The sequence below is a fragment of the Bufo gargarizans genome, chromosome 8 (genome assembly GCF_014858855.1).
Source record: "Bufo gargarizans isolate SCDJY-AF-19 chromosome 8, ASM1485885v1, whole genome shotgun sequence".
NCBI lineage: Eukaryota > Metazoa > Chordata > Amphibia > Anura > Bufonidae > Bufo > Bufo gargarizans.
In genome coordinates, this window is record NC_058087.1 from 66846588 (window position 1) to 66990766 (window position 144179).

Genomic DNA, 144179 nt, shown 5'->3' on the forward strand with positions numbered 1-144179 from the left:
TTGCAGTGGTGGCTGACGTGAAGCCTCATTCTCTGCTATGACATGCAGACTAATTCTCTGCTGACATGAAGACAGATTCTCTGTTACGGGACCTCTCTCCTCTGCCTGTGTGTGTGCTGGGCCTAAATATATGCCAATGGACTGTTGCAGTGGTGGCTGACGTGAAGCCTCATTCTCTGCTATGACATGCAGACTAATTCTCTGCTGACATGAAGACAGATTCTCTGTTACGGGACCTCCCTCCTCTGCCTGGGTGCTGGGCCTAAATATATGCCAATGGACTGTTGCAGTGGTGGGTGACGTGAAGCCTGATTCTCTGCTATGACATGCAGACTAATTCTCTGCTGACATGAAGACAGATTCTCTGTTACGGGACCTCTCTCCTCTGCCTGTGTGTGTGCTGGGCCTAAATATATGCCAATGGACTGTTGCAGTGGTGGCTGACGTGAAGCCTCATTCTCTGCTATGACATGCAGACTAATTCTCTGCTGACATGAAGACAGATTCTCTGTTACGGGACCTCCCTCCTCTGCCTGGGTGCTGGGCCTAAATATATGCCAATGGACTGTTGCAGTGGTGGCTGACGTGAAGCCTCATTCTCTGCTATGACATGCAGACTGATTCTCTGCTGACATGAAGCCAGATCGTCTGTTACGGGACCTCTCTGCTCTGCCTGTGTGCTAGGCCTAAATATATGCCAATGGACTGTTGCAGTGGTGGGTGACGTGAAGCCTCATTCTCTGCTATGACATGCAGACTGATTCTCTGCTGTCATGAAGCCAGATTGTCTGTTACGGGACCTCTCTGCTCTGCCTGTGTGCTAGGCCTAAATATATGCCAATGGACTGTTGCAGTGGTGGGTGACGTGAAGCCTCATTCTCTGCTATGACATGCAGACTAATTCTCTGCTGACATGAAGACAGATTCTCTGTTACGGGACCTCCCTCCTCTGCCTGGGTGCTGGGCCTAAATATATGCCAATGGACTGTTGCAGTGGTGGGTGACGTGAAGCCTCATTCTCTGCTATGACATGCAGACTAATTCTCTGCTGACATGAAGCCAGATTGTCTGTTACGGGACCTCTCTCCTCTGCCTGTGTGTGTGCTGGGCCTAAATATATGCCAATGGACTGTTGCAGTGGTGGCTGACGTGAAGCCTCATTCTCTGCTATGACATGCAGACTAATTCTCTGCTGACATGAAGACAGATTCTCTGTTACGGGACCTCCCTCCTCTGCCTGGGTGCTGGGCCTAAATATATGCCAATGGACTGTTGCAGTGGTGGGTGACGTGAAGCCTGATTCTCTGCTATGACATGCAGACTAATTCTCTGCTGACATGAAGCCAGATTGTCTGTTACGGGACCTCTCTCCTCTGCCTGTGTGTGTGCTGGGCCTAAATATATGCCAATGGACTGTTGCAGTGGTGGGTGACGTGAAGCCTCATTCTCTGCTATGACATGCAGACTAATTCTCTGCTGACATGAAGACAGATTCTCTGTTACGGGACCTCTCTCCTCTGCCTGTGTGTGTGCTGGGCCTAAATATATGCCAATGGACTGTTGCAGTGGTGGCTGACGTGAAGCCTCATTCTCTGCTATGACATGCAGACTAATTCTCTGCTGACATGAAGACAGATTCTCTGTTACGGGACCTCCCTCCTCTGCCTGGGTGCTGGGCCTAAATATATGCCAATGGACTGTTGCAGTGGTGGCTGACGTGAAGCCTCATTCTCTGCTATGACATGCAGACTGATTCTCTGCTGACATGAAGCCAGATCGTCTGTTACGGGACCTCTCTGCTCTGCCTGTGTGCTAGGCCTAAATATATGCCAATGGACTGTTGCAGTGGTGGGTGACGTGAAGCCTCATTCTCTGCTATGACATGCAGACTGATTCTCTGCTGTCATGAAGCCAGATTGTCTGTTACGGGACCTCTCTGCTCTGCCTGTGTGCTAGGCCTAAATATATGCCAATGGACTGTTGCAGTGGTGGGTGACGTGAAGCCTCATTCTCTGCTATGACATGCAGACTAATTCTCTGCTGACATGAAGACAGATTCTCTGTTACGGGACCTCCCTCCTCTGCCTGGGTGCTGGGCCTAAATATATGCCAATGGACTGTTGCAGTGGTGGGTGACGTGAAGCCTCATTCTCTGCTATGACATGCAGACTAATTCTCTGCTGACATGAAGCCAGATTGTCTGTTACGGGACCTCTCTCCTCTGCCTGTGTGTGTGCTGGGCCTAAATATATGCCAATGGACTGTTGCAGTGGTGGCTGACGTGAAGCCTCATTCTCTGCTATGACATGCAGACTAATTCTCTGCTGACATGAAGACAGATTCTCTGTTACGGGACCTCCCTCCTCTGCCTGGGTGCTGGGCCTAAATATATGCCAATGGACTGTTGCAGTGGTGGGTGACGTGAAGCCTGATTCTCTGCTATGACATGCAGACTAATTCTCTGCTGACATGAAGCCAGATTGTCTGTTACGGGACCTCTCTCCTCTGCCTGTGTGTGTGCTGGGCCTAAATATATGCCAATGGACTGTTGCAGTGGTGGGTGACGTGAAGCCTCATTCTCTGCTATGACATGCAGACTAATTCTCTGCTGACATGAAGACAGATTCTCTGTTACGGGACCTCTCTCCTCTGCCTGTGTGTGTGCTGGGCCTAAATATATGCCAATGGACTGTTGCAGTGGTGGCTGACGTGAAGCCTCATTCTCTGCTATGACATGCAGACTAATTCTCTGCTGACATGAAGACAGATTCTCTGTTACGGGACCTCCCTCCTCTGCCTGGGTGCTGGGCCTAAATATATGCCAATGGACTGTTGCAGTGGTGGCTGACGTGAAGCCTCATTCTCTGCTATGACATGCAGACTAATTCTCTGCTGACATGAAGACAGATTCTCTGTTACGGGACCTCTCTCCTCTGCCTGGGTGCCGGGGCCTAAATATCTGAGAATGGACTGTTCCAGTGGTGGGTGACGGGAAGCCAGATTCTCTGCTATGGAACCTCTCTCCAATTGATTTTGGTTAATTTTTATTTATTTAATTTTTAATTTAATTCATTTCCCTATCCACATTTGTTTGCAGGGGATTTACCTACATGTTGCTGCCTTTTGCAGCCCTCTAGCTCTTTCCTGGGCTGTTTTACAGCCTTTTTAGTGCCGAAAAGTTCGGGTCCCCATTGACTTCAATGGGGTTCGGGTTCGGGACGAAGTTCGGATCGGGTTCGGATCCCGAACCCGAACATTTCCGGGATGTTCGGCCGAACTTCTCGAACCCGAACATCCAGGTGTTCGCTCAACTCTACTTGTAACGTCCCCCAAAAATAAAATGTCATTCCCAAAATGATCCTAACATGAAGTAGACATATGGGGAATGTAAAGTAATAACTATTTTTGTAGGTATTACTATGTATTATAGAAGTGGAGAAATTGAAACTTCTAAATTTGCTAATTTTTAAAAAATGTTGGCAAATTTGGTATTTTTTATTTTAAAAAAATGTTTTTTTTTTACTCCATTTTACCAGTGTCATGAAGTACAATATGTGACAAAAAATCTATCTCAGAATGGCCTGGAAAAGTCAAAGCGTTTTAAAGTTATCACCACTTAAAGTGACACTGGTCAGATTTGCAAAAAATGGCCTGGTCCTTAAGGTGAAATAAGGCTGTGTCCTTAAAGGGGTATTCTCAACTTCCCTTTTTATACTTACCTTCCTTGAGCGCGACGTTCACTTCCTGGATTCTTCTCCCGGCCGGGCCGCGCTTGCGCAGAAGACTGAAGATTTTCTCCCAGCCGGGCCGCGCAATGTCCTGAACGCGCACGCCGCCGCGCATGCACCATGGTGACTTATTCCTGGCCTGTATAGTACAGAGTTGGCGTGCGCGTTCGTGGCTCTGTACTATACTGGCCAGGAAGAAGTCATCATGGCGCATGCGCGGCGGCGTGCGCGTTCAGGACACGGACGGGAGAGAATGTTCAGTCTTCTGCGCAAGCGCGGCCCGGCGGGATCCGACAGGAGAGGTGGCCGTAACCAGGGGAGACCAAAGACAACATCAGGTAAGAGGGGACTTATTTTCTAAAAAAAAAAGGGTGGGAATTAGGTAATAAAATGTATTTAGAAAAATGATCACTGTCAAATCATTAACAGATTTAACGGTGATCATTAAGATGAGAATACCCCTTTAAGGAGTTAAAAATCCACCAACATTCCCTTTGTGGCCTCCTCACATGTTCAATTCCCTTGAATTTAATCACTGAGGCTCGTCCGTCATGTGTGGTCTGTACATGTCTCGCAACTCGGTACAGTACAGACCAAAAGTTTGGACACACCTTCTCATTCAAAGAGTTTTTTTTATTTTCATGACTATGAAGGCATCAAAACTATGAATTAACACATGTGGAATTATATACATAACAAACAAGTGTGAAACAACTGAAAATATGTCATATTCTAGGTTCTTCAAAGTAGCCACCTTTTGCTTTGATTACTGCTTTGCACACTCTTGGCATTCTCTTGATGAGCTTCAAGAGGTAGTCACCTGAAATGGTCTTCCAACAGTCTTGAAGGAGTTCCCAGGGTACTTAGCACTTGTTGGCCCTTTTGCCTTCACTCTGCGGTCCAGCTCACCCCAAACCATCTCGATTGGGTTCAGGTCCGGTCACTGTGGAGGCCAGGTCATCTGGCGCAGTACCCCATCACTCTCCTTCATGGTCAAATAGCCCTTACTTTTAAAGTTTTCCCAATTTTTCGACTGACCGACTGACCTTCATTTCTTAAAGTAATGATGGCCACTCGTTTTTCTTTACTTAGCTGCTTTTTTCTTGCCATAATACAAATTCTAACAGTCTATTCAGTAGGACTATCAGCTGTGTATCCACCTGACTTCTCCTCTACGCAACTGATGGTCCCAACCCCATTTATAAGGCAAGAAATCCCACTTATTAAACCTGACAGGGCACACCTGTGAAGTGAAAACCATTTCAGGTGACTACCTCTTGAAGCTCATCAAGAGAATGCCAAGAGTGTGCAAAGCAGTAATCAAAGCAAAAGGTGGCTACTTTGAAGAACCTAGAATATGACATATTTTCAGTTGTTTCACACTTTTTTGTTATGTATATAATTCCACATGTGTTAATTCATAGTTTTGATGCCTTCAGTGTGAATCTACAATTTTCATAGTTATGAAAATAAAGAAAACTCTTTGAATGAGAAGGTGTGTCCAAACTTTTGGTCTGTACTGTATGTCACAACAAATAAATTAAGCCCGTGGTGCGGCAATTGATAAAATCTCGTATGATATATATATATACCCTGTAGAGTTATCAATAAAGGATTTTCCCGGGGCTAAAAAGTCACAAAAGCTGCAGTTGCCACATCTAAAGCAACCGTTGATGGAGTTTTTAAACCACCACCCTGGTCTCTCAGGTGGAATGTAGTGGCTATGGACTAGGTGTTCCCTCAAATTAGCCCCCCTCCTATATGTCACCAATGGTTGAGGGCTAAGCACCTCCGCTAAGTCAGGATCCATTCGTAAGATCTCCCAATGACGTCCTATAATGTCTCTTATCTCTGGTGCTGCTGAATTAAAGGTCCCTATCACCCTCGTTATTTTTTGTGTGTCCACACTAGGGCGGGTTACTGAATGAAGTAAAGAGGTATGTGTCTGTCCCTGTGCCTGATAAGAAATATGTAATATTTTATAGGGATATCCCTCACCTGACGTCTGAATTCACAGTTTTCCGTTACGTCTAAGTCTCAGGTACCGTCCTGTTGGGATCCCACGTTTCAGTGGGGTTGGATGGCAGCTATCCCATCTAAGCAGGGCGTTGGTCGCAGTGGGTTCGCAGTAAATTGTGATCTTGAGGCCACCTCTTTCATCTCTGGAAATCAAAATGTCCAGAAATGGGAGATGGTCCTTCATGATGAAGTAAATCTCAGGTTTATTGGATTATTGTTCAGTTCCCTTGACAAAATCCCCAAACTCCAACTCTGTCCCGCTCCATATGACAAAGATGCCGTCAATGTAAAGGGACCAGAGTTCCACGTGTTCAGTGCACAACTGGGGTGTCTCTCCAAAAACCAAAGTCTCCTCCCACTAGCCCAGGAGCAAGTTAGCGTAGGATGGCGCACAAGAGCTGCCCATAGCGGTGCCCCTAAGCTGGTGGTAGAATTGTCCATCTCAGAGAAAAAAGTTTCTGGAGAGCACAAACCTAAGCAGGTCCAAGACAAAGATGTTATGTGCGAAAAACTGGCCTCAAAAAATGGGCAGAAGCGTCTATGCCCTTATCATGTGGAATGGAGCAGTATAGTGGCCAGGAGAGGGCTGGCAGCCTAAGTCCTCGGGGGCAAATCCAGTCAAGTGGCCCATTTTTATTTTGCAGACTTTTCTTTTCTTTTATACAGGAACACATTGCATTTACTGCCCCCAATGTGGCACGTGTAGCGGGCTGCGCCGATTCTTTTGCCTGGCCATTTCTAAAAGCCCTGTAGGAATAGAAAAACTTGCACATTATTAAAAGCCCCTCCTACATATGATAGGCCGTTCCCAACAAACACTGTACAGCTGAAATTCTATTGTTGAGGCCTGTCTCTACACATCATACAGAGAGGGGAGGCTCCTCCGCTCTCCTCCCTCCCCAGATCATGCTCAAGGCTTGTGGTTCCCCCCACCATCTGCCACCCGCCCGTGGCCTGCTGCCCCCTTTGGCCGTCCTCACCCAGCTCTGAATCCTCCTTCTGCAAATGGCAGGGGGAGGAGCCGGAGCATCTCCTCTCCTACATAGCGCACATCCAGTGATGTCACGTTTGTTGTAGACGTTCTCTTTCTTTATCTTCTCCATTCAGACCAGACCACCATGATGATTTTTCAGCCATCTCCCGTCTCTGCAGAGATTGACAAACAGACATTAGTTTCCCACATTTCCATCATCTTCACATCTTCTCAACACCCTTTCCTGCTACCCCCAATACTATACTGCAGAAACAGTCCCCCTGGAGATACTACTACCACACAGATAGTGCCCCCTTCAACAATTATTGGCACACAGTGCTCTAAAAAATAACTGCGCCCAGACACTAATAGTATAAAGATAATGTCACCCCAAAATAATTGTGCTAAGCTGATACTGTGCCAGGGTGCCCTCCAAAGTAACAGTGCTCCCCAAAATCACATCAATAGAAATAATTATCTGCCAGAGCACACTTAGTAGTAATAATGCCCCTATAGTGCCCATACTAGTAATCATGTTCCTCATAGCCCCCAGTAGTAATAATTCTCCCTATAATATGATAGTACATGAAATCCACCCGCTTAGTGCCTGCAGTTGAGCTAACGTCCCCATAATGTATGCCAGTATAAAATACCCCTATATAGTGGCCCAGTAAATACCCTCACAGTGCTCCTCTCCCCCTTTCCCCATAGTGTCTCCCATAATATGCCAGTAAAAAAATGCCCCTTCTTAGTGCCCCCAGCAGATGCTCCTATAGTGCTCCTCTCCCCCATAATGTGCCAGTAAAAAATGCCCCTTCTTAGTGCCACCAGATGCCCCAATAGTGCTCCACTCCCCCATAGTGCCCTCAAATAATGTCCCATAGTGCCGCTTTCCCCTATAGTGCCTCCCATAATGTGCCAGTAAAAAAGCTCCCTTAGTGCCACCAGATGCTATAGTGCCCCCATAATGTGCCAATAAAAAAAGACCCCTTTAGAGCCCCCACTTCCCCATAGTGCCCCCCAAATAATGCCCCTATACTGCCAACAGATGCCCCATAGTGCCACTCTCCCCTATAGTGCCCCCCATAGTGTGCCAATAATAAAAAAGCCCCTTTAGAGCACCCAGATGCCCCCATATTGCTCCTCTCCACCATGGTGCCCCCCCATAATGTGCCAGTAAAAAAATGCCCCCATAGTGCCCCCCCAAAATGGGCAAGAAATTAATGCCCCCAGAGTGCCACCCCCAAAAAAATGGGGCTGTAAGAAATGCCAGATGCCCCCATAGTGCCAGCTCTCCCCGCAAAGAAAAAAAAAAAAAAACACTAATACTTACCTCCATCAGCAGTGATGCGATGCAGGCCTCTTCCGGCCTGTGTCCCTGCTGTGTGCTGCCCGGCTCAGGCGGTGCAATGATAATGCTGCCTGTGCCGGCCTCTGTTGTGCCTGCAGCCAATCAGAAGAACAGGGAAGGGAGATGACTCTCCCTTCCTTGCCCTGCCGCAGCACAGGCATCTGTATCGCTGTCCTGAGGATGGCGATACAGATGAATATGGAGATGAGCGCTTCCATAATGGAAGCGCTCATCTCCTACTGCCCTGAGGAATTAAAAAAATAAATAAAAAATATTCGTTAAAGATGGCCCAGTGACCGTTTTTAACATGCTTTAGGGCGGCCAGGGGGGCAATTGCCTTCCTGCCCCCCGTCCCAGCATGCCCCTGCCCCCCTCTCTCCCGTTCATGACTTTTTTTTTAAATATCTTTTTCAAGTTTATCTTGTTTTTCATTTGTTTGCTGTTCTAACTTAACCCTTTGTCCCCTTGGGTTTGCTGTTAAGTTTTTATTTTATTTTCCTTTTCTGCCATCCTTATTTTTTTCATTTTTTATTTCTCCTTTAGCTGTGTTTTTTTTAACCTGCCCATTATGTCCTCATAAATGCCTTACATAGAAGTAGTACCGTTTCACTGGTCTACCTCTACTTTCAAAAGGTAGCTGGGAGGTGGCTGTGGTGGGTCCCTTTGTGGACATGTAACACAATAAATCCCCCCCTTCCCCTCCGATGTATATATGCTCCTATTTGATTTGTTGGCTTTGTCTCTCCCCAAGTGCACGCTCCGGTGGACCTCTTGCAAATGCTCGCCGCCAAAGCGGCACTTAATGCTGGGACTGCAATTTCCCCAGGAGCGGCTGTGCGCATGCGCCAGTCGACGTCATCACGCAACGATTCGTCCTTAGCCTTACCATACGCCGGCTCTTGGAGTGTCTTTTGATTTCCTGGGGATCGGCGGTGCGCATGCATGTACGGCTGGCACCACGTGATGGCGCCATGTGCGACGTGCGCACCTCTGGCCCGGCCCCTCAACATTTAAACACACACGGCAAGCCATTCGCTTGCTGCCAGGTCTGCTTACCAACGCGGGGATACTTCAATTTGCAGTATCCATGCATTCAGGAGTCTAGCCATACGCTCATCCCCGGAATATTGCAGTAAGTGTATTCTCTTTTAATGCTGGTACTTTTGTTTGTTGATTTCCTGCACTTTGGTTCCTGACTGGTTCCTTTTATTTCCTATGTCATTGTCAGGAACCCCCTGAGATTTTTCCATATGCATTCTTTCACACTACCCTGACAGCCTCAGCCCCGTGTTCCCTGATGATTCATTGGGCTGACTCTTCAAATTAATGAAACATGTTGGTACATAGTCTCTTCACTGTGTGAATCCTTGGAGATTTGAGGCGTACCTTGGAGCATCCTATCTGGGTCCCTTGAAGCCCTCCTTATGTTAAGGGAATCAGGGCATTCTAGGGCCTTTAGATCAGGGTGAGGTTCCGGACGGGAATACCAGTTCAAGTAGGGCACATAAGGGACAGTACCCGATCCCTTACCCCGGCTCCACATCAAGATCCGCTATGTGATTTCTAGCCCTTTGAGCTGTCTTTATTGAACTGGCACCCCACCTACATCTCCGTGACTATACCCGACTGGACCGGTAAGATCTACCCATTTTTGCCAGTCTCAATTTATATCCACCCAATGGTGGACATCTATGGTTATGGTTATGGTCCTTTTGTCCCACCAGCGGAACCTCTGTGCAGTTGTGTCTCGGGCCCTGCGCTTGGCTTCTGACTAGTACCTTGAGCCGAGTGCTAGGTCCCTTTGTTGTGTGTTTTTGTCTGTTTGTCTTTTGTTAGGGGCCGTTTTCTAATTTAGACTTATTAAAAGTTATGTTTTATATACGTTACTGCTCCCCTCCCCCCATTTAATTTGATTGTCCCAATTTGTGCAGTACTCTGGGAGAGGTACCAAGGCACATCTCTCTTGGATAGGCGATTTCTTTTCATTTTATCATAGTCTTTTATCATACAGTCCTATCCTTTCATACTTCATATCACATCACATTCCTATTGCACTGTACTCACATGATGATCGGACCATGTTTCCCGGACTGAGCACGGTTGTCTGAATCCGCCCTTGTTGAAAAGGCCCACGTGTCCACACTTTCTCAGAGGCAACTGTCAATCTGTTTGGTGGTGATTTATCAAAACAGGTGTAAAGGAAATGTGGCTTAGTTGCCTATAGCAACCAATCAGAGTCCACCTTTTATTTCCAAAGGAGCTCTGAACAAATTAAAAACAGAATCTGATTGGTTGCTATGGGCAACTAAGCCAGTTTTCCTTTGCACCAGTTTGGATAAATCTCCCCCTTTGTCTCCTAGTAAGCACTGTTGCAATGGTCGCTTTTTAGCGACGTCAACACAGTTCTTATCTCTGCTGTTCAACAGAATAATGAAAAGCAAACATAGTGCAATAACACAGCCAGAAGGTCTCTTTAAAGGGGTATTCCGGTTACTATAAATATAACTCATGTTTTAGACTAATGCATCATCAATGATTACCTAATATAATGTAAATTTCACATATTCACCAATCAGTATTTATACAATTAGTTTTCTTCCTCCATGGCATCGACCTGTAGTTCTGAGCCTTTGTCAGGTCGAGCATGCTCAGTGTGTTGCTTTCAGTTCTCTAGCTGAATGTGTTGTGAAACAAAGGGAGCGTGCACCTTCAGGTAGTGGGATGCAACGGGCCGTCTCTTATTGGTTGCTGTGTAGTAGCCTGTGATTGGTTCAGTTCTCCCCTAACCTCCTGACAGGGAGCTGGTCTTGCCTGCTGTCTGTATCATCTCTGTACACACTGATGCCCTGCGCTCCAGGCAGGGGCGGATTGGCCATAGACCCTACAGGGAAATATCCAGGTGGGCTGATGCCCAGGGGGCCACTCAAGCCCACACATCTGTGTATGACTACTGTGGGGTGGCACACTTCTGGCTATAACTACTGTGAGGGGCACACATCTGGGCATAACTCCTGTCAGGGATCACACATCTGGGCATAACTCCTGTCCAGGATCACACATCTGGGCATAAGTATTATGAGTTAGTACACATCTTGGCCATAACTACTGTGAGGGGTACACATCTGGGCATAACTCCTGTCCGGGATCACACATCTGGGCATAAGTATTATGAGTTAGTACACATCTTGGCCATAACTACTGTGAGGGGGCACAGACCTGGGCATAACTAATGTCAGGGGGCACACAGCTGTGTATAATTATTGTAAGGGGGCACACATCTGGTTATAGCTACTGCTTAAGGGGCACACATCGGGGCATAGCCATTGTCACTGTCACAGTAGTTATAGCCAGATGTGTGCCACCTGAGAGTAGTTATGCCCAGATGTGTGCCCCTGACAGTAGTTATAGCCAGATGTGTGCCACCTCACAGTAGTTCTGCCTAGATGGGTGCCCCTCACAGTAATTACATCCAGATGTGTGCCCCCTGAAAGCAGTTATAGGCAGATGTGTGCCAACTCATATTAATTATACCAAGATATGTGCCCCCTCAAAATAGTTCTGCCCAGATGTTTTTTCCGCCTCACAGTAGTAATGCCCAGACATGTGCCCCTCACAGTAGTTATGGCCAGATGTTTGCCAAATCACAGTACTTATGTCCAGATGTGTGCCACCTGACAATGGTTATATCCAGATATGTGCCCCCTGACAGTAGTTATGCCCAGATGCGTTCACCTGACTGTAGCTATAGCCAAATGCGTGCCCAACTCATAGTAGTTATGTCCAGATATGTGCACCGTGGTTATGCACAGATATGTGCCCTCTCACAGTAGTTATGTAGAGATGTGTGTCCCCTGACAGTGGCTATGCCCCGATGTGTGCCCCTGAAGCAGTAGCTATAACCAGATATGTGCCCCCTCACAGTAATTATACACAGATGTGTGCCCCCTGACAGTAGTTATAGCCAGATATGCGCCCCCCCCCCCTCCCCGACAGGAGTTATAGCCAGATGTGTGTCCCCTGACAGTAGTTATAGCCTGATGTGAGCCCCCTGACAGGAGTTATAGCCAGATGTGTGTCTACCGTCAGGAGTTATGCCCAGATAGATGTGTGCTCCCTGACAGGAGTTATAGCCAGATGTGTGCCCCCTGACAGTGGTTATGCCCAGATGTATGCCCCTGAAACAATAGTTATAGCAACATGTGTGCCCCTTGACAGTGGATATGCACAGATGTGTGCTCCCTGACAGTAGTTCTGCCCAGATGTGTGCCCCCTCACAGTAGTTATAGCCAGATGTGTACCAACTCATAGTACTTATGCCCAGATGTATGGCTCCTGACAAGAGTTATGCCCAGATGGGTGTTCCCTGACAGGAGTTATGCACAGATGTGTGCTCCCTTCCAGTAGTTATAAACTGATGTGTGTCCACTGACAGTGGCTATTCCCAGATGTGTGCCCCCTCACACTAGTTATGCACAGATGTGTGCCCCCCGACAATAGCTCTGCCCAGATGCATGCCCCCTGGAAGTAGCTCTGCCCAGATGTGTGCCCCCTGACAGTAGCTCTGCCCAGATGTGTGCCCCCTCACAACGTTTATGTGCAGTCCACAGTTCTATGCCTTATTTCTTTGTCAGTGTATACGGAGATGCTGTGCACTTCCATTCACAGATATCAGGGGGAGGAGGGGGAGGGGCTGAACTCCAGTAAGGAGGGGGGGGGTATTGCAGGGGCTGGATGAAGTGCAGGTTATCTTACTGCTGGCCACCCTTTCAGTGCTGGTGCCCTGGAGAGCACGGCATCAGTGTGTATAGAGATGTGCACACACTGTGCACTCCCATTCAGACAGCAGGAAAGACCAGCTCAGCTCCCTGTCAGGAGGAGGGCGGAGAACTCGGGGAAGGGGGATTCTGTTAGAACTGTTGAAGGGGGGGGGGGGGGGGGGGTTACTAATACAGGGCATAGGAACAGTAGTCACATTTAGAAAGACTCACCATATTTGCACAAATTAGTGTGCTGGTGATTACTGAGAAGAGGGGGCGTGACCGGACTGTATATCAGGAGCCAATCAGTAATCATCAACACTCACAGCAGGAAAGCTAGGGATTGTGGGGATTGTAGTCTTGTGAGGGAAGTTCAGGCGCCATGACACTCTGTCTGTTGCAGGCTCACATAGGAGCAAGGTAAATTGAAGCTCTGGTTATATGTATAGGTATGGGTTCTGGTTGGGTCACAGCTTGCAGCCTTAATGCAGTTTTTCAAAAATTAAGTTACTTTACCGGAATACCCCTTTAAGGATTCTCTCACATCTGCGTTTTTGATGGATCCGTCATGGATCAGCAATAACGCTTCCGTTAGAATAATACAACCATCTGCATCCATTTTAAACGGCTCTGGTTGTATTATTTCTAAAATAGCCATGATGCCTTAACTCCGCATCCCACGATGCACTCAAAAATGCTGCTTGCAACGTTTTTCTGTCCGGCATGTGAGCTCAACGGAACGGAATGCATTCTGGTGCACTCACTTCCCTTCAGTTACGTTTTGTCCCCATTGACAATGAATGGGGACAATACGGAAGCGTTTTCCTCCTGTATTGAGATCCTATGACGGATCTCAATAGTGGAAAAGAAAAAAGCTGATGTAAAAGAAGCCTAAAAGTGACATATTTTTTTTAGCCAAATCCAGAGGTGGATTCAGTTGGAAGGAGCAGGATAAGTCCTTCCTTTATATTTCTCATTCCCTTCGAACCCACTTCTGGCTTTGGCTCAGAAAAAAATAGGGCAACGAACAGGTGAAAAAACATTTAAAATCCACATAGCAGCACATTTTAACATCCTAACTCCAGTTTCACCATCAAATGACATCTTCCAAGGCATATTAACCTCCAGATGCATTTGTCGGGGTATTGTCCTAGTTGTTTTCAATATGCCTTTACCGTCTGGAGCAAGGGAAATGATCATGAATGTAATTCCTCAAGAGGAGTATATAAAGCTTTAAAATGCACATGAAACTTAGCGTCATGTACACGACTGTAGGGTTGCAAATCGCGGATCCCCAAAACACGAATACGGGTTGTGTGCATTCCGCATTTTGTGGACTGGTACATCCGGCCCCTAATAGAACAGCACTATCCTTGTGCGTAATGTGGACAATAATCGGACATGTTCTATTTTTTTGCGGAACGGCCATGTGGCCATACAGCTACAGATTTCAATTTTTTGTGGCCCTATTAAAGTGAATGGTCACGCATACGGGCCACCAAAAAACCCGGAACGGACATGGAATAAAAATAAGTTTGTGTGCGTGAGCACTAATAACGATGATGATGTAACGGATGGACAGAGGAACTGGGAGCAGCGGTTGGTTTGAAGCATTGTCTCCTGGGACGACATTTGCGCCTCTGTCTCCCTGGTTCTCACAGATGATGCGTATCCAGTGGTATATGTTGGCAATATATAGCTCTTGTATAAAGAAAGTAATTAGCCAATAAACTAACATCAAAATTGTAAAAAAAAAAAACTGGTGGAATTTCATACAGATAGCATTTCAGAATAATCATAGTCACTGGTTCCTGTATGTTCAGATTTTATTTCCCCTCATAGGTTCATTCCTAAGTGCAAGTTTCCCTTTAAAATGGCTTCCTTATGATGATTTTTATTCTGCCTTCCACCCTCCAGGATTTCTGCTGCACAATATTAATTCCACAGATCGTGCCCGGTACTGATCTAGCCTAGGAGCCGCGGCGATTGGCTGCACTGTTTCCATAGCAACAGTAGAACGTCCATTACATTATTTTTCACCTTCTCATTTAGCTCTCATATGGTGATGCTAGTCAGAGACGAGCACGATGTGTGTGCGCTGGTTTCCATGGGAAGGGTCATATTACATAAGCTTAATGGAGGTTGCATGGCTTTTGAAGAATATTTTAGTAACATAATTGAGTTTGGTCCTTGGAGGTCCTTTGTATAACATATGGAGATTGTAGAATCAACAATTCCCTAACACATAGAGAAATCGCTCCGGGATTTAAAACAATGTCACATTATCTGGGGAATAATTCGGACAATCAGCAACGTTGGGCAAACAGGGAAGTGTCCCTGCTCTCCGCTGCTCTGGTCCTCTGCAATGGCTCTGGTCTGTCCAGCTTGATTTCTTCTGGAGCGGCATGGGCGTGGTCACATGCTCCACTGCAGCCAATGACTGCCTTCAGCAGTGACTTGTCCACAAGCAACGCCCTGGCTTATATCTACATGATCAGTGAGCAGTTAACTATAGAAACATAGAAACATAGAATGTGTCGGCAGATAAGAACCATTTGGCCCATCTAGTCTGCCCAATATACTGAATACTATGGATAGCCCTTGGCCCTATCTTATATGAAGGATGGCCTTATGCCTATCCCATGCATGCTTAAACTCCTCCACTGTATTTGCAGCTACCACTTCTGCAGGAAGGCTATTCCATGCATCCACTACTCTCTCAGTAAAGTAATACTTCCTGATATTACTTTTAAACCTTTGCCCCTCTAATTTAAAACTATGTCCTCTTGTAGCAGTTTTTCTTCTTTTAAATATTCTCTCCTCTTTTACCTTGTTGATTCCCTTTATGTATTTAAAAGTTTCTATCATATCCCCTCTGTCTCGTCTTTCTTCCAGGCTGTTAAGGTCCTTTAATCTTTCCTGGTAAGTTTTATCCTGCAATCCATGTACCAGTTTAGTAGCTCTTCTCTGAACTCTCTCCAAAGTATCAATATCCTTCTGGAGATATGGTCTCCAGTACTGCGCACAATACTCCAAATGAGGTCTCACTAGTGCTCTGTAGAGCGGCATGAGCACCTCCCTCTTTCTACTGGTAATGCCTCTCCCTATACACCCAAGCATTCTGCTAGCATTTCCTGCTGCTCTGTGACATTGTCTGCCTACCTTTAAGTCTTCTGAAATAATGACCCCTAAATCCCTTTCCTCAGATACTGAGGTTAGGACTGTATCACTGGTTTTTACGCCCCAGGTGCATTATCTTTCACTTATCAACATTAAATTTTAGTTGCCAGATTTTTGACCATTCCTCTAGTTTTCCTAAATCCTTTTACATTTGGTGTATCCCTCCAGGAACATCAACCCTGTTACAAATCTTTGTGTCATCAGCAAAAAGACACACCTTACCATCGAGGCCTTCTGAAATTTCGCTGATAAAGATATTAAACAATATGGGTCCCAGCTTCTCCTAACTGGTGTCATGAATTGCTGTGCATCAGGGCTCATTCACACCACCATCTGAATGAGTCCGGAACGGGTGCGAGCCCTCTAATTTCAAAGGGGACGCAAAAGATGCGGACAGCACACCGTCTGCTGTCTGCATCCATTGTTCTGTTCCGTGGCCGCACAAAAAATATAGAGCATGTCCTATTCTTGTCCACAATCACGGACAAGAATAGGCATTTCTATAACGGGCCACCCGTTCCGCAAATTACGGAATGCAATTGAATCCGCAATTTGAGGACCATGAAACACGGCACGGCACGGCCGTGTGAATGCGTCCTTATTAGGGTAAAACCCATGCTGGATATTGCAATGCAATTCTTTCTTCTATCATATTTATATGTATTGATTGAAATCTGTAAAGTTGTGCTACAAAAAGTCTCCATGTTGCCCCAGCCTTATCACGAAACATGATAACATGTTTTCCATTTTCTTCCACTTACATTGCTCACAAACAAATGCTTCCTCTCTCCATAATTAGTTGAAAATTAGAAAATAATGGAGGGCGAGTAGTAAATGAATGTAGGATCAATTGTTATAGCCAAGACACAAAGGCAAAATGCATATAATTTAAAATACAGATGTATTGTTTTGGCTGAAATCACTGTATGGAACAAACATATCTGATTTGACCTGCCAGATAGTTAAAGGTTTCTTTATTTTCTAAAGTTTAGAGCCTTGGTTTTAGATCATAGTTTGGGATTATGTTTTCCTCACTGATACATAAAATAAAATTGAGCAAACTGGATTTACCTCCCCTCCCTTTTATGTTTTATAACAATCCAATGAAGGTGTGATATAGCAATAAAGCAAGTCAAATGTTACTGTAGGCACTAGGAAGGGACACAGCCAGGTGGAGGTGAACACAAAAATGTTGGGGTAACCCCCACTCCCTACTGCAAACCCAATCCAATGTCCCCCGTTCTTCTTTTTTTAGGTCAATGAGCCATGTCATTAAAACATAGTATTTGTTGGCTATTTTGATACAATTGGACCTGCCAAGCGGTGAAATATATCAGGCTTTGTGATAGCTAGAGCCAAACCTACAAGTCTTGTTTGGTGTTCCTGGTAAGTCATGGTTGACACATACCAAAAGTATGAAAGAAAACAAGTTTCGTGAGGGGCCAAGGTTCATTGATGTGCATGGAGAGCAAATGCTAGCCCATGCCGCTGAATTCGTATAGCATAGATTGCTGAAAAAGTTAATGTCAGCTAAAATAAAAAGGTGTTAGAAGTTAGAATACATAGAGCATTGCAGCTTGCCAGTATATTGAAGCAGAGCTGGAGACCAGTCAGTGTCTATGTTGAACCATGTCCAATACTGAAAGCAGCTACAATGGGCATGTGAGCATCATAAATGGACCATGGAACAATGCAAAAAGGTGACCTTGTCTGATGAAACTTGGTTTCTTTTAGCTCATGTGGACAACGCTGAGTGTGCGTCAGTTGAGGTAAGAGATGGGACCAGGATGCCCTGTGGGAAGACTCAAGCCAACAGAGGCGGTGTGATGCTCTGGGCAATGTTCTGCTAGGAAACCTTCGGTCCTAGTATTCATCTGGATGTTTGACATATAGCACCTACCTGAACATTGTTGCAAACCAAGTATACCCCTTTATGGGGGCAGTATTCCTTAGTGGCAGTGGTCTCTTTCAGCAGGATAATGTGCCCTGCCACACTGCAAAAACTGTTCAAGAAAGGTTTGAAGACCATGACAAAAAGTTCAGGTTGTTGACATGGCCTCCAAATTCCCCTACTCTCAATCTGATCGAGCATCTGTGTTATCTGGTAAACGGAGTTCAATCTTACATTTAGAAACTAATTTTAGAAGGACGATTGATCCATGATATACTTTAGAAAGGTGTTGTCTTCATGGATAAGTCATGATAGGCACTGTTTTGACAGAGAAATTGAATCACCCAAATAAATAGTTGTACTGTAAGGATAAATATTATTTTGTCTTGCACTTTTCATTGTGTAAAATGTCTTACTAAGTCAAAGCTGACTGGCTAATATGCCAATGCTTAGAAGAAAGGAAGAAAATACAGACCATGACAAGCGGTTTATTTTGCAAAACAATCACTATACAGCAACAAATACAATTGCAAATTGGATTGAAAAAACATGAACTAACTACCACCAGCCATTCAATAAACACCTCCCTATGTTTACGGGCTTTAAAGGTATCAGGTAAATGCACAGATTTGTAAATCACACCCCTCATAATCCAAGACGGAAGTGACGGACTGAATTTTCTGTTCCACTGCTAAAGTTGAACTCTTTTTTTGGTACAGAATATTTAAAACTGCAATTTCCGACCCTGTAAATTCATGTTTATAAATATTAAGAGGCACTGACATCATGTTGAGTTAATATTTTATTTTAAAATACATTTTTTGAAGATTTTATCTTGTCTGCTGTCTAAAATCAAATTTTGCTAATGTCAAATATGGTATATGCTTGCATTTAAATTTGTAGGGTGTCCAGCATTCACGGAGCCCATGGGTCACAGCAGGTAAATCATTTACAAATGTCTTCTACTTCAATTAAAGTAGAAATGATAAGTACAAATAGTTCCTGTACCTAACCAGAAAAAAATAAATTATTTTCTAAAGCCCTCTGCTTTACACACTTAAAATTGGGTTTGTCAACTCCATGAACTCATTAAATGGTATTTGGCCTGCAAACACAATTAAAAATGCTTTGACACATGACGCTGGCCACAAACACTGTCCTAAAGTATTGTGATTACTTAACTAGTACACCGTACTATCTTTAGTATTGTACCTAATAAACAACTAAATTCATCAACTATGTTAAAGGGGTTACCTGGTTTAGTAAACTATACTCTATTAAGGAGTTATGAAAAGAGTCTGCATCTATCAGCTAGAATTCAAAGGGGCTACAAAGAGCATCTCTCTCTGGAGGACTCAACATCTCTATGCCTTACATGAACAGTCCATTGACTGGTAATGTGAACTCACAGTTAATGTAAAATTTGCTGCTGTAGGTTCCATAACAGATTATAGCCAAGGCCTTAAAAAGACGCTCAACAAGTTGCTATAGAGCCCATGGAGAGTGGTGACCCAATCCTGTTGGTCCTTTCCTCTTTGCTAAGAATGCAACTCCACTGGATAAGGGGAGTAGGGAAGAGGGGAGAGAAATTAACCCAAAAGGCATAGAGTGGTGGGCTCACTTTGATCTAATTATGAGGCGCCCCGTCTACTGATTAGAAGCTAGGGGCTTTGTAATTAGCTTATTCTTGAGGGACCTACAAAAAAAAGATTATTTTAAAGCTGAGAATTTTTAAGAAATAATAAGTTTTACATGTTGCACATTTCTTTACCCTAATGTAACCCCATAGACCAGGCAAAACTCATCAGGTATATTATTGCTATTAACTATGTCAGGTTAGTGTCATGTAAGTTGATGATGCTCATCAACTGGAACATAAATGGTCACGGCAATGTTTATAATCAACAAGAAAGGAAAGAAAGAATCCCTCACACTGCCTTGTAACTAACTGCTATGTCATTGCTAAAATCACCGAAAACTAAGACCTGACAAATAGGAAACATTACATACAGCGCTATCACATTGCTGCTTGCAAGACTACTGAGGAGATATAAGACAAGCTGTAGGCAGCAAACCAGACACCGGGTGCTACCTTAACTGCAACTACCATCTGCAAAATGTCAGAACTGTGGAAATAAAACATTGACCTACTGTATATCACAAATCAGCTATTACATCTGAGCGTAAGCCTAAACCAGACTGTAAAACACCATTTACTGCAGAAGATACAACATATTTCATGACCAAATACAGAAGTAAAAGCACCCTGTAAGACAATATCTGCATTAGCTGGCTTTGTACTGTAAAATGATTTTGAGAGACATCCTTTTCTTTCTTTTGAGAAAGTAAATTATATTGCAAAAAAAAAGACATAGACTGGTAACTGGTTGTCCCCAATGAATTCAGATTCCATTTTATTTTAGAGACAGACTGTGTAGTAAAACCTACAGTCACCGGAATAGCATACAGCACCATGCTGTGAGAGTTCTACAAGGGTTCCTGGCCAAGTAAACTCTATTAGGCTCCTAGTACTGTAGACTGTACACACAATAAGCCTCATACATCAAAAATGGACCTTGTTTCCAATAGGAACTCAGGTTGTTTTGGCACATGCGGCCCCTTGAATCATGAATGCTGTAAAATGGCTGGTTAATGGGGCTAGCACAGTACATATCAGTTTGGATACTGAACAAATAGCTCAAAAGACAATAGCTAAGGAGAATAACATTTTAAATTGTATTCTACCTTTTGGTGTTGTCTAGTTTTGTCACACAAGATTATATTCAGTGACAGACTTTACCACCATGCAAACCAAGCAAGATTCTTGGTGCCCTAAAGATCAGGGGGCCCCCTGCTGGCCACTATCGGTTGGCTGAAAGAAAAAAATTAATGCCTGTTTTGCTGGATCAACTGCACAGGGGCCCAGGAGAGAAAAGGGCCCTTCCCAGTTGCAGAGCAGTAGAAAATGTGACCAGACTGTACTGCTAGGCTGAAAGTGGGGATTAGCAGGCAGACAGGGGCGGAGCTTAGAGGGCTGATGGGGCAAGGGTAAGTGATATAACAGGGTGGAGCTTAGTAGTGTGTCGGAGCAAAGCTTAGTGCTGCAACGGGGGCCCCCCAAGACATAACTTTGATTATATTTCACTTGGAATTTTAAGTTTGGCAAAATAATGATAATGTTATCACTAAATTGGGGAGGGCAGGTATTAGCCTTGCAAATTACTATTAGAAGTTCCTTTATGTTTGCAGTACAAGGTCCTTATTAAAAAAAAAGGAGATTCAGGGATGCCTTCAACATTAGTATCAACAGTCCTGTGCACAGCAAACATACTACCTGGACCTCAGGATGATGACTGTTTATCTCAGAGTCTTGACTATTTACCTCTGACCTTTTATCTATTAGAATTGAATGACCTCTCCCCAGGGATTTCTGGAGTACTTAGGTACTAGTCATTAACTTTTGGTGCTCAGTTTGATTTGCTGAAAATTAAATTGAATTAAATGATAGAAATGGAAAAATAACAGAGATGTGGTCTATACTACCAACCTTATCCTTCAAATGCTGTTACAGAAAAGTCACTAACTTAGGTTTCTTCAGCATCAAGCCTTGAGGACACCATATCAATAGAAGTTTCAAAATGAGTGATGACCACAGACTCAGACTTTAGAATTGATGATACTTGGGTGTTACAATAGGACGGCTTACACTGGCGTTAAAATACTAGTAGCTGATGACTTCTTGGGTTTAGTTATTCTATGAACTTCCACAGTATAAATCCTCACTAGCCCTTTGCTGATCCGAGTCATGTATTAGAGTAGTGAGTTATCTCAGAATATGTGGACGCATTCACAACTCGGCTATGTATCTTGCTGTCCAGAATCAGAGCAATGTTCAACTTTAGCAAGTAGAAAATAAAAATCAGCAACACTTTGCGACTGGATCTTTGTACATGGAAAATAGAACAGGATCCTTTAGGAATAAAAATCAACTCACACTTCAGCCCTTTCGAAATGAGGAGCAAGAGGAAAGCAGTCATTGACAAAAACAGCTCATTTTTGGAGCAATCAAGCTTAGAAAGGGAAATGAAAACAGCCAAGGCCTCTTAAGACCCTAAACATAGCAAATCCATGCTAAAGAGCTTTGCTGTGTTTTATCTCAATTTCTTTAAGTACACATTTTTTTTAATTTAGCATTTTTTTTTTACATAGGAAAAAGGAAGCTTTCCTAATATTAAATTATGCCTACCTAAAACTGCTTTACCAAATGGTGCAATAGACACAGATACTGTGAGTAAGAAATGGATTTTTCAAGTATATGAAAAGGTTTTGGGAGAATGAATGAAAACATGGCCACAGAGAAATATATATACATCTAGATTAATAATACTGTATCAAACAGGTGGAAAAAAGGTGTTGGAAATGTTTGCCTATGCACAAAGCTAGAGTTTTTTGTTTGTGGCCTCTGCCGCTTGGAAGGTCTGCAATGCACAATATTACAAAGCAAAGCAGGCATTCTAGTAGCTGAAAGACCATTAAATATACAGATACTAGTCATAAAATAAGTGCGCTATGTTGACCGCTGCTCCCTTTCAATGATGCTCCCCATTTTCTTCAAAGAACTCTCCTCCAAGAGGGAGCATTTCTCCCATTGTACAAGCTTGACCGACTGTACGCTAACAGGATTTGCTTTTTAGGTTGGATATTGGTGTCTGTCTTCTTCATCAATCATGTTGCACCTCAGCCTTTCACACCGCAAAAAGCTTCAATGGGTTTATTAGCCTATGGGGACTGGGGATTTATGGAACAAAGAGCTTGACCACAATCTGAACTGAACAGGAAGATGAGCAGCCGCTCTAACAGGACATGGCTCTTACGCTAACTTTGTTCAGGAGGCTGGCAGGCACATGTTGAAATAACACCAAGTACTGTAGGGCTCCATGCAAGACTAGTCAAGAGCAGTGATAAGGACTTGGGTGATGCTTAGAAGGTATGCTAATACGTGAAGTTTGGTCTTCTAATTCCTTTGGAACGTGACAAAGTATGACCAGTTGCTAGTTGTCTACTGTTATCCTAGGACTTTGTTTTACTGCCAGTAACATAGTGGGTAAATCTGGCACCTTCACTCAGAAAATGATGTATTAAATGAAAAACCTACTTGTGTATAGGTTTGGCATTATGTGATATTTGCTCGTACTCTAGAAGGATTGGAAAAGTAATGAATGTGACACCTGCTTTGAGCCCAAATCCTGCCAAGAGCTCATGCGTAAATATTTTCATTAATAATATTATTATTATTATTTAAGATTAACTTCATACACTGCTAAAGGTAACACATTCATAAGCCCTGTTTGGCCAGAGCCGCAGTGACGTCTTCTGCTAGGGTTGCAAGCTGTGGTGATTCTAGCAGGTTGATGCTTCCAGAAGAGGACACGTTGCTGAGACGCCGTGGAGAGGCAAGGCTAGAACGACCTGGAGACTCTGTGATTATATCAGCACCGTGGTCAACTCGGGCCTTGGCTTGCTCTCGGAAATGCAATTTCTGGATGTCTATCTATCAAGAAAAAGAAAGGTAATGGTATATGCTTTACCAAGGCATCAGATTACTGAGCAGCAGTCTAGAACGGTCTACCTTGATTTTATCTTGGAGATCTTAGCTAACAACTCTGAAGATATTTGAACTGCAACAAGATGCTCAAAATCAACAATGTAATATAGGCAGACGTGTCATCCACAGTGACATCAACGATGTAGACAGAGACTGGCTGCCCTGGTCATGTGTCCATGGACAATTATCCTCATCCTGCAGTGACATCCCTGGTACTGGTAGGGACTTTTTTTGAGGGGAGGAGAATTGGCAGCAGTTGAAGCATGTTTGTTGGGGATTTAAAAACATAATTACAAAAACTGAATTTACCATGTAAGAACAAACGCTAAAGGGATTTTCTAGTACTTTTATACTGATAGCTTATCCTCAGGATTGGCCATCATTATCTTATCGGTGAGGGCCAAACGCCTAGCACCCCCACCTTTCAGCTGTTCTGCAGTAGCTCCTGCTCCAGAACTACACAGCTCTGTCCATTATATAGTGGATGGAGCTGGTTACTGCAACACTGCTCCCAGTTAAGTGAGTGATAGCAGTGCTGCAGAAACCAGCTCCGTTCTCTACACAATGGACAAAGTTGTGTCGTTCTGGCACCCACTTCTAGCAGGAGTGTCTGATCTCCACCGATTCAATATCAATTGCAATTAATATAAAAGTACCAGAAAACCCCCTTTAATATATTTTATTGAGGATCCAATGGCTGAAGTTTTTTTGGGGGTATTTCAATCTACGCTTGTGCTGGTAGCTAGATTTTTTCTATAACATGCTAATTAAAGGGATTCTGTCATGAGATTTTACCCCTATAACCTAAACATATGCCCATGTCCGTACTAATAACATGAATCCTAAGCTGGCCTTATTAAACCTGCTTGTGGCTCTATTAGCCCAAAAAACAGGGTTTTATAACCTGTCAATCACCTACCTAAGGTGCCCAAGGGGACGTCCATTAATACATGGTGCCCGGCCGCACCCATCGCCGCCTGGTGCCTAGCCCCGCCTTCCCTGTCTTAAGCGCCGCCCTCCCTGTCTACAGTGCCGCCTTCCTCACCTCAGTGCCGCCTCCGCAATCCTCCCGTCCCTCTGCCGGATCCCGCGCGTGCGCACTAGGCTCAGCCTGATGCATCCATGCGGACTCCTGGCAGCGAAGTGTGCATGCGCATCAGGCCGGCGAAGTGAAGGTGGGGCTGGGCCCCAGACGGCGATGGGTGCGGTTGGGCACCATGTATTAACGGACGTCCCCTTGGGCACCTTAGGTAGTTGATTGACAGGTTATAAAAACCTGTTTTTTGGGCTAATAGAGCCACAAGCAGGTTTAATAAGGCCAGCTTAGGATTCATGTTATGAGTACGGACATGGGCATATGTTTAGGTTATAGGGGTAAAATCTCATGACAGAATCCCTTTAAATACACAAATTCGCAAAACACGGATACCGGCCATGTGCATTCCGCATTTTGCGGATCAGATCATCTTTCTCCTGTGTAGAAATGCCTATTCTTGTCTGCCATTACGGACAAGAATAGGAAATGTTCTATCTTTTTTGCAGGGCCGCAGAACAGAAGTACGGATGTGGACAACACACGGTGAGCTGTCCTCATCTTTTGCTGCCCCATTAAAATGATTGGGACTGCATTGCGGAACAGATGCGGGTAGAAATATGCAGTCGTGTGAATGGGCCCTTAAATGGGTCTAAAATGTTCCAAGGAGGTGGATTAAAACCTTTTTACATGCTGTAACTTTCTCCTCCCACTCACAAATAGATAACACATTAAGAGTCCAAAGTCATCAAGTGACAGTGACAACTGTAATTTCTCACCTTAATATTTCCACCGCCAGGAATGTGGTGAGCATTATCTAGTGAGCCAATCTTTGCGTGGGCTTTTTCTTTGAAATCCAGTTTAACACTCTCAATCTTAATATTTCCACCACCTACACAGAATATAAATAACACTAAAATTACCTTCCTGAGATAACATGTACATTATACTCATGTGTCTCTGGAATCATTAGATATGTAGAAAAAAAAGGAATCTGTTACATTTTATTTGGTTTATTTGGTAACATCCAGTTGCAGGAGTTTTTTCAGGCAGATCATTTTGATAAAAAAGAGTGAGAAAGGCTTAAGAATAAAAACCAAGGTTTACCTCCAATGATCACCCTCTGCTGCCGTTCTGCCTGTGCGGGGCTTTGCTGGCATTTAAGACACGTCAAACCAGAAGAAGAAATGGAGAGCAGTTGGGATCGGAGCAGTGCTGGAACGGCAGCAGTGGGGGATCGTGGAGGTCTTTATTATTTTTAACCATTTCTGACATGTTTTTAAACAAATTTATCTGCCCAGAAAACCTATTTAAAGTGTAGCTGTTATTTAGAAAAATTTTGACACGTCATAGTGACATGTGAAAAGTTTTGATCGGTGAGGGTCAAGGTAATGAGACCCCCATCAATTGCTAAAATGAGGAGGTCCTTGCTGGCTCAATTTGGTCTCATATGAGCACATCTTCAGCTAGCAAGGAGACACAGTGCTCGGCAGAGCATTTTTGAATCCTCATTCAGGCAATCAATGGGTGTCTCAGCAGCCGGGCCCTCAACAATCAAAACTTTTTGACATGTCAGTATGACATGTCAAAAGTCAGTGGCGTACTTCCAACAGAGGCAGACCACGCAGCTGCTATGGGGCCATGGGGAAAAGGGGTCCGCAGTGAACCAATGGCCCTGCCCCCTAATTACACTTATTACTGTCCAACTCCAGTATAGTAACCGTATCACTGGAGAAGACATCATCACAGGTCATGTACATCTAGTAAAGGAACTGCACAGAGCATGGTGTAGTTCCCAGGTTAGATAGGAGCATATGCCAGGACCTGTGATGACATCATCTTCAGCATCACAAGTCCTGTACATCTAGTAAAGGAACTGCACAGAGCATGTTCACAGATCCATCAACCACCATCAGCATGAAGAAGAATTGCAGGATAAGCTCTCCACTGAGACTAGAATGGAGTGGTAAGAGGAGGTCCTCCTCCTTTCTCCTCATTACCCCCCATTCTCTATTTTACATATATATATATATATATATATATATATATATCACTTCTCACATCAGTACACTGCTCTATAAGAGATATATATACTAGCAGAAGGACCCGGCTTTCCACGGGTATATTTCATCTATTTAATTAAATGTTTGTGTGTGTCATTAAAAGATATCGACAGTATCCCCCATAACAGTGACCTCAACATCACCCTGCCCCTTTAACAGTGAACTCCACAGTCCCCCACCCCTTAACACTGACCCCCCACAGTGCCCCGCCACTTTAAAATGGGACCTTCACAGCAGCCCATCCCCTTAACTTTGACCTTTACAGCAGCCCGCCCCTTTAACAGTGAGCTTCACAGCACCCCACTCCCTTGACAGTGACCTCCACAGTGCCCGCCTCTTTGACAGTGACCTCCACAGCGCCCTGCCCCTTTACTGCTAGGGCTACACATTGACATGTGTTGCGCGACATTTTGTCTCAACAATTTTTATAATGATAGGCTATGGTGTCGAACTGCGACATGTGACATGCTGCGACAGCGACACAACAGTTGGAAAAAAAACATCCAAGATGGATTTTTCTGCGACTGTTGCAGTCGCAGCATGTCATGTGTCACAGTGCAACACCATAGACTATCATTATAAAAATTGTTGCGCGACATTGGTGCAACATTAATGTCACATGACACATGTAGCAGTGTAGTTGTGCCCTATGTGTCGTGCGACTTATTGTAGCCTAAAGCTGACCTACAGCAGAGAAGAAAAATGACTGGGTTTTTGTGGAAACCTGGAGTAAAACTGTGTGCATGTTGAGACTAAGGGCCTGCGAGCTTCTATTGGCTGATAAGGGACATGTGACCGTGTGTATGGCAGTTGGGATATGAAGAGAAAAACTTGCAGGCTTGTATTGTCTAATGCAGGTCATTTTTTGGGAATATCTCAGGAACGGTATGTCCTAGAGAGCTAAGACCCCACAAGATTTCTTTCCATGTAGCGAGGGATGTGTATACCAAGTTTCGTTGAAATCGATGGTTGCATTTTGGAGTGAATGCGGAACATACATAAATACATGTATATATCCTTCTTTTTATATATATATATATATATATATATTACACACACACACACTGCATCTATTATACAGTATAAAGGATGCAGTGGACACAGGTATGTAGTATGCCCAGCATTGTACTGATATGTAAGGTACGAGGTATAATAGATGCAGTGTGTACAGATATATAGTATATACAGAAGTGTACTGATATGTGAGGTATGAGATATAATAGATGTAGTGTGTACAGATATATAGTATATACAGAAGTGTACTGATATGTGAGGTACGAGCTATAATTTATATCTCATATCAGTACACTGCTGTATATACTGGCCATAAATGGGTAGGGGAGGGGCTATGAATAGGACATGGGGGCCCAATTTAAATTCTTGCTATAGGGCCCAGTGATTTCCATGTACGCCCCTGTCAAAAGTTTTGGAAAATGACAGTTACACTATAAGAATATTTGAGGCTCTGTTCACACCCTTGTACAGTGGTGCCTGATGGACCCAATTGACTTATAATAGTGTCCTTCAGGTTCTGTTAAGGACCCCATTCTGATCGACCCCATTATAAGTTATGTAGTCTGTTGAGCCTCCAACTCAAATGAGAACATAGCCTAACAAGTCAATCAGAAATGTATTGTTTATAATTGTAAAAAAAAAATTGTTCATATATTTCAAATTATCAATGGAAGAAGCTGATGACAGGAAGTGCAATCATATTGAATGTTACTTTTAAATCAGCTTCTCGGAATCTGATATTAAAACTGTCATTCCGTCAGTCATCTTCAGTCGATAACATAATGACAACTTTACCATCAGTTTTCTGAGAACACACTTCAAAAGAGGCAACAAATAGGGCTGCCCATCCTATTGTCAGGGTCTTTATTCCGCAATTTTAAATGTATAAACAATTTACTATTTTTTGCCAATTATTTAATGCTTCCGAAACATATTATACAATGTGCTTGTTGTAGATACTCCATTTACTGAGAACTTGTCACCATGAAAATGCAGTGCAATCTGCAGGCCGCATGTTATAAAGCAGGAGGAAACGAGCAGATCGATGAATGGTTTTATGGGAAAAGATCCAATAAAATCTCAGCATTTGAGTGGGACAGTCTTATCAGTGATTGACAGTGATCTGCTCAGCTCCTTCTGCTCTATAACATGCTGAGGACTACATGTTTATGGTCACAAGTTCCCATTAAGGTTCCCGTTAAAGTATCCTTTCTCATTGATGTACTTCATTCCTACTAGCCTAATATTGTCACGATACCGAAGACACTTAACACTTAGTTATTGACCAGTTGCTGCTGTCTGGATTGACGACTAGTCTCCAGTGTATTCTATATTAGCTCAATACATTTCTGTCTTTACTAACATAGCCGTCAGCCGGACCACAAAGTATCTGTTCATTTTGCTTTTAACTGGAAGCTGTCCAGTAACCACATCCAAAGGTTAAAAGCTACCAAAGTGCTATCGTATTGTATTTGGACCCAAGCATTAATTGGCCTCTTGTGGTCATAATAAAAATTATGCTCAATTAGATTTCTAACCGACTTTCTTAATATGAGAAAATATCAGATATTATTGGATGTTTGCCAAAATGCAGCTTAAAGTGTATCTTTCACTTTTTTGGAGATACAGTCAATATTAGTTGATATACTCTCTTATGGGCATTTGGTGAAATTATACATTTTCCTTTCCGTTAGGGTCCTACCTTAGTGCCTGATGTTTGTGCTGGACAAACACTGATCAATGATAAATGCAATGATTGCTCATTGGCATTGGCCTATTACACTGGTTGATGAAAAGTATGTGGGGGAGGACACGGCAGTGTAATAGGCTATTTAGGCCAAATGTACGCGTTTTTAGCACAGATTTGAATGTGGAAAATCGGCACTGTAGGTCATGCACATTGTATTTTATGATAATTTTAAATTGTCATGTACAGGATGCAGATTTTTTTCGGTGCAGATTTTGACCTGATTTTTTAAATCCACAGCATGTCAAATTATTTTTAGGGATGAGTGAACCCGTGGTAGTTCAGTTTTGCCAGGTTTGGCCGAACTTCGAGTTCAAGACCCGAACTTGACCCGAACTCGAACCCGAACCCCATTGAAGTCAATGGGGACCCGAACTTCACTTTATTATTTTCCATTATAACATTGTTATATCGGAAAATAACATAATACTTAAAGGGTTTCTGTCACCAGAATTATCCCTATTAAACTGGCTGACATTAGCAATGTGCTATTCTTGTGATTATTCATGCCCCCAATACTGCACAATTATAACTTTTATAATATGCAAATTAGCCTCTAGGTGTAGGGGGGGGAGGGCATTGCTCCTGCTCCTAGAGGCTCCGTTCTCCCACCTCATTCCACACCCTGCCAGTCTTGATTGACAGGGCCAGGCCAACGTTCGTCTCCTCCTGACGGTCCTGTGTGCTGGGTAAACGGCACGGAGCAGGCGTGAAATTTACCCAGCACACAGAGACGGCAGGAGGAGACGAACTCAGGCCTGTCAATCTGGACTGGCAGGGCATCTTATATACCCACCAAGCCAGCTCATGACATGTGACTTCCTTCGTAAGCTACAGGCTGCTGAAGCCAAAAGTAGGAAGTGGTCATAATAATGTGACTCAACTGTGTATTTCCTGTTGCTTATATAGTGCCAATATAATCAGAGTGCTATACAGACCTTTACTGTAGTATACGTTGCAGACTAGCTACAGTCAGTTTAACTCTGGCTAGATTGGAAAGCAGAGTGTAAGGGATTCTCTGGTTTTTCAACAAAGACCCCCTCAAGAACATACAACAACATGTCTGGAGTAAGGACCAGATAGGGCGGACTGGCCATATACCCTACAGGGAAATTTCCTGGTGGACTGATGCCCAGGTGGCCACTCAAGTTCTCCTCATGGCCGCTGACCAGGCACATAGCGATTTGATGCTCTCAGCATTAATTAATGCTAGGAGTATCAAGTACTTATGCACCTGGCCAGCAGCCGCAGGTGTCCTCCGGAATGCAACTGTATCACCGTCGTCATTATGGTGATAGGGCAGTATTTTATGCTTCATTGTGGTGTTTAGTTTAGGTGGGGTGGTATTTTGTGCTACACTACGGTATTGCTGGTCTCATCAACTTCTGTTAGCCAAACTATTTGTGGTTGGTGTTGGCCGTGCCTACTTGTGTTACCATGCCTGTCAATTTGAATTCACCTACATCTTGGGACCACTTTTAGTTTTTTTTTCCCCAGGGCCACTTCAAGTTCCCAGTCCACCCCTGTGACCAGGAACAAGGTGGCCAGAAGCAGAAGCCGGACAGAACTGGAACAGGAGGTGAACTGTGCCAACACTCAGGCAACGTTTTGGAGGACTTTCTTTGCTTAAAGGGAATCTGTCAGCAACTAAACACCTCCTAAGCTAGAGAAATTGGTGTATAGTATAGTGTAAGTGGTGCTGAGTCCGGCTATGCAATTTTTATCTTCTTACTCACTAGCGTTCCGACACTGTTCTCCAACAAACCAGCAGTAAAATGTATTGAGAGGACTCCTATTTGAGCCCTCTCCATTATGTGTGTGAGCTCTGGAGTCCTCTCAAATGCATTTTACTGCTGGATTATGGGTGCACAGCATCGGAAAGCAAGTATGAAGATAAAAATTGCATTACTGAACTCAGCGTCACTTACACTACACACTGCTTACTCTAGTTTGGGGTGGTGGTTCGGAGCTGACAGATTCCCTTCAAATAGGCACTAGGAGTCCGCGTTCATATTACAGCTAGTTGTCATGGCAACCTGGTCACTGTATCAGCTTCTTAGTAATGTGATGCTCGTGGTTAGAGGATGCAGGAGGATAACTCTGGAGTGGGAGCAGTGAGTACAGAGTAATAGGTGCTAGGTGTAACACTCCCCCTGGTCCCTGTCCTCAGTGGCTTGCAATCTAATTCCCCTATCTTAGACCCTCACATACACACTGAGGCCTCTTTATATTCATCCAATTTACCTATAGGTATGTTTTTGGTGTGTGACAAGAAACTGAAGTACCCAGAGGAATCCATGTAGACACAGGGAGAGCATACAAACTCCATGCGCATGTTATTTTTGGGTTTAAACTCAGAGAGCCAAAGCAACACTGCTAACCACCGAGTCAGTTATCTGCCATTTTTAAAAAAATGCCACATACTACTTAGATTTTGACCTAATTAACCCATCTAAGTTGTGAAGGAAACATATTGTAGCATTATTGGCATAGTATGAACTAATATTGAGATGGCGCAAGGGTAATCTTTTTCATTCTTTTATATTTGAGTAATTATGGCTACTTTGTTTCAGTGATAGACTGGTTATTTTGGTTGTCTAATGTTCCATGTGTAATCATCAGTGATATTAATGTAGGATGCCTATTCAGTAGCAACAGGAACATAGAAGAAGAATTATTTGTCAGGTAGTGCTGCGGTCAGATAACTAAATATCAAAATGGATGTCCTACATGTTCATGACATGTTCATAGACTGGTACATCCTTTAAACTTTTTAGGATTTATAGAATATAAATGAGCCAATACCAAACGCGTTTAATTGTATGAAACAATTCTCATGAATCCATCAATGGTTACAATATGGGAATCTCTTTACCTGGCCTATGGCGAATGTTCCTCAGGGAGCCACACTTTGATGTTACATGACTAAGGTCAATCTTCTTGGTAACGATCTGGATCTGTAACAATAGAATACATTTAGATATATTGAAAGTAAATCTGGATGACCCTGGATGGGAATAGGCAAGAAATTGCTGGATAATTTGAAAAAGAGTCAAGAATCGATTCATGCTATAGTGGTAGTGAGTGAGTACAGACACAGGTCGGTGGCACAGCATGTAACGAAGCAAGTAGTTACATTATAATTCGTGGTTAATGTGCAAAGAGTGATTCAAATACAAGTTATTAACATAGGAGTAAGAGATTTATTTCAACATTCTAGTTTGAGGACACAATAATAAGTGGATGACCCTGGATGGAGCACCCTGCTCTTCAAACCTCAGTTCTTTATCATCTGTATCTCCATTACAAATTTTGTATTGATTCCCATTTCCCTGCCATTAAGACAAAAACATCCCAATGATACGTATGTGCTGATTTTTTTTCGGCACAAAAAGAGTTGTCCCTTTCCAAATGTGACTAGGACATAAACATCATATATGGGTCTCCCATTTTAAAAACTCCTAATATAACCCAGAGTGGAAAACCTTTGAAACGAGCAGCTTTTTATCTGGTAGATACAGTGTAACCATGGTCTCCCATTCATGGCTCAGGTTATATATCGAAGATATATGTAACCACCTGAACCTTTTTCCAACGTTATTGTCTAATTAATGGAGATTTTACCAGCCAGGTCCATGGCAATCAGGTGAATACTGGGGCGGCTATCATATAAGAAAGAGTTGCCCAGATGGGACTACCCTTTTAAAGGGGTTATTTTTCTGCTTGTAAGAAGTTATAACTATTGGATAGGACAATTCCTACCGCTGGGATGCCCAACGATCGCTAGAACAGTGCACCTCAGGGCCCCTCAAAATGAATGGAGCAGCAGATTAGGTATGCACACTGCGGCTCCATTCATCTCTACGAGAGTTTTGGAGACAGTTGGTCAATTTGGGTGGAATAGGCCACCCATGTAATATGTTTGTGGGGCCTTCTGACTTTCCCCAATGGCACCTGACAGAGAAGGATCTGACAATTGGATTTCGACATGCTCATTCCTTTTATTCTCAGGGAGATAAGCCAGTACTAGAAGTGCCTAGCAGCGGCTTTCTCCTCGTGGCCATTCAGAATGTTGAGAAGGAGTGCTGAATGCTCATTCTATCTAAAGTATATGGCCAGCTTTACATATACTGTTATCTGTATAAGGTTAGCACCCACACTATCTTCTACCTAATAACATGCTCATGTGGCCAAACTATAGGAGTGAACATTGAACACAGAGACAAAAGACAGAACAGGTGTTGAAAGGTTTGAGGTGGTAAAAAAGGGTGGAAGCCTTAAAGGATCATTAGAAGGAGCACCAAGGAAGTGTTGGAGGAGATCCCATCGTAAAGCAGGCCCTTACTTACTTGACCTCCCCCAGCATTATGAGTGATGTTATCCTTGGAACCGCAACGAGACTGAACAAAACTAAAATCAATCTTCTCATTTAAGATTTTAACCTAAAAGGAACAGGAGGCAAAATGAGCATGTTCTAATGAGAAAGTGTAGCAGCAAAAAGCTTACTGCTACAATAGGATAGTCCTAAACATAGGAAGCAATCCACTGGTTTGCATCATAGGTTTTCTGCAGGGGCGTAGCTATGGGCTCATGGGCCCTGGTGCTAGAGTTCAGCTTGGGCCCCCCCTTCCCTCAGTGCTTTGTGGCCAGGGGCAGGGAAGCACATAGCCTTCGTGCTGCCTGAGGCTAAAACCTCACCCTTACCCCTGACATGCCAAATTCTTGGCCTAACCCCTTCCCTCCAGCCAGAGGGGTAACTTGACCAGCATGCACTTTCTATAATGCCAGTGTCTTTTTATGCGGCATAAGGGTCTTTGGGCCCCTTCAGGCTCCTTGGCCCGGTAGCGACTGCTACCTCTGCACCCCCTATAGCTACGCCCCTGTTTTTTTTTGTAAAGTAAAGATATTGGTAGTTATGTTCTCCAATAACTCTGCATGTTATATAGGTCTGTGATGGCTAACCTCCAGCACTCCAGCTTTGGTAAAACTATGACTCCCAAGATGTACTCTTATTTGGCTGTTCTCAGAACTCCATAGAAATGAATGGCGCATGCTGGGAGACGTAGTTTCACCACAGCCACAGTGCCGGAGGTTATCCATCACTGACATAGCTGGTTTACAATATAAAGATATATTGGATGTCCCTCAAGTTTGACTAGAAAAAAACAAACTAATTAACCCTTGATTATCTTGTATAAGTCAAAAAACAAAATTGTGGTCTCTTGGATATATCTCTTTTGGGAGAAAAAACACTGCAGTTTTTTTTTGTTTTTTATTTATCCGAAGCCTTCTTTTATATTTTCTCTTTCCTTTTGAATCCATGTTTAGCTTTGGCTGAAAAAACTGCATGAACAACTGCAACAAAAATGACAGCTTTTTGTCCCAAAATAAGAAAGTCATTCATGAAACCTCCCTTGGCCAGCTAAAATGTGCTGTCAAAGAGGTCACATTCTCTACTGGTCCATGTGGTAATCAGACTGTTGGTCAGTGATCACAGTGTGCTTATACACTGGACTAACCCTTCATATTGTATGGTTTCTGTAAACAATATGAAGTGATTTACAGTTTACTGCTGCAGAAAAGCTCCCACTGTTGGAGATGGAACCCGTTTTACATACAGCCAAAGAATTTTGAGGTTCTGTCAGAGCTTTCCACTGTATTTTTTGTGTGGTCAATGAGTACAGTATACCGTACTGTTGGTTGATCATATTTTTTAAATGCCTTTTCTCAAGTCTTAAGAAATGAATTGCCATACAAAGTTGTACAATTGTAAATATCTTTCATAAGTTATTATAATGTATATGTATGTACAGTGCTGATCCAGAGTTACACCCAGTATTATACCTCAGAGCTGTATTTACAATTCTGCAGTTAATATCAGCAGGCTCAATGCCAATCTCATTCTGGTAAGTCTAATATTTACATTCACCAGCATAATAAGAAAATTATAAAGAGAAAGGCAGCACCCCAAGGAGCAGCTCAGTCTCAAGCAAATTGTTAGAGGCAGTGGGCTATAGGTAGAATACTACCCTTAATTTGTTGTGCTGCAATGCAAATGTCATAATACTGAAGAGTGAGTGCCATCAGTTTGCTGCAGTATCTTCTTACATCTGTGTCAACCCTATGGTCATTGACACATGTAAAGGTGGAAACAGTGTGTGGACCTGACCTGACAAGGAGAGCTGTTCTGTCTTGGAATGTGGTTTCCTGCAATACTGATTACCCTTACAAAAGTGGAGCGCCAATAGGGTATCATAGAAGACCTGACAGATTCTCCAGGACCGAACCCCATGAATGGGAGCAGTACTGCTGTAACTAGCACCGGCTACTACACAGTGGACCTAGCTGTGTAGTTGCAATACTTTTTTCCGGTGCCCGAGCTACTGCAAAACAGCAGATCAGCAGGGGTGTGGGTAGCCTGACCACTGCTGACCTGAAATCAATGACCTATCAAACGTCTGTTCTGGAGAAACGCTTTAATTCTTACACCAGACACTAAAAACCAGGAGAGTGCATGTCAATATATTCGCTAACGGTTTCTAATAGCAACCTGAAGAACTGTGACTATTGCTCTGGTCTATGGTAGTGGTTTTAACTCATGAACATTGCAAGACCATTAATGCAATGAATTTGCAAAGACACTCAAGGTATTCTGATGAACATACACTTAAAAGAATACTTATTGTTTCGTAAATCTTTTGGCATGTGATAGTGACATGTCAGGAGCTGAGACACCTGCAGAAAATGAAGGTGCAGAAGCACTCAGGTGAGCATTGTGACCCTTCAACAATTTAAGGACCTGTCCACCATGTGCTGTGCTTTCCACGTACAGCCTTGCAAAGCAAGTTGAGAGTTTCGGCCTCTTCATTTGAAAGATTAGGAGGTTTCAGCAACAAGTCCTTCACTGATCAATACTTATGTCAAAAGTTTTATGAAATGATAGTTGCACTTTAACATTTCCTTATTATTGAGATGCCCCACATCAAGTCTTTGTACTTTAAGAAAAAGCCAGTGTCACTACCAGAGCTTTGAGACGTTCTCACAGCTCTGTTTCTCCACCCCTGTGATGATGTCACTACTAGAGCTTGGAGAAGTTCCCTCTGCACTGTTTCTCCGCCCCTGTGATGAGGTCTTTACTTTCTGTTTCCTTCCTCCCAGCTGTCCCTCCTGTGTTTGATTTCGCTGCCTTTAAATCACCCCTCCTCCTTTGTAGAGGTGCGGATTATACTTTTCTTTTGAGCTGTATCTCTCGCTTGAGTATCTTCACCTGTGTGATATCTTTTCACTGGATCTGTGTTCTGCTGAAGCAAGTACTTCGGATATTGTCTGCTGACTTTGGATCTGTTTTCACTGCAGCCGCAGCTCCTTCAGTTAAGTGTTCAGACATTGTGTGTTTCTGTTTCTTTGCTGACTGGATCCGAGGCGACCCCGGTTCCATCCATATACTGAGCAGGGCACCGGTGGCCGTGCCCCTTCCACTATTGTAGGGGTTTCAGTGGTCATCAGCCTTAGGTACGCGGGCATGTCTCGATTCACCATCTGGATCTGGACATGTGCATAGCAGCTTAGGGAGAGCTTTTAGGGTCTGACAGGGGTCACCCTTTATCCTCCTTAGTTTGGGTCCGGTCAGTTGCTATTCGCTGTGTAGGCTCTTGTTGCTCACTTACAGCCGTGACAGCCAGCCATTTATATGAGATAACTATTGACGTTAACTCCCATTTGTCCAACAGCTATCTCCCCGGATACTGCTATACATATGCATGGTTGGCTTGGCTGAACATGCATATTTAGTAAATGGTGAGAAGGAAGCAAGCTGCTGTCATATCTCCCCGAGAACAAAAGGATTGGGCAGTTGAAATCCAACTTGCCGAATCCTTATCTTCCATGAGATCTGCTGTCAGGGAAGAATTAAGAGGCTCCATACACATTAGATGATCGGCTGACCTCATCGTACTCAACCCACATAGATCTACTGTGTATGGCCAAATTTAGGTGAAATAATTGTGTAATTAAGTACATTAATACAAGTGGCACATAACCACTGAAGCCAGTTACTGGCTACAACGGAGCATATGACCATGCCCAAGAAGTAGCAGGTGTAAACTCTCCAGGGACCGGAACATGGACACAGCAGAGGCAGGTAATTATTAATTTTCTGTCTGAGGAGGCAGGCTGCGGGTAATAATTATAATGTAATTATTTCCAGAAAACCCATTTAAGTTATAATCTGCTACGTGTAGGAAAATAGAATTCAAACACGTCTATCTGTGATGGCCAGACAGAGCCTTGTGTATCTTTTTATTGTGGATGCTCTTACCTGTCCACCTTTAGGCTGATACTTGATGTTATCAGTAGATCCAATCTTCGACTTTACATTCTTCAAGTCAGGCAGGGGTTGATTCAAAACGCGCATCTGTTTTAGAGTGGCAGGAGACTTGGGAGGTGTTCGTAGGATGGCAATTTTCTTGTCAGAGGCTATATACATGGCAGATCTTGGAGTTCCTGGAGTACGGGGTGTACGTGAATAACTTGGTGTTCCTGGTGTACCAGGAGTTCGAGAAGCATAACTTGGTGGTGTTCCTGGGGTAATAGCTGTGGATCCAGGTGTAGTAGGTGTAGAAGTTCCACTCTTTCCTGTTCGACTCCAAATTGGCTCAGATCCTACATAATGAATAAGACACAATGGTAAAGAAAGAATGAAATAATCCAAAGAGAATGTATGGATTATTCAAATACCCCCACCATACAATGTTTGATATATAGATGGATAGACTATATGGACAAAAGTATTTTGACGCATCTCTTAATCATAGAGTTATAAAGCGAGTTTGCCGAGTGCTGAGGCACATAGTGTTGGATGTAGTGTGCCAACTGTAAAGTTTGGTGAAGGAGGGATAATGCTATGGGCTTGTGTTGTTGAAAAGAAATCTTAATTCTTCAGCATACTAAGACATTTTGGACAACTTTACACTTCCTGTGCACAAAGCAAGGTCCATAAAGACATGGTTAGGCGACTTTGGTGTGGAAGAACTTGGCTTGTCCACACACAGACCTGACCTCAACACCTGTGTAATGAACTAGAATGGAGATTGTGAGCCAGGCCCATTTTGTCCAACATCAGGGTCTGACCACACAAATGTTTTTTTATTAGCAAAGGAGGGGGAAACCACTTTATAATGAGATGTCTAATCTCTACGTGTCATGTGTAGGTGTCCCAATACATTTGTCCATATAGTGTGTCTATCTTTTCATTACTGATGTGAATAAACACATTCTGTCCTGTTATCCATAACACTGTGCTAAAAATAATATATAAAATACAGTAATGCCCATCTCAGACATGCATGGCATAGTCACAGCTCTGGAATTTGCACCTATCTCTAGAGCAGGGCTGCCAACTCCATCTGGCCAAGTGCCAATTACATCTGATGCCACATCCAGGTAGATTTGGTCAGGGGACCGTGTTATTTTTCATTTTATTTTATTGTGTGCAGTCCCAAACTATAAACCAATGCATGGCAAGATACAGTTTGAACCATTGTTTCCTCCACTATGAATACTTGGAATTGACAGATTGCTATAAATAACCTCCCAGAACATCCAGATCACTTATAGAGATGAAATCATCAATACAGTAAAGTTTTACAAGGCAGCATTGATATAGACATACTTGTGGTGCGTCTCACAGAGGATGTGCTGGTGGACAAAGAGTTCTCTTCCTTATCTACAGGGATTATTTTTCTAGTCGGGTGGATTGAAGAAGGTCTCGGCAGAGAGGAACGTTTCTCTGGGCTCTTGGTCACTCCATCCTAAAAAAGAGCAAAGATGAGGGTAACCTAACAGATCACAGATGTGTTTGCCTAATTAAAAACCATATAATGCTGTCCTCCTCAAGAGTAGCTTTGTGTGAAGACAGTTTTATCCAGGTAGCACGAAAAATAACACTGCCACCTGGCAGCTATCAAAAAAGTTCTGAGTCTCCTGTATGTATGAGGGGAGCACCCCTACCTCCTTACCTCCTGCAGACCTGTTAGCATTGATTGACGGGCTGCGTGTGTACATGCTGATACACTGCGGGGGGAGCACTTCCCTCACAAATACAGGGAACTCATAACTAGAGATGAGCAAAGTTCTCTAAATTTCAATTTGGCTGCTTAGCTGAATTTTTTTTTTATTTTTTTTTTTATTGCTTTGTGACAAATTACGCTGCACCCTGTCATTGAACTCCTCAGATGCTGCGTTCATCTCGGCATCCAAGATCCATATTAAAGCATTTTAGTGTTTGCAATAAAAAAATAATAATAATTGTACTTACCTCATCCATTTGATCGTGAAGAGGGAGCAGCGGCCATCTTGCTTAAGGATCCAGTGCGAAATCTCACTGTGCATGATGATGTCATAACATTGGCAGGCTCTGCGACATCATACGCCACCGTGCACGAGATTTCACGCGGGATCTTCAAATCGATGAGTTTTTTTTATTTATCGCTATTAAGCGTGGACTTAGAGAATTGGGCCATATGAATTGGGGCTTGGGCCCCAGATCTTTTTATAGACACTAGCAACTCCCCTGGCCAAGAGAATAGTGATGATGAGGCAAGTGATTTTTTTCTTTTTTTTTCACATTCACCAGCCTGTGTTTCTGCAAATTTTATCCTTGGATTTGGTGATGAATAAACCAGTAATATTTATATTACAGTCTACTCCCTATAAGGGTCAATGTAGTCTAGACCAATCATCCAGAAGCAGGCATAGAGAGAAGAAGACCTACGGTTGCAAGAAAAAGTATGTGAACCCTTTGGAATGATATGGATTTCTGCACAAATTGGTCATAAAATGTGATCTGATCTTCATCTAAGTCACAACAATAGACAATCACAGTCTGCTTAAACTAATAACACACAAAGAATTAAATGTTACCATGTTTTTATTGAACACACCATGTAAACATTCACAGTGCAGGTGGAAAAAGTATGTGAACCCTTGGATTTAATAACTGGTTGAACCTCATTTGGCAGCAATAACTTCAACCAAACGTTTCCTGTAGTTGCAGATCAGACGTGCACAACGGTCAGGAGTAATTCTTGACCATTCTTCTTTACAGAACTGTTTCAGTTCAGCAACATTTTTGAGATGTCTGGTGTGAATCGCTTTCTTGAGGTCATGCCACAGCATCTTAATCGGGCTGAGGTCAGGACTCTGACTGGGCCACTCCAGAAGGTGTATTTTCTTCTCTTTAAGCCATTCTGTTGTTGATTTACTTCAATGCTTTGGGTCGTTGTCCTGTTGCAACACCCATCTTATGTTGAGCTTCAGCTGGTGGACAGATGGCCTTAAGTTTTCCTGCAAAATGTCTTGATAAACTTGGGAATTCATTTTTCTTTCGATGATAGCAATCCGTCCAGGCCCTGACGCAGCAAAGCAGCCCCAAACCATGATGCCCCCACCACCATACTTCACAGTTGGGATGAGGTTTTGATGTTGGTGTGCTGTGCCCCTTTTTCGCCACACATAGCGTTGTGTGTTTCTTCTCCTCCACAGTATGGGGAGGAGCAATCACTAATGCCATCACTCCTACTTATACTGACTTGTTTGTTGGCAGCAAATGCTATTTGCCAGCTACGGACTGGGAATTTAAAGTGGTCCTAGAAAAAATACTAAAAGTGGCCCTGTTCTATAGTGGGGTCCAAATTGATGGAAGGCAGGGCTAACACAAGTAGACCGAGCCAGCAATACCATATTGTGGCACATTATACCACCCCAACAGAGCCAAATACCACAATCCATCACAAAATACTGCCCCCAGCAGCACAAAATACATCCCCAAAAACTTCCACTGGCTGGCAGTGTTACAACTGCATCCCAACTGCGCTATGTGTCAGGGTCCTTAGACCCCTCTTGTATCTATCAGTGCCAACTTTGTCCATCTTCAGTGGGTAGTGCACATATTTTTTTTGCAATGAAAACAATGGCTAATCAACACCAAATAATAAGTGTATAGGCTGTCTACATCTGAAGTACCTCTCACTTGATGAGAAATTAACCCTAGAATGGAAATTGTAAATAACACACTTAGGAGAGTGGAGGCCATTTATATACATATCATGGAGGTATTCTGTGCATGTGAATTATTATAATATATATACACTGAACAAAAATATAAACACAGCACTTTCAGTTTTGCTCCCATTTTGCATGAGCTGAACTCAAAGATCTGAAACATTTTCTACATACACAAAAGACCCATTACTCTCAAATATTGTTCACAAATCTCTCTAAATCTGTGTTAGTGAGCACTTCTCCTTTGCCGAGATAATCCATCCCAACTCACAGGTGTGTCATATCAAGGACAGGTGCCTTAGACTGCTCACAATAAAATGTCACTCCGAAATGTGCAGTTTGATCACACAGCACAATGCCACAGATGTCGCACCGTTTGAGGGAGTGTGCAGTTGGCATGCTGACTGCAGGAATGTCTACCAGAGCTGTTGACCGTGCAATGAATGTTCATTTCTCTACCATAAGCCATCTCCAAAGGCGTTTCAGAGAATTTGGCAGTACATCCAACCAGCCTCACCACCGTAGACCACGTGTAACCACACCAGCCCAGGACCTCCACATCCAGCATGTTCACCTCCATACTTGTCTGAGACCAGCCACCCGGACAGCTGCAGCAACAATCGGTTTGCAGAACCAGAGAATTTATGCACAAACTGTCAGAAATCATCTGGGAAGCTCATCTGCATGCTCGTCGTCCTCATCAGGGTCAGGGCCTGACTGCAGTTCGTCGTCGTAACCGACTTGAGTCGGCAAATGCTCACATTCGAGGGCGTCTGGCACGGATGAGTCCTGGTTTCCACTGTCGTTTCTTTAAGACATGGTCAGTCAATCCAGAAAACACCCGAAGTCAATTCACATAAAACTTTGTGCCAGTACTGTACGGAGCAGGAGCTCCGTACAGTATAAAAATGTGTTGGCTCAGATGAGACGAAGTTATTGCTTCGCGAAGTCTCGCAAGACTTTGGGTAGTAACTTGATAAATTAATTTGTACTGTAAAAAAACATTTTCCGAACTCAGGTTCGGTTCCAAGGTACCACTTGGAACCGAACCCGAGTTCGGAAAATATTTTTTACAGTACAAATTAATTTATGACGTTATTATCAGAAGTCTCGCAAAACTTTGCGAAGCAATAACTTCAGCTCATCTGAGCCAACACATTTTTATACTGTACGGAGCTCCTGCTCCGTACAGTATTGGTACGAAATTTTATGCGAATTGACTTCGGATGTTTCATCCAAAGTTGATTCGCTCCTCCCTAATGAAAACCATTAAGATGCATTTACACGGCTTCCCAACAGTCGGCTGCTCGTTCAGTGGGGGTGAAGAGCTGCATTTACATGCAGCGATCATCTCCACAGTATGAATACGAGCGGTTGCTATTGCGATTGCTGATCCTAATACAGATGCATTGTTTGCTGCCCAGAAACCATTATTTATGTGCCTGCATGAATGACAGGATCACCCAATGAACTAAATTTTCGCTGGTTCATTAGCTGATCAGCGGCTCCTTTACATTTGCAGGTTGTTGGGACAAACGTTCGCAGGAACGTTTGTTCTTTATAATCTGCCCTTCTAAATCCACCTTTAAGCACTATAATGAAACTGCTCTCATGAGGACCGCCCCAAGAAAGGAAGACCAAGAGTTACCTCTGTTGCAGAGGATAAGTTCATTAGTTAACAGCCTCAGAAACCACAAATTAATAGCAACTCAAATTAGAGCCTCCATAAAGGCTTTAGAGAGATCAAGTACCAGACACGTTTAACATTAACTGTTAAGAAGAGATTCCGAGAATCAGGCCTTTTGCTGCAAAGAAGCCACTACTGAGGAACAAGTAGATCAATAGAGAGAATAGCGTGGACCAAGAAACACAAGGAATGAACATTAGACCAGTGAAAATCTGTATTTTGGGCTGATGAGTCAAAATTTGAGATTTTTAGATCAAACCTCCATGTCTTTGTGAGATGCAGAAAAGGTGAGGGATGGTTTCTACATGTGTGGTTCCCACTGTGAAGCATAGAGGAGAAGTTGTGATGGTTTGGGGGTGCTTTGAAGATGATACTGTTGGTGATTTATTCAAAATTCAAGGCACACTTAACCAGCATGGCTATCACAACATTTTGCAGCGACATGCCATCCCATCTGGTTTGCACTTAGTGGAACCATTATTTGTTTTTCAACAGGACAATAACCCCAAACACTCATCCAGGCTGTGTAAGGGCTTTTTCAGCAAGAAGGAGAGTGATAGAGTTCTGTGGCAGATGACACAGCCCCCAAGATCACCAGATCTTAACCCAATTGAGCTGGTTTGGGATAAATTGGACTACAGAGTGAAGCAAAAGCAGCCAACAAGTGCTTTGCACCAATGGGAAGTCTTTTAAGACCATTGGAAAACCCTTCTAGGAGACAAGCTCATAAAGCTGATTGAGAGAATGCCAACAGTGTGCAAAGAGGACACCAAAGCAAAAGGAGCTACTTTGAAGAATCTAAAATATAAAACATATTCTGGTCTGTTTTACACTTTTTTGCTAACTACTTAATTCCATATGTGTTGCTCCATACTTTTCATATCACAGTTGGGTTCAAGTATGGAGACCTTGTGGTTAGCGCTTAAATCCTGCTGTTGCTGTGGAACAACACACTGCGGGTGTGATGATTTGGGAAGCCATCACATATAGTGTTGAGCAAATTTTAAGGATAAATTTGATTTGCTGCGAAGCAGAATTTCCTAGTGCTTCGTAGTAACCAATCGATTTAACCTGAAATAGTATAAAAAAAAAAAAAATCATATATGGCGTATATGACGTCACCATGCCGGCTGGTATGATGATGTCATCTCAGGCCGCGCAAGATTTCGTGCTTTCGTGCCAGATCTTCAAGCAAGAGGCGGCCCAACAGGGTACTAGAGCGTCCTTTCAGTTGTACATTTTTCTCCAATAAAGTTATCCTTTCACTCTAATGTTGTAACGACTTACATATATTATCATTAGTTTCACACATAAAGTTTCATTAGATTCCAGCAACTCCTTTTTTGTATATGAGAGTATATTTATTAATATTCATCATATTCTAGCAATATTAAATCCTGGCTCTAATACAGAATCATACAAGCACAAAGTGAAAATGTTTTACTCACAGTAATTCTGTCCTTGGACTGCCGAAGAGCACTAGGAGTTTGTTGGGAATCACCCCCTGTTGGCACCAGCACAGGAAAAGAGGAAAAGAAAAACTTAATGGTTAAAGAGATATATTCAAATATCATGGAACCACCAGGAAGAGACCTGGATAGATCATTTTGTTTACTTGTAATGTCCATGTTATCAATAGCTGCACATGCTACCACTAATTTTAGCATAGCTTTGACTATGGCACCTTACATACTGCATAGTTTACATGTAATAATTTCCATATTTAAGTAAGAAAGAGTGTAAACAACAGGAACTTGCGTACACCTTGCTAGTGAAACTCAGTTAGTATAGTAGTGTATAACCTACAGAAAGGAGAAGATTAAGATTCGGGGTACATGGCCTTAGTCTTCATGTTTCTGCATGTTCTGTAAAAAGATCTGTTTTATGTTTTTGACACTCACCAGTGAGAAAACCCCCTTGATTATTTAAACGGTAAACTTTGATCATCACTGAATCTGTTTACTGCTGGGTGTTCACTGAAATAGTAATAGAAACTAATCTTCTCTTCAAATCACAGCTACAACCCTTAAATGTATATGGCCTGTCCAGGAAAAATACAGCTCACAACTGCCTGGAATGATTGTGGTTAAAACGTTTGATGTCACAGTGGTGACATAACAATGAAGACTAGTCAACAGGTTCTACTTACTCAGTGGTAACTCAGGAAGCGTAGCTCCACTAAATACATAATGTTACTATAGCCACAAGCTAGATGAAAAACACAAGCCAGACTGTGTTCAGCCAGCTAGCCAACCCTACCAGGATCTACAATATCTACACCTTGCATGTTATCTGAAACTGTCAAGTAGGCACTTCTTCAGGTGGCCATACATTTCTAATAGATGTTGACTGCATGCCATACCTAAAAAACTCTTTATACTCATGCGCGCTTAGTTCATCCGAGCATGCGTGTGTTTTCAATACTGAAACCTGTGGTGACAGTTTATCTCCTTTGACAATAAAGGATCAGGTATGTTCAAATTCAACATGCCCAATCTTTTTTGGCACTATGTAGACCAAATGAATGCCAGTGAAACATTTGGTCCTGCTGAAATCAGTGCCTTCAGCTGACCTAAGCCCGTAGTTGACGGTCACCTTTAGATTGTCAGTTGTTAATTCTTTGCTCATTTTCTCATGCAGAGAAGAGTAGCTACTGATCTCGTAATAACTGAACTTAGCATTTGAACTCTTAGCGCACAATTTCAATGAGATGTAAATTGTTAACATCGTATAGTTATGAGGGATTCAGCCTTCTGCCAACCTGGTTTCCTGAATGAACTCCAGAATGTTCATAAGCAACAATAAGACACTGGATTACACAGCCCCACCAGTTTATATAGTTTATAGATATTAGATCCAATAAATCTAAATGGAAACTGGAAATTCTACCTAGATAGAATATTTGAAAATGCATACTATCGTCCAAAATAGACAAAATCCTTATGACAGGAGAAATAAATATTGCCAAGTTGCCAGTGACACTGTCAAATTTATAAAGCTACACGTCTGACCAATGCTTAACTGTATACATTGTACATACATTATAGGTAAGTGATTACAAAGACTTAGGGAGTCATTTAGTAAGACCAGCGTTTAAGATGCTGGTCTTAATAACCTCAATATCTGGCAGTAGATCTGCCGGAGTTATGAAGAGACGCCAATCTAATTCTACGCCAGCTTCCTTGCTTACATTTACATTTAGACTATTTTCTACAACTAAAACAAGCATAGAAAATGACGAATGAGATTAACCTGCCAGCCCGTCCCCTTCCCTGCCAGTGCCACGCCCAACTATTGCGCCAAAATCTGTGCCTGAAATAAACTTAGTATACAGAGAGGAACAGAAGTATTTGAACACCCTGTGTTCTCCCACTTAGAAATCTCCCACTCTGAGAGACAGAATATTTTTTTTTAAGGAAATCACATTGCATGATTTTTTAAGAATTTATTTGTCTTGCACTGCTGAACATAAGTATTTGAACACTTGAGAAACACCTAAGAAAGGTGAGGAATCAGCCCATAACTACAAGGGAGGAGCTGGTCAATGACCTGAATAGAGCTGGGACCACAGTTTCAAAGGTCACTGTCGGTAGAACACTACACCGTCATGGTTTCAAATCATGCATTGCACAGAAGGTTACCCTGCTCAAGTCATCACATGTCCAGGCCCGTCTGAAGTTTGCCAATGACCATCTGGATGATCTAGAGGAGGCATGGGAGAAAGTCATGTGGTCAGATGAGACCAAAGTAGAACTTTTTGGTCTAAACTTCACTCATCATGTTTGGAGGAAAAAGAAGGGTGAGTTGCATCCCAAGAACACTATCCCTACTGTGAAGCATGGGGGTGGTAACATCATGCTTTGGGGGTGCTTTTCTGCGAAGGAGAGGATGAATGGGGCCATTTATTGTGAGATTTTGAGCAACAACCTCCTTCCTTCAGTCAGAGCATTAAAGATGGGTCGTGGCTGGGTCTTCCAACATGACAACGACCTGAAGCACAGCCCTGAAACCTGACAGATCTAGACGAGATCTGTGTGGAAGAGTGGGCCAAAATCCCTGTTGCAGTGTGTGCAAACCTGGTCAAGAACTACAGGAAACGTTTGACCTCTGTAATTGCAAAAAAAGGCTTCTGAACCAAATATTAACACTGATTTTCTCAGGTGTTCAAATACTTATGTTCAGCAGTGCAAGACAAATACATTCTTTAAAAATCATACAATGTGATTTCCTGATTTTTTTATTTTATTCTGTCTCTCAGAGTGGAAATGCACCTACAATGTGAATTTCAGACCCCTCCATGATTTCTAAGTGGGAGAACTTGAAAAATCGCAGAGTGTTCAAATACTTCCTCACTGTAGGTGTATTTCAGGATAATAAATGACCCCATTAATGTTCATAATAAGGAGAGCAGTTTGAGTAGCGATTGATTAAAGGACCTCGGGGTAAAGGAGGAGCAAGGCATGACATCTGTCTTTGGTGTTCTTTGAATCTACAAGGCCCCTCAGGTCATGCACTAGGTAGTGCTCCTTAAACTATATATATATATATATATGTGTGTGTATATATATATATATATATATATATATATACACACACACACACACACATACACACAATAACTATCTTATCTTTTCCCTCTTCTTGACCTGAACATGCCCACAATATTGGGTGTAAGCATTCTACTGGTTGGCCAGTTCAGGGGGGCCAGTTGCAGCTGAATAATTGGCTTTATTACCTAAATATATCTATCCTTTACTAGAGATGTGATCTAAATGCCCTTAAAGGGCCAAATATATTCTTTCTACATTTTTCAAACCAGCACCTAGACCAGAATACTTTTGTTATTGCATATAATAAAAAATGTAATATAGCCACTGAGCTTCTTAATAAAATGTATCTGTATAGCGCCACCTGCTGTTTGTTGTTTTCCTTATTTCTTGTCCACCTCACTGAGGTGGTCGCATGCACTGAGTTTAAATCTTCAACTGCCACCAGCCCTATCTTCTGATAGGAGCTGTGTCAGTTACAGGGAATAAGCTGCAGAAGAAAGGACATACCCCCTGAGAAAGGACACCCCCCTCGCTGCCAGCCTGTAAAGAATCTAGCAGAACTATTGGAGTAATGAATGAGAAGATCTTTGATTCTGTATAGGGTATAGGACTGGTTCTAGCTTTGTTAGAAAAAGATTACGATGTACTATATGATGTCATTTTTTTTTACATCAATCATGACATAACCCTTTTAATGATACCCTATTTCTTGAGTGTTCTTACCAACAGCCTTAATTTAGAAGTTGGAACAATGAACAGGAGCATGCATTTAGAAGATATATAAGCCGAAGACACAAAAACATCACTGATCTCTACAGTAGCATAGAAAAAAATTGATGTAGCTAATGTATGAGACGGAGGCAAATCAATGGAAATGTGTACCATGGTTGCAATCGATCATGAAGTTTCCACCAGAACAGAGACATGGATTTACAAACTTCTAAGAAAGCACTAAGTCACTATGCCAAGATACAACCAATGCACGCTTATGGCTCTCGCAAGCGAATGTGATCATGAGTTCTGCAAAGAAATGAACAAGAATCCATAAATAAACAAATAGAACAGGAAATGAAATAAGAAGCAACGTAAAACATGGAAGCCTTGGACATGGAATCTCATTATCATGGAATTCTGGAAATTCTTAAATGGGATAGAAAAAAATAAATATAAGAGAAGAAAGTCTGCAGGGATGAAATCTGCAAGCCACATAACATAAAACCAACCAAAAGAATGTTTGCCAGCCACATTTGCAAAAAACTGAACAAAGCAGTCACCTGCCGGCTTCCTCCTCACGCAGGCCTGATGGGCAGGTCTAGACTGCTTGACCGCAGGTTTTAAAATTACTTTCCTGGAGGGAGAGTGGGGCTGAGCATCAGATTTTTTACCAATTTCTGCTTTCTTAAGAACTGCTATAGAGGAAATAAGAAAAAATAGAAAAAAAAGCACATAGTCAGGGGAGTTAACATAGCTAATTATCATGAGCTTTCATGGTGTAAAATATTTAGGTTCCCTGGCTGTCTCGCCATGCTGTACTTGGATGTAAAAGATGAGTAAGCGATGGACCTTTTTTCCTTCTCACTTCATCTCTGGAGGTTGCACTAGATTCCCTTTTAGTTATTTTCCTTTCAGGAGTAGACATGCGACCTCGGCCACTCTTGAAAGGTTTGTCCTTCCTGTATCTTTCAACTGGAACCTTCATTATTTCTCTTTCCTCCTTCTCCTCCTTAGGAATGGGTTCTATTGCTTCAGTCCTGTCATCATCTGTGCACATGAAAAGAGTTAGGACAGCAGCATATACACATGTGGTCATATAGAAAACAGTCCGTGAAAAAATAACACGTGCAACAAACGCCATTGTACGTTTAGATCGGTGTGTGAGTTCTCCATCGGGCAAATGTGTTGTGGTTGTCACAGAATTATAGGTCATAAAGGGGGTTTCTATGAATTTACATAAAGTTTTCGGCATAAATAAAAGAATAATAAACTTTTCAATATACATACCTACTCATTTTGTTTGTTGCTCTGGCCCCTGCCTCTTGGAAATGACATGTCGTCCATAGCTACAAAACATCAAGTGAACGCATAGGGCAATGGTTGCCAGAAGCACCACTGCTTTGTCACTATGAATGATAATGCTGGGAGTCACCCGTGGCACACGACCCATCACTGTGCACCAACGGAAGTCAGGAATGGTTGGGGGGATGCAGAGATTGGTAAGGTAATTATATTGAAAAGCTTATAACTTTTCTATTGTAAAGATACCCTTTAACCCAGCTACGTCTCGATTAGCCAAGCATTCCTATAAACTATCTTGTGAAATAAATGTTCCCTTTGTATTTTAACTAATTTAAGATTCTACATTTGAATTTAGTGATTCACTGAAATTAAAATGGCAAAGTACAAATTACTTTGTAGAAATAGAAGCAGTGATCTGTCTGCTGGGTAACCCAACACGCCCCTTCTCTTTAATAAACTAGTAATTATACAGTTGTCATCTTTTAGAGCGGAAAGCTGTTTATTGGGCTAAAATAGTGGCATTGCATGTTTGGTACAGTCGCTGTTATGCTGAGCTCATTGCAGCTTTATGGCTAAGGATAGAATATTTCCAGTTCTAATAGAACATACCGCTACTCTATGATGTGGTTACCCACCAGAAGACTGGATCATCTATGACAGAAATATGCAGCCAGTTTTAGATTTATACATTTGTACTTGCCATTTCGCTCAGTTTATTTTTTATTTTTTTCCCCGCTGTGTTTTTTGGTGTTGGAAAAAGTCTCATTCACATTTTGAATTTGAAATTCATTCTTTTTAGGGATTGTTGTGTTTTTGTTTAATTACAGCAGGCTTGTTCACATCAGTTTTGCTGCATTTTGTTCATTGCAGTAGAAATTTATCAAGTAACATCTGCTTGGAAAAAACAGAATCAAGGGTTTTATGTGGTACAACTATATGCAATTTCAAGAAAAAGTAAATGAACCATTTGGAATTACATAGATTTCTGCACTGCTCACTAATAAAGTGTGATCTCACAGTTAGGCCTCTTTCACACGGGCAAAATGCGGGCCGCAATGCACGAGCACAGCCCGTGGGGCAGCCACAGCCGCGATCCGGACGTTCCACAAAAAGATAGGACATGTTCTATATTTTTGCGGAACGGAAGTACGGGACGAAACCCGACGGAAGCACTTCCGTAGGGTTCTGTTCCGTGCTTCCGTTCCGCACCATTCCGCATATCCGGATTTGCGGACCTATTGAAGTGAATGGGTCCGCATCCGTGATGCGGAATGCCCACGGAACGGCACCCGTGTATTGTGGATCTGCAAATGCAGTCCACAATACGGCAACGGGGCACGCGCCCGTGTGAAGGAGGCCTTATAGACAGACACAGGCGCCTAACTGCATCCATAGCAGCTGCTACAGGGCCAGCACCAGCAGGGAGTCCAGGACAGCACAATCATGAGGAGGACAAACTATTTACTTTCAGGACATGCCACCCGTGGCAGCAGGAGGCCTGGGACGTATGTGCTATAGTGGCACTGGCACAATAGACGCTGCACAAAGAGCAAGGTGGGGGGGGACAATTTTATTGCCAACATAGCTCAGCACTGGCGAGAGATAAGCGGTAGGGAAGGCCTAAATGATGTCATTAACATGTGCGGGAAGAGAGACCTCAGCAGTGCAGAAGAGAAGCGCTGAAGGACCTGTGGGATGTCATAGTGTGAGGAGGAGGAACATCCTGTGCTTGGAGGAGAGGGATAGTGGTCTCAAAATTAAGAGCTGTAGTTCTTTCTTTATACTCACTCCCTGTGATGTCATGTTGGAAGTTGTAGTTCATTCCTCTTATACCCCCTCCCTGAATAATGTCTACTGATGTCCTATAATAACAGTATGGTAGTGCTGGGAGTTGTTATCCTCTCTTGTTATATTCCTCTCCATGTAATGTCAACTGATGCCCCATAATAAAAGTGTGGACATGCTGGGAGTTGTAGTTCTCTCCGCATATCCCTCTCCCAGGAATGTCCACTGATGCCCTATAAAAGTCTGGACATGCTGGGAGTTGTAGTTTTTGCCTCTTATACTTCTCTCCCTGTAATGTCCTCTGATAGCGCATAATAACATCCTTGAAATGCAGGGAGTCACCCATGGCTTGTGACCCATCACTGCTTTGGCCATTCATTGACGGCAGTGATCATTCCCCGCATCAAAATGGATGTTGATGTGGGCAGACCTGGGACCTGCTGAGCCAGCAGTGGAGCATGAACCCGGTAGCGGGGATCAGGTTAGTATGATCACTACTGTGGGTCTGGTAGCAAGTTGATCCTGCGCCATACGTATTGGGGCCCCTGCTGGGGTTGTTGGGAGGTTGCTTGGGGGCAGCCCATTCCAAAATTTGCTATGGGGCCCAGTCATTTCTAGTTATGCCTCTGGACAGACAAAATGTAACTAAACTACTAACACACAAACATCTGTACCACGCGTGTCTTTTATTAAGCATATTGAGTAAACATCCACAGCGCAAGGAGGAAAAGCAAATGAACGCTTGGATTTGATACCCTGTAGATCCCCCTATAGCAGCAATCACCTCCACCTAACATTTCTCGTAGATGCAAATAAGATTTGCACAATGTTGAGAAGGAATTTTGGGCCATTCCTCCTGCCAAATAGGTTTATCTACATAGTGGCAATTCTATATACATATCTCCTTTTTCAACCATTCTTTAGTTGATTTACTTGTATACATTGGGTCATTGTATTGTTGCATCACCAAACGTCCATTCAGCTTGAAGTCATGTTGAGGTCCTCTTTAAGAAAGAAGTTTATTTGTTCTCCATGCAAAGTGGATTTCTACCAAGTGTATTAATTCAATACATGAATGGTACAACTGTTCGTGTGTCATTAGGTTAGGCTACTTTCACACTAGCATTTTAGTTTTCCGGTATTGAGATCCTTCATAGGGGCTCAATACTGGAAAAAAAACGCTTCAGTTTTGTCCCCATTCATTGTCAATGGAGACAAAACTGAACTGAACGGAATGCTCCAAAATGCATTCCGTTCTGTTTAGTTGCGTTCCCAGACCGGAGAGCAAACTGCAACATGTTGTAGTTTGCCTTCCGTCCTGGGATGCAGAGCAAGACGGATCCGGCATGACCTCCAATGCAAGTCAATGGGGACGGATCTGTTTTCTCTGCCACAATCTGCCACAATGGAAAACGGATCTGTCCTCCATTGACTTGACATTGACAATGTAGTTCATGACAGATCCGTCTTGGCAATGTTAAAGATAATACAACCAGATACGTTCATAACGGATGCAGACGGTTGTATTATCAGTAACGGAAGCATTTTTGCTGAACCCTGCCGGATCCAGCAAAAATGCTAGTGTGAAAGTAGCCATAGAATGTGTTGTCTATAACTGTGACTTTGATAACCAGAAGACAACATTTTACTAGTAATCAATGCAGTTAATTCCAAATGGTTCACTTACTTTCTCTTGTATCTGTAGATTCCTATATATGTATTTCAGGAATATTTCCTAAAATTGGTTCTCTAACAAAAAATGCAAGTATTGCTTTGGTGATACACGAAAGGTTTTGATGATTTGAGAACAAGGGTAGGTTTTTTTCCTCTTAAAACAGCACCACTGCTGTCCATGGGCCGTGTCTGGTATCGCTACTCAACTTCCTTCACTTGAATGGGGCTGAGCTACCATACTAGATACAGTCTATGCATAAGAGTGGCACTGTTTAAGACAACCCTTATGAATGCAGTGGAAAGATTGTGGCAGTTGACTTGGTGGGGAACATCAAAGCTTTCTAAAACTCTAACAAAAAGTGACATACAGTACTAGGACGAAGTTATCCATAGACAGATGCAAGAAAATAAGTTTTAGCTGCAATTTTTTGCTTTGTGAATGTAACTTGTCCAAACTGAGCAATTCAAGGTAACATATGCGCTTACTGTATACCTGCATATACTGTAAGATTCATCATGGCTATATTAACCAAATGTTACAGTGTACATAAAAGTATGCTCTGAATTACATTTCCATGTAATGCTGAAAAAGTAATTTTATTGGTTGCATTAAAAGGGTTTTCCTGGTAAGTTGTTTTCTAACAAAATAGGGCGGAAGGGGTTAAAAGAATATTAATAATTATCTCCATTGAACACCTTCTACTGCCAGTCTCCTGCTGCTGCAGTTCCTGTTAAAGTAAAGAGCAGCAAGGACCGGAGCTGCCTCTGAGGAGGCAGCTAATGCATCTTTTTTATTTTTTTTATTTTTAACCTCTTGTGACCTGTATTGTTAAAATAAAAACTCATTCGAAAACTCCATTAATATCCCTAAGATCATTGGATAACTTCTGGTATTTAGTGGCTTAACTGATAACTCACTTAATAGAAGAGAATGGAACGGTTACCCACCTTGTGTGTCCACCCAGATGCTATCTGTATCCAATACTGAATCATCTATGGTTGTCTCATCTTTGTAATCATCCTGTGTTTCTGTCTTGTATTCTGTTTCTATTGTCTCATCTTTGTAATCATCCTGTGTTTCTGTCTTGTATTCTATTTCTATTTCTGGAGAAGCAAGCATGCAAGGTGATCCTTCTCTGGGTCCTTCATGGGATTCTTCTTCAATTACTTCTTCTTCCTCCTCCTCCTCCTCCTCCTCCTCTTCAGAAGGCTTTCCTTCTGTTTCAGAAAGTTCAGATGCTGCAAAGCGGACATTGTGAGTCACACTTTCACCCTCATCTGTAGCAGTTTGCACCACCTTAATAAAGTCATCTTCAACTGTGACTACAGACTCAATAATACCTGTTGCTTCCTCAAGATACTCTGCAGTTGGTTCTTTGACTACTTCTTCTTCTCCAGGATGTTGTGGTGTTTCTGGTGTTATATCTGTGTTGCATTCATCTATCACTTCTACCTCTAGATCCTCCTTATCATCTACAGCCATCTCTTGGTCACCTACAGCCTGGGTCACCTGGTCCATTTCATCCTTTTTCATAAGTGTCTCAACTGGGTGTTCTTCTTGAGGTTCACTTACTTTTTCAATTTGTACTTCCTCTGTGTCCTTTTCTTCAACCTCACATGTTGAAATTACAACACTTTGTGCTGGCTCATTTGTGATATTTGTAGTGGTTTCTTTGCTGTCAGGTTTCTGTACATCAGTAATTGTTACATCTTTGGATGCTTGTGATGATTCTGGAGTCTGTTCTGGTTCTCCACTGGATTCATAAGATTCTTCTTTGTCAACTGCTTCTTGATGCACTAAGTCAGGCTTTGCACCTTTCTCCTTTAATTCTAAATCAGAAAGCTTGGAGACTTCTTTAATCTGGGAAGCCTCTTCCTCAACTTCTACTTTTACCATAGTAGATTCAGATTCTTTAGTTTCATTTTCTGGCTGAGATACCTTTTGATCCTGTGGCTCACCTTTTGTTGATTCAGTTAATTTAGTTTCATTTTCTGACTGAGATGCTTTTTGTTCCAGTGGCTCAGCTTTTGTTGATTCAGTCACCTGTTGGTGACTAAATGTTTCCTCAGTAGACAACTTTGTTTGTTCCATATCTGATAGACCTGAAACTGTTATAGGGCATGTGTCAATTTCCGAAAGTTTAGTTATGGATTCTTCCTTTGAGACATTTACTTCTTCACTGTCTTTTTCAACTAGTGTTTCTGATAATAAATCTGTTTTCTGTACTGAAGTAACTTTAGTATCTTCCAATTGTGTTTTTTGCTCAGAGGTAACTTGATCTTCTTTTAAATCACTCTGTTCCTCAACCTTTTCTACAACAGTATCAAGCTTACTTTCAGACTTTTTCTCAGACTCTGTGTCCAAACCCATGGCAACAGGTTCACTGGTGAATTCCTGTCTTTCTTTACTAAGCCTCTCTGCAGCAGCTAGTTTGACCTCAATGATTGATGGATCCATAGCAAGACCTTCATAAAGTGTAGTCATTCCACCACTTAGATTTTCACTGTCTTGTACAGGGGATGGCAGAGGTACAGTGTACTTATTGAAAACACAATAGCCTAATTCTTCTTGCTGGCTGTCTGTCTTTACAAGTAGGTTGCTACCGTCAATCACAGATGCTTGTTGGCTTATGTTACTTTCATCTATAATTATTTCAGAGCTTGCAGACTTTCTTCTGGCAGCATCGGATTCTGGACTACCAGAATCTAATCTTGACCTTGGGCCTGTTAAATCTAACATCTCTGGCAAGTCAGGTGCCATAATTGTACCATTTTTGTAGTACTCTTTTGCTGGGTACTGTGATTCACATAATGGCTCTAACTCAAATCGTTCTTTACCTGTGTCTTTCCCTGTTTCATTTTTGTCTTCCTCCTCTTCCTTCTGTTCTGGTTCTTCTGGGAATGAAAGAGCTTTTTCTATTGAAGGAGTGGTTGCTGGTAAATCACCGTCATCTCCTTCATCTAAGCTTCCACTAGTGTTAGATAGAATATCAGTGGCTAATGGGGACAGATCATGGGCACGAGCATAAGTGAAGCCTAGTGCTATGGAGTCAAGACAAGACATGGGAAGATTTATAGACATACTTCTCTGCTCAATGGCAGATCTACCACCAAGTCCTAGACTGCGGCTCAGAGTCAGATCATCTTTATTTTTGCTATGGAATTCTGATTTGTCTGAATAGATATTTGGATCAATAGTAAACAGACGATCTCCTGATGATAAACATGACTGCAGTTTTGTAGAAGTAAGTGAGCTATAGCCGACATCTTGAGCAGAAGCGCTGCCTTTTTCATCGGGCATTGGGGCTAAATCTTCATCATCCTCTTCTTCTTCATCATCATCTCCTTTGGCTATATGTGGTATTGAACAGGCCTCATATGGAGGTTCTTTGACGTCAGTCAGCTCGTAGTAATCACTGCTCTTTTGGACATTACTTTCTAATCTTTCCTCTTTCAATGCAGATGTTTCAAAATATGTTGACATTCCAGATTTATCTTCATCCAGTTTAGTTTTATGTTCATCTACAGCTTTGCTGTCAGTCTGAACATCTGGTAAAACATTTTCATTATGGGATTCCAGCACGCTTTCTTTTTTGTCGTACACAAATGGTTCTGTACTACTCTCTAATGGCACATCTATTTTCTCTGCATCATGCATCTCAAGGTGACCTGTAGCTTTTGAATGTATCAACTCATCTTGACTACTGGTGATATCTTTTATGGTGGACTCTTTGTTAACATTGTCTTTCAGCTGCTGTGTGCTTTCATCAGACTTGCTAGCAATAATCTCATCTTGCTTTGTTGGAATGTCTGATTGACCTAACACTTCTGACTTGGAATGACTGTCACCCCTTTCCTCAATGTACTTATCAGATGCCACTGAACTTGGGATGTCCTGTTTCTGAACACTTGTCATGCTAGTGGTGTCTGCCTCTGAATGAGCTGACTCTCTCTTGTAGCTATCACTTGCGCTATCTTTGGTGGTTTCTAAAATATTAATTGGTTCTGTAACAGGCAATGGAGTATGTGAAGAAAGTTCCTCTATCACAGTCTGGTCTTTATCCGATATTGGAGAAGGTGTTTCAGTTTGACTTGAAGAAAGACTAGGGAATATATTTTCTTTCTCATTGGTTGGGTGCTCGGTTGAAAGTTTGCCTTTGCTTTCAGCTGTGACCCCACTAAAGTCTAGTTGTTCACCTTCAGGAGATGTTGGAGTACATGGCTCTACAGAAAATGAATAAACATGTGGAGTCGTAAATGTCACATCAGTACTAGACATCTGTAGGGCTGATGGTAATTTCTCATTTTTTTCAGATTTCTTTCCAGCCTGCTCCGAAGATCCTGGTTCCATGGTATCTTGCTTAGTCTTCTCCTCAGTCTTAGTTTTCGTTAAAGGAATATCTTCAATGGTGTCTACTGCTTCCACAGAATAAGGCAGAGAATCCAATTGTCCTTGTGCCCCCGTCTTCGAGGCTGAAAGTACATCTAAAGCAGTTTGATTTTTTTTCACAACATATTAACTAGAAATATGACAGACACCATAGCACATGGATGCGTAGCCAATGAATGCAAGCAACTATAAATACAAACTTATTTGTAAAGTAGGACAACCTACTTTTGTATGAAGCATGTGCTCCATACAATGTAACCTGATTACCACATGATATATTCCAAACATTATATTAAATTTAAAGTGGTATTAGCATAAATGCCCTGTTCTCACTGTAGATAATGATATAGATAGTAATATAGTCGAGTGTTTAAACTGATATGCTTGTGCTAGGTATATTAAAATAATGAAGACATTTTTGAGACTGAAAAATATTGTTTTACATATTGAATGTCAGATATTGAGGTGTTTATAGGGTTGTCTGCTCTTTGACAGTTTCTATAATTTAACTGTGTCTATCCAGGGAATTGAAGCACATTATCAGAAAAATTGAGGTTTGAAAGCTATATGGTTTAGTTAAATTTATTAAGGCCTGGAATGTATTTAACATAAAAAAGAAGGCCACTCACCTATTCACCAGTGCTCCATTCCAGCCATGAGGGTCTTATCCCCACTGCTTCTGGTCCCCCATGGACTAGAAGTGTAATATCCAGGGCAGCCATTCAACGGCCTGAGTAGTCAAGTGCCGTTCAGAAACACATTGCCACTGAATCCAGTAAATGGAAATGCCTGTGATGACAGACAGGACGTCACACTTCCTTTCCACAGGGGACACAGTGGGCACAAGACCCTAAATGCTCGAACAGAGTGCTGGTGAGTAAGTTATTTTTTATTTTTTAAGTTAAATGCATTCCATGCCTTAGTTGATTTTATCTTTCGTGTCAAATAAACCCTTTTCAGAAATTAATCAGCACATATTTTTGAACATATTAATCGTAAAAAGTAAAATAGATTTCCCTTTAGTGTTGGCCAAAGACAAGGGAAAGTTATCAATCTTGATGCTACCATAAATATGCCTGTTTGGCTCAGCTAAACATGCACATTTTCTTCACTAGGGAAACAAATGGCTGCCACATATATTGGGGTAAACTACTGCTCTGGACAGTCTTAAATTCTTCCTGCTGCACCTTAGTTTCTCCAGAAAGGGGTTAAAGGAGGAGTCATTAATGCCCCATAAACATTAGTCTAGCAATTTTGATAGGATTTCTGAAAAAAAATCTGATGTCTATGACCAGCTTTAGAAACCACATGGAAAATGTACACATGTAGTTTAAATGTTTTTCTATTTTATCTAGAGGGATCAAAAAACAAACAAACACATACACATTACCACACATGGTCTAAACTGCAATGTATCAATGGCAATAATAATTTATAAATTCCATAAAATGTGCAGGAGGCCTAGGTGGCTAATAGCAGACAAATCAGATTCCAGTTTTCTAAAGCCAGATGAAATGCATAATCTGGTTGGTTTCGTTTATGGTTTTACAAACCAAACCTATGATGATTTGGAAGTGCTACCAAGTGAAAATGATTTTATAATTAATCAGGTTACACTGTATCAGGTTAAAAAAAAATCAAAGCAAATAAAGGTGCATCAATAAAACATAAATCATTCAATATATTTAAAATGAATATCTTACTCAGAATTAGCTGAAAGGTTGTTTCTAAATATATTGAGTATTTAACTGAATTAAAAGGACTTACACCAAATAAACCTTAAGATCTCAGTATTATAGGTTATCCCCTACATTGCACTGTCTATGCTGAGGCATTCAAATAGATCTGTCACTTTAAACACCCTGCTCCATCTACAGGTTACAAAGCAGGAGGAGCTTTGCAGATTGAGATATAGTTTTGGGATTCAGTATAAAGTGTAATTTATTGGGGAAAATCTTTGCTTGCTCTGAGTTTATGAGTCTGAGGCAGTATGATTGAGAGTCAATGTATCTCTGCAAGGCTGGCAATCATTGAGTGAGCCCGTCCTCCAGACACATTAGCCCAGAGCAAGCAGGAGTTTCGAGTTATCAATCTGCACCACCTTGTTCTTCTTTAGAAGACACTGTACATAGGGCTCATTGTGACAAATCCACTATAATATCACTCGTATACTTCTAGGTTCTATACAGTGGATATAAAAAGTTTACACACCCCTGTTAAAAAGTGATAAATCATTTCAGAACTTTTTCCACCTTTAATGTGACCTATAAACTGTACCACTCAATTGAAAAATAAACTGAAATCTTTTAGGTGGAGGGAAGAAAACAAAAACAAAAACAAATAATGTGGTTGCATAAGTGTGCACACCCTCTTATAACTGGGGATGTAGCTGTGTTCAAAATTAAGCAATCACATTCAAAATCATGTTAAATAGGAGTCAGCATACACCTGCCATCATTTAAAGTGCCTCTGATTCACCCCAAATAAAGTTTAGCTGCTCTAGTTGGTCTTTCCTGAAATTTTCTTAGTCACATCCCAAAGAAAAAGCCATGGTCCACAGAGAGCTTCCAAAGCATCAGAGGGATCTCATCGTTAAAAGGTATCAGTCAGGAGAAGGGTACAAAAGAATTTCCAAGACATTAGATATACCATGGAACACAGTGAAGATAGTCCTCATCAAGTGGAGAAAATATGGCACAACAGTGACATTACCAAGAACTGGACGTCCCTCCAAAAGTAATGAAAAGACGAGAAGAAAACTGGTCTGGGAGGCTACCAAGAGGCCTACAGCAACATTAAAGGAGCTGCAGGAATATCTGGCAAGTACTGGCTGTGTGGTACATGTAACAACAATCTCCCGTATTCTTCATATGTCTGGGCTATGGGGTAGAGTGGCAAGACGAAAGCCTTTTCTTGGAAAAACATCCAAGCCAGGCTACATTTTGCAAAAACACATCAAAAGTCTCCCAAAAGCATGTGGGAAAATGTTTTATGGTCTGATGAAACCAAGGTTGAACTTTTTGGCCATAATTCCAAAAGATAAACAACACTGCACATCACCAAAAGAACACCATACCGACAGTGAAGCATAGTGGTGGCAGCATCATGCTTTGGGGCTGTTTTTCTTCAGCTGGAACTGGGGCCTTAGTTGAGCTAGAGGGAATTATGAACAGTTCCAAATACCAGTCAATACTGGCACAAAACCTTCAGGCTTCTGCTAAAAAGCTGAACATAAGGAGGAACTTCATCTTTCAGCATGACAACGACCCAAAGCATACATCCAAATCAACAAAGGAATGGCTTCACCAGAAGAAGATTAAAGTTTTGGAATGGCCCAGCCAGAGCCCAGACCTGAATCCGTTTGAAAATCTGTGGGGTGATCTGAAGAGGGCAGTGCACAGGAGATGCCCTCGCAATCTGACAGATTTAGAGTGTTTTTGCAAAGAAAAGTGGACAAATCTTGCCAAGTCAAAATGTGCCATGCTGATAGACTCATACCCAAAAATTCTGAGTGCTGTAATAAAATCAAAAGGTGCTTCAACAAAGTATTCGTTAACGGGTGTGCACACTTATGGAACCATATTATTTTATTTTTATATACTTTCTTACCTCTACCTCTATATTTCACTTTGTTTTTCAATTGAGTTGTACAGTTTACAGGTCACATTAAAGATTGAAAAAGTTCTGAAATTATTTATCTTTGTCTCATTTTTTTACATCACAGAAACCTGACATTTTAACAGGGGTGTGTAGACTTTTTACATCCACTATATATAAAGAAATTACGCCTAGAGAGTTGATTTAAGAATAGCTGTGAAGCCTAAATAGGACTCTGATGGATGAATGGGTTTGCTAGTTTAGCATTAAAGGGGTTGTATCACACAAAAAATATAGTTAAAATGTATATGTTCAAAAAATAATACAAAGTCTCAGCCTGATAGAATGTTATGAAAAAGCAAAATAATACATTTTTAATAAAGAATGGGTAATCTAAAAATAAAGGGGACTTATCGCCCTCTTTAGTCCAGAACAGGCCAACAGGTTACTTATGCATGTGGATAGTAACCTATTGGCCTGTTCTGGACTGAAGGGGTGATAAGTACCTTTTATTTTTAGATTACCCATTCTGTATAAAAAAAAAAAAAATAATTATTTTGCTTTTTCATAACATTCTATCAGGCTGAAACTTTATATAAAAAGGGGTTGTCCCACAACAGACATCTATCCCCTATCCAAGTACTATGCTCAGCTATCTCTAGAGGTCCTATAGAGTTGAATGGAGTGGCAATGTGAGACTACTATTCCAATCAAATGAGGGGACACAGGGTTCCCATTCTCAGTGGGAACCCCAGACGTTGTACCCCGGCTGATCAGAGACTTATTCCCTATCCTGTGGATAGGGGATGTGTTTGTCGTGGGATAACATGTTTAAGATTGTAGTTGGAAATTTTTTGATTTACAATTTTTAGAAACAGCAGGAACAGATTCTATAGAGAGGAGAAGAACAAAGTTTTCCAGAAGGAAAACTTTCATTGTGATCCCACGTTTGTCATTCTAGAAGGACCAGCTCTGGAGGGTCCTTGGAGAGATGTACATTTTTAAGCAGAACACTATTATACTTTTGCTGCATTTATAATTATGTTTAGCCTGAGAGATACCCTTGAAATCTGTACTGCTTTTTAAATCTTCCAGGTATATTAGGTCCACCATTCACATAAGATAGCTGTCAGCCCAATCCCCTCATACACATGCCAGCTCAGCTCAGCCAAGCAAGCATGTGTTCTCAGTAGAAAGAGGGGAGGAAGCTGCTACCAAACTCCTCTTGCATATACGCCTGGGTACCAAAGGCTCAGGTAGTTGAAATCCAACTTGTCTAATCCTTCGTGCCCCCAAGATGTGACATCAGGGAAGATCTAGAAGGCCCCTATACACATTAAATTGTTTGCCAGTGATTGCAAAGGTTCAGCCAACATCTAGTGTGTATGGTTTTCTTTAGTCTAGCCTAACTGCAATTACTTAAAAGCTATAGTGATAATTAGGGGTGTAAGTACCATAGCGGCAGACCATGCGACTGCTATGGGTCCCAGGGCAAGAGGGGGCCCAGTTGGGATCATCTCCTCTTCTACTGGAGGTGAAAACTTGGTCAGGACTCTACCCTTTAAAAGAACAACTTTTAGCAAATGAGGCAGTGGAAAAATGGCCCAAAGGTCATTGTAAAGGGTTTAGGCAGAAACCCTTCTGTCTTGAGTGGGGGGCCTGGTTTGATCCATGCTATGGGTCCCTTACTTCTCTATGTACGACACTGGTCATAAGTCCAACCAACAGCCCCCTTCTCTAATTCTCAGACAAACTGTGTAGTACTTCTATGGATTGAGAGAGATAAGCGACCACCAGTCACAGTCAGTGCATTTCTTTTGTGGGAAAATAATAGGATCAGGCAGGTTAAAATCCAACCCATCACAATTTCCTCTATGGGAGACGTCAGGGGACATTTGGGCTGTTCCTCTAGTCATAAAATTATTGATAGACACATGTGGGCAGCTTTACTATCCTGTAAGTGGCTTTTCATAGAGTCTAAGTTACATCACATTTATGTAAGTCCGTATATTTATAATTTGACCTATAATTTGCCATTCAATATACATACAATACAAAAAAAAAAGAAACAATAAAAGATACACAATTAAACTTATAGCTTTCTATACGGCAATGAATGGAAAAGGACATGCTATAAAGAAGTAGGAAATAGCAGTTGCTGTAAAAAAAAAAATAAAGTTAACAAAGCAATACAAAAAAAGCACATGAACAAAATAAAATAAAACTAGTTTAAGAGACTAAGCATATAAACATGAAAATAGTTAGAATCAATTGAAATACTAACTTAAAAAAAAACAAAAAACAGAGAGCTGTACAGTTATCAGCAATGTGACTGGCAAACACGTCTAACATGGCAGAGAAAGACTAACATGAAGCAGCAGCTCAGCAGCAAAGCATATTTGTATCATGGCAAAGTAACCTGCAGCCAGCTACTGAGGAAGGACAAGGTATCATCAATGCTCTCTTATGTGGCATATAACAGATTGCAGTCAGCTTAGCAGAGAGACAAAGCCAATAATAATGAGGACATGTAAGAATGGATCAGCCTTGGATATGCACTTAAGAGCCTGGATTGCGGGGGGTGTGGGGGGGGGGGCAGCTACATGCAGAAATTACAAAGGACACACCTTCCTCTGGTAAGGAAGGCAACAGAACAGCAGAAGATTCACTTTCACGTTTTGCAATACTTTTGTCATCACTTATTTCGCATACAACATTTTCTTCGAGGGGTCGTGTCACATCAGAGCCTGAGTCTGATTGGACCTTGCTTAGCCCCACGATGGAGGACTCAGTAGGTTTGCTGTCTCCCCCCTGTGCTTCCTCCTCTTCTTTTTCAGGCAGAGGACCCTTAACTCTTTCTTCTTTAAGGGTTAAAAAACAGGATGACACAGAGAGAACAGATAAGACATTCACTGGAAAAATATGCAAGTGACACAGGCTCTTCATTAGTAAAGAATTCATATGTGCAGTATATTGCACAGGGGCTCATGTAGGTAGCAACACAAGCGTCCCTATATCACATACATGTAAAGAATATATTGCTACAACTGAAACAATGGAGTATTTATTCCAATACCCCATTATGTCTTCAACTTCCACAATCCTCTGAATACATGGAAGGGGCATCTTCATACATAGTAGTCCCTAAGCCAAATGTTTTTTTTTAGCACTTCAGTAGCCTATTCAGTCCACACATAGTCCAATCCTATCTACCAGATCAACGGTATGGGCCAATTAAATATGTGATCTGGTCACTTACATATGCATTGTAGGTACTCTAGCATAAATAATGTTATGTTCAAGTCCACAATTGCTTCTTCGGCAGGACAGAGTTGTGGTCAGTGTTAGCACGTATGGGTTTGAGTCCCTATACTAAGTAATGTTAGTCTATAGCTCTTCCAATCTACCCTTCTCATAATTTCAAGAGGGTCAGACATGCTGTGATCTCAAGATATTTGAATATTCATCTGGAACATCACAGATTGTTTTGGTTTTGTCATCTCGTATATGGGGTTTTGTCATCTCGTACATTGGTAGCATATAGATGCAGCCGAGCGAAACTTGATAGTTCATGTGTTAAATAAAAAATGGCATCAAAAGGCTAACTAAATCTTTCAATGCATTTCAATGGCTTTTGTCACAATATGGCATGAGATAACAGTATGACATGTGTTCATCAGAGTTATCAGAGTCAATTTTAGATCGGCTACATCTGTATGCCACCATTTTCAGATAAGTGCGGGTCCTGCCTATATCCAGACCAGGGCTCCAAAGCAAAGGAGTTTTCTGTAGGAGTTTAGAAAAAAAAACGAGCAAGTGCACTTGCAAGTGTTATTTTTGGAAGTCCCATACTAGTGAATGCAGAGTACATTGTGCATGCAGGACAACCAGATCTTAATGGCCGCACTTACGCAGTGTGTTCTCCTTCTCCAAGTAGCTGACATTGGTGGCATATCCTAGTGATATGCCACCAATGTCTATAATGAGAAAACCCCTTTAAGACTCCTATTAAGACAATTACCCCTTTAAGACTCCCATTAAGATAATGTATCCCCTATACACAATGTCTGAACAGCATTGGTCTTACTGCTGGGGCCCCCTGCCCCATAGAAGTATATGGGGCTAAGCTACAATACCAAGCACAGCTGCTATACAATGTACAACACTGTGCTTGGTTTGCTGAGAGAAGGCAGGCTGTATCTACAGAAATAAATGACACTGACATAAACGGCCATATGCTGCTATGATTTAACTTGCCTAATATGACAGCACTCTTTGTAGACTATAAAAGCTTCATAAATCTGGCAAGCATTATGTCTGTCGAGCAATGAGAATATTTGTTTTGTCCAGTACGAAATACCATATGTGTAATTCTACCTTTACTGCTGGATATTACATTGTAGGTAATTCAGTGTCCTCTAAAAGATCCAATAAATGGAAGACCTTTCTGTAAACATGCAGCCTCATGGAAGACCTTTCTGTAAACATGCAGCCTCATGGAAGACCTTTCTGTAAACATGCAGCCTCATGGAAGACCTTTCTGTAAACATGCAGCCTCATGGAAGACCTTTCTGTAAACATGCAGCCTCATGGAAGACCTTTCTGTAAACATGCAGCCTCATGGAAGACCTTTCTGTAAACATGCAGCCTCATGGAAGACCTTTCTGTAAACATGCAGCCTCATTGAAGACCTTTCTGTAAACATGCAGCCTCATGGAAGACCTCTCCTTAAACATGTAGCCTCAATTCCACCAAAAATGCACATTGATATTCTTACATGGAAGACTATTTAGGCGGGAAGCTTCTAAACCATCTTTTCTTAAAGGAAATAATGGTAACTCAATAAGAAAAAAAATCCAGACCAAGATCATGACTATGGTAGTCTTATGGCAGCTACTTATAGTTATCCTGGTTGAAGTTTCATCACCAATCAACTGATGCCTGCATTTTTTCTTACAAAAAAAAAAGTGAGTTAACAGAGAGGGAATTCCATTCCAATGAGGACCCTCATCTATAGTTGTCCTTAGACATCCCAAGAGGAACAATGTAATAATTCAACTGAACACTGGCTGCTGAGTCCCACTGGGAGTACCAGTAACAGGAAGCAAGACACCCCATGATCAACTAAATTGTGGGTTTCTTCTTACAAAGAAATATTGTCTAAAGAAAACAACCCATCCGGTCCTCTTGTCTGAAGTCTGAATAGTAAAAAAAAGAACATTATTTCATGCAGTGTTCACTTTTTTCCATGTACAGCGACAATGAACAGCTCTTATCCATCAGGTTCCACGAGCCAGGCGGAGGTGAGAAGAGTGGCCTTTGGACCTCTGTCTGGCTGGTATACCATAGTATGACTGCATAGATGATTCTATCCCATAAAACACTATCCATAAAAAAAAATGCATACTGCACAGTATACATTCTTAAAAAGGGAGACTATAAGTGATAAATGCCACTGTGTGGCATCTGACAGAGACCTCCATTTAACCTATACGTTGGGAGATTTTCTTGGCATATATACCAAACAGAGGTCAGAAATGTGACATGAACAGAGCCTCATACTGAAGTACATAGTATGTATAGGCATATGCCAATGACAGGGACGTCCAGTATTTTGTTACGATTTCTTGGTGTCTGTTCACGTGATGAGCAGCAGGGGCAATATTCGAATTTGCGATATTTCGCAAATATTTTGTAGAATAAGGGAGGGATGATCACCTGAAATGTATTGTGTTAAAAAACAAACAAACAAAAAACCGAATATTCGTTATTACGAATATATAGCGCTATATTCTAAATATTTGAGAATTCTCGAAGTGCCGATATTCGCGCAAAAAAATTGCCTTTTGAATATTCGCGCTCAACACTATTCACGTGGATCGCCCCTTTCAAGTTTTACAACTAACTTTTCGTCATTCCTTATGACTTATCCGAAAATGGAAAATGATGATATCAATAAATATATCATTGGGGAGTGGAGCAATCACCTTCTTCTGCGAGTATACCACTATTTTTCTGGAACACTTACTAGTTATACATAGACTGAAAAGAGACTCTAGTTAATCAAGATGAACCTTTCTCAGAGCAATTATACGATATTAACTATTAGATTAAATATAACCCTCACTGCTATTAGATTAGATAATATTGCTATTTCATAAGCATCTAGCCCATGACATAATATCTGCCATTACTATTTCTTGGTACCTCTTGGCACTAAGTTTAGTTATGGCCCTGAAACTTTCAGTGCTGAGGTTCTGGTCCCCACAGAACCCCCATAAGACCACAGACATCACACTTTCAGTCTACTGAGGTCAGTAAGGAGAGTGGACTAGTGAGCCAAAATTCTATGTCTGGGTTGGGGGGAAGCAAATGTCAGAAACTGGTACTTTTGACAAGGGTTTCCTAAAAGTATACTCGTCTGGACATACATGTCGTGCAAAACATACGTTCTGTTTTACATGTTGTTTTAGGCTTTTATGTGACTATTTCGGGAAGAAAAAACTGAGAAATCAAAGTACAAGAAAACTTGACTTGAAGAATTTGAGGATTGACTCCAGGAGGCTTCATTTTGCAACTTCATTTTCTTGTATGAGATTTAGTGAAGATACATAATGCATTATGGAGATGGTGTATGTTAATAGTAGGGGGCAGATACAAAGAAAGATATCTAAAGCACGATGAGAAGAGGATCAAGCTCTTCTGAACTTTGTCCACTAGTTACAAGCATTCTTTTCATCTTATGCTTTGCACTATCTGTTATATCTCCAAATTTGCATGACACTAATCTTACTATATGACCTTACCTTCCTCCACTGTTCCCATTTGTTCTGATGCTGGCGAAGGAGGAGGAGAAGGAGGGAGATTGGTCGTATCTTCCACAGCTAGAATAGAAGATAGATGAGTTATGGTCAAGGGTGTGAAAAAATCAACTAAATCAAAGGCCTAGTAGGACAGATGTATTTTCAATATGTACAGTTAAAGGGGTTGTGCCATGAAACATTCTCTACGTTTTTCAAACCATGGATCTGAACACTTTTGTAATTGCATGTAATTAAAATTTTGTATAGCCGCTGAGTTATTGGAGAAATCATCACAATTCCTTATAGGTCATTCAATTATCCTCTTCCATCAGATTATAAAAATTCTGCTCAACTTTATTAAGTATTTTCTATTCAATGTTATTGGGAAACTCAAAGACAACCTCTCAACTGATATATGTCAAGTCTAATATATGTTTTATTATTTTTTTGTAGGAAAAATTAGAGGACTGGGACCACTCCTGACATGTCTGGTTAGTAAATTGTATTCCTCATAAAATTACAATTCTTGAGCATTCATTCTTATGACTCCATGTTGTGCTGTTCCTATATTACTCCTACTGAAAGTTTATGAATAAAGGTCCAACTTGGCTTTACCAGTTGGGGTGTGCTCCTTCTGCATGGTCTGAGACTGTCCTATCAGTGATATCAATGACAGAGACTCTTCCAAACTGGTAATAGCCAGGTATATTTTTATTCATAAACCTCTAGCAGGACTTACAGAAGAACGGCACAACATACAGTTATAAGGGTAAGTGCTCCAGAATTGGTTTTCCATGAGGGATGCATGTACATTGCTAAAGACAACATCAGGCAGTCTGCAGAGAAACTTGGCCTTGGGCACCAGCGGACATTTCCGCATGACAATGACCCAAAACACACAGCAAAAGTGGTGAAGAAATGGTTAGCAGACAACAACATTAACGTTTTGGAGTGGCCCAGCCAGAGTCCAGACTTGAAGCCAATTGAGAATCTGTGGAGGGAGCTAAAGATCAGGGTGATGGCAACTTTAAGTTAAAATTTATAATTATGGGCAGCACCGTAGTTTCTAAAACAGACATGTCAGGAGAGGTGAAAGAACCTTTTTAAGTGACCGTGCAGACAAAGCCAATTTTTAATTTGTGAATTCACCTGGAAACTTTAATACAGAAAACAGTCGAGCCAGCATAATAGACAATGTAGTGGTTAGTGCCACTGTCAATTAAATGAAATTTGCAAATGAAGGTGCATATTCTGGGTTCCCTCGCACAGCTCTCCATAATAGGACATTTTGCAAATAAACTACACAGCAGAAGTGGGATCCATCTGTTTGTCTCTTAGTACTCAGTTAAGCAAGCCCTGGATTTTGAAATATATAGGAACACACATATGGATCTGTCATCAGCAATAGGTGGCATTTGCTTTTAGCAAAACAACTTAAATGCAAAAATAGATTAACAAAAAAGGAAAAACTTATAATGGTGCATTGTTGGAATTCATTTATACAAAGATATAGGCTCTTCAACTGATTTGTCCTTACATGGAATCTGCTGTTTTAACCATGCTAAATTACTGAAAGCTTAAGGTACGGTCTGGAGGGAACAATGCAAATATATATTTTATGGAGCCTTTACTATCAGGGGTAGTAAACATATGAACTTTTATTCTGCCAGGTTCTGCTGATGCAAGTGCACTGGCCGAGGGAGAGTACTCCCTTCTCCCTACATTGTGTGGTTCACAAGTCCTCCCCTTTTTTCTGAACAGTCTCCTGGTGGATGCTACAGCTGTCTCAGAGCAGAGGAGAGAAGCTGTGAAACAGCCCAATGCAGAGAGCAGGATCAGAATTTGGCAGAATAAAACTTCATATTCACACCACTCCTGATAATAAAAGCTCAATATGTACTGCTCTTCCCAGCCATCTAGTGTTGTCAACAGTTAAGCATGTTCAAAACATATGGCAGACTCCCTTTTAAACAATTTTGCGCACTTATATCTCATACCGTGTTTTGCACTGTAATGAAATACTATAACCTATATTATAAAAGCCATAATTGCCACCCCATTATTCAATATATTAACATACAAATAATAAATCAAGCAAAATTACACGACAGTTATGTTTTTAGATTTGAAAATTACAAAAATTACAAACTACCAATACTGAATGCACAGATGCAACACCCCTTTAAGAAGGATTATGTAGCAGGACAACGCTGTCCATATGTCCTATATCCAGATTGCCGGACTGTATCACTCAGAGTGGAGAGACACTTCTTAAGAGCAGATCCTACTCTGGTGAACCTATGCTGGCCAAGTGTTAAATGTTTGGCCATCAATTGGAATGGCAGGCATGTAATGCTACATTTCCCCTTTCCTCCTAAAGCAACCCCTGCTAATGGCAGTATACAATTTTCCTTGGAAACAACATCTGATCATTATGGATTCCAGGAGTTATACCCCTGAAGATCAGCTGATCATTGGAGTAGATTTAGTTGTTTTGTTTTCCAGAGGGGGTGAACTTAATGGGCAGCACGGTGGCTCAGTGGTTAGCACAGGCGTCTTGCAGCGCTGGGACCAAGGACAACATCTGTATGACGTACTGATAGGGAACTTAGATTGTGAGCTCTATTGGAGACTGCAAGTAATGATAATACTTGTAAAGTATTGCAGAATACGTCAGTGCTATAAGTGGATGAAAGAACCCCTATATTAGAATATTTTGACCCATGGCAGCATGATTTACATACATTGGAGGGCACAGAAGACATTTGGTGAGTCAGAGGGTTGCACGACCAGTTCCTCATGGCAATATTTCTTTAAAATAACTGGAATTGTCTGGCTATGATTCATAACTGAGGTGAAATTAATATAAGTTTATAATAATATTTAGTCATCAGAAGGTTGAAATCATCTGCCATTGTACTGGCAGACTTGGTAGGAACGTTCGCCCCTGACAATCTGGCAGTGTAAACCCGCCTTTAATCTGTAAAGTACAATGTTAATGTCACCTCATGTTCAGGATAATGTAAGTAATAAAAATGTTGACGCCGGCTTACGCACAGGATAATGCGATAACAGTGTCTTCCCGTCTTCATGGTCCACATGTATAAATATTACTGTTTCCCTATTCCTGCTCCACAGGCGATCACATAACAAGCTAATCTTATTCACTCAATGGCCTTACAAAATACACAGCCTTACTGGTATCATTTTTCAGCTTTTCCCCCTATAGAGAAAAAATACTTAAAAAGCCATTTTCTCTGTGTGTGCCACTGCACGATGACTTGCATTCAATGCCAGCTAATTTTGCCATTGAGTGCCTACCCTTCAACGGATTTCAAATAAAATCTGCTTAAACAAATTCCCAAAAGTAAAATGTTATTGAATGCATTTCAGCAAATCTAACCTGCAATTCTAATGTGGAAAATAATAATGGAGACAAATATTTGAGTACTTAAAGGAACAAGACACAACGAGCTCACGGATACCAGTTGAGAAATGTATAGCCGGTCTGGAGGTAAAGATCACGCTAACTTCCATTGAACCTATTGATGTCATGTAAAGGACCATTGATCATTTAGGTTCCAATCAGTCATTTATTGTCACGTACTTACCAGTCTGCTCTCCCACGGTGAGTCTGGCTGCACTATGGAGGCGCTGCGGGCAGTGCTCTGTTGCTACGGCAACCAGCCCGCTGACCGGCATCACATGCTGCTGGCCACAGTTGCCTGTGATTTGTATTCCTGCCTCATTAGCTAGATTTTGTTACTCTGGATCGCTGACCTTTTGCCTGTTTCTCTGACATTGCCTCTGATTGCTGATTTTGCCTCTGATGTCACCTCCTAGTATTTGACTTGCTTGTTATTTGGCATTTGCCTGCTGACTTTGTCTCTGACTTTATCTCCTGGTTGCACTGTGCTGTGTATTTCACTTAGCGTTTGGATTCGGATCAGGTTCTGGTTTTGTCTGTCTGGTTTTGATCTCTTTCTGTCTGACTACTGTTTTACCCCACTAGGTTTAGGCCCCTGCACTTAGTTAACTCAGGGGCATCGCCAAGTTGAGGGACGCCATCGTGCAAGTAGGTAGGGACAGTGGTGCAGGTGGAGAACAGGGCTGCACTGTTCCCTACCTTTCATGGCATTTATGTTCTGAAGGTACACTATTGATATTTTTGCCATGTTAAAAAATACAACACTGGACTATCACATATAGACAGTACAAGACAACAATCATTTTATAGGGTGAGGTTAGCCACATGGACCTTATTTGTGTGACTTCTCTATGTGTTTTAGATCATCGACAAAGCTTCCAGGACTTTCACAATTAGTTCTGAGCACCTGAATCTCCATACAAGGTCAAGCCGGTCCACCAGATTACTAGAGGTTCCTCCAAGGGCCCAAGCTCTTACACACCAGATATCTTACCACCATATATCTATTAAACCTTAAAATTCAATGCAAGGCTGGCTCACAACTGAGCTCCCATCGCTCATGGATGAAGTTATCTTTGATTACCTCTCCCTGACCATCAATGGCATCTAGAAAGTCTTCCTCCACTGATAGATGAATAGCTGATGACAGAATGTCTTCAAAGAATGAGGAGGAAGAGACAATATGTGGAAGAGGCTGGTGCAATATAGAACAAATGCCTGGAAGAAGAAGGCTGGGTTTCCATGTTCAGGTTTTCTGATGAAGTTTTTGAAGCCGAATCCAGGTGGAACTAAAATGGAGAGTATGTATAAAGGATAGATACTACCTCACCTTTTTTTTAATCCACTCCAAAAACGGTATCAGAAAATCTGAAAATATAAACCCAACCTGCAAAAAACAGACATTACAGACCAACAAACTCATTTATAATAAAAAAAACAAGAGGAATGAGGGACCTGCTCGTTAGAGCTTGCAATCTACGAGGAAAAGGGAGTGACACAAAAAGTTAAAGTGCTTGTTTTGTACAATGGCCTAGCCATATTTATATACTTTGGGGGGGGGGGGGGGGGTACACTAACAGCTGCATGAGCCAGTCACTCACCCAGTATCTTTGTGTCACATGCATTAACATGACCATAGTGTTTTGCGGTCCACAAATTGCAGATCCACAAAACACAGATACCAGCCTGTGTGCGTTCCGCAATTTGCAGACCGCACATGGCCGCCAATATGATAGAAAATGTCTATTCTTGTCCACCATTGTGGACATGAATAGGACATGCTCTATCTTTTTGTGCTGTCTGCTAGTGTTGAGCGCGAATATTCGAATAGCAAATTTCTCTCGCGAATATCAGCACTTCGATAATTTGTGAATATTTCATTTTTTTTCCATCTGAACCCATTAGTGATAGTAAATGTAATGGGTTCAGATGAAAAAAAATAAGAATATTCGTATTACGAATATAGCGCTATATTCTACATATTCAACAATTCTACCAAGCCAACCCAATAGGAAAGTTGCCTAGCCCTTAGGGTGATAAAAGAGTATAAGGAGTGTAGGGTACATTGTTGAATGAAGGGATGAGGTCCTGAGGAATAACAGTGGGGACAGAAGTCAATTTATGATGTAGTTCTGCCTAAAATATGTAGTTTACATCACAATTTAAACTGTGGCTGTTAGAGAATAATGTGGATTTTCCAGGGTAGCACATTCCAGAGAACTGGAGCAGCACATGAAAAGTCTTGGAATGGAGTAGGAGGTTTGGATTGTGGAGGATATAAATCTTAGGGATGTATTACACTGCTCAATATTTGTACAGTGCTAGTGCCGATGGAAGATAAACATATCCGTCGGTGCTTCTGATTACGCAGGCTGATGAATACTGAATATTGGAGGAACGATTGCTACCGCAGTTGTTCCTCCCTCATTCTGTCCTATTCATTACCGGCATTACACCGGAAGATGTGCTGCCTAAAATCGTGCATCTTTCATCCTGATGAAAGATGCCAATTTGCGTATGAACGGGCATTTGCTTCTTCACCTGCTGATTGGCCACTTGATTATACAAGCCGGTCATTGGGAATGAGCATTCATATTCCCAATAATTGGCCCAAAATCGTGCAGCGTAATTGGGCCTTTAGGTTGTTGGCAGAATGTAAAGCACCTGTATGGTGATAGACAGAAACAAGGGAGTCAATATAGGGAGGTGCAGCACTGTGGAGGGCTTTGTGGATGAGATGTGAGTATGATAAGTTTAAAGAGTCACTACTTTCGCACAATTTCATTTAATAGGGAAAGGTGTAAATGGCACATTTTGAAATCACTTAAATTAAAAAGTATGCCATCATCCACCTGAAAAAATCTGTAAAGTCATGGCCATAAGTGGGTCTCACTTCTAACTAATTTGCAATCCACTGCCTGTTTTCAGACAAGATCTGTCCCTAGTAACAGATACTCAGAAGACGGCTCACAGTAAATGGGGGCATGTCAGAGCTAGATGAGATCCCGAGCCTGATGAAACAACTGCTTCTACACTGAGAAGGGAGTCGCCCCATGCTTGTGAGAGAAATTCACCTAGCTGTGCAGCTGAAACAGGGAATAAGAACTAATTTTGGACAGCAAAATTAACCTGGCTGCTGCATTCAATAGTGCATTCAAGTTGGAAAGGGTGTAGTTTGGCGATAAGAGGCATAAAAAGACTGTATAACCAATGCAGAAAAAAAAAAGCATCATTTATGTAATCCTAATCCCACAGAGATTAATTAGGTAGAGAATAAATAATTAATATTATCCATTCCATGAAGGATAAGTAAGACCCAATTTATATTCTGTGCTAAGCATTCATGTTTCCAGGCCCTGGACTGGCATGTCTTTATTGCGGCTGCCATGAGCTAATTAGCTTTTACCGCAGAAGTAATGTACCTACCTGTGTTGTTAGGTTGTGTCTCTTCCAAATTGATCATGTTGCAGTTTTGGAAGCCAAAACCAGAAGTGGCTCAGGAGAGACAGTATAAAAGACAGATACAACTTCTCTTTTTTTGATTCACTCCTGGTTTTGGCTTCCAAATCTGCACCAGGAGACTTGATTGTGTGGTTGTACCTTAAAAGATATGACCACTGTAATATAGTTCTACCTTATTGATAATGGTTTTGATTCTAACAGCAGGTTCTTGTAGAACCTGGAGCCACTAGTGTACAATATGACCAACAGCTGGGGAGCCACAAGCAGGGGCCTGGGAGGAAATTTTGCGCTTATCAGTGATATTATACTGTTGTAATTTCTTGTGGAAAGAAGACCATCCACCCTGGGGGAACAAAATAATTTAACTGTACATGAGGGAGTCAGAGAATACCCAGCATGTAACATTGGAATGAGTTCTTTATGGCTTTCGGGTGTGATATCGAATATGAACAGCAAGCACATTCAGCCATGTGTCATACTTTGAGTAATTGCCTGGCCAGTAATATACGGGGTTGGGTAAATCTACTGTTGCCATGGCTGAGACATTTAAAAGCTAAGACATTTAAAAATTAAAAAAGCATCTGTTTAAAAGGGTTTTCTGAGTATCTGATTGGGGGGGTCCAATACCCAGGACCCCACCAATCAGCTCTTTGAGAAGGCACTGGCGCTAACAGTAGCACCGCAGCTTTCTCCCTGTTTACCAACCACAGTGCTGTACATTGTATAGCAGCTGTGCTTGGTATCACAGTTCAGCCCCATTCATTTCAATGGGGATGAGCGGCACCTAGGTCATGTGACTGATGAACGTGACGTCATATTGCCTAGGGAAAGCTGCGGGAAGGCAGGGGCGCCACTTTGAGTGCCAGTGTCTTCTCAAACAGCTGATCGGCAGGGGTCTCGGGTGTTGAACCCCCACCAATCAGATACTGATGACCTATCTAGAGGATAGATCATCATTAAAAATATCTCAGAAAACTACTTTAATCCCAAATATATGACAACCATAATCACATTATTCACATTTTAATACCTCAGGGAGACATGTACAAAATACATGAAGGAAACGGAAAGGATGGGGTCATCTTTCTACCTCATTTACAAAACAGAATTGCAGATTGTTTTACTCGTTTTCTACCATATTTTATGCTGTAACCGAGATGGACATAGTCCACTCTGGAAAAGTTGAGTAGATTCAAGAAAACTGTCTAAAAGAAAAATTGGCTTTGTTGCCCAACGCAGCCGATCTAAGTGCTTCTACATTTAAAGTAAATAAACATCGGGATATATAAGACCCACCCTATAGACCATCCCATAATGCCCCCAAAATGACCTGAAATGCCCACAGAAGGGGATACGATGGGGCTTACAATAACCGTGCCCCTTTTGTGACCCAGTTAGTGAGATTGTAAATTAGGACACCGTTTATTATGAAAATACTAAGTGAAAGCTGTGATTGGTTGCTATGGTCAACAAAGACAGTTTTTCTTTTCGACAGTTTCATGAATTTCCCTGATTGTGTTACCCCTAGTGTGGAGGGAGAGGGGGTGCAAGATACAGCGATTCAAAGACCATCAAAGCAAGACTCTCTGAGTCACGCATCGCACTCTGAAATAGGCATATCACACGTGCCCATTTTCCATCAACTAACTACCACAGAAGTCCTTGAGAGCCAGCAAGGTATCTGATGCACTCCAGAGTATATGGGGATCTGATTTGATTTGCGGCACACAATTGACCATGATATTATTTAATATATTTCATTAGGTTGGCATTATCTGATTGCTTTTGACATATGTGATGGAGAAAAACTGACATATGTTATGGTTACACACATTGATGTCTATACAATGATATATCATGATTAGTTCTAAAACTAAGGAGGAAGCAGGAATAGTTTAAAGAACGGCTCATGGTGCAGAAGAAATCTTGCCCCATGTACATTGCTGAATAGGACTCTGCAAGACCGTACAAACTGCACTCACATCCCAATACACCCTGATTTACCTAATGGCAGATCTCCTGGAGGGCCCTTGAGTTGGACTTCCTTCTCCTGTTCACCTCTCAGGACCGCTACAGCATCAGCAGTTACTACTTGGACTATGCGTGCAGATACCTCCTCTGCCGAAGCACCAAATGGGCAAAACAAGACAAGTAAACAATACAGACATCGTTAATATAAATGGGCAGGGAGGTAACAAAGTCACAATAAGAATGGAAAGTACTATACTAGGAGATACCAATATGAATCTGATTATTATTATAAAAAATAAAAATTTGATCAAAAGTTAAATATATGTGTACTGGACCTAAAGTTCTGCTCAAACGGGTTCTCTGTGTCCAGGATATTGATGGCCTATCCATCAAATATCAGACCTTTGGGATCTGAGTTTCAGCACCCCCCACCGCTCAACAGTTTGAAGTGGTGGTGCTCTTTAATTGTTTACATTAGTGCATACCATCTACTTAGCAGCAGAGGTGCAAAATTTAGCAACTTCAACCCACTCAAATGAACAGGATTAAGCTACCACTAAGTAGACGGCATGCATGTAGATGGACTCAATATCTAGAACCTATAGAACTCCTTTAAGGATGTTTAAATGATATGAGTATGAAACAAGAATCCAAATAAATGAAATTGTGGTATTGATACAGATGGTGTTTAGAATCATTATGACAAGGTGGAACTGCCAGAACACAAGGAAGGAAGTGTTGTCATGAGGACACTGAAAGAAGAAGGGTTTGAGCCTGTAGCTGATTATCAATGATGTATCTTCAAGCGTCGCAACAATAATTTATAACTGCTCTCTATACAGTGACATATACAGTGGCTGTCAATCATTGGTTAGAATGGTGGGACAAGCACTCAGCACTTTAATATAGAAAATTCATTATGTTCTTTCCTAGCTGCCAAATGACACCATATTTACTTGTGTCCAATGGACCTTTCATTACATTGCACTTAAGGCGTGCCTAACCTTTCAACAAACTGCATTAATCAATAGTACAATGTGTGTACATGAGATATAACACTATTTCTGACCACTATATGACCATTAGCAGTTTTCTTTTGTACATTCTGAACATTTTTTTTGCAGTTCTCTCACACATAGTGGGTGAAGACTAGCTGCCATCCACTGAACACAGAAAGTAGAGGAGAAGCTGCTTCCTAAGCATCTCTTACTCACTCAGGTAAATGCCAGCTACTCAGCTGAATAAGCCGGTCACGCATGCTGTGTTCCATCCTTCCACTGCCACCAGTCGAGCAAAGGCAGTCATACAGAATAGAGATAAGCATATGGATTTGTACAAATCAATTTGTTCATCAAACAGAAAGAGAGGACAACCTCTTGCTGCTCAAGCAGCTCCCACCTCCGGCTTGATTGACATGGCTGGACAACTCTCCCACTGCTTTGAGTAGCTTTTCAAAATCAAGAGGTTATCAGATCTGCAGATATTGGAGTTAACGGGGCTGTCTCAACTTGCACACTTTTGTCTGGGTCCCATAGGAGAAGGGAGAGCAAGCCGGGCATCATTTCATGTGGTATCCTCTCTATTTACCTCTATGGCACTTCCAAAATAGTGAAGCGAAACACCCATAGTGATGAATGGAGGGTGTTAAGCATGCTCTCCCTTCACTTCTGGGTCCCGTTCTGAAGATAGTTGCAGGTCCCAGATGGCACATCCTAGCGTGATAGTTCATGATCATGACTAGAGATGAGCGAATCGAAGCTGATGAAGTCGAATTTGTTCCGAATTTCAGGAAAAATTTTATTCTGAACGAATGCGAATTTCCTTGCGCTTTGTGGTAACTAATCGCAATTTTTCCTAAAATGGCAGCTAGACGGCTACAATGGTGGCTACACGTGTGAGGACATGGGGCAAGGAACTCTGGGAAGACGGGATGACCCATAATGCCATCCATGCAGCCAATCAGCAGCCAACCAGCCCGGTGATGTCACAGCCCTATAAATACGGCAGCCATCTTAGAGTCTGCCATTCATTATCGTACTTTGTTCAGGGACAGACTTGTATGCAGGCGCTAGGGAGAGTGAAAGAAAAACTAATTGTTAAAGAAAAAAAAGGAAAGAAGCGATTTACTAGTGCAGGGAAAGGATAGTGAGAGGAATAGTTTCACAGGCAGGGAGAGACATGTGCAGATGCTAGGGAAAGTCATAGGAAAATCCCCATTGTGAAAAAAAGCGATTTACAAGTGCAGGGAAACATTAGTTGGGAATCCAGATAGTCTCATCATACAGCTGTGTCATTCCAGCAATTAGTTATTAGGGTGCAAGTGCTATGTTGAAAAGCCTTTAGTGGCTTTTATCTGTGGAAAAAGATAAATATATACGCAGGTCACTTTTGCTGTTAACTGCGCTAATATTTAGTGGCCTATTTCACTACAATACGAGAAATATTTACGCAGGTCACTTTTGTTGTTATTTGTGATAAAAGAGTTTATTGCCATATTTCTTGAGAAAAGGAGAAAAATAGACAAAGTTAATATTTGCTGTTATTTGCCTAAAAGCGTTTATTGTCATATTTCACTACAATACGAGAAAAATAGATGCAGTTCACATTTGGTGTTATTTGCGCTAAAAGCGTTTCTTGTCATATTTCTAGAGAAAAAGAGAAAAATATTTGCAGTTCACTTTTTCTGTTATTTACTTAGAGATCGTTTTGTGGCCTATTTTAGTCCAATAGGAAAAATATATACACAGTTCACTTTTGCTGTTATTTACGCTGAAATCGTTTAATTGCCAATTTCAAATCATTTAGTTGCCTATCTCAGTAAAAAAAGATAAATATATTTGGCTCTTTTAGGGGTGTTTTAATTTGCTTTTAATTTATTTAGTTCAGCTAAAATTATGTCAGACAGAGAAATGCCAGGCCCTGCACAGGGGAGTGTCAGAGGCGTAAATGATTCTGGAGCAGGCACAGGTCGAAGCAGAGTAAGGGGGCGTGGCAGCAGAGGTTTCTTCCCGAGGCCTCAGATCCACATGTCAGCTAGCGGTAATGTCTTAACCAGCAAGCCAACTGGATATTCGACTTTGTTGCAAGTGACAGCAGCACCAACAGCCTGAGTCTAGAGTCGCTGATGAGCAGGTTTCTTAATCCGCATAGTGAAGAAACTACTCACCTGAACCAGCAGGTGGTGGCATATTTTGACAGCACACTTCCAGCCATCATAGAAGATACACTGGACTACTGGGCAGCCAAACTGGATTTGTGACCACAACTAGCCGAGTTTGTCCTGGAAAAGCTGTCCTGCCCGGCCAGTAGTGTGGCATCAGAGCGGGTGTTTAGTGCAGTGGGGACCATAGTTACCCCAAGAAGAACTCGCCTGTCCACCCAAAATGTGTAGAGACTTACTTTTGTCAAGATGAATCAGGCGTGGATCAGCCACGATTTCCACCCACCAATGCCTGATGCATCAGATTAGATCATCCATCTCCACACTATGTCACCGTGCCACTCCGTGGTATCATGCTGCTGCTGCTGCTGTTGCTGCCATGTCCACACTATGTAACCATGCCACTCTGTGGCCTCCTGATGCTGCCATCTCCACACTGTCACCGTGCCACTTTGTGGCCTCCTGATGCTGCCATGTCCACACTTTGTCACCTTACCACTCTGTGGTATCATGCTGCTGTTTCTGCCATCTCCACACTATGTCACTGTGCCACTTTGTGGCCTCCTGATGCTGCCATGTCCACACTATGTCACCTTGCCACTCTGTGGTATCATGCTGCTGCTGTTGCTGACATCTCCACACTATGTCACCTTGCCACTCCGTGGCCTAATCATACTGCTGCTGTCGCCTCCACACATTTTGTCATTGTGCCACTCTGTGGCCTCCTGATGCTGCCGCCACCTCCAGACCCTGTCATTGTGCCACTTGCTGGTCTCCTCATGCTGCTTCTCACCACTATGTCATAGGGCCACTCTGTGGACTTCTCATGCTGTTACTACCCTCCCCACTCTATGACGGGGTCGCTATTCTCCTTGTTTGGCCTTGTTGAAATCACCATTTATTTGACCTTTCTTCTGACGCACAACAGATCCTGTCTGTGTAGCAGCTGTAAGGCCTGTAGGGTCGGATCAGAATTGGCTTATGATTTGGTAGCCAAAAGCAGGAGTGGGTACAAAACACAGAAGACATGCAAATATTACCTTCACGTGTCATCTCTCTTTTAGATCCACTCCTGTTTTTTTGGGCATTACTAATACTCATGGATTACTGAGAAAATGCTGACCGAGTCATGGCGTATGCTCCCCAGACAGGATCAGTTTTTTTGTGGGTTATTGTTCTGACGGATCAGAGGAAGGGCAAAATAATCAGTGACTTCAACACAAACTTACTGCTGACACCCTCTCCACTCTGTCAGGGGACTCAACTTGTATAAGAGTTTAAAGGGGTTCTGCACTTTCAATTAACTGATGATCTATCCTCTGGATAGATCATCAGCTTCTGATCGGCGGGGGTCCGACACCCGGGACCCCCGCCAATCAGCTGTTTGAGAAGGCAGCGGCGCTCCAGCAGCGCCGCGGCCTTCTCACTGTTTACCGCCGGGCCGCCCGCCCACTGACGTCACGACTTGTATCAACTACAGTGGGCGCGGCTAAGCTCTGTTCACTTGAATGGAGCTTAGCCGCGCCCACTGCAGTTGATACAAGTCGTGACGTCAGTGGGTGGGCGGCCCGCCGATCAGAAGCTGATGATCTATCCAGAGGATAGATCATCAGTTAATTGAAAGTGCAGAACCCCTTTAATAGAACAGGTTCTGTGGACATCTATATGGAATCAGCTGCCGACGGTGTAAAAGGAGTGCGCTTCTTCTGGCGCTAACATTGACCTGTAAGGCTGAATTAATACTTGAGTTATTTGGTCAGTTTTGGCCCCGTGACTGCCCTAATAAGTGAAGCGTGCAGTGATTCTAATAGCGACGCCTGTCATCTGCATGTCATACTGACTCACAGTATTATTTCACTACCCCAGCACACTCCCTATGCATGTTACTGCAAGGCACAGTGTTCTACACCACTATAAAGGCTCTCTGCAGCCCAGAAATAGCCATTTTTTATTGTGACTCGCCGTGAATATATTCAGATCGAAGCAAATTTTTTCAGAAAATTCGCCAAACCAGCCGAATCGAATTTCAGAGAAATTCGCTCATCTCTAATCATGACATTTTTCATGATCTTTATTGAAGGTATTCAACTTGCAATAAACGTAGGAAAGAAATATAAGTTTATGTGTAGTGTCCATTTTAAATATATCAGTTAAACAAAAGAAGAGGATATGTTTATGGTGACCATACTCTTTTTTCCTATGCAATGTCTTAGACACAGTTATTGTTAATCAAACAAGACCAAAGGAACTCAGGCTTACCAAAAAATAGAGAGGTGTGAAGGTACTACAGATGTACACTGGGCCTTTAAGAACACATGTCCAACCTTTGGTTCTCTCAAAAGGCTATTATATTAATTTAGACATGACTATAACAAAAAGAAGCATGTAACTTTTTGAGAGTACACAGAAATTCGCATTGGCTAAATGTAACCAGGCTGCCTCCAGGGACTTCCTCAAGAGCAACATTGCTTCATATCTTCTACTTTGATGCTTATTTAGAAAGACAAGAGAAAGGAGCACTGCGGCGGAAATTGTGTTTTTACTATTAATGATGCTGAAAAAGGGACAGACACTTCTGAACTAATGGAAGTCCTCTATAAATAGCAGAGCCAGACGATTTAATTTACCCTTGAAGGCTTCATACAGAGATTCCTCTAACTGTACTTTTCTTAGGGTTCACTCAGAGTTCAAGGAACAGGAAGGGTACAGATGGCTAAAACACAGTGTTTTAAATCTAAAGTAGTTTGTACATTTATGTGTTTTTGCTTGACCTTTTTCAACTCACTATTTTGAATTACTTTACATCCAGCTGATGATCAGTGTTATTAGCAATATTTAAAGTTTAAATGATGAGATGAGACGAAACACAATTTATGATGTGCTTGTAAAATACACATTAGTTTTTTATGCAATATTTGAAGCCAAAGACAAAAATGGTTCATTAATGGCTTTAGCTTCAAAAACTGCATTCAAAAACCTGAATGTGGAAGCCCAGTCTTATTCTCCAATGAACATTAGTTATTTATTAGGGATTGTTTAGAAAGGTGCATGATGTAAATTGTAGTGCAGGTAATCTTACTGGTGACTGTGTTTCTGAGTTATAACCTCCATTCCGATCCTTAGCTGTGTCATGTGACCAACACTTTGACTCTCTACCTGATATAGGACAGAAAGCCAGTTTCTCTATCTATTCCTATTGGAGCCTCAATGTCAGTCTCATAGGAATGAATAAAGAGGTAACTAACTTTTTGTCCTGTGCCAGTTGGAGAATAAAGTGCTGGTCACATTACACAGCTAAGGATCAGAATGGAGGTTATAACTCCCAAATACAGTCACAGGTAAGAATATTACCTTCACTACACTTTATATCAGGTACCTTTCTAAGAGCGGGTTCGCATCCGAGTTATAGAATTCTGTTATAGGGTTCCGTTATGAATGGAAGCCTTTAAGAGGCATTCCGTTTTGTTCCATCCTAATACATGTTTATGGGAACAAATAACGGTTCCGTTTGGTTTCATTATACATGGAAAAAATAGCCCTCTGGACTAATGTGCCTGAGAAAAAAAGATTTTTGTGTGAGTGTTTCTTTAAGCTACTAAAAAGATCTACCATGATAACAGTGTCTTCACACAGAGGAGAAGTGTCCATGTTTAGGTCACAGACCATCGTTATACAACAGTCTCACCATTAAACTCAAGGTTTCCGCATCAACAATGCTTCCACCGAATGTACTAGCGTTTGCTCATTCATCGGGTGATTGGTGGTACTTTTACACATGCCAGTTAATAGGAACAAGCATTTGTATGACCTTTTATTACCAAAAATCAGCCCAATAATAGGCCCATGTAAAGTGGCCCTTCCAAAATCAGTTTCAATGTAAGCATACTGCCTTACAGGTAGGTGGCCTGAAATATAACCATAATGTACTTGTGAAAATCCTGTCCTCTAATCCTGGGAAATGTTTCTTTTTATGCAAAAAAATAGTTTTCAGTGCACAGGCGGTGCACCCTCACTCTGCCATAATGATGCCCAGCATATCTTTTCTAGTTTGACTGGCTCCATTAGGTCATACATTTTTTTTAGCTGATTTCTTCTGCTACAGGGGAAAATCAGCCTCGTGGCAAGCAGTGCAGAGCAATTGCTCTCTTTGCTTTGTTTTTTTTCTTCCCCAAATATTTGTGAATATTTTCAACATGTTGATGCTCTCCTCTAAGGATACTTTGCTATCACTTTTATTTATACCCTGGTACCAGACCTTGAAGTGGGATACTGGGTTCTCTTCTTAGAGTGGGCATGAGTGGAAGATTATGTACTGTCAATATCATGGCCAGTGGCGTACCGCCCATAGAGGCAGACCACGCCATTGCTATGGGGCCCGCGGCACTGGGGGGCCCGTAGCGCAGAGAAGGCCCCGCCCACACTATTTGGCCCCGCCCACTGACATGCCGCTATAGCGCTATGCGGCTGCTTTTATTCTCAGCCTGCCCTGAGCCAACTATTCTTCCCCCCCGGCTCCCAGGGCCCCCTCAACCCAGGAGAAGTTAGAACGCAGCCGGATAACTAAAATAAGATTTACAGGGGGCGGAGCGGAGGACGGCGAGAGGAGAGGCCCTGCGTGACGCGGCGAAGTGAGGAGGGGCCTGGGGGAGCGGCTTCAGTTGAGGTGCGACGCAGGACTTTTAGTCACGTACCTCACTGTGACCTCCTGCGTCGGATCTCGCGAGATGACGCGATGACGCGGCGCGGGAAGGCACAGTGAGCGATCCTGTACCAGGATGCCACAAGCTGTCCTTAGAGAGGTAAGTATTCATTTTTTTATTTTTTTATGTACCCTACGTTCTACCCTTATTGCAGAGGCACTGGGGGCACGAGAGGAGGACCACTGACAGTACTCAGTCAGTGGTCCAGTGGACATCATAGTATTAATAAGAGTGGAGAGGGGGACATTATATTAATAATAAAGAGGGGGACATTATATTATTAATAAAGAGGGGGGCATTACATTATTATTAATATAATGGCCCCCTCTTTGTTATTAATATAATGGCCCCCTCTTTGTTATTAATATAATGGCCCCCTGGGCCCCTCTTTATTATTAATATAAGGGCCCCTCTTTATTATTAATGTAATGGCCCCCTCTTTGTTATTAAAGTGGGGGCCATTATATTAATAATAAAGAGGGGCCCTTATATTAATAATAAAGAGGGGCCCATTATATTAATAATAAAGAGGGGCCCATTATATTAATAATAAAGAGGGGCCCATTATATTAATAATAAAGTGGGGGCCATTATATAAATAATAAAGTGGGGGCCATTATATAAATAATAAAGTGGGGGCCATTATATAAATAATAAAGTGGGGGCCATTATATAAATAATAAAGTGGGGGCCATTATATAAATAATAAAGTGGGGGCCATTATATAAATAATAAAGTGGGGGCCATTATATAAATAATAAAGTGGGGGCCATTATATAAATAATAAAGTGGGGGCCATTATATTAATAACAAAGAGGGGGCCATTATATTAATAATAAAGTGGGGGCCATTATAATATACAGGGGGAATAATATTATGGGGAATGGGGGACTATCTGTCTGGCTCTAGCACAATATTGGGGGGCAGCAGGAGGAGTTGTTGAGACACCAGGAAGGAGAGGTTTATAGTAAAGTGAGGAACCTAAATTTTTTTCTGTGAAACTCTGCAGAGACGAGAAGCGGCTGAAAGAAGGTGTCATGGCGGTCTTATCTCTGGATGAAGACGTTGAGAAAAGTCTACATCACAGGAGACGTCACTGGATGTAACAGGTATGGGGCGGCATTCTCCTGTAATAATATTATCCATGCACATATCTGTTTCTCGGTAGGGTAAGGGGTAGATAGAATTTGACCCACACTGCCTCAGCCCGGCCCCAGACTTCAGGTCACACTGTACGTGTTCTGAATTCTGGGGCCTCACCCATCTACAACATTATCTGTACTCAGAGAGTTATCACTGTGTTACATAGGATTGCTAGTGATCTACTACAGTATTTGTTAAAAGGGGCGTGCCCAGGGTGGGGGGGAAGTAGGAAGAAAGCACACTGTCCTGAGAATTTTGGGGGGGGGGCATTAGGGGTTGGGGGGCTCATAGAGGACAGTGTGCTTTCCTCCTACACCTACTAACCCCTCTAACTCCTTGCTGCTAATGCTGAGTGTGCACATAGCCACCAAATGATATTTCACCAACCAGCCAAACCCCCCGCCCCCCCCCCCCCCACACAAACACATGCGTATATGTGCACACTCAGCAGCAAGGTGTTAAAGGGGTTTGGGGTAAGAGAAGTGATGACAAAATGGCGCAGGTAGCAAAGGGGTTAAGATGTGGGGGATGGCTTACGTCCGGCTTTAGCACAGTGGACAGAGGCAGGAGGAGTGATGTGTATGCGCTCCTGCGCTGCACTCGGTCAGTTGTGTGGCATACATATTGTGCCCTGTGTCCACTCTGCTAAAGCCTGGCAAGTGACATGCCCATTATATGAAAATATAAAAAAATAAAAATATTTATCCCTAACAGTTTCTGTAGGTCATGTATAAATTTATTTAATGGGGGTGTGGCATGGGAGGAGCCAGGTCAGGAAGTGGGAGGGGCCATGGTGGGTAGTGGGCGGGGTTAAGGGGCCCAATTCAGATTTTTGCTATGGGGCCCAGTGATTTCTATGTACGCCCCTGATCATGGCGTTGACCTTTGTGCACCCCACTTTAAACCACTTTAAAGTTTTCATCCAAAATGTTTGAAGAATTTTCATTTTCTTATAACTGGATGAAAATGACATTATATTCCATAACCTAAAGCCTTCTGTGCTGTATTATACCCAAATGAGGCTACATTTACAAGTCCAACAAGCCTGATCTGTGAAAAATACAGACTGTTGGACTGACAAAAACAGTCTCATGAAAATTTTTTGGGTCCAGTCAAAAAAACAACATTTATGTCGGAAAACGGCCAGATCACCACCACCCCTTATTATAGTCAATGGGCATTCGGCAGTGAACTATAGAATCCAGTGAAATCCAGCAGGCCTATGTAAATGTGCCCTAAAATGCTTTTATGCACAAAATATTGTCTGCCCTTTTTAAGACATTTCATGCTTATGTGAGAATTTGGCAATTATCCTAAAGATTTGTTTTTGTACTGACAAGTACCTTATGGTGATAGACTATTCATGGAGCAGGTTCACATTCAACCACTGTCTCTGCAGAAAACTGTAGCAATACGCAATTTGTCCTTCCTGTAATGCATCGTCAGATTTACTACATGAACAGAATGAAAATAAATGAAATTCAATGTAAGAACATGAGCATGGCTAAAGCTTTACAAGAACGTGCGAGGAATAGGTAATGGTCCTGCTGTTAAAGGAGAAGTTCATCCGTAAAACAACTGTACAATAGACCAATATGACCGTCCACCTCAGTCAACAAGCTTTATTACGAGCACAGCATAATAATACACATCTATAATGCCTTCAGAGATACTCTGGTTATTTTAAAAAAATTACCTTTACAGTCCTGGAGGCCTTTGTGGGACCCCAGGTTATCCATATAAAACCATCAGATTCCGTAACCTCAATGCTGACAAAAAAAGCACCTTCCATTTGTCAACACTGTGAAGGGTTAATTATGGTAATAACAGGCCATTAACCAAATCTGTTGAGTCAGTCATTGCTCAAAATGCTAAGGCTGATGCTGACTGCAAAAATACAGGGTGAGGGGGGTGCACTGGAATACTATATGAGAAGGAAAAGGAGGATGGGCATTCAAGCACTTGTGGAAGGTGACGCAAATAATCAGTGCTGTGACTGGAAGCAGTTCAATGTCTTAGCGGGAAGAACAAGTTTTTTTCTGTACATTGTCACTGACACTTAAAGGGGTTGTCCCACGAAAAATATTATACAGAGATTAAACCAGCACCTGGATTTGAATACTTTTGTAATTTCATGTAATTAAAAATTTAGCATAGCCACTGAGTTATTTGATAACATTTATCTGTATAGTGCCACCTGCAGTTTGTCTTTTTCATATTTCTTTGTCCTGCTCACTGAGAAGGCCGCACATGCTCAGTTTCATCCTACAACTGCCTCCTGAGCTGTGATAGGGAGAGCTGAGACACGCCCCCTTAGCTACATCAGAAAAGACACTCCCCTTAAACTTTTAGCTTGATATAATCTAAAAGAGCAAAGAATGACGATATCTCTGGATCCATGTGAGGTACAGGGCTGGATCTAGCTTTGTTAGAGAGAGATTGTCATGTGTTATGCCAACACCGGGGACCCCACCGATCAGGTGTTTGAGAAGGCACTGGCGCTCACAGTAGCGGCCTTCTTGTAGCTTTGCCTTGGCCATGTGACGTCATGGTCATCGGTCACATGGACTAGATGCAGTTCAGCCCTATTGAGGTGGATGCAGCTGAGCTGCCATACCAAGCACAGCCACTGTACAATGTATGGCGCTGTGCTTGGTGAGCTGAAAGAAGGCCACGGCGCTTCTGCGAGAACCAGTGCCTTCTCAAACATCCTTTATGTTTTAAAGTGTATATAGACAATGTACAAAGTTATATTAGGATTGTTCCACATGACATCGCTGCCCGTTAGATGGAATGCCAGGTAAAGATTTTAAATTCTGCCCAAAAAGTTCAAGCTTACAGCGGCCATCACTAAAAGTGCTCCAAAGTGAATGTGACACTAAAGCACAAGCCAATTTGGATTCCTCTAAGTGATTCCTCTAACTAATACTAGAAGATGCAATTAGAAGATTAAGGTGGGCAGGCAAGCTGCCATGACAAAGTCACCCTTATCTCTATGAACCTCTGAACTTGGAGAGACTGAATGATTGGATTTCCAAGAAAGGAAAGAAAAGAACCACACCATGTAAAAGACAGCAAAAACTAGTAAAACAAAATAAGGGCAGAAAAATAGCCGTGATCGGTGGTCTAGATCAAACATTCAGAGTACGTATGCTAGAAAAAGGTAATATAAACACCACATTATAATTTCTGATATGGATTCTGTTACAGTAACTTACATAGTGGGTATGACATCTCACGTGCTGGTTTGACACGTATTAACCGTTATATAACTTATCCAGTGCAATGAATTGTAGCTACTAGTGTCTGAGACCATTACATGGAATATTTCCTGGTTTGTATTGTCTTAACTCAAGTTACCATTAGTCCAACCAAGGACAACATCTGCATGGGGTTTGTACGTTCTTCCCATGTTTGCGTGGGTTTCCTCCTACACTCCAAAAAACATACTGAGGCTACTTTCACACTCACATTTGGTGCGGATCAGTCATGGATCTGCACAGACTGATCCGTTCAGGTAATTTAACCGTATTATTGTAAAATGGGGGAAAGCTATCAAGATAGGTGCTTTCTGCACTGGTCTTGATATCTCCTGCATTGCCCCACATCATAAATGAGGCACATCCTCCAGAGGTCTGTGCGCCTAAACAGAAATCTGGCGTATATCAAGTGAATTTGTCACATCTGGGCATGCCCTATTCCCACCCTTGCCACATCCTCTTTCTGAAAAGTGGCATAAAACTGCCCTTTGCGCTTTTTAAAAAAAAACATTGCATTTAAAAAGTCGCAAACATATGTATTTGCGACCTTTTAAAGCCACTTTTCTGGTGCAGGGAGATGATAAATCTCCCCCAATGTGTTTTATTTTACTGCCTCAGTCTTTAGGTTTTGTCTAATTTGGCAGTTCATTCCTTTTTATTTGGTATACATAATGCATAATTGTACCCACCATTTATATTCTGTAAATGAAAAGAATATGGGGGTCATTTATGAAGCTGAAATACGCCTACTTTAGTCGTGTTTCAGGCGCAGGTTGCGGTGCAAAGGCATCTAGAATGCTGCTCTTAAAGGGACCTGCACCTACAGTACAGACCAAAAGTTTGGAAACACCTTCTCATTCAAAGAGTTTTCTTTATTTTCATGACTATGAAAATTGTAGATTCACACTGAAGGCATCAAAACTATGAATTAACACATGTGGAATTAGATACATAACAAACAAGTGTGAAACAACTGAAAATATGTCATATTCTAGGTTCTTCAAAGTAGCCACCTTTTGCTTTGATTACTGCTTTGCACACTCTTGGCATTCTCTTGATAAGCTTCAAGAGGTAGTCACCTGAAATGGTTTTCACTTCACGAGTGTGTCCTATCAGGTTTAATAATTTGGGATTTCTTGCCTTATAAATGGGGTTGGGACCATCAGTTGCGTTGAGGAGAAGTCAGGTGGATACACAGCTGATAGTCCTACTGAATAGACTGTTAGAATTTGTATTATGGCAAGAAAAAAGCAGCTAAGTAAAGAAAAACGAGTGGCCATCATTACTTTAAGAAATGAAGGTCAGTCAGTCAGCCGAAAAATTGGGAAAACTTTGAAAGTAAGGGCTATTTGACCATGAAGGAGAGTGATGGGGTGCTGTGCCAGATGACCTGGCCTCCACAGTCACCGGACCTGAACCCAATCGAGATGGTTTGGGGTGAGCTGGACCGCAGAGTGAAGGCAAAAGGGCCAACAAGTGCTAAGCATCTCTGGGAACTCCTTCAAGACTGTTGGAAGACCATTTCAGGTGACTACCTCTTGAAGCTCATCAAGAGAATGCCAAGAGTGTGCAAAGCAGTAATCAAAGCAAAAGGTGGCTACTTTGAAGAACCTAGAATATGACATGTTTTCAGTTGTTTCACACTTGTTTGTTATGTATATAATTCCACATGTGTTAATTCATAGTTTTGATGCCTTCATAGTCATGAAAACAAAGAAAACTCTTTGAATGAGAACGTGTGTCCAAACTTTTGGTCTGTACTGTATATCGAGAATGGAGCAGGCCAAAGTGGTGGCTGTAGGACTCCGGTCCAGCCACCACCAAGCTCTCTCCCCATAGAAGTGAATGGAAGCGCAACGTGCATGATCGGCCACCGCTCCCTTTCACTTATATGGGCCCGACGGAAATAGCCAAGCCAGCGCTCAGCTATTTTCGGTGGCCCACTAAAAATTAATGGAGGATGGCAGCGCATGCGCAGTGTGCCCTCCACCACTTTTGGGTCTCCGTTCTCGATATAGGTGGGACCCACACCTATCAGACCAATGGGGGCATATCCTAGAGATATGCCACCATTGTCTGAGATGAGAATAACCCTTTAATAAATGTTCCCCTATGTTCTGGTAAGATATTTCCTACATTTTGAACCGACAGTAGCCAGAAGCCAATAATAGTCAAGTAACATTTTTGTAATACAGCTTATAGCTTTGAGTATTATTCTTTATTTTTTTATTTTTTATTATTTTTTTTGCTTCCACATGCCCTAATATAATCTCTTTTATGTAGACATTTTTGGGCTGAAATTCACTTCTATAAAAGGTGCACAACAAATACAGTTTTTTTTTTAAGCATTTTCTTTGTGCAATAATCATGGAGCACAACGACCCCCCACCCACTGGTGCAGTCTCTGACTTGCTTCACCAGCACAGATACAGTTAATTAGCTGTCTGTCTCTAAGGAGACTGAAACGCTGAGTCTTTGTGGACATTACTGGGCTGACTAAACGGTTGCCATGACAACACTAGTAGGAAGCAGCTGGTTTCGGGCCTGTAACCAGGAACGGAGGCAACTGTTTCATCATAAGTAATTATCATCCTGACACCAGCTATTTTATGCTAAACTATAAGCGGCTTTATAATAAACATTTTGCTACAGAACAGGCCAATATTTCCCTTTCACTGCACTGCACTACATGAGTCTTCGGATTGTCGTGAACCCTCACCCTCTCCAACACTAACATTTGTGGCCACCTGAGACCCATACCCGAAATTCCAGCCTTCATAGTCCAAACAATGATAGCAGTCAGGAAAAACAACACTCCCCAGGGGGTTAGTGTTAGTTATACAATCAGCCAGCAGGGGGAGCACTTCTCCCTGATACTTGTAATCTATGACTTTTGATGTATGTGTAAAATAAATTAAAAACACCACATACTATACAATAGGGCGAAAAAAAGATGATTAGTATGTGTGCAATGTACACACACAACACTGATGTGAACATGTCATGTAGAAGTCACTTATAGCTACTGCTTTGAAGTGAGAAAATAAGGAATATATCTAGCACTACTAACTACAAAGACTGGGAAGTAATAACTTAAGACTTTCATTATAAAGTCCAACATGTGTTAATATCGTAAATGACATTTTCATCAAGCCAGTATAACAAAAAGTACATACAAAGAAAATTTAACTAAAAAGGCCAGAAAAAAAAAACTTCACATTTGTCACATCAAAAAGGGAGGCAACTACTGGACGGACCATGGAGCAGATTTTTGAGCTTCACTCTCACTCTCTTTTGGCAATAGCCAAGTTTCCCACCCCCTAAAACTGGGCTTGGGTTGGAATCATTCTTTGAGGTGCCACAGAGAAGAGTTTCTAGTGTGTCATGAGTTGTTGAAGTAATGATGGGCCGGTCAGTCGTCCATGGGATCCAGGGGTGAACCTAGCCTTTCTGCTGCCTGAGGCGAAAACGAAAACGGTGTCCCAACCACCCAATGCCAATTTCTTAATCTAACCCCTTCCCTCCACCCCTACTGTTGAAGACATACTTGGAAACCATTACATACAGCGCTATAAAACTTACAGGGTAATACTATACTGCAGAAACAGATAATCCCCCTTCCGCTGCCCCCCTCTTGCCCCTACCTGGTGCTGCCTGAGGCATTTGCCTCACCTCGCCTCATTAGTGGTGCACTCCTGATGGGATCGTTCATATGAATGATCCCACCAGCTAAACTGGCTGACCAGGGATTTTATTTTATTTTTTAAACGGACTCATTGGTACTTTAGCATAATGGCAAGTGAGTGGCTGTATTCAGCCAATTGTGCCATCAACATGCAGTTTTGGACGATGAACAATCTTTCCTACTAGTTTTTCAAAGAACAGTCAGACAAACTTTAGGCCTCATGCATTTTCCTTAAAATAATAAAAAATAACTCTAAAAACCTCTAATAAAATATGCTATGTGCAAACCTGGCTGCGCCACCCTGAGCAGTGCCTCTCATTACTGACCGGACTGGGGAGCAGGTGTAATGAATCAGCAGTACACAACTGAATTACTATCATTTCTTCCTTCTCCTTTGCTTCATAAGCTTTCCCTTGTTTGCCTGGAGGCACACATAAATTAAGGAGCCCATGCTGTTGGTGGCTACTAATCCACTCGGATCTGAATAAGTGCCTGCCGCAAAACTAGGCTTAGTTGGGGGTATAGCTGTAAGGCACTGGATGATGGGCATTTAGGTTATCTAATGCTGGATTTACAGCAGCCAATTATTGGGAGGGAACCGTTCCTTCTCCACAATTGTTCACCTCCACTGTATGGAAACGAGCGCTGGCCACTGCAATCACTGGTCCTCATACAGCTGCCTTGTCTCTGGCCAGCAGAGCGCTGGTGATTTACTTGTCTGAATTAACGATTGTTTCACTCGATGAACAAGTGAAAAGCTGATCTGTGGCGCCTTTAGATGGACAGATTATCAGGACCGAGCATTCATACGAATGTTAGTCTCCAATGATCTGCTCGACAATCTGGCAGTGTAAACCCGCCTTTATACTGTAGGAAAAGTATTGTGTTCTGTTCATTTCTGAAAGTTTTTTACATAGGCATCAAGCCGATTATAATAAGATGTTAGGGTGATATAACCTTGCTGATTTTATTTCTTATCCTTCCGGTAGAGGTCTCAGCACTGATGGTCACACTTGGCTCAACTATAATATTTGTCCATATAATCATGGTTAATGCATACAAGTAGTTCAATGCGCAATATTACTTTTGAGGATGTGTCAATGATGGAATGGCTTCACCATAAAGCATGTCACATCATCTAATTTACATCATATATTGCATTTTTGAAATCCATAAAGTAATGCCTCAATCACATGGCAGTGATTCGTGGACATGTGCTGCACATGTTCTCCACAGACAGCTCCCATTTCTCCTTGAATATTTTTTTTTAAATTTACCTTGTTTGCATTTTTTTCTTTTCTCCCATGTTTGAACCCTACATCCTTGTTTGTTATGTGATTGCTGTCCCATCATGCCTTAGGGCAGTGAGATGTGCCTTGACATCAGCAGATCGTGTGACTCTAACCACTCACCTTGTTGTTACCAATGAGGGTTCCTATGTCCTACTTTATAAGGTTACAAAGCAGGACGTAACCAACAGCAACCGAAAACTGATTTTCCCCAGGGTACTAAGGTAGGCTAATAACTTTTGAAAAAGGCAGTTTTGATAAATAGTGGTATTTGGGGAATTTGATATAACAGTAATATCTGTTGGGCGGGATACATTTATATAAGTGGCACAGCTCCATGGCTCAGTTAGAATGTGGTTCCTGGGTGTGGGCTGGTCCCACCCTCTAGCTAAGAGATTTCTGCTGTAGTTCAGTAAGGGTGCATTTAGACAACCATATTTCTGGGTCCGCATCCATTCCGCAATTTTGAAGAATAGGTGCCGACCCGTTCATTTCAATGGGGCCGCAAAAGATGCACACTGCGGCCTCGCAGAAAATATAGAGCATGTCCTATTCTTGTCTTTGCAGACAGCAAAGCACTTACGGTCATATAAATGTAGCCTTAAAGCAACAGTTTGGTGTGGAGACAGAAGCACACAGAGAGAGTTCACCACAGAAAAAACAGAAATTGTGAGCAGACAGTAACAAGCAACAGAACAGAACAAAATGGGTCTGGAGAGACAGGAACCAAGCAACAGCCTCTGAGAGAGAGAGGAAGGTAGAGAAGCCATTAAAAAGGAAGAGTGCTGGAAAATAAAAGCCAGTGAAAGGTAATGCTTATACCTTGGCTATAGACTTCACTGCATTGTGGTTGGGTAGAGAAGTTTCAGACACCCTACCAGGGTCAGATTGGCCATAGACCCTACAGGGAAATATCCTGGTGGGCCAATGCTTAGGGGGACGCCCAAGCCCCCCTCTCTGTGGTACGCTGTGAGAATCAGGTACTCATGTACCTGGCAAGCGACCACACATGTGGTCTGCCTGAATTCAACTACTGTGGCCTGCATCTCACCTCCTAAGCCCTCTGCTCCATATCTTAATCTGAGACAACTGGATGAGGAGGAAGAGAACAGAAAATAGCAGCTATTGATGCCCAACACAGAGGGAAAGCTTTTGGGGCAATATATTGTGCTGCACTGTGGTATATGGTATTTTGCACTATGGTACTGCTGACCCCTCTTACTTATGTTGCCCCGCGTCCTGTCAATTTAGACAATCCTACAACATGAGCTTTTTTTTTCCAGGGCCATTTTAAATTCCCAATCCGCCCCTGCACCCTACCACATTGAAAGTACAGACTGGCCATCTGTTTAAAGAAAAACTGCACCCCAAAGTTGTGTATTTGCAATGCTACATTTTGAAGATTTAGATAAGACAAAGAAATAAAGAGTAGGGAAGAGGGAGAATGCAGCCCTTGGCCAAAATGGGGAAAATTGTGCAGAACATCTAGAGAGAGACTCAAAGGGGGACTTCATACCACTTACACCTCTATAAACAGCCTTAGGAAAGCTGCTTATGCAACACATGTGTTAAGAACTGTGCCTATCTCTGTCAACGCATGTATTGGGAACTGCTGAAGTTGCCCTCAAAATGGTTCTTTTATTACCTGTTACCCCAGCCTCATTATTTTGTGCACCAACATCTGCATTGTTACAGCATTGAATTGTCTGCCTCTCTATCAGGCAACCCTGCCTTGTACCATGAAAAGATATCTACACCAAGGGCACCCAACCTAAAATCAGGCAGAAGCCACAAAGCCAGGGAGCGCCCCAAAGGGAAGAAAAAGTGCACCCTTCCCATGACTGCACAGCCGCCAGGGAATGCTGGTGCGAGGTCCGCCACTGTGAGTACAACTACCTCCATCATTGCTACCACCACTCCCATCCTCTACGCTACCTCCTGTATTACTAGTCACAATTACTAGTCAAAATGTACCCAAAAAACGAGTGTACATGCTATGCATCAGATTTATTGTTTTAGAAACTTTTTCCAGCTTGCACAAGAAGGGAATGTGGCATTGAGAAAGACATGTGGCCTATAGAAAAGGGACAAAAAATGTACCCAAATTTTGTCATGTAATTCTGGCATAAAGTAAGCCAGCTAATAGGTGCTGTACATTTAAACTAGATAATCTGGCATTAGCTACTTTGAGAAATCAGGTGCAGGTTTAGACTGTCATCTAGTATAAATTTTCACTGTCTTAGGCTCCATTCACATGTCCGCAATGTGTTTTGCGGATCCGCAAAACACGGACAGCGGCAATGTGCGTTCCGCTAATAGAATATGCCTGTTCTTGTCAGCAATTGCAGACAAGAATAGGACATGTTCTATGTTTTTTGCAGAACGGAAGTGCGGACCCGGAAGTGCGGATCATAGAAATGAATGGGTCCGCAATTCTGTTCCGCAAAGTTCGGAACGAAATTGCGGACGTGTGAATGGAGCCTAACTCTAAATACTAGACACCATTAGAGTGCCCCAAAGTCTTCTTTTAGCTTGCTTTTTCACTTTTTTTTTCATGCTTTTACAGTAGATATAAAAAGTCAACCCCTTTTAATCACTTTTAATGTGACCTATAAACTGTACCACTCAATTGAAAAACAAACTGAAATCTTTTAGGTGGAGGGAAGAAAACAAAAAAATGTGGTTGCATAAGTGTGCACGCCCTCTTATAACTGGGGATGTAGCTGTGTTCAGAATTAAGCAATCACATTCAAAATCATATTAAATAGGAGTCAGCATACACCTGCCATCATGTAAAGTGCCTCTGATTAACCCCAAATAAAGTTCAGCTGCTCTAATTCCTGAAATTTTCTTTGTCGCATCCCACAGCAAAAGCCATGGTCCACAGAGAGCTTCCAAAGCATCAGAGGGATCTCATTAAAAGGTATCAGTCAGGAGAAGGGTACAAAAGAACTTCCAAGGCATTAGATATACCATGGAACACAGTGAAGAGAGAAAATATGGCACAACAGTGACATTACCAAGAACTGGACGTCCATCCAAAGTTGATGAAAAGACGAGAAGAAAACTGGTCTGGGAGGCTACCAAGAGGCCTACAGCATTATTAAAGGAGCTGCAGGAATATCTGGCAAGTACTGGATGTGTGGTACATGTGACAACAATCTCCCATATTCTTCATATGTCTGGGCTATGGGGTAGAGTGTCAAGACGAAAGCCTTTTCTTATTAAGAAAAACATCCAAGCCAGACTACATTTTGCAAAAACACATCTGAAGTCTCCCAAAAGCATGTGGGAGAAGGTGTTATGGTCTGTTTAAACCAAGGTTGAACTTTTTGTCCATAATGCCAAAAGATATGTTTGGCGCAGAAACAACACTGCACATCACCAAAAGAACACCATACCCACAGTGAAGCATGGTGGTGGCAGCATCATGCCAAGGGGCTGTTTTTCTTCAGCTGGAACTGGCGCCTTAGTTAAGCTAGAGGGAATTATGAACAGTTCCAAATACCAGTCAATATTGGCACAAAACCTTCAGGTTTCTGCTAGAAAGCTGAACATGAAGAGGAACTTCATCTTTCAGCATGACAACGACCCAAAGCATACATCCAAATCAACAAAGGAATGGCTTCACCAGAAGAAGATTAAAGTTTTGGAATGGCCCAGTCAGAGCCCAGACCTGAATCTGATTGAAAATCTGTGGGGTGATCTGAAGAGGGCTGTGCACAGGAGATGCCCTCGCAATCTGACAGATTTGGAGTGTTTTTGCAAAGAAGAGTGGGCAAATCTTGCCAAGTCAAAATGTGCCATACTGATAGACTCATACCCTAAAAGGCTGAGTGTTCTAATAAAATCAAAAGGTGCTTCAACAAAGTATTAGTTTAAGGGTGTGCACACTTATGCAACCATATTTTATTTTTATATTTTTTCTTCCCTTTACCTAAAAGATTTCAGTTTGTTTTTCAATTGAGTTGTACAGTTTATAGATCACATTAAAGGTAGAAAAAGTTCTGAAATGATTTATCTTTGTCTCTTTTTTTTTTTTACAGCACAGAAATTTGAACAGGGATGTGTAGACTTTTTATATCCACTGTATATTTAAGTATTCAGTGCAAATAATTTTTTCCAGCTTTAAAAAAAAAAAAAAGCTATAAATCACTAAAAACCTTGAAAAAATGGTAAACATTGCAAGCCATTTTAACCACAAAAAATAAAAAATAAAGACTATGTTGATGAAAGGGGCTGTTTAGATCTGAGATTGTCTGCCTGATGACTTCCTGAGCAGTCATTTCCTGCATCCGATGAGTGACCTGGAAGTGTCAGAACGGCAGACGCAGGAGATTGGTCCAGTGCGTATTAGTTATTTTATTATTTTACAGCATTCTGAGTCTGTTTTTTCATTTTTTTAATTGCCGCCTGAAAAATGGGTAGTGCTCTTTTTGCTCTTTTATTTTTTATAGATCTGCTTTATTTTGGTCATGTTGTAATTTTGGTCATTTTTTGTTATTCTCAAAATATTTTTTTGCAGTGTAAAAATATTTGGGAAAGACTATGACTAGACTATATATTAAAGCAGTGTCGGACTTGTGTTTTTTGGGCCGAACAGATGATAATATTCTTGGGTTTCAACCCAGATATCATTAATAAAGTCGAATAGTTTTTTAAGGAAAGAAATAGACCCTAGTGGCAAGTGATTATAGACCCTAGTGGCAAGTGATTATCTCAAAAGACAGCTCTAAAAAGGGATTTTTTTTCCTGGACCTTTGGGCCCATCGGAGGATCTTCTGGTACTTTGGTGGGCCAATCCAACTCTGGATTAAAGAACAAGTTATATCATGTTCTCATATTTCATTAATTTCCACCACAGTGTCGCAACGTCTTAAAATAAATGAACAAACCCATAAAGCGAAAATGTCTCATTGAGTTATTGTGCAGGCATCCATGTCGAGCGCCACCAACTCATTTATGATAACCAAATGGCAGAAACAGCAAATTTGCACCTAGAATAGCACATTCCCTCCAGCCAAACATCATAACAAAATCTAAATGGCACCAGGGCTGACCTTTTCAGACTTCAAAGAATTTCAACAATGTAATTTCAAGCCTCCAGCACAGGATTTGTTTTAATGATTTGTCCATTGGCAAACTGTATGTTGAGCTTCAGAAAAAGCTCCGCTTCAGAAGACTAACTGCAATCTAAAAAGCCAGATCCGCCAGGAAAAAATTAGGAAACACTTTAAGGGATCACGCATTTTTTGTCCTTGTCCGTTCCAATTTTTTTTGCAGCCCGTATGCGGAACCATTCATTTCAATGGGGCCACAAAAAAAAAATCTGTGTGCATTTTGTATCCGTATGCCCACAAGTCTATTCTGCCCAAAAAATAGAACATGTCCTATTCTTGTCCGTTTTGCGAACAAGGACAGACCTTGTTACAATGGGTCTACAAAAAAAGGATGTCAGACAGATGTCATCCATTTTTTTTTGCGTATTCATGTTTTGCAGACCGCAAAATACAGTTGTGTTCAAAATAATAGCAGTGTGTTTATAAAAGTGAATAAAGCTTAAAATCCTTCTAATAGCTTTTATTTCCATACACACAAATGCATTGGGAACACTACACATTCTATTCCAAATCAAAATTAAGAAAAATATATCAAATTTGTGAATATTAGACTGTTCAAAAAATAGCAGTGTTTGTATTCTTCTTTACAAACTCAAACATTCACTATAAAAACTGAAAAATGTTTTAAGATTTTGCTTTCCTTTAAATCACTGTTTCTGAGAACTGCTGTACATCTGTGCTGCATGGAGTCAACCAACTTCTGGCCCCTGTGACCAGGTATTCCAGCCCAGGATGATTGGACTACAGTCCACAGTTCTTCTCTATTTCTTGGTTTTGCCTCAAACTGCATTTTTGATGTCACCCCACAAGTTTTCTGTAGGATTAAGATCCGGGATTGGGCTGACCACTCCATAACGTCAATCTTGTTGGTCTGGAACCAAGATGTTGCAGGTTTACTGGTATGTTTGGGGTCGTTGTCTTGTTGGAACAGGCATTTCAAGGGCATTTCCTCTTCAGCATAAGGCAGCATGACCTCTTCAAGTATTCTGATGTATTCAAACTGATCCATGATCCCTGGTATGCGATAAATAGGCCCAACACCGTAGTATGAGAAACATCCCCATATCATGATGCTTGCACCACCATGCTTCCCTGCCTTCACAGTGTACTGTGGCCTGAATTCAGTGTTTGGAGGTCATCTGACAAACTGTCTCCGGCCACTAGACCCAAAAAGAACAATCTTACTTTCATCAGTCCACAAAATGTCTCTTTAGGCCGGTCAATGAGCTCTTTGGCAAATTGTAACCTCTTCAGCACATGTCTTTTTTTCCACAGTGGGACTTTGCGGGGGCTTCTTGCAGATAGCTTGGCTTCACATAGGTGTCTTCTAATTGTAACAGTACTCACAGGGAACTTTAGACCTTCTTTGATCTTCCTGGAGCTGATTGTTGGCTGAGTCCTTGCCATTTTGGCTATTTTTCTATCCATTCGAATGGTAGTTTTTTTTGCTTTCTTTCACGTCTTTCAGGTTTTGGTGGCCATTTTTAAGCATTTGCAATAATTTTAGCTGAGCAGCCTATCAATTTCTGCACTTCTTTATATGTTTTACCCTCTCCAATCTGTTCTTCTGAACAATGTCTGGAACAACCAGTATTCCTCAGAATTTCAGAGAGAAATGCACTGTAACCTGCATGTACAACATTTGCTGCCTTCCTTCCTTAAATTAGGGCAATAACTGACACCTGTTTTTCAAAGAATGAATGACATCACTCATTGAACTCCACGCTGCTATTATTTTGAACATGCCCCTTTCAATAAGTGATTGAATTACAGAGAATCAGCATGGCATCACTGTTCGGTCTGTTGGATTTCGATTACTCTACTACACCTGCTAGTAAATATAATTTCTACCAAAAACAGTGATTGATCAGGTTAGTGATGTCTGACTGCTATTATTTTGAACACAGCTGTAAATAAGGCTGTGTGCATGAGCCCTAAGGCTGGGTTCACAAGTGACTGAAAACTAAGCAAAAAAAAAATCTGATGCGGTTTTTACTGGGGTAAAGCCATCAGATTTCACCCTCTCCGTTGCAAAGGGTAATATCTGCAGGAGAAATCCGTGGTATAGAATGACATGCTGCTGATTTAAAATATACAATGCCAAGCCTTTTCTGCAGTTTTTTTCTCTGAAATTCTCATTCAGTTTGCTGGTACTGTACAACACTGTGGATTTGCAGCACGAAAATCCATGACGGCAAATCAGCAGCTAATCAGTCACTTGTGACCGTGGTCTAAATGTTCCAAGAAAGACAACAAGTTTGCAGTAATTGATAATTGCTATTTATTGCAAGCAATTCAATAGATAAGATGGATGGTCGATGCTTGATATTGGCGTTCTTGTCATTGGTGATGCTCAGTCAGAGCCGTCTATTATGGAGGCTCCTGCATGGACCCCTGTTGGTTTGTAGGGATTCTTTGTGCTGCCATTTGGTGTCTTCACATTGAGGTTCCATTCAAAAGAGCACTGGATAGATTTTTCTTACAATAAACCTTAGACTTCTTTTACATCTGTGATTTCCTTTCCGGATTTGAGTTCAGTCAAGTTGAGTTGAGTTCAAAACCGGAGGAAAACGCTTCAGTTTTATCCCCCATTTATTGTCAATGGGGACAAAACTGGACAAACCAGAACGGAGTCACCAGAATGCATTCCGTTTTGCAAGCATTGTGTGCGTCATGGGAAAGTGGACATGCCGGATCAGCATAAAAAAACATGCAAGTCAATGGTGCCGGATCTGGCGCCTACTGCCTTACAATGGTATTTGATGCCGGATTTGGCATGTTCATTTTCGATATAATACAACCAGATCCGTGATATAGTATTATACATATAGTGCAATGCATTTTCCTTTTCAGTTTTAAAAACCTAGTTTAGGCCTCATACACACGACTGTTTTTCAGGTCCGCGTCCGAGCCGCAGTTTTTACGGCTCGGGTGTGGACGCATTCAGTTCAATGGGGCCGCAAAAGATGCGGACAGCACTCCATGTGCTGTCTGCAACCGTTGCACCGTTCTGTGGCCCCGCCCAAAAAATATAGCATGTCCTATTCTTGTCCGTTTTGCAGACAAGAATAGGCATGTCTACAATGGGCTTCTGTTTTTTGCGGATCCGCGGTTTGCGGACCGCAAATAACGGTTCGGTCGTGTGCATGAGGCCTTAGGGAGATTACTTAAATCTAACAGACTAGAATTGTTCTATAATCACATTGGGGGAGAAATAACAAAACCAGTGCAAGGTAAAAGTGGAAGTTTTACCCATAGCAGCCAATATTTTCCAAAGGGCCAGGGAAATGACAGCTAAATGCATCTGGTTGCTTTTTGCACCTTACCCATGTTTTCCTTAGGGCAGATTTAATATATACTGTATTCCCCAAATTCTCACAAATACATGTTTAGGGCTATGTTCACATAGTGTTCTAATTTTACATTTAGGGTATGCAGAGTAGTCTGTGATTTTGGCGCTACTCCCATTATTTGCACAAAAAAAATCAAAATGTGGGTAAAACGTGGTTGGGATCTACATGGCACAACAAATTTAACACACTGGTGTAGATTATATCTCCTGGTACACAGATCTCCAAAATAATAGGCACGTGTCTCTTAATAAATTTGGTGCATCTAATGCCATCTTATATTTTAATAGGATTGGAGTAAGAAACTTATGCAACATGATTTTTCCTATGCAGCAGATATCACTGAATAATGCACTATATACGGAGACAGCAACCGCCCTATCAAACCATTTGCATAGACCATGCAAAGTCCATTTCCTCTTTTATGAAATTTTATTTATTTTATACTTTTTCTTGACATGTAAATTAGGCCTTTTTGTGCAATGGGGGAGTCACCATTGCTCTTGTTGCACCCAAGCTTCACTACTTCTCTGGCCAGACACTTCCTCTATGATTTGCCACTGCCTGTCCCTGTCAATCAAAACGAGGGGCTGGACACAAAAAGGAGTGGAGTTTGGGTGCACCAAGAGCAACAGTGACTCCCTCATTTCACCAATGGCCTAATTTGCATATTAAGAAAAAGTATCATAACTTGGGAACGGATCCTCAGATCAACAAAAGAAAACCTGCGTTTTAATCAGGTGAATCACAACTATATCAGGTGTGTTGCTTTAAATTGACGAAAGTTTCCAACACAGTACTTTTGTGGACTAACAAACAGAAGGCCGGCAAGCATTGGCCTAGGTGTCGACGAAAAGTCCATCAGCGTGGTCTTCACCAGCAAGAATCTCCCGATAATACAGTGCTACAAACAACGGAGGCACGATTGGGGAGTGAGAACATCTCGAGGTCTGGCAAAAAGTCAAGTCGACTTAAAGGTAAAAATTACTTGCAAGTTGTTAAGTAGCGGGACGCCGCTACCTACCCTGTTTTAGAGGGACGCCGCTACCCTACCCCTGTTTTAGAGGGACGCCGCTGTTTCCAGGTGTGGGTAAAATCGCCATATGAACATTGTTCTTGGTCTCGAAAATCTATTGGAGCCAATTGAATGTTTGTCTGCAGGACTTTCGATAGGATCGATTTTTAGTACCATCGATTTTTTTAGGGGGATCCATACCCCTTCTATGGACATTGGGTCGAATATTTTATCGAATATTGTATCTGGCATTTTATGATCATTTGCGCTGTCTCCAGTTATCAACACTCAATTCTGTTGTTTGGCTGCTACATTATGTATTGTTTATATTCGTATGGTGCTGCTATCTATTATCTATAGAGCCAAGTATTTTATCTACACCTTAGGCTGTTATTCATTTATTGATTTTATTGTGTGCTGACCCAATAGCACAATTAAATAAAATTCTATTTCCTGTGTAATCACATGGTCCCGGATTTCTTTGAGTGCTCTGCCCACATTTATCCATTGAATCACAACTATGTGTCTATACAAACAGATGGATAGGGAGGTCGCTGCTGATGTATGTTTAAAGGGAATCTAACATTAAAAGAGAATTGTGCCGTCTGAATACACAGCCTTACCTGCCGTCTCCGAGTCTCTAGATGGCATCTCTCCATTGATGCCATTCTCTTTGCTTGTAGCATGTGATTCTTGAAGATCCCTCTCCCCATACGCTCTGCCCGTCTCTCTGAAGGGAATGCCATTGGAGCTGTGGACCATTCCATCTCCTGCCCCCCCTTGTTCTTTCATATCTGTTGTGTGAGGGAGAGGAGCGGCCTCACTGAGCTGTCCCGGTGCCCAGTGGGATGATTTGGGCTCATCCTGCCTGTTATCCGTCATACTTCCTCCAGCCAGAAACCTGCAACCAAAATGAAATGATTTATCTTAAAAAAGATATATTTACATTTGAATACCCTTTGCATAAATCTAATGATATAAGTATTTATATGATCATATAATATTCCTTAGAACATGATACGGCCAGGCAAGCTGTGCGAATGGCTACAATATTTCATTAAAGAGCGTTTTCCTCAAGTTGTTTTCTTCATTATATATGTTTCCTGGAAAACTGGGCACCAAGCAGGGAGGGACTGGGAACGTAAAATGGCTCTCGAAAAAATCTAAAAGTGGCCCCATGTTGTAGATGGGTCCAAATTGAGTGGGGCAGCACAAGTAGATAGGGACAACATAAGTGGGCAGGGACAACAGAAGTAGGCAGGGGCAGCAATACCGTAGTGCAGAACAAAATACCGCCCCTGCAGAACCAAATACCACAGTGCAGCAAAAAATACTGTCACCCTTGCCATAGTATTCAACTGTATCACCATCCTGAGGTTAGAGATTTCTCGTTTGCTCACTGTTGGCACTCTTTTCTTGTAGAACTGGGGTCCTGAGATCAAATCTGACAAGACACAACATCTCCATGGAGTTTTTATGCGCTCCAATGTATGTGTGTGCTTCCTCTCACATCCCACACACATACTGAGAGGCTGATTACCTTAATGTAAAACTGGCCACTAACATCTACAGTATATGTACGTCCATCTGAGAAAGGTATATACCATACAGCGGTGAGCCTACAGACGTGGACAAAATTGTTGGTACCCTTTGGTCAATGAAAGAAAAAGTCACAATGGTCACAGAAATAACTTTAATCTGACAAAAGTAATAATAAATTAAAATTCTATAAATGTTAACCAATGAAAGTCAGACATTGTTTTTCAACCATGCTTCAACAGAATTATGTAAAAAAATAAACTCATGAAACAGGCATGGACAAAAATGATGGTACCCCTAACTTAATATTTTGTTGCGCAACCTTTTGAGGCAATCACTGCAATCAAACGCTTCCTGTAACTGTCAATGAGACATCTGCACCTCTCAGCAGGTATTTTGGCCCACTCCTCATGAGCAAACTGCTCCAGTTGTGTCCGGTTTGAAGGGTGCCTTTTCCAGACTGCATGTTTCAGCTCCTTCCAAAGATGCTCAATAGGATTGAGGTCAGGGCTCATAGAAGGCCACTTTAGAATAGTCCAATTTTTTCCTCTTAGCCATTCTTGGGTGTTTTTAGCGGTGTGTTTTGGGTCATTGTCCTGTTGCAAGACCCATGACCTGCGACTGAGACCAAGCTTTCTGACACTGGCTAGTACATTTCTCTCTAGAATTCCTTGATAGTCTTGAGATTTCATTGTACCCTGCACAGATTCAAGACACCCTGTGCCAGACGCAGCAAAGCAGCCCCAGAACATAACAGAGCCTCCTCCATGTTTCACAGTAGGGACAGTGTTCTTTTCTTGATATGCTTCATTTTTTCGTCTGTGAACATACAGCTGATGTGCCTTGGCAAAAACTTCGATTTTTGTCTCATCTGTCCACAGGACATTCTCCCAGAAGCTTTGTGGCTTGTCAACATGTAGTTTGGCATATTCCAGTCTTGCTTTTTTATGATTCGTTTTCAACAATGGTGTCCTCCTTGGTCGTCTCCCATGTAGTCCACTTTGGCTCAAACAACGACGGATGGTGCGATCTGACACTGATGTTCCTTGAGCATGAAGTTCACCTTGAATCTCTTTAGAAGTCTTTCTAGGCTCTTTTGTTACCATTCGGATTATCCGTCTCTTAGATTTGTCATCAATTTTCCTCCTGCGGCCACGTCCAGGGAGGTTGGCTACAGTCCCATGGATCTTAAACTTATGAATAATATGTGCAACTGTACTCACAGGAACATCTAGTTGCTTGGAGATGGTCTTATAGCCTTTACCTTTAACATGCTTGTCTATAATTTTCTTTCTGATCTCTTGAGACAGCTCTTTCCTTTGCTTCCTCTGGTCCATGTCGAGTGTGGTACACACCATATCACCAAACAACACAGTGATTACCTGGAGCCATATATATAGGCCCAATGGCTGATTACAAGGTTGTAGACACCTGTGATGCTAATTAGTGGACACACCTTGAATTAACATGTCCCTTTGGTCACATTATGTTCTGTGTTTTCTAGGGGTACCATCATTTTTGTCCATGCCTGTTTCATGAGTTTATTTTTTTACATAATTCTGTTGAAGCATGGTTGAAAAACAATGTCTGACTTTCATTGGTTAACATTTATAGAATTTTAATTTATTATTACTTTTGTCAGATTAAAGTTATTTCTGTGACCATTGTGACTTTTTCTTTCATTGACCAAAGGGTACCAACAATTTTGTCCACGTCTGTATATGGTGTGCACAGAGGCCATATTACGTCATGATACATAATAGGGCTTTGTGCATGAACCCAGACTGTAAGTAAAGGTACGTATAGCACAGAATATGGTAGACTAATTATCAAATGGTTCCATAAAATATATTATTCTCACTTGGGTTGAGAAACTACAGGTGGAGAGGTGGAAATAAAAAGTTAGCAAAATGGGTGATTTAATCATGAAAATGTGCAGTACTCCAGAAGGACAACTGCAAAGGGTTAATTACTGCTATAAGATTTAATACAATGTTATTGAGTTAAATGTTGTGATTCATTATGTGTATGCACTGCATAGGCAGACTGTTTAGGTTGCCAGGAGATGGACCTGGTCTGCTTCCTGGTTAGTGAATCTAGTCTGAGAAGAGCAAGATTGAAGGTATGTCTATGCTAGCTCCTGCCATCCTGCCATATGTACCTACCTCTAACAATTAGATTTTAGAATGCTTTTAAAAATATCCCATTTTGTGGCTGTATTTTTACTTTTGAGGACTTTGTCCCAGTTAGTTAGGCCTATGGCCTCTCTTAGTTGGCTAAATTTAGCTTTTTTGAAGTTTGGTATTTTTGTTCCTCCCTGAAAAAACACTTTTTTGAATGATAATTGGAAGGTTATTACTTTCATGGTCACTATTTCCCAGGTGTCGCCCAACCTGCACATCTGTTGTTCTGTCAGGCCTATTGGTTAATACTAAGTCCAGTATGGCCGTCCCTCTAGTCGGGTCCTGAACCAGTTGGGAAAAATAATTGTCTTTGGTTATTGCCAAGAACCTTTTTCCTTTATGAGATGTACAAGTTTCCGTTTCCTAGTCTATATCTGGGTAGTTAAATTCCCCCATAATACTACCTCATTAGGATCTGCCGCCTCGTCTATCTCGTTTAGTAGTAGATATTCTGTGGACTCTGGTATATTAGGTGGTTTATAATAAACTCCTATTAGTAATTTATTATTGTTATTGTCTCCATGTATTTCTACCCACAGTGACTCCACATGTTCATGTCCCTCACTTATATCTTCTCGGACTGTTTGCTTTAGACCGGACTTTACATAAAGGCAGACCCCTCCCCCTCTCCGGTTTTGACGATCCTTTCTAAACAGACTGTAACCCTGTACATTAACTGCCCAGTCATAGCTATCATCCAGCCATGTCTCAGTTATTCCCACTATGTCATAGTCCTCCTCACACATCACTAATTCCAGTTCACCAGTTTTATTAGTCAGGCTTCTGGCATTAGTATACATACAATTAAGAGGTTTATGTTCTAGTCCCTCCTTCCATTCCTCCCCCAGTCCCACTACCTTGCCCCCAGTCTCTATCTGCACTATCTTCCCATCCTATAACGTAATTACCCTCCCCCCCAGTCCCTAGTTTAAACACTCCTCTAACCTTCTATCCATCTTCTCCCCCAACACAGCTGCCCCTTTCCCATTGAGGTGCAGCCCATCTCTACGATAGAGCCTGTAGCCGACAGAGAAGTCGGCCCAGTTCTCCAGGAATCCAAGTCCCCCTTCGTACACCAGTTCTTGAGCCACTTGTTAACCTCCCTAATCTCCCGCTGCCTTTCTTGTGTGGCTTTCTTTCTTTGAGGTCCTTGCCTTAAGCTTTGACCTAAATCCCTAAAATCATTTTGTCATTGGTTCCATATGGACCATGACTGCTGGATCTCCCCCCCCCCCCCCCCAGTAATCTGTCAACCCGATCCGCGATGTGTCGAACTCGAGCGCCAGGAGGACAACACACCGTTCGACGATCCCGGTGTCTGTGACAGATCGCCCTATATGTACACCTAATAATTGAGTGTCCCACTACCAGCACATGTCTGGCCTGCTCTGCTCTCCTGGTCCCCTGCCTACTGGAGCTGACATTCCCCTGACTGGCAGAGGAAGTGGCAGTGCTGTCCCTGAACTGACATCCCCCTCATCTGCCAACTTTGCAAACTTGTTGGGGTGTGTCAGATCAGGGCTAGCCTCCCTGGCACTCTTCCCTCCACCCGCTTTCTAACTGTTATCCAGCTAGCTGCCTCACTTTCCTGAGCCTCCTCACTACCACCCTCCCCCACATCTACCCCATAGAGTGCTTGCTCAGTGAGCAGCAAACTCTTTTCCAAATTGTCAATGCTTCACAGTGATGAAACTCGCCCGGTTAGATACTCGATGTGCGATTCCAAACGGGCAATTTGCTCACATTTTGAACAAAGATATGCACCCTCAAATGGCTGTTCCAGGACTGCATACATTAGACAAGATGTGCACTGGACTACTGCGCTGTCAATAATGGAACACATACTAAATGGGGATTACGCAAGAAAAGAGGAAAAATACAATATGGTGCAGTGATAAGAATCTAACTTACTATAGTCCCCTCATAAAGTCCCTGATGCTCAAGTCACATAATCTAAAATCACAAACTTGAAATCAAACACGTGAACGCTCACAAACTCGCGTTGTTTGTGTGCTTGTGTAAGTGCAGGTCTCAAACCAGACTGCTTTTTTTTCCTCTAGATTCTAAATCTATGTCAGAAAGACTTTGCTGCTGTGAGAGGGACTATTGTAAAAGCATTCTACCACACTTTGAGGTGCATTGGCGACCTGTATCTGAATTAATAGCGACGGAGCGAGGCGCAGACATAGTGGAGTGCGTCTTGACTTGGGGGGAAGACCGCAGGCTAGGAAGGGGTTACAGATATGAAGTGTGTTGGGGGTTGGTTCAGGTGAGCGGGGAGGAGTAGCGTTTTCGCGGGCAGTATATAGGTTGGTGGGAGGAGTTTGGTGAAGCAGTTGCCAGAGCAAGCCGGAGTGTTTTCCCGCCCTCCCGCCCTCTTTTTTGTGTAGGGTGGGGTCTGATTGAGGAAGGTGGTGTGGAGGCTTATTGATATGGGATCCTGGGGGAGCAATACAATGGTTTAAGAGATGCAGGACATGTTGGAGCCTGTATCTCATGTGGTTGGTGATTGCCGAGGATGGGGCTCCTGTTTGGGCTAAAAGGCCTACAGGAGAAGATGCATTGATACTTCAAGGATGTTGGTGCCCTTGGGTCGGTGAGTGCGGCCAAGGGTAACCTTGAAGTATAAGGAGAGATGTTTAAGGAAGATACCGCTTGTTTTGGGTTGCCCTCCAGGATCCTTGTTACGGTACAGTGGTTCATAAGGTTGAAGGATGTGTTAAAGTGCCTGTTATTATTATTAATTTGTGTGTATAATAAAGTTGGCCGTAATGGTCATTTTACCAAAGCAAGAAGGTTTCCGTGTGGTTATTGGGAAAAAGAATGGGTTGGTAAGGCTACCGGGAGGATAATTCTTCCATCCTAGTAAGTCATTCTGCACCACTCTGTCTGAGAACTGCAGGAGTTAAGAAAGAAACGCAATGTATGCCTATTCAGAGAGACAGAGAGCAGGAGCACTAAAACTATCAGCATAGATGTTGTCCATACACTGCTATTGGGAGAGAATTGCACTGTACAATACCTTGGAACTGTGCCTTTTTGCTGCCGTGTGTACTACTACTACAGAAAAGAGAAACTTTATTTATTACCACCTGTAGCTTGGTTATTGACTACACCACACATCAGCCAGTCCTTATCATCTACCCTCCAGCCTTGTACCCTGCCAAATCATCTACCATCAGGGGTACCCCAACTACCACCAAGCAGGAGGCCCAACTCCAGGGTGTGTTCCAAGGGAAAAAAGGGTGCACGGCACTTGGGAGCACCAGAGTGGAGATCGCTACTGTGATCTGTGAGTACTACCACAACCCTCAGAGCCATAACTACCACTCCGATCCTTCATGCATTCCCCGGTGGTCTGATGCAAATGCACAGGAATTGTGGTTCAAATTGAGCCAGGATTCTGACATGCATGTTGTGTGCTACATTTATTAAGTGCCTCGTATGACATGGCTTAGCGAAAAAGGGGCGTGGCTGGTCTTAAATGAGTTTTGGCCTAAAGGGGTATTGTTAGGACCTGTACCTACCTAACATTGAACACGTGTAATGCCCTTTACTGATACGCTGGAAAAAAAAGTGTAGAAACTCTAAATTTTGCCAAAATTGTGCCAATTTTTGCCACGTTGTAGATAGATTTTAGGTGCAGACACATTAGTAGATATGCAACAAAATTGTCACAAAATTTTGGTAAACAGTAAGCCAACTCATAGGTGGTATAAACTTAGATTATGTGGGAGTAAAGGGATGGCACTCAAAACATAGGTGATGTATGGAGGATAGGTAGATACAAAGATTATTTATTAAATAATGGCTGGATGTGCCTAAAAAACAATGGCTGGGTATGCCTGAATGAAAATGGTAACATAAAATGTGTCGTCAAATAGATGTAGACAATTACATAAGGCAGATCGCTAGTAAATACATATGCATATATATATGTCTGTAGGTATCAGCACTTGTATACAGTATAAAATTAAAAATAAAAAATTTAAAAGTAACCAACTGGTAAAAATGGTAATTTGATTGTCAATTCATATAAAAAAACCTGTTGGAGAAAAAAATCTATGGGAATTGAATTCCAATGTTCAAGGAGAGGTATTTGACACCTGTTGAAGAAAAGCCTGTGGGGGAAAGTTCAATCCTATGATGCAATACCCATTAGAGGGGATGAATGTATAAATCCTGTAGATACTGGACAATGTCCTGAAATGTCAATTGCATTCAAATCCTGTTGGAGGAAAAAGACATCTGGTGGACTAATAAGGTAAGTGTCTCCTTGTAAGCAGAGTTTCTTTACAGGTCCGATGTCATGAGCTGTATGTGAAAAAAACTACTGCTGTGTAAGCAGGTACGTTACCCTCCTGTTGGTCGCTGATGCGATAGTAAGCGGCTCCTTCCTGCAGAGCGGCGGGCACGTGTCAGTTACCCGCCTGCTGAGTGTTCCGGCCGTGCGGTCTTCACTTCCGGTGACGTCACATCGGTTTGAAGTGGAGTTTCCCGCTCAAGTTGATGTCGGCTTGCCACGTGGGAGTGGGTGGCGGGAAAATGCTGCAGTTTGAACAGGAGGGGAAGAAAAATAGCTCCGGAGCTTTTGTTAAGTTATAGGATCCTTTTTCTTGGTGCTAGCTAGTTTGAATAGGCTGACTCAATATCCCATACGCGTTTCGGAGCGTGCTGCTCCTTCTTCAGTGGAAATGAGTCGCCTATTCCATTTTGAGAATTTATAGGGGTCTAATTGCATCCAATTAGTAGTTGTGGGTGTGGTCAAGGATTTTTTTCTTCTTTTTTGGTATTGGGTAAAGTGTGTCCTGGATCCTTGAGGTAGAATAGGGATAGGTATCGTATCCTCATGGATATATATGCAATATTTGTCACATAATTGTAATGGATGGCGGTAGAGTAGGAGTGCGATGTAATTTGCACTGCTAGAATTAAAATCTCAGGTAAAATAAAAATAAAAATAAAAATATAAAATATAAAATAAAAATGGATAAAAAATAAATAAATATGAAAATGGTAGTCAATATACGTATGGATTAATACGTATGGAAAAAGTACTAGGAGGCATACACATGGTTTAAACATGAGGTAGTGTTTAATTGGATGCATGTATATTGGCGGTGTGTGGACTGATATGGAGTGAAAAGGCGTGTTCAATAGTGTGTATACATATTGTTGCAACAAATGTAATTCAATGTTTGTCAGCCATGTGTCAGATGGTAGTATATCTGATTGTATCCCATTAAGGTGTGGAGGGATAATTGATCGTGGAGAAAAACCAATTAGGAAGAATATCCAAGACCGCTACAATATCCCAACTAATAATTATTTTGAATCACTTACTTCACCTCATTTTTTAGATCAAACCCCGCCCCACCACAGAACAAGGACACGACACCACCCTCGTTCTCCACAAAGACACAAGAGAGCACGAACCCCGATACACAAATACAACCTGAGACACAGGGACAACCCACCCAGATCGCACCGAGAAAGGACACCGAGGAACACTCCCCAATATTCCAGGGAACACCGAGAAGAGACACCAATGAACACCCCCTACCACCAACACCATCACACGAACTATCAGACAACCACAGATCCACTAAGAGAAAACCCACCCAGGTCACGAGACCCCATAGGACAAGAAGGAGTAGACACAAGAAGAAGACAGAACAGACGTTATCGGACCTAGACAACTCTACAGATATTATCGTCAACCTAAGTAATACAAGCCTAAATGAGACACAAAAGAAATTACTCAATAAGGGACTGAAATTCTCACCTACAATTAAAATGGACAAATTTAGCGCCTATATAGGAATAGAAAAATTTGTGAGGAAACTCTGCTTGAAAAAATATTTTATCAAGAACCCAATACCCATAGATAACCACAGACCCTCCATCTATAACCATACAGATCTGAAAATGAAATCAACAAAATACCCAAAACAAGAAATGGGAGACAATATAGCTACATTCCGTAAATGCATTGAATCTGATATTAGAAGAATGAACTTGAATAAAACACACTACAACATAAGCAGAAGAGAGATGCATGCAATCAAACAGATACAATCAACTTTAAATCTAACTATTAGACCAGCCGATAAAGGTGGAGCAATTGTCCTGCAAAATACCGAAGAATATATGTCAGAATGCAGACGACAACTATCAGACTCACAAACATACATCACCCTCAAAAAAGACCCCACTGAGAACTTTCTCAGAGAACTAATGACCCTGTCACAAATTGGTAGAGACAAAGGCATCTTGAACGAACAAGAATACACCTTCATCACCAGTTCACAAAATAGAATCCCTGTATTTTACTGCTTACCAAAAATCCACAAAGATCCAATCCACCCACCAGGCAGACCAATTATTTCAGGAATCGGATCCCTCACCTCTAATCTTTCCCAATATATAGACCGATTACTACAGCCTACAGTCAAACTAATACCATCATACATAAAAGATACCACAGACATTGTAAAGACTATTGAACATATAAAATATGATAAACACTGGCTACTATGTACTATGGATGTCAATTCACTTTACACTATCATCAACCACAAACATGGTACTACTGCCCTGAGAGAACAACTTAATCATTACCAAACCTTACACACTGATCAAATCGATTTCTTAATAGATGGAGTCACATTTATCTTAACTCACAACTACTTCATGTTTGACTCAACTTTCTATCTACAACAGTGCGGGACCGCCATGGGTACCAGGTTCGCCCCCAGTTACGCCAACATCTTTATGGCCCAGTGGGAACACGATTTCATCACCCCACTACTGGGGACGAGCCTGGTACTATGGCGCAGATATATAGACGACATCATCTTCATTTGGAGCGATACGAGGGAAAAATTAGATATATTCCTAGAGAACATCAATACAAACGACAGAAATATAACACTCACAACCAACATAAGCCAAACACAAGTAGAATTCCTTGACTTACTAATCAAAATAACAGACAATAAACTAGAATGCTGCACCTATCAAAAACCAGTGATGAAAAACAATTATATTCTGCACTCTAGTTGCCATCTGCCCAGCTGGTTATTAAATATCCCAACTAGCCAGTTTAGACGCCTAAAAAGAAATTGTACACAGGATAACCAGTTCGAAATCGAAGCAGAAAATCTGAAAAAACAGTTTGCAGCAAAAGATTACCCGACATCAACAATAGATAGATCACTAGAAAAAGTACGACTAATGGACAGAACAAAATTTTTTGTGAATACCAATGTGACTACTACAACCACGACCAAAAATAAAGAGGCCCCCCGAATAATTTTACCATATAACGCACATTACAAAAAGCTTGAAACAAGTATACATAAACACTGGCATCACATCCTAAGTGATAAAATCATAGGCCAATCAATACCAGATAAACCACAGATTACATATACCAGAGCCCCCAACCTCGGTCTGCGCCTGGCACCAACAACCAAAAGAAACAAGAGTGAATCAAACCATAACTGGCTATCATTACATGGCTTCTTTAGGTGCGGCAAATGCATCAATTGCAAAATTACAAATTTTCCGAAAAAGACAACAACAGTCGAATCAACCAATAGCCCATATAAACTTGAGATCCGTGAACATCTTTCCAGTCATTCTAATAATGTAATATACATTCTACAATGCCCATGCCTCAAACAATACATAGGACGTACCAAGAGATTACTTAAAACAAGGATATCCGAACACATATCAAATATTAAAAAAGGTTACGAATTACACTCAGTCTCTAAACATTATAAAGAATACCATAACTGCGATCCGTCTTCACTTATCTACACAGCCATAGAGAGAATCCCACGTCAATGGAGAGGCGGCAACCACATAGCGGCCATGTCCAGGTCAGAATCCAGGAAAATATTCGAATTTGACACAATGATCCCAAGAGGTCTCAATGCTGAGATGGAGATTTTTGGCTTCCTATGAAAGATACACATTATTCCACACCCATCTTCTTGACTCGGGCGGGGCGCCCACCTTGGAAACCGGAGTCGTAGTCAGGCTGTCTACCAGCACTCCGACTCCTCCTCCTGGGTGGACTCCTCCCCCCTATCCACGATCAATTATCCCTCCACACCTTAATGGGATACAATCAGATATACTACCATCTGACACATGGCTGACAAACATTGAATTACATTTGTTGCAACAATATGTATACACACTATTGAACACGCCTTTTCACTCCATATCAGTCCACACACCGCCAATATACATGCATCCAATTAAACACTACCTCATGTTTAAACCATGTGTATGCCTCCTAGTACTTTTTCCATACGTATTAATCCATACGTATATTGACTACCATTTTCATATTTATTTATTTTTTATCCATTTTTATTTTATATTTTATATTTTTATTTTTATTTTACCTGAGATTTTAATTCTAGCAGTGCAAATTACATCGCACTCCTACTCTACCGCCATCCATTACAATTATGTGACAAATATTGCATATATATCCATGAGGATACGATACCTATCCCTATTCTACCTCAAGGATCCAGGACACACTTTACCCAATACCAAAAAAGAAGAAAAAAATCCTTGACCACACCCACAACTACTAATTGGATGCAATTAGACCCCTATAAATTCTCAAAATGGAATAGGCGACTCATTTCCACTGAAGAAGGAGCAGCACGCTCCGAAACGCGTATGGGATATTGAGTCAGCCTATTCAAACTAGCTAGCACCAAGAAAAAGGATCCTATAACTTAACAAAAGCTCCGGAGCTATTTTTCTTCCCCTCCTGTTCAAACTGCAGCATTTTCCCGCCACCCACTCCCACGTGGCAAGCCGACATCAACTTGAGCGGGAAACTCCACTTCAAACCGATGTGACGTCACCGGAAGTGAAGACCGCACGGCCGGAACACTCAGCAGGCGGGTAACTGACACGTGCCCGCCGCTCTGCAGGAAGGAGCCGCTTACTATCGCATCAGCGACCAACAGGAGGGTAACGTACCTGCTTACACAGCAGTAGTTTTTTTCACATACAGCTCATGACATCGGACCTGTAAAGAAACTCTGCTTACAAGGAGACACTTACCTTATTAGTCCACCAGATGTCTTTTTCCTCCAACAGGATTTGAATGCAATTGACATTTCAGGACATTGTCCAGTATCTACAGGATTTATACATTCATCCCCTCTAATGGGTATTGCATCATAGGATTGAACTTTCCCCCACAGGCTTTTCTTCAACAGGTGTCAAATACCTCTCCTTGAACATTGGAATTCAATTCCCATAGATTTTTTTCTCCAACAGGTTTTTTTATATGAATTGACAATCAAATTACCATTTTTACCAGTTGGTTACTTTTAAATTTTTTATTTTTAATTTTATACTGTATACAAGTGCTGATACCTACAGACATATATATATGCATATGTATTTACTAGCGATCTGCCTTATGTAATTGTCTACATCTATTTGACGACACATTTTATGTTACCATTTTCATTCAGGCATACCCAGCCATTGTTTTTTAGGCACATCCAGCCATTATTTAATAAATAATCTTTGTATCTACCTATCCTCCATACATCACCTATGTTTTGAGTGCCATCCCTTTACTCCCACATACTTCTTCTCCATTACAAGCGTTGGGTACGCTTTGTTTGGATTGAGCACCATATTCCGCCCCTTGGAGTTATAGTGAGCCGCCTCTTACCCTTATATTTTACATTTTGATTTTACCCATTGGCAGAGCTCCTATTCTCTTAAGGATGGACATTTGGGATTGTATGGAGAAAAAATCTAAAACAATCGAGACATATACATTTGATCTGACGGATGATCTTATCTCCATAAACTTGACACACAGATCCAACTCCGAGATATTCAGAGACCTAGAGAAACTCCTACACAAACAACTCAGACAAGAATGGGAGATTAAATCACTAAATCAATATTTAGCAAAAGGCCTAATACCAAAAGGACTAATGCTAATGAAAGATCCAGCAGATGATCTATATAGTGATGAATTCAAACAAGAATGGGACAACTTTTTACAAGCACAATCATGTATACTAATACAGTTGATTATTAAAAGACGCTCACAGATCTTAGAGGACACTAGAGAGCAAATCTCTAAACTGAAAGGAATAATAGATAAAATACCAAGAGACGACTCATATAACACATGGCAAGAGAGAATCTGCACAAGTCTAGACAACCTAGAAAGAACAATTATAACTAGAAAAAACAAAAAACTAAAAAATAACACACAACATAATCATGCTTATAACAGACCAAATAACCAGACTAATCATAGCGAAAACATCCCACATGTCCCCACTATTGAAATAGAAGAGCTTTTTGAGAGACAGGGAGAAAAACCAATTAGGAAGAATATCCAAGATCGCTACAATATCCCAACTAATAATTATTTTGAATCACTTACTTCACCTCATTTTTTAGATCAAACCCCGCCCCACCACAGAACAAGGACACGACACCACCCTCGTTCTCCACAAAGACACAAGAGAGCACGAACCCCGATACACAAATACAACCTGAGACACAGGGACAACCCACCCAGATCGCACCGAGAAAGGACACCGAGGAACACTCCCCAATATTCCAGGGAACACCGAGAAGAGACACCAATGAACACCCCCTACCACCAACACCATCACACGAACTATCAGACAACCACAGATCCACTAAGAGAAAACCCACCCAGGTCACGAGACCCCATAGGACAAGAAGGAGTAGACACAAGAAGAAGACAGAACAGACGTTATCGGACCTAGACAACTCTACAGATATTATCGTCAACCTAAGTAATACAAGCCTAAATGAGACACAAAAGAAATTACTCAATAAGGGACTGAAATTCTCACCTACAATTAAAATGGACAAATTTAGCGCCTATATAGGAATAGAAAAATTTGTGAGGAAACTCTGCTTGAAAAAATATTTTATCAAGAACCCAATACCCATAGATAACCACAGACCCTCCATCTATAACCATACAGATCTGAAAATGAAATCAACAAAATACCCAAAACAAGAAATGGGAGACAATATAGCTACATTCCGTAAATGCATTGAATCTGATATTAGAAGAATGAACTTGAATAAAACACACTACAACATAAGCAGAAGAGAGATGCATGCAATCAAACAGATACAATCAACTTTAAATCTAACTATTAGACCAGCCGATAAAGGTGGAGCAATTGTCCTGCAAAATACCGAAGAATATATGTCAGAATGCAGACGACAACTATCAGACTCACAAACATACATCACCCTCAAAAAAGACCCCACTGAGAACTTTCTCAGAGAACTAATGACCCTGTCACAAATTGGTAGAGACAAAGGCATCTTGAACGAACAAGAATACACCTTCATCACCAGTTCACAAAATAGAATCCCTGTATTTTACTGCTTACCAAAAATCCACAAAGATCCAATCCACCCACCAGGCAGACCAATTATTTCAGGAATCGGATCCCTCACCTCTAATCTTTCCCAATATATAGACCGATTACTACAGCCTACAGTCAAACTAATACCATCATACATAAAAGATACCACAGACATTGTAAAGACTATTGAACATATAAAATATGATAAACACTGGCTACTATGTACTATGGATGTCAATTCACTTTACACTATCATCAACCACAAACATGGTACTACTGCCCTGAGAGAACAACTTAATCATTACCAAACCTTACACACTGATCAAATCGATTTCTTAATAGATGGAGTCACATTTATCTTAACTCACAACTACTTCATGTTTGACTCAACTTTCTATCTACAACAGTGCGGGACCGCCATGGGTACCAGGTTCGCCCCCAGTTACGCCAACATCTTTATGGCCCAGTGGGAACACGATTTCATCACCCCACTACTGGGGACGAGCCTGGTACTATGGCGCAGATATATAGACGACATCATCTTCATTTGGAGCGATACGAGGGAAAAATTAGATATATTCCTAGAGAACATCAATACAAACGACAGAAATATAACACTCACAACCAACATAAGCCAAACACAAGTAGAATTCCTTGACTTACTAATCAAAATAACAGACAATAAACTAGAATGCTGCACCTATCAAAAACCAGTGATGAAAAACAATTATATTCTGCACTCTAGTTGCCATCTGCCCAGCTGGTTATTAAATATCCCAACTAGCCAGTTTAGACGCCTAAAAAGAAATTGTACACAGGATAACCAGTTCGAAATCGAAGCAGAAAATCTGAAAAAACAGTTTGCAGCAAAAGATTACCCGACATCAACAATAGATAGATCACTAGAAAAAGTACGACTAATGGACAGAACAAAATTTTTTGTGAATACCAATGTGACTACTACAACCACGACCAAAAATAAAGAGGCCCCCCGAATAATTTTACCATATAACGCACATTACAAAAAGCTTGAAACAAGTATACATAAACACTGGCATCACATCCTAAGTGATAAAATCATAGGCCAATCAATACCAGATAAACCACAGATTACATATACCAGAGCCCCCAACCTCGGTCTGCGCCTGGCACCAACAACCAAAAGAAACAAGAGTGAATCAAACCATAACTGGCTATCATTACATGGCTTCTTTAGGTGCGGCAAATGCATCAATTGCAAAATTACAAATTTTCCGAAAAAGACAACAACAGTCGAATCAACCAATAGCCCATATAAACTTGAGATCCGTGAACATCTTTCCAGTCATTCTAATAATGTAATATACATTCTACAATGCCCATGCCTCAAACAATACATAGGACGTACCAAGAGATTACTTAAAACAAGGATATCCGAACACATATCAAATATTAAAAAAGGTTACGAATTACACTCAGTCTCTAAACATTATAAAGAATACCATAACTGCGATCCGTCTTCACTTATCTACACAGCCATAGAGAGAATCCCACGTCAATGGAGAGGCGGCAACCACATAGCGGCCATGTCCAGGTCAGAATCCAGGAAAATATTCGAATTTGACACAATGATCCCAAGAGGTCTCAATGCTGAGATGGAGATTTTTGGCTTCCTATGAAAGATACACATTATTCCACACCCATCTTCTTGACTCGGGCGGGGCGCCCACCTTGGAAACCGGAGTCGTAGTCAGGCTGTCTACCAGCACTCCGACTCCTCCTCCTGGGTGGACTCCTCCCCCCTATCCACGATCAATTATCCCTCCACACCTTAATGGGATACAATCAGATATACTACCATCTGACACATGGCTGACAAACATTGAATTACATTTGTTGCAACAATATGTATACACACTATTGAACACGCCTTTTCACTCCATATCAGTCCACACACCGCCAATATACATGCATCCAATTAAACACTACCTCATGTTTAAACCATGTGTATGCCTCCTAGTACTTTTTCCATACGTATTAATCCATACGTATATTGACTACCATTTTCATATTTATTTATTTTTTATCCATTTTTATTTTATATTTTATATTTTTATTTTTATTTTACCTGAGATTTTAATTCTAGCAGTGCAAATTACATCGCACTCCTACTCTACCGCCATCCATTACAATTATGTGACAAATATTGCATATATATCCATGAGGATACGATACCTATCCCTATTCTACCTCAAGGATCCAGGACACACTTTACCCAATACCAAAAAGAAGAAAAAAATCCTTGACCACACCCACAACTACTAATTGGATGCAATTAGACCCCTATAAATTCTCAAAATGGAATAGGCGACTCATTTCCACTGAAGAAGGAGCAGCACGCTCCGAAACGCGTATGGGATATTGAGTCAGCCTATTCAAACTAGCTAGCACCAAGAAAAAGGATCCTATAACTTAACAAAAGCTCCGGAGCTATTTTTCTTCCCCTCCTGTTCAAACTGCAGCATTTTCCCGCCACCCACTCCCACGTGGCAAGCCGACATCAACTTGAGCGGGAAACTCCACTTCAAACCGATGTGACGTCACCGGAAGTGAAGACCGCACGGCCGGAACACTCAGCAGGCGGGTAACTGACACGTGCCCGCCGCTCTGCAGGAAGGAGCCGCTTACTATCGCATCAGCGACCAACAGGAGGGTAACGTACCTGCTTACACAGCAGTAGTTTTTTTCACATACAGCTCATGACATCGGACCTGTAAAGAAACTCTGCTTACAAGGAGACACTTACCTTATTAGTCCACCAGATGTCTTTTTCCTCCAACAGGATTTGAATGCAATTGACATTTCAGGACATTGTCCAGTATCTACAGGATTTATACATTCATCCCCTCTAATGGGTATTGCATCATAGGATTGAACTTTCCCCCACAGGCTTTTCTTCAACAGGTGTCAAATACCTCTCCTTGAACATTGGAATTCAATTCCCATAGATTTTTTTCTCCAACAGGTTTTTTTTATATGAATTGACAATCAAATTACCATTTTTACCAGTTGGTTACTTTTAAATTTTTTATTTTTAATTTTATACTGTATACAAGTGCTGATACCTACAGACATATATATATGCATATGTATTTACTAGCGATCTGCCTTATGTAATTGTCTACATCTATTTGACGACACATTTTATGTTACCATTTTCATTCAGGCATACCCAGCCATTGTTTTTTAGGCACATCCAGCCATTATTTAATAAATAATCTTTGTATCTACCTATCCTCCATACATCACCTATGTTTTGAGTGCCATCCCTTTACTCCCACATACTTCTTCTCCATTACAAGCGTTGGGTACGCTTTGTTTGGATTGAGCACCATATTCCGCCCCTTGGAGTTATAGTGAGCCGCCTCTTACCCTTATAAACTTAGATTAGTCTAGTCTGAAGGCCCTATTAGACCAAGCAATATTCTGGCCAATTATCAGAAACAAGCATTGATATGAACAATAATTGGCCTGTGTAAACCTGCTGCCGATCAGCCGATGAACGAATAAACGCTTATTTGTCGGCTAATTGGAATCATTCATCAGGGTGCAAGATGCCTGATTATTGGCAGCACATCTGGCTGTGTAATCAAGGATATACTGCGGTAATCAATATAACTTAATATGGGAGGGATGACTGTGGTAGCGATCATTCCTCCAACATTCACTTTGCATTGACCTGTGTATTAGACCAGTGTAAATGACTACAGCGACCCAGAGGGGAGTGCTGTGAGGAAGATGAGTGTGGTAGGGGCTATGATGGTGGTAGTACTACTCACCGTTCATGATGACAGTCCTCACCCTGGCTGTCCCTGGGTTGTGCAGTGAATTGAGGGCACACCCCTTCTTCCCCTGGGGCACACTCTGGACTTTTTGAATCTCCTGCCTGGTGTTAGGTGGAGCGCCCTTAATGTTAGGTGGCTGGCAGGGTGCAGCGCAGGAGTACAGGTGTAGGGTCTAGCGGATGATGGAGGCAATAACTAGACTCAGTATAATTTGAATATATAAAGTCTCTCTTTACTGAGTGGATGATGAGAGTTGCAGTACAGATAGCAGTAATTGGCACAGTCCTTAGGTATATCACAAAGTTTACTTTTCCCAATGGCTATGTATAGGCAGCAGCAATGTTGGTAGTAATCCTCCCCGAGTCGCGCTCTAAATAACCTTAGAAAATAACTTTCCTAAATAACCGCAAGTGTGCAATTCTATTATCATTAACTTCTTCGGAGTGCAGATGTCACGGACGGTGTACAGGAAACAAGGCAAAGCAACATGTATAAACGACTCGCTGGATCCAAAAACTAAGGAACCAAGGGAGACCCCTGCAGAAGACCTGGCACTTTCCCTGGCTGCTCAGCCTATGCAAAGATCCGAATGGTGGAGGTTTGCATATCCACGAACCTTGACTATAAAGCCCTGAGCACCCTACAATAGTGAGGGGACACGACCACCGGCTCCCTACACAAGATACGGAGGGAGTCAGGGTCACCTGGGATCCAGCAAACAGAAAATAACAGATAAAGGTACAACACTTAGCTTTGAAGCAAACAGGAGGACAGAGTCAGCGTGCACACACACTCCAGGAAGTAGTATAAGCCGCCCAGAAAAGCCTTCTGGGGAAGAATTTAAAGGGAAGCAATTAGTCCAACACATGACAGCTTGAGAGAGGCTAACGAGAGGAGGAGCTGAATACCACAACACAGAAACTCAAGGAGGAGGTTCTGAAAGGCCTCTGTCAGAGCTTCTCAGCTGTCTGGTTGTGACAGCAGATCCTATATCCAGATGGCCAGTTGATCTCAAAGGGTGGCAGGTGCTGGAGGCAATTAACCCTTTTCAGAACCAGTAAAATCTTAATGTCATAAACGAGCAGTACCTTACTGACTCCAGTGCACGGCCACAACCTTCTGTGGATGTCTGTTCTTTTTATCTCAGTGGTTTTCTCTCAGTTAAGTAGTTCTCTGGCAGCTCTTCAATCTCAGGAGTGGTGTCTCTCCCTCTACTTGGCAGGTCCTTACACATGTAGGTCTTGTCTCTAGTTCTGCTCAGCTAAGACTCTCCAACTAGGGGGCAGGCTCAGACCATCCCTCTGGCAACCTAACCCAGTCTGCCAGTTAGTTAACCATTTGTTGCCCATACATTGCCAGGGGGTGTATATAGTGCATAAAGAAAAGTGCTGTAACAACAAATCACAACTCTTGGTACACCATTAACTCTTTGGCATGAAATTAACCCTTTCTGTAGTGTACCTCTGGGTCAGTACATGAGTGCCGATGGATGCGTTTATCACCCATCGGCGCTCATCCTGCCCAAATTTCGGGCAGTCTAATAGGGCCCTAAGTTTAGCCTGTCTAAATCTCAGACAGTATTAGTAAATTTGCCCCAGTATTTGCTGGCAAAACTGTTTACATCAGGTTACCACCTACTCACACATTTATCAGACATAGACTGATAGTCTTGTATGCAGTATATTGATTTCCAAGGAAAATATACAAAATGTTGGCATTTACCTTGGAAAAAGACTGGATCTGCACAAAGCAACTGTGAAAAGTCTTGGTAAACAGAAGTGTAACTGTGATCTACAACAGATCACCATTGTGCGTTCATATTCACATGAATCTCGCCAATTGCTTCTTACAGGGTTTTAACAAATGCTCTTTTTCTTGTCTGAAAAGCAAATTGCAATGAGAAAAGAAATTGTGGCCAAGTGAAAGAGACGCATTGTGTAACGATAAAGGGAAAGGCCAGACGCCGCTACTCTATCTGAAGTCAATGAATAAACTGATGCCTATCATCTTTCCTGGGTGCCGCCCTCCATTCAGTGAGCTGATCAAATATTAATTTCCTTTTTTACACAATGCTTAACATACATCGACTGGCCATTAAATTGTAAGAGGAAGCAATTTATGCCGCCACGCACAATACAAGTAAAGTATAGTGAAGAAGGCGCTGGCTATAAGGAGCCTAGGGGATGAATAGAAGATAATAGACTATAATGGAGCTGCCCATAGCAACCAATCAGACCTCCTCTCTCATTTCTTAAGCTGCTCTGGAGAGATGAAAATTGAGCTTTGATTGGTTGCTATGGGCAACAAAGACAGACTTACTGTTAGCTTTGATAAATGAGTCCTCATGTCTCTGGGATAGACATAAGCCATCCGATTAGTAGGAATCGAATTCGTTCATAAACCAGCACAGTTTGTAACTGTGCATGCGCCGCTACACTTTTGACTTTGATTGGTTGCTATGGGCAACAAAGGCAGTCTGACTGTTAGCCCAACGGGGATCATTTATCAAAAGTCGTGCAAAGGAAAAATGGCTTAGTTGCCTATAGCAATCATATACTTATATGATCTTATGAGTGCAGGACAATAATCCAGCGGGCAGACCAACGTGCACAGCATCATTGCAATCTATGATGCTGTGTACTCCCGTGTGCACGATCAATGCCGCTCCGGGACATATGGCCCGCTCACGGACCGTATATCTCAGAGGGCATACGATCATGTGCAAGAGGCCTTAATGGGACTGGCGGGCATTCAAGCAGCTTCTGCCAATGCTGGATCATGAGGACTCCTGCAGCCTACTCCCTGCCAGAACAGCCTGCCAGAGCTCTCAAACTCTAGTGTGAAACTAACCTAAGCCTGTTTTCCTCTACACCACTTTTGATAAGTCTGCTCCAATGTTCTTATTGACATGGAGAGAGAATTTAGAGGCATATTAATGGAGTATTTGATTTTGCCAAATAAAGAATATTCTTATAATGCATCAGTTTTTCACCATTTTCATGATTTCTGCTTCCAGCCATTCAATGGAAGACTTTTGGAAGTAACGGCTTAAAGGATGTCTCACTGCAACAAATGGCATTTCTCATGTAGGCAAAGTTAATACAAGGCACTTACTAATGTATTGTATTGTAATTGTCCATATTGCTTCCTTTGCTGGTCTGATTTTTTCCATCACATTATACACTGCTCATATCCAGTGGTTACAACTACCCTGCAATCCAGCAGCAGTGGTCATGCTTGCACTCCTGCTTTTCCTATAGTTAGAAGTGTATAATGTGATGGAGAAATGAATCAAGCCAGCAAAGGAGGCAATATGGACAATCACAATACATTAGTAAGTGCCTTGCATTAACTTTATCTACATGATAGATTCTGCTTGCTGAAGTGAGACAACCCCTTTAAGGGACCTAGTGAGTGACTGCATGCAGAGATCTTGAAAACAGCCAGGAATGGATACAAAAAGTATATTGAAAAATTGCAAAAGCTGTACTATAATATCGCATTAGCCGAGTTCAGACTTGGTATTTTAGTGAGTAAAAACCACAGAAAAAACCTGTTTAGTAGAAGACGAAAAGAAAAGAATTAAGATTATAGGGGTTGTCCGGTTTCAGGAGGAAACGGGACAACCTTTCAGATCCGCCTGTAATAAAGAACTGGTAATTACCTCACAGATCCCGCATCACCACATTGGTTCTCCCGGCCAGGCTCCATTTATCCAGCCGCAGTAGTGACGTCATGTTGACAATACGTCACTGCTGCAGCCAGTCACTGGCCTCTGCAGTGCACCTGACGAGGCCAGTGATTGGGTGCACCCATTATGTGTTGTAGAGGTGACATCACCGCTGCAGCCTGATAGATAAAGCATGACCAGGTGAACTAGAGGAATGGGCTGTGAGGTAAGTACTTACCATTTCATTATTGCAGGATGATCCTGAGGGTTATCCGATTTCCTTCTGAAACTCCGTTAAGTAGCCTGGGACAAAGCGAGGTCAAATACCCTGTCAGAGAGCCAATGGTCCCAGCTAACTTTGTTGATTTACCTGTAACTTCTGCAGACTGGGGGACCAGCGGAGCACCAGAGGATTTACCAGTTGATAGTGTTTTTTATTGCATTTAATAATTCTGCCATTAGTTATATTTTTTTCAGTTCCCAGAAAACCCCCTATACGTAATGGGATTTTGTAGGCATGAATACTCTTCTTATGAATTATCTTCTTGGCCTCTAATACACACCTCTATCTCATTTCAGAAGATCGCCTCTTCAACAAGAACTGAGAATTGTTATACTATAACATACTCTCTGAATAATGATTGTTTAAAGATTTTAGGGGTGCCATTGAATATAAAGTTTCCTCCTTTTAAATTTACTCCTTAGGAGGCAATGCCGACTGTCTAAATGTCTGGAAAAGCCTTTCTCCCAGCCAAACGAAATAAAATGCTAGTTTATAAAACTCTTATATTATTACATACTTTGGAACATTGTAGATTTCCCCCGGTGTACTTAATTACAGTATATAAGCCTTGGGCACTCGGTGTCCAGACAGGTCCAGGTCACTAGCTATCAGCAGTGTCTTCTACCTCAAGGCCTGGTGCTACAGTTGAATGACTCTAAAGAAATCAGGTCAATTTTTACATCTTGTTAATCACTGCTGCTGACTACTGGCTTCTGCTGAACATATGACACCTGCAGGAATGAAATCGCCAAGCTGATATGCTAGGCTGCACATGGATAGATGCATTCCCACTGTTCAGCCAATGCCACCACTTGGATTTTTACACTTCTTTAAAGCAAATACCAGCTTGCTCTTTATATCAGTAAATGCTCATTTGGAGGAAATTATGGAAATTTCATCCCCGGGTTTTATATGGCAAGGCTCCCTTATCGCCCAAGATAGCATTCTAATAATATAGCAGGCATGCCCATAATATTATGCAGTTATGATAGCCTCACACCGGATCATAACGTTAAAAATGGGATATACTATATACTGTTTTTACATGATGCGAATAAAACATGCAGCATATTGGAAAATATCTGTCTAGTGTATGGTGTGCTTACACTATTATGGGTAATATCTATTACTACACTATATTATTCCACTGTAATACTACCATTAGGATCAATTAGGACCAGAAACTGTATAGTGTTTTGATCATAAGGAAAGCAATTTAAAGGAAAAATGCAGTACCCCAGACGTGGAGTTATCTACAATATTTTATATTGTACATAGTTGTGTATTGGTATTATCATGTATTTTAAATGGGTTGTCTGCTTTATTCATCTTGATGACCTATCCTCAGGATCAGCGGGGTCCGACTCCCAGCACCCTCGCCGATCAGCTATTTGAAGAGAAGTCCGCACTCGTGCAAGCGCGGCCTTTCCTTCATGGTTTACCTGCTCGTGGTCGACATCAGAGCGACAAGCAGGTGTAATTATACCTAAGCCGTCCGATTTACTTTTATGGGATGGCTCCTTCCATTCAATAGGAAGGAGCCATCGTATAGAAGTAAATGGGACGGCTTAGGTGTAATAACACTGCTCATCGCTGCAGTTGCGATGGTAAGCAGGTAAACAACCTTCTCTTCAAACAGCTGATCCGACTCCCGGCACCCCCGCCGATCTGATATGGATGTTAAATGAAGCAAACAACCCCTTTAATATTTTGGCCGTGTGTTCCAGCTAAAAAGATATGGTTGGCAGGGCTAACCACTCTGCTCCCCTCCTCCTGGTAGGAGAGGGCTTGTCCTGCTTTCTGCCAGGAGCTCTGACATGTCCTTTGTCTCCCCTCACTCTCTGAACAGGAACTCCCCCTCCTAGCAGGAAGCAGGACCAGACCACTCCTAACAAGAGGGGAGGAAAAGGGTGGTTAGCCCTGCCAACCATACCGAACCTAGCTGGAATACATGGCCAAAACATTAAAATATGTAACAATAACAATACACAATTATGTACAATATTATAAAACATTGCAGATACCACCAGGTCTGGGGTACTGCCAAAAAGCCTTTGAAAGGATTTTATTATTTACTAGAGGATTTAACCTCAGGCGAGTTCAGAAAATATAACTTTCTTTATAGAAGCCTAACACTCATGTATTGTGGACGATATCGAAATGTGTTATCTGTTCACTCTAAACCTTGAGCATATACTGTACCATAGAGACAGCCCAAATTGCCCTGAGGAGAGAAGGTCCATCACAGGTTGGTCCCATTCAATAGTATAAACTTGTGCAATGGTTCATACCATGCAGTCTCTACAACCATAGTAAATAAGGGTATAGCTAAGTAATCAAACCAAAGATCATGGAACAGTGATGGGGACAGACAAGCACCAATTCCTCCTGCCCTTGGTAGTTAGGGTTGTGAAAGAGTCAACCAGTATCACAAGGTGGCCTCATGTTAATCGCATGTTCAACTTGGTTGCATTTTTGCATGAGCAGACTGGCCACAGACCCTACAGAGCAATTTCCGAGGGGGTGACCCAGGCCCTCCTCATGGTTGCATGAGGTTCCCAAGATGTCTTCCTCAGAATGGTGATACAGTTGAATACTTTGGCGAGGGCGGCAGTGTTTTGTGCTGCACAGTGTTATTTGGTTCTGCTGAAGCATTGTTGTGTTGCACTGCGGTAGTTGGTTTTGGCAATTGGTACTGCAGGCGCCACCTTCTTCTGTTGTCCCTACCTACTTCTGTTAGCTCTGCCTACAGTTATGATTCTACGCTGAAACACAGCCTTTATGCAAACTTACTTTGAACACTCAGGTACACTTTATTAATGTCATAGTTATCCCTAGTAGACTTAAAATAGAAGACTAATCTGTATTTTTTTCAGATGAGCAATCATATTATTTCAATCATTTTGACAATCTACAATATATGTAATATAATGTTCAGATTAGAGGAAGACATTTCCTACGTAATAGATATAATAGGTATCAACAGATCCAAAAACAGATATCTTGGTTGAAAAAACTGTTTTTCAATATAATCCATATTTTCAAAGAAAAAACAAAAAAAACAAAAGGCTGATAATTAAAAGATAAAATAAATATACAACAGCAGGTAACACCAGAAGATAACCGAGCATCAGCAATTCTATCCAAATTCTTATGTCCCATATAACACAGTATGGAAAATCACAAGGTTTCAGATTCACAGTAGTGTTGATCGAGCACCAAAGTGCTCGGGTGCTTGAGTAGAACACCTCGGAATGCTCCGGTGCTCTACCGAGCACCCAAGCACATTGGAAGTCAATGGGAGAACCAAAGCATTAAACCAGGCACCCCCTGCTCTGAAGAAGGGAGGGTGTCTGGTTCACATGAAAAGGTCAGAAATTGATGGAAACACCACTGAAATGGTTCGGGAACAGCATGGGAAGGATGTATGGATGCATCTTGGACTCCCAGGTCGCTGCTGGCAACGATGTTGTCCGAGTAGTACGCCAATTTTACAGACTGAAAATAATACGCACAAAACCGAACATAAAATCGATTTTAGAGGAAAAATTGTTACTAAACATTCTTTCCTCTTTATTTACTTATAAAGTGCAAGTGCTGCCAAAAATTACAAGGAAGAAGCACTCTGATACAACCTGTATATCACATAAAGGAGGGCCTCTTTCACATTGTGGTACAATACTCCTATACTCATAGAGCCTATGCACTAATTGAAAGGACTTCCAAAAATTACAAGGAACCGGCACTCCAATATACCCTGTATTACACATAAAGGAGGGCATCATACACACCCTTGAAAAATTATGATTGCTGGCCTGCTGGTGACCCTCAAAAACATTAGGAGCAAGGGCCTGCTGGTGACCCTCTAAAACATTAGGGGCAAGGGCCTGCTGCTGATCTTACCATCTAAAACATTAGGGGTGAGGGTCTGCTGCTGAGCTGACAATCTAAAACATTAGGGGCGAGTGCCTGTTGCTGATCTGACCATCGAAAGGGGTCTGCTGCTGATCTGACCATCGAAAAAATTATGGTTGCGGGCCTGCTGCTGATCTGACTATCGAAAAAATTATGGTTGCGGGCCTGCTGCTGAGCTGACCATGGAAAAAATTTATGGTTGCGGGCCTGCTGCTGAGCTGACCATGGAAAAAATTATGGTTGAGGGTCTGCTGGTGAGCTGACTCTCTAAAACATTAGGGGCGAGTGCCTGCTTATCTGACCATATAGCTACAAGCTAATATCCTCTGTTGTCCTAGATATTAAAATATAACTTAATAAATTGGTTAAAATGGTATGAACAAACCTATTAAACTATTACAATACTATAAGTGAGGAATATTTATGAGGGTTAAAACTAGCTGATCCTCATTATCGATGCCATGTATCTGCGTGATTATACACTGTTGTTTGTAGAAGGTGGCTGGGAGTGCACTTTCCCACACCACCACTCTCTAAGTCTGCCCCCCCCCCCCAACATGTTTCACCAGTGATCTGGCTTCATCAGGGGTTTGGGCAGCCACAACGTTCACCCAGTGTGCCGTCAGGAAAATGTAGCGTCCCTGGCCACAAGTACTTGTCCATGTGTCAGTCATTAAGTGGACCTTCCCAATAACTGAATTGGTCAAGGCACGGGTGATGTTACGGGACACATGCTGGTGTAAGTCGGGGACGGTACACCGGGAAAAATAGTGGCAGCTGGGGACTGAGTAAAGGACCGCTGCCGCCAACAGGCTGCAGAAAGTCTCAGTGTCCACAAGCCTAAATGGCAACATTTCCAGTGCCAGTAATTTGGAAAGGTGCGCATTTAGTGCTATGGCCTGTGGGTGGGTGGCTGGGTATTTGCGCTTTCGTTCTAAGGCCTGGGGTATGGACATCTGTACGCTGTGCTGGGACACAGAAGTGGAAGTGCTAGCTGATGGTGCTTGCGAAGGTCCAGATGCAGGGCGAGAGGCATCCGGGCCTGCGTCTTGGACAAGGGATCGGCCAGCACATAACACAGGGGAAGAGGAGGCAGTGGTGTGACCCGCAGACACCGATTGTGGACCCAGGTATTCGGCCCACTCATTAGGGTGCTTTGATGTCATGTGGCGGATCATGCTGGTGGTGGTGAGGTTGCTAGTGTTCACTCCCCTGCTCATTTTGGTACGGCACAGGTTGCAAATGACAATTCTTTTATCGTCCACACTTTCCTCAAAAAAGCGCCAGACTGCAGAACACCTTACCCTTGGCAAGGGAGATTGCCGCAAGGAGGTGCTCCGGGGAACAGTTGCAGGCCTGTTTGGTGTGGCCCACCTTCTACCTTTTGCCACCCCACTGCCTATTCCAGCCTGTTTCGGTGCTGCGGATCCCTCCTCCTTTGTACTGCTGTCCTTGTTAGGCTTGGCACCTTCCAAGGTCGGGTCAGTGATTTCATCGTCCACCACCTCCTCTTCCACTTCCTCATTCTGGTCATCCTCCTGACTTGTTGACCTAACAATAACCTCAGTTATTGACAACTGTGTCTCATTCTCATCATGAATCCCTTGAGACACTAATTGGGGTTGACTATTGGGCAACTGTGTCTCATCATCATCATCCACCTTGTGAAACACTAATTGCCGTTCCCCACCGTCATCTTCTTGTGACTGTGGATGCTCAAGAATTTGGGCATCGGTGCACACAATCTCCTCATGTCCTTCTTCAAGCGGGCTTTACGAGAGGCCCAAATCAAGGAATGGCGATGAAAAGAGCTCCTCGGAATATCCAAGTGTGGGATCACTTGTTTGGCAAGACTCTCCATGGTGGAAGGAAGGAGGATCAGGGTGAGGGTTCTGTTGACCAGACTCTTGGCTACTGAGACTGGACTTTGTGGAAGACAGGGTGGTGCTTAACCGACTGGAAGCATTATCGGCTGCAATCCAACCGACCACTTGGTCACACTGGTCTGACTTCGAGAATGGTGTCCTGCGCCGCCCTGCAAACTGGGACATGAAGCTAGGAATCGTGGATGAGTGTGTTTCTTGTGCTCTGGCAGCAGGCACAGTTTCCCCGCGCCCAGGGCCATGGCCTCTGCGTACACCATCAACAGCATGGCCACTTCCTCGTCCTTTACTGCTCGCCTTTTGCATATTAAATGGTATATATGCTTGCAAGTATGTCACACGAACACTAGCACAGGTTTTGTAAGTGTATGCGCAAATAAATTAGACTGAATGTCACTGATATTTAGGATGTGCAAACGTTAAAAAGGAGATGTAGCAGAGGTAATGTCACTGTGCACAGCGGAAACCGTCTACGGAAAAAGTACACTGGATGTCACAGATATTTTTATGCTGCGCACACGTTACACAGGAGATGTAGCGCAGATAATGTCGCTGTCTGCAGCGGCCAAACAATTGCAAGCTATTTAGCGCAGGTTGCGCTAAAAATATATATTTCTGGAAGATACAACAATAGTCCTTAAAAGGACTTTTGGGTCTCTAACATCTACCCTGCCTAACAATTTTTTTTTATTCAATTCCCTACACTATCTGTCCCTTCTACAGCACAGCTCCCCTTGACTAAGACTTTATAGCTGCTTTATATTCCTGCCAATCACTGTAATGCCAGTAATCAACATGGCTACGGAATTACAGTGAGTGGCAGTACTTACCTGCACGTTTATTGGCTGCATAGCAGTGAACAAACGTGCGGGGAGTAGACTCGAGCATCGCGCTCGAGCACACGCGGAATTCGCGATGTGCCGAGCATCGCGATGCTCGAGCCGAACTGGTGTTCGGCCGAGCATGCTCGATCAACACTAATTCACAGTACCCGGGAAGAGGCGATTCTCATCACTGCTTTACTAGCCAGCAATTAAATAGCTAGGGCTTAGTAAAGTGACTGCAATGCAGTATTTTAGCTCACTGGCCTCTGCAGTGAGACCTCTCGCTTGGTGAATGCTGAAATTAAAAATCATTATAGGGCACTATTAATACATTTTGGTAATCTACTCACCCAGGGCAAACAACTTGCATATATTACTCTTAAAATTAATGGGTTCTCTGTCCAGAAACAGTACACTCAGCAGCTGGGTGACTGAGCTAGGAGCAGAATACCTGCAGTCAAGCACCAAGTGTAACCTGAGTCTGATAGGTCATGAAATACAGCATGGGGCAGGAGGTTAGGATATAATGAGCTTAAGCAGTATACAAACACTATATACTATCCTACATACTGCTATATGTGCACCCAGACCCGGCTACATCATTATGCATTATAATTAGGGATGAGCGAACTCGAACTGTATAGTTCGGGTTCGTACCGAATTTTGGGGTGTCCGTGACACGGACCCGAACCCGGACATTTTCGTAAAAGTCCGGGTTCGGGTTCGGTGTTCGTCGCTTTCTTCGCGCTTTTGTGACGCTTTCTTGGCGCTTTTTGAAAGGCTGCAAAGCAGCCAATCAACAAGCGTCATACTACTTGCCCCAAGAGGCCATCACAGCCATGCCTACTATTGGCATGGCTGTGATTGGCCAGAGCACCATGTGACCCAGCCTCTATTTAAGCTGGAGTCACATAGCGCCGCCCGTCACTCTGCTCTGATTAGCGTAGGGAGAGGTTGCGGCTGCGACAGTAGGGCGAGATTAGGCAGATTAACTCCTCCAAAGGACTTGATTAACTGATCGATCTGCAGCTGTGGATCATTGAGCTGCTGATCCTCAATTGCTCACTGTTTTTAGGCTGCACAGACCGTTTGTCAGTCTCATTTTTCTGGGGTGATCGGCGGCCATTTTGTGTCTTGTGGTGCGCCAGCACAAGCTGCGACCAAGTGCATTTAACCCTCAATGGTGTGGTTGTTTTTTGGCTAAAGCCTACATCAGGGTGAAGCTGTCACACCAAGTGCATTTAACCAGCAATAGTCTGTTCATTTTTTGGCCATATACAAAATCAGGGGCAAGCTGCGCCTGTCACCAAGTGCATTTAACCCTCAATGGTGTGGTTGTTTTTTGGCTAAAGCCTACATCAGGGTGAAGCTGTCACACCAAGTGCATTTAACCAGCAATAGTCTGTTCATTTTTTGGCCATATACAAAATCAGGGGCAAGCTGCGCCTGTCACCAAGTGCATTTAACCCTCAATGGTGTGGTTGTTTTTTGGCTAAAGCCTACATCAGGGTGAAGCTGTCACACCAAGTGCATTTAACCAGCAATAGTCTGTTCATTTTTTGGCCATATACAAAATCAGGGGCAAGCTGCGCCTGTCACCAAGTGCATTTAACCCTCAATGGTGTGGTTGTTTTTTGGCTAAAGCCTACATCAGGGTGAAGCTGTCACACCAAGTGCATTTAACCAGCAATAGTCTGTTCATTTTTTGGCCATATACAAAATCAGGGGCAAGCTGCGCCTGTCACCAAGTGCATTTAACCCTCAATGGTGTGGTTGTTTTTTGGCTAAAGCCTACATCAGGGTGAAGCTGTCACACCAAGTGCATTTAACCAGCAATAGTCTGTTCATTTTTTGGCCATATCCCAGTCTAATTCTGTCACTAAATCCATACCGGTCACCCAGCGCCTAAATACTAGGCCTCAAATTTATATCCAGCTAAATCTGTCCCTAGTGCTGTAGCTGGGCGAGTTATTTAGTGTCCGTTCAAGCACATTTCTTGTTCTGGGTTGAAATACAATTCCCAATTTAGCAATTTCATAATTTAGTGGTTCCTGCTATATCAGAGCTATTTGAAATCTATCCCAAAAAGGGTATATAATATTGAAGGTGCACATTGGGTCATTCAGAATAACTTCACACACACCCGCTACTGTGTATTTCCAAGTCTAATTCTGTCACTAAACCCATACCTGTCACCCAGCGCCTAAATACTAGGCCTCAAATTTAAATCCCTCTAAATCTCTCGTTACCCACCGCTGTACTGTTGTTGCTGGGCAAGATATTTAGTGTCCGTCAAAGCACATTTTTTGTTCTGGGTTGAAGTACAATTCCCAATTTAGCAATTTCATAATTTAGTGGTTTCTGCTATATCAGAGCTATTTGAAATCTATCCCTAAAAGGGTATATAATATTGAAGGTGCACATAGGGTCATTCAGAATAACTTCACACACACCCGCTACTGTGTATTTCCAAGTCTAATTCTGTCACTAAATCCATACCGGTGACCCAGCGCCTAAATACTAGGCCTCAAATTTAATTCCCTCTAAATCTCTCGTTACCCACCGGTGTACTGTTGTTGCTGGGCAAGATATTTAGTGTCCGTCAAAGCACATTTTTTGTTCTGGGTTGAAGTACAATTCCAAATTTAGCAATTTCATAATTTAGTGGTTTCTGCTATATCAGAGCTATTTGAAATCTATCCCTAAAAGGGTATATAATATTGAAGGTGCACATAGGGTCATTCAGAATAACTTCACACACACCCGCTACTGTGTATTTCCAAGTCTAATTCTGTCACTAAACCCATACCTGTCACCCAGCGCCTAAATACTAGGCCTCAAATTTAAATCCCTCTAAATCTCTCGTTACCGTTGTCCTGTTGTAGCTGGGAAAGTTATTCAGTGCCCGTCAAAGCACATTTTTTGTTCTGGGTTGAAGTACAATTCCCAATTTAGCAATTTCATAATTTAGTGGTTTCTGCTATATCAGAGCTATTTGAAATCTATCCCTAAAAGGGTATATAATATTGAAGGTGCACATAGGGTCATTCAGAATAACTTCACACACACCCGCTACTGTGTATTTCCAAGTCTAATTCTGTCACTAAATCCATACCGGTGACCCAGCGCCTAAATACTAGGCCTCAAATTTAATTCCCTCTAAATCTCTCGTTACCCACCGGTGTACTGTTGTTGCTGGGCAAGATATTTAGTGTCCGTCAAAGCACATTTTTTGTTCTGGGTTGAAGTACAATTCCAAATTTAGCAATTTCATAATTTAGTGGTTTCTGCTATATCAGAGCTATTTGAAATCTATCCCTAAAAGGGTATATAATATTGAAGGTGCACATAGGGTCATTCAGAATAACTTCACACACACCCGCTACTGTGTATTTCCAAGTCTAATTCTGTCACTAAATCCATACCGGTGACCCAGCGCCTAAATACTAGGCCTCAAATTTAATTCCCTCTAAATCTCTCGTTACCCACCGGTGTACTGTTGTTGCTGGGCAAGATATTTAGTGTCCGTCAAAGCACATTTTTTGTTCTGGGTTGAAGTACAATTCCCAATTTAGCAATTTCATAATTTAGTGGTTTCTGCTATATCAGAGCTATTTGAAATCTATCCCTAAAAGGGTATATAATATTGAAGGTGCACATAGGGTCATTCAGAATAACTTCACACACACGCTTCTGTGCATTTCCAAGTCTAATTCTGTCACTAAATCCATACCGGTGACCCAGCGCCTAAATACTAGGCCTCAAATTTAAATCCCTCTAAATCTCTCGTTACCCACCGCTGTACTGTTGTTGCTGGGCAAGATATTTAGTGTCCGTCAAAGCACATTTTTTGTTCTGGGTTGAAGTACAATTCCCAATTTAGCAATTTCATAATTTAGTGGTTTCTGCTATATCAGAGCTATTTGAAATCTATCCCTAAAAGGGTATATAATATTGAAGGTGCACATAGGGTCATTCAGAATAACTTCACACACACGCTTCTGTGCATTTCCAAGTCTAATTCTGTCACTAAATCCATACCGGTCACCCAGCGCCTAAATACTAGGCCTCAAATTTAAATCCCTCTAAATCTCTCGTTACCCACCGCTGTACTGTTGTTGCTGGGCAAGATATTTAGTGTCCGTCAAAGCACATTTTTTGTTCTGGGTTGAAGTACAATTCCCAATTTAGCAATTTCATAATTTAGTGGTTTCTGCTATATCAGAGCTATTTGAAATCTATCCCTAAAAGGGTATATAATATTGAAGGTGCACATAGGGTCATTCAGAATAACTTCACACACACGCTTCTGTGCATTTCCAAGTCTAATTCTGTCACTAAATCCATACCGGTGACCCAGCGCCTAAATACTAGGCCTCAAATTTAAATCCCTCTAAATCTCTCGTTACCCACCGCTGTACTGTTGTTGCTGGGCAAGATATTTAGTGTCCGTCAAAGCACATTTTTTGTTCTGGGTTGAAGTACAATTCCCAATTTAGCAATTTCATAATTTAGTGGTTTCTGCTATATCAGAGCTATTTGAAATCTATCCCTAAAAGGGTATATAATATTGAAGGTGCACATAGGGTCATTCAGAATAACTTCACACACACGCTTCTGTGCATTTCCAAGTCTAATTCTGTCACTAAATCCATACCGGTCACCCAGCGCCTAAATACTAGGCCTCAAATTTAAATCCCTCTAAATCTCTCGTTACCCACCGCTGTACTGTTGTTGCTGGGCAAGATATTTAGTGTCCGTCAAAGCACATTTTTTGTTCTGGGTTGAAGTACAATTCCCAATTTAGCAATTTCATAATTTAGTGGTTTCTGCTATATCAGAGCTATTTGAAATCTATCCCTAAAAGGGTATATAATATTGAAGGTGCACATAGGGTCATTCAGAATAACTTCACACACACGCTTCTGTGCATTTCCAAGTCTAATTCTGTCACTAAATCCATACCGGTGACCCAGCGCCTAAATACTAGGCCTCAAATTTAAATCCCTCTAAATCTCTCGTTACCCACCGCTGTACTGTTGTTGCTGGGCAAGATATTTAGTGTCCGTCAAAGCACATTTTTTGTTCTGGGTTGAAGTACAATTCCCAATTTAGCAATTTCATAATTTAGTGGTTTCCTGCTATATCAGAGCTATTTGAAATCTATCCCTAAAAGGGTATATAATATTGAAGGTGCACATTGGGTCATTCAGAATAACTTCACACACACCCGCTACTGTGTATTTTCAAGTCTAATTCTGTCACTAAACCCATACCTGTCACCCAGCGCCTAAATACTAGGCCTCAAATTTAAATCCCTCTAAATCTCTCGTTACCCACCGCTGTACTGTTGTTGCTGGGCAAGATATTTAGTGTCCGTCAAAGCACATTTTTTGTTCTGGGTTGAAGTACAATTCCCAATTTAGCAATTTCATAATTTAGTGGTTTCTGCTATATCAGAGCTATTTGAAATCTATCCCTAAAAGGGTATATAATATTGAAGGTGCACATAGGGTCATTCAGAATAACTTCACACACACGCTTCTGTGCATTTCCAAGTCTAATTCTGTCACTAAATCCATACCGGTGACCCAGCGCCTAAATACTAGGCCTCAAATTTAAATCCCTCTAAATCTCTCGTTACCCACCGCTGTACTGTTGTTGCTGGGCAAGATATTTAGTGTCCGTCAAAGCACATTTTTTGTTCTGGGTTGAAGTACAATTCCCAATTTAGCAATTTCATAATTTAGTGGTTTCTGCTATATCAGAGCTATTTGAAATCTATCCCTAAAAGGGTATATAATATTGAAGGTGCACATAGGGTCATTCAGAATAACTTCACACACACGCTTCTGTGCATTTCCAAGTCTAATTCTGTCACTAAATCCATACCGGTCACCCAGCGCCTAAATACTAGGCCTCAAATTTATATCCCGCTGAATTTGAATACAATACATTGGGCCAAATAATATATTTGTTGTTGTGGTGAACCATAACAATGAGAAAAACATCTAGTAAGGGACGCGGACGTGGACATGGTCGTGGTGGTGTTAGTGGACCCTCTGGTGCTGGGAGAGGACGTGGCCGTTCTGCCACATCCACACGTCCTAGTGTACCAACTACCTCAGGTCCCAGTAGCCGCCAGAATTTACAGCGATATATGGTGGGGCCCAATGCCGTTCTAAGGATGGTAAGGCCTGAGCAGGTACAGGCATTAGTCAATTGGGTGGCCGACAGTGGATCCAGCACGTTCACATTATCTCCCACCCAGTCTTCTGCAGAAAGCGCACAGATGGCGCCTGAAAACCAACCCCATCAGTCTGTCACATCACCCCCATGCATACCAGGGAAACTGTCTCAGCCTCAAGTTATGCAGCAGTCTCTTATGCTGTTTGAAGACTCCGCTGGCAGGGTTTCCCAAGGGCATCCACCTAGCCCTTCCCCAGCGGTGAAAGACATAGAATGCACTGACGCACAACCACTTATGTTTCCTGATGATGAGGACATGGGAATACCACCTCAGCATGTCTCTGATGATGACGAAACACAGGTGCCAACTGCTGCGTCTTTCTGCAGTGTGCAGACTGAACAGGAGGTCAGGGATCAAGACTGGGTGGAAGACGATGCAGGGGACGATGAGGTCCTAGACCCCACATGGAATGAAGGTCGTGCCACTGACTTTCACAGTTCGGAGGAAGAGGCAGTGGTGAGACCGAGCCAACAGCGTAGCAAAAGAGGGAGCAGTGGGCAAAAGCAGAACACCCGCCGCCAAGAGACTCCGCCTGCTACTGACCGCCGCCATCTGGGACCGAGCACCCCAAAGGCAGCTTCAAGGAGTTCCCTGGCATGGCACTTCTTCAAACAATGTGCTGACGACAAGACCCGAGTGGTTTGCACGCTGTGCCATCAGAGCCTGAAGCGAGGCATTAACGTTCTGAACCTGAGCACAACCTGCATGACCAGGCACCTGCATGCAAAGCATGAACTGCAGTGGAGTAAACACCTTAAAACCAAGGAAGTCACTCAGGCTCCCCCTGCTACCTCTTCTGCTGCTGCCGCCTCGGCCTATTCTGCTGCTGCCGCCTCGGCCTCTTCCTCCGCCTCTGGAGGAACGTTGGCACCTGCCGCCCAGCAAACAGGGGATGTACCACCAACACCACCACCACCACCTCCGTCACCAAGCGTCTCAACCATGTCACACGCCAGCGTTCAGCTCTCCATCTCACAAACATTTGATAGAAAGCGTAAATTCCCACCTAGCCACCCTCGATCCCTGGCCCTGAATGCCAGCATTTCTAAACTACTGGCCTATGAAATGCTGTCATTTAGGCTGGTGGACACAGACAGCTTCAAACAGCTCATGTCGCTTGCTGTCCCACAGTATGTTGTTCCCAGCCGGCACTACTTCTCCAAGAGAGCCGTGCCTTCCCTGCACAACCAAGTATCCGATAAAATCAAGTGTGCACTGCGCAACGCCATCTGTAGCAAGGTCCACCTAACCACAGATACGTGGACCAGTAAGCACGGCCAGGGACGCTATATCTCCCTAACTGCACACTGGGTAAATGTAGTGGCAGCTGGGCCCCAGGCGGAGAGCTGTTTGGCGCACGTCCTTCCGCCGCCAAGGATCGCAGGGCAACATTCTTTGCCTCCTGTTGCCACCTCCTCCTTCTCGGCTTCCTCCTCCTCTTCTTCCACCTGCTCATCCAGTCAGCCACACACCTTCACCACCAACTTCAGCACAGCCCGGGGTAAACGTCAGCAGGCCATTCTGAAACTCATATGTTTGGGGGACAGGCCCCACACCGCACAGGAGTTGTGGCGGGGTATTGAACAACAGACCGACGAGTGGTTGCTGCCGGTGAGCCTCAAGCCCGGCCTGGTGGTGTGTGATAATGGGCGAAATCTCGTTGCAGCTCTGGGACTAGCCAATTTGACGCACATCCCTTGCTTGGCGCATGTGCTGAATTTGGTGGTGCAGAAGTTCATTCACAACTACCCCGACATGTCAGAGCTGCTGCATAAAGTGCGGGCCGTCTGTTCGCGCTTCCGGCGTTCACATCCTGCCGCTGCTCGCCTGTCTGCGCTACAGCGTAACTTCGGCCTTCCCGCTCACCGCCTCATATGCGACGTGCCCACCAGGTGGAACTCCACCTTGCACATGCTGGACAGACTGTGCGAGCAGCAGCAGGCCATAGTGGAGTTTCAGCTGCAGCACGCACGGGTCAGTCGCACTACAGAACAGCACCACTTCACCACCAATGACTGGGCCTCCATGCGAGACCTGTGTGCCCTGTTGCGCTGTTTCGAGTACTCCACCAACATGGCCAGTGGCGATGACACCGTTATCAGCGTTACAATACCACTTCTATGTCTCCTTGAGAAAACACTTAGGGCGATGATGGAAGAGGAGGTGGCCCAGGAGGAGGAGGAGGAGGAGGAGGAAGAGGGGTCATTTTTAGCACTTTCAGGCCAGTCTCTTCGAAGTGACTCAGAGGGAGGTTTTTGGCAACAGCAGAGGCCAGGTACAAATGTGGCCAGCCAGGGCCCACTACTGGAGGACGAGGAGGACGAGGATGAGGAGGAGGTGGAGGAGGATGAGGATGAAGCATGGTCACAGCGGGGTGGCACCCAACGCAGCTCGGGTCCATCACTGGTGCGTGGCTGGGGGGAAAGGCAGGACGATGACGATACGCCTCCCACAGAGGACAGCTTGTCCTTACCCCTGGGCAGCCTGGCACACATGAGCGACTACATGCTGCAGTGCCTGCGCAACGACAGCAGAGTTGCCCACATTTTAACCTGTGCGGACTACTGGGTTGCCACCCTGCTGGATCCACGCTACAAAGACAATGTGCCCACCTTACTTCCTGCACTGGAGCGTGATAGGAAGATGCGCGAGTACAAGCGCACGTTGGTAGACGCGCTACTGAGAGCATTCCCAAATGTCACAGGGGAACAAGTGGAAGCCCAAGGCCAAGGCAGAGGAGGAGCAAGAGGTCGCCAAGGCAGCTGTGTCACGGCCAGCTCCTCTGAGGGCAGGGTTAGCATGGCAGAGATGTGGAAAACTTTTGTCAACACGCCACAGCTAACTGCACCACCACCTGATACGCAACGTGTTAGCAGGAGGCAACATTTCACTAACATGGTGGAACAGTACGTGTGCACACCCCTCCACGTACTGACTGATGGTTCGGCCCCATTCAACTTCTGGGTCTCTAAATTGTCCACGTGGCCAGAGCTAGCCTTTTATGCCTTGGAGGTGCTGGCCTGCCCGGCAGCCAGCGTTTTGTCTGAACGTGTATTCAGCACGGCAGGGGGCGTCATTACAGACAAACGCAGCCGCCTGTCTACAGCCAATGTGGACAAGCTGACGTTCATAAAAATGAACCAGGCATGGATCCCACAGGACCTGTCCGTCCCTTGTCCAGATTAGACATTAACTACCTCCCCATAACCATATATTATTGGACTCCAGGGCACTTCCTCATTCAATCCTATTTTTATTTTCATTTTACCATTATATTGCGAGGCTACCCAAAGTTGAATGAACCTCTCCTCTGCCTGTGTGCTAGGCCTAAATATATGCCAATGGACTGTTGCAGTGGTGGCTGACATGAAGCCTGATTCTCTGCTATGACATGCAGACTAATTCTCTGCTGACATGAAGCCAGATTGTCTGTTACGGGACCTCTCTCCTCTGCCTGGGTGCTGGGCCTAAATTTATGACAATGGACTGTTGCAGTGGTGGCTGACGTGAAGCCTGATTCTCTGCTATGACATGCAGACTGATTCTCTGCTGACATGAAGCCAGATCGTCTGTTACGGGACCTCTCTCCTCTGCCTGGGTGCTAGGCCTAAATATATGCCAATGGACTGTTGCAGTGGTGGCTGACGTGAAGCCTCATTCTCTGCTATGACATGCAGACTGATTCTCTGCTGACATGAAGCCAGATTGTCTGTTACGGGACCTCTCTCCTCTGCCTGTGTGCTAGGCCTAAATATATGCCAATGGACTGTTGCAGTGGTGGGTGACGTGAAGCCTCATTCTCTGCTATGACATGCAGACTGATTCTCTGCTGACATGAAGCCAGATTGTCTGTTACGGGACCTCTCTCCTCTGCCTGTGTGCTAGGGCCTAAATATATGCCAATGGACTGTTGCAGTGGTGGCTGACGTGAAGCCTCATTCTCTGCTATGACATGCAGACTGATTCTCTGCTGACATGAAGCCAGATTCTCTGTTACGGGACCTCTCTCCTCTGCCTGTGTGCTGGGCCTAAATTATGCCAATGGACTGTTGCAGTGGTGGGTGACGTGAAGCCTCATTCTCTGCTATGACATGCAGACTGATTCTCTGCTGACATGAAGCCAGATTGCTCTGTTACGGGACCTCTCTGCCTCTGCCTGTGTGCTAGGGCCTAAATATATGCCAATGGACTGTTGCAGTGGTGGGCTGACGTGAAGCCTCATTCTCTGCTATGACATGCAGACTAATTCTCTGCTGACATGAAGCCAGATTCGTCTGTTACGGACCTCTCTCCTCTGCCTGGGTGCTGGGCCTAAATTTATGACAATGGACTGTTGCAGTGGTGGGCTGACGTGAAGCCTGATTCTCTGCTATGACATGCAGACTGATTCTCTGCTGACATGAAGCCAGATCCTCTGTTACGGGACCTCTCTCCTCTGCCTGGGTGCTGGGCCTAAATATATGACAATGGACTGTTGCAAGTGGTGGCTGACGTGAAGCCTGATTCTCTGCTATGATATGAAGACTGATTCTCTGCTGACATGAAGCCAGATTGCTCTGTTACGGGACCTCTCTCCTCTGCCTGTGTGCTGGCCTAAATATATGCCAATGGACTGTTGCAGTGGTGGCTGACGTGAAGCCTCATTCTCTGCTATGACATGCAGACTATTCTCTGCTGACATGAAGCCAGATTCTCTGTTACGGGACCTCCCTCCTCTGCCTGGGTGCTGGGCCTAAATATATGCAAGGACTGTTGCAGTGGTGGGTGACGTGAAGCCTCATTCTCTGCTATGACATGCAGACTGATTCTCTGGTGACATGAAGCCAGATCCTCTGTTACGGGACCTCTCTCCTCTGCCTGGTGTGCTGGGC

The 144179-nt window shown here is 42.3% G+C and overlaps 1 protein-coding gene across 6 annotated transcripts; it reads right to left on the bottom strand.

Moving 5' to 3' along the window:
* Positions 1 to 18371: 18371 nt before the first annotated feature.
* MAP2 (microtubule associated protein 2) lies at positions 18372 to 104401 on the bottom strand. Of its 6 annotated transcripts, XM_044302628.1 has the most exons (14): positions 104129 to 104401; positions 76817 to 76930; positions 67927 to 68004; positions 63748 to 63981; positions 54082 to 57618; positions 49222 to 49419; positions 48933 to 49067; positions 44557 to 44612; positions 39032 to 39170; positions 37679 to 38022; positions 33711 to 33803; positions 32237 to 32318; positions 25317 to 25429; positions 18372 to 23450 (listed from the first exon to the last, which is right to left on the bottom strand). In XM_044302628.1, the coding sequence occupies exons 1-14, from the start codon at positions 104385 to 104387 to the stop codon at positions 23235 to 23237; spliced, it is 5598 nt and encodes a 1865-aa protein (XP_044158563.1). In that variant the 5' UTR covers positions 104388 to 104401; the 3' UTR covers positions 18372 to 23234. The 6 variants fall into 6 exon arrangements, with proteins under 6 accessions (XP_044158563.1, XP_044158560.1, XP_044158561.1 ...); XM_044302625.1 differs by lacking the exons at positions 48933 to 49067; positions 49222 to 49419; positions 54082 to 57618; positions 63748 to 63981; XM_044302626.1 differs by lacking the exons at positions 48933 to 49067; positions 49222 to 49419; positions 54082 to 57618; positions 63748 to 63981 and having other exon boundaries at positions 23234 to 23446.
* Between the last annotated feature and the right edge of the window lie 39778 nt (positions 104402 to 144179).

Bases quoted from the DNA above. Each gene is read 5' to 3' on its own strand.
- MAP2 (XM_044302628.1), bottom strand. From the start codon at position 104,387: ATGACGGATAACAGGCAGGATGAGCCCAAATCATCCCACTGGGCACCG. The intron at 39,171-44,556 runs GTGAGTAAAACA...GCTCTTTTTTAG, and splicing joins AGTCCAAGGACAGAATTACT to GATGGAGTGACCAAGAGCCC. The intron at 38,023-39,031 runs GTATGTCTATAT...TTCATTATGTAG, and splicing joins CTCTGTGAGACGCACCACAA to GATCTGAGCCAATTTGGAGT.